At 44.5% G+C, this 136173-nt stretch overlaps 1 protein-coding gene across 7 annotated transcripts; it reads right to left on the minus strand.

Moving 5' to 3' along the window:
• Positions 1-30565: 30565 nt before the first annotated feature.
• nup153 (nucleoporin 153) lies at positions 30566-118551 on the minus strand. Of its 7 annotated transcripts, none has more exons than XM_070880650.1 (22): positions 118264-118551; positions 108351-108555; positions 100392-100646; positions 90887-91026; positions 90661-90786; positions 88937-89053; positions 81354-81398; positions 78977-79021; positions 77440-77583; positions 69463-69515; positions 69227-69347; positions 63972-64109; positions 63244-63336; positions 61720-61798; positions 61508-61630; positions 60112-60738; positions 50662-50850; positions 48107-48976; positions 38465-38833; positions 37209-37487; positions 34734-34896; positions 30566-31672 (listed from the first exon to the last, which is right to left on the minus strand). In XM_070880650.1, the coding sequence occupies exons 1-22, from the start codon at positions 118348-118350 to the stop codon at positions 31579-31581; spliced, it is 4362 nt and encodes a 1453-aa protein (XP_070736751.1). In that variant the 5' UTR covers positions 118351-118551; the 3' UTR covers positions 30566-31578. The 7 variants fall into 7 exon arrangements, with proteins under 7 accessions (XP_070736751.1, XP_070736750.1, XP_070736749.1 ...); XM_070880649.1 differs by having other exon boundaries at positions 77440-77586; XM_070880648.1 differs by having other exon boundaries at positions 78968-79021.
• Between the last annotated feature and the right edge of the window lie 17622 nt (positions 118552-136173).

The raw sequence follows: 136173 nt of genomic DNA on the forward strand, positions 1-136173 counted from the left end.
TTTCTTATCAGGGTCTTTGAGTGCCCCAGCATTGACTTTTCTGCGGCATTGTTTCTGTTGCCGTTGCTGTTTTGGGCATATATTGATAATGACGGATTGGATTAGGCAGTGGTCCATCCAGTAGTTATCGGTTCCTGTCATGGCGTGGGTGATGCGCAAGTCCTTGTGCTCCCTCGCTCCGAGGACGTAGTCAAGCAGATGCCAGTGCTTTGAACGAGGGTGTTGCCACGATGCTTTGTACTTGTCTCTCTGATGGAACAAGGTGTTGGTAATGACAAGGTCATGTTCTAGGCATTTTGGCAGCAGCAGGGAACCAATGGAGTTGGTTTTCCCTACCCCCTCTCTGCCGATCACACATCCCCAGAGGTTGTGTCCTTTTCGACTTTGGCGTTGAAATCGCCAAGAAAGATCAGCTTGTCGTCCATTGGGACTCTGGATAGGGATTGTTTGAGGCTGGAGTAGAATTCCTCTTCGGTCTCACCTGTTGCGTTGAGTGTTGGGGCGTATGTGCTGATGATCGTAGCGCACTGGTTCCGGGCTAGGGTGAGCCGAAGAGTCATGAGACGTTTGCTTATCCTGCAGGGGGAGTCCCTGAGACAGCCCACCAGCTCATTCTTGATGGCAAAGCCAACTCCATGGAGGTGGCGTTCTTCTGGTTTATCTTTCCAGAAGAAGGTGTAACCACCTTATTCTTTGAGCTGGCCTTCTCCTGCCCACCGGGTCACGCTTAGGGCGACGATGTCAACGTTGAAGCGTCTGAGTTCCCGGGCAACAATAGCAGTGCGACGTTCTGGTCTGTCGCTGTTGGGGTTGTCCATGAGGGCCCTGACGTTCCAGGTTCCTAACTTAATTTTGAAGGGTGGAAGATGCCTGTGCGCGAGTTCTTTTAACGTGGGGTGGCTGTTGCACACCAGCTACCACGTGGGCTTAGCAGAGTGAGGTCTTGGCGTAGTGGCAAAGGTATCCAAGACGACTGGAGAATAAGCTCTACTGTATGGGCCTAGTTGCTGTGGTGGAATGTGAACTGTAAGCTCTGCGCTGAGCAGCGCATTTAGGAGAGATGGTGAGAGATCCGAGGTGTGGAGAGTGAGACTTAGAGGCCTGAGGCAATGCTTCACTCTCCCAGGTATGGGTTCCCAGCTGAGGGCAGGCACTAGAGCCCTGCTCGTGCTTTTTAACTGCATCCCGCTCCATCTATTGTTTCTTGATGGGTTGCAAAAGAAGACAGAATGGCCATTACACGCACCATGTGCTCAACAGGAGTTCCGCCGCGATTCCTCCAGCTGCTTTCACCTCTGCAGTTGAGCGGGACCAGAGGCCGAAACGCCACCAGAACCGGGTGTGAGGGCGGAGAGATAGATAGAGTCTGAAACGCCACCAGAACCGGGTGTTAGGGGATAACTATAAAACAGGGTGTAACTATAAAAATCAAAATGGCTAACCTTCAGATAGATGTTGCTAAAACTTACATAAGATTTTGATGTAGTTTAAAGATTACTGCAGTTTTTCCATCACTTCCCCAGATACACTTTAATTTTCCAGCCCTCCACCTCCCCTACCCCTGGTGTCACAGCATACAGCAACGATAACATTGTGCTGTGGGTCACAAGGACTAAACTAGTTGAAATTTATCTGAATCTTTGCAGATTTTGACAACAGCAATTTTGAAAAAAATATATTAAAGTTTTGGTGAATTCTCATTTGAGCAATTCAGATGAGGACATTCTTGGACTGATTCTGGTCAGAGGCCTTGATGCTTTGTGCTGGCCCCATTGTATGTGACACTGGTTGGTTAATGTTGGACAGGAGGACTCTGCTCCATGGGGAAGAATTGCTAATTAACACTTTAATGTAATAACTTTACAAGATGTAATGTTAATGGAGTCATGCAGTTTAAAGTTTGTGTTTTTGTGTATATCAAGATTCTAATATTGTTTATACTAAACATGCATTGATTGTTGCCTGTGTGTAAGATGAATGTATATAATTTATCAACCAATTTCCTATACTCATCAGTTCCAGGATATTAAATTTAATTTCACTTTATTTGAACTTTGCCCAGTGAGTTTACTTTGATAGAATCACAGAAATTTACAGCACAGAAGAAGGCCATTTCAGCACATCGTATCTGCGCCGGCTGACCAAGAGCTATCCAGCCTAATCCCACTTTCCAGCTTTTGGTCCGTAGCCCTGTAGGTTACGACACTTTTAAGTGCACATCCAAGTATTTTTTTAATGTGGTGAGAGTTTCTGACTCTACCACCCTTTTAGGCAGTAATTTCCAGACCCCTAAACTCTCGGTGAAGAAATTTCCCCTCGTATCCCCCCCCCCCCGCCCCCCCATTACTTTAAATCTATGCCTCCTGGTTGTTGACCCCTCTGCCAAGGGGGAAACAGGTCCTTCCTACAAGATAAAAGTTCACGGGGTTGGGGGTAATATATTAGCATGGATAGAGGATTGGCTAACAGAGAACAGAGAGTCGGGATAAATGGTTCATTCTCTGGTTGGCAATCAGTAACTAGTGGGGTGCCGCAGGGATCAGTGCTGGGACCCCAACTATTTACAATCTATATTAACGACTTGGAAGAAAGGGACTGAGTGTAACGTAGCCAAGTTTGCTGACAAAACAAAGATGGGAGGGAAAGCAATGTGTGAGGAGGACACACAAAAGCTGCAAAAGGACATAGACAGGCTAAGTGAGTGGGCAAAAATTTGGCAGATGGAGTATAATGTTGGAAAGTGTGAGGTCGTGCACTTTGACAGAAAAAATCAAAGAGCAAGTTGTTATTTAAATGGAGAAAGATTGCAAAGTGCTGCAGTACAGCAGGACCTGGGGAATGAAACACAAAAGGATAGTATGCAGGTACAGCAAGTGATCAGGAAGGCCAATGGTTTCTTGGCCTTTATTGCAAAGGGGATGGAGTATAAAAGCAGGGAAGTCTTGCTGCAGCTATATAAGGTATTGGTGAGGCCACACCTGGAATACTGCGTGCAGTTTTGCCTTCCATATTTAAGAAAGGATATACTTGCTTTGGAAGCAATTCAGAGAAGGTTCACTAGGTTGATTCTGGGGATGAGGGGGTTGACTTGTGAGAAAAGGTTAAGTAGGTTGGGCCTCTACTCATTGGAATTCAGAAGAATGAGAGGTGATCTTATCAAAATGTATAAGATTATGAGGAGACTTGACAAGGTGAATGCAGAGAGGATGTTTCCACTGATGGGGGAGACTAGAACTAGAGGGCATGATCTTAGAATAAGGGGCCGCCCATTTAAAACAGATGAGGAGAAATTTCTTCTGAGGGTTGTAAATCTGTGGAATTCACTGCCTCAGAGAGCTTTGGAAGCTGGGACATTGAATAAATTTAAGACAGAAATAGACAGTTTCTTAAATGATAAGAGGTTATGAGGAACAGGTGGGGAAGTGGAGCGGAGTCCATGATCAGATCAGCCATGATCTTATTGAATGGCAGAGTAGGCTCGAGGGGCTGTGTGGCCTGCTCCTGTTCCTATTTCTTATGTTATGTTCTTATGTTCTAAATCTCCTCTGCACCCTTTCCAGTACAATAACATCTTTGCTTTAATGTGGTGACCAGAACTGCACACAGCACTCCAGCTGCGGCCTAACCAGTGTTTCATACAGTTGAAGCATAACCTCCTCGCTCTTGTATTCCTTGCCTTGAGGTAAGTATTCCATATGCCGCCTTAACCACCTTATCTACCTGGCCTGCTACCTTCAGTGATCTGTGGACCTGCGCTCCAAGATCCCTTTGTTCCTCTACACTTCTCAGTGTCGTACTATTTAGTGTGTATTCCCTTGTCTTGTTATACCTCCCCAAATGCATTACCTCACACTTATTCAGATTGAATTCCATTTGGCACTGTTCTGCCCACCTGACCAATACATTGATATCTTCCTGCAGTCCACAGCTTTCTTCTTCATTATCAACCACACAGCCTATTTTAGTGTCATCTGCAAACTTCTTAATCATATCCCCAACATTCAAGTGCAAGTCATTGATATATACCACAAAAAGCAATGGACCCACCACTGAGCCCTGCGGAACCCCACTGGATACAGCCTTCCAGTCACACAAATGCCCATTAATCATATTACCCTTTGCTTTCTGCCTCTGAGCCAATTTTGGATCCAACTTGCCACTTTGCCCTGGATCCCATGGGCTTTCACTAATGTGACCAGTCTGCTTTGCTAAAATCCACATACACTACATCATACGCACTGCCCTCATCGACCCTCCTGGTTACCTCCTTGAAAAATTCAATTAAGTTAGTCAGACACAACCTTCCCTTAAGAAATCCATGCTGATTGTCCTTGATTAATCCATGTCTTTCCAAATGAAGATTTATCCTGTCACTCAGGATTTTTTCCAATAGTTTTCCCACCACAGAGGTTAGGCTGACTGGCCTGTAATTACTCGGTCTATCCCTTTCTCCTTTTTTAGACAAAGGTACAATGTTAGCAATCCTCTGGCACCATACCTGCAGCCAGAGAGGACTGGAAACTGATAGTCAGAGCTTCTCCTTTTGTGATGATGCAGATCAAAGTGTAGGCAGCCAATGGTAATTGAGTAGGTGCAGAGGACAATACTTCTGAAGGGAGATTGGACCACAGCCAATTACACATGACTAATAAACATTATATATGGAGCTTCTTACCCAATCAAAAATCCAGGAGCTTGGTGGAAGGGAAAGCCTCCAGTGGGGCTCGGCTGCTATGTTGCTCCTGTTGAAGCAGATCCAAATTTCAATGCCTTAAATTAGTGATGTTGAAGTTAAAATCGGACTGGAAACTTATCTACAGATTATATTAGAAACGGTCTCCTTAAACACATAGCACATATCTATCCAACGAAAATGTCACCTCAATGTGTATTTCCTGTCCATCATAAGTGCCAGCTCAGTGGTGTACTCTTGTATTTTTTGTGTCCAAACTAATACCTCATTCATTTATGTCTTTTGCCTGCTTATAACTGATCGATTTTAATTTTTCTCCTCTTTTTCTAGTATGCTTTCTGCATATTATCTTTCTTGCTAAGTTTGTATAATTTCTGACTATGATGCATGTACTGGGCTTCAGGAAAGCCACATGGGTGTCAATGCATATGCTTCTGCTACTTTCAACATCTCAACTCTGCATGCTGAGAGGAACAGACATGCATGGGAGGTGCAATTAACTGTGACCTGCAATGAGGGATCTTGCGGAGACATCGTTGGTGGTATTTCTCCAGCGATTTGAGGTGTCTACTGTACATGATCCATGTTTCTGAGCTACACAGGAGGGCGGATATTACTACAGCCCTGTAGACCATGAGCTTGGTGGCAGTTTTGAGGGCCTGATCTTCAAACACACTTTTCCTCAGGAAGTCTAAGGCTGCACTGGCGCACTGGAGGCGGTGTTGGATCTCGTCGTCAATGCCTGCTCTTGTTGATAGGAGGCTCCCAAGATCCCTGGGAGGGCAAACGCACCAACATTAGCGTCCTCGACCAGGCCAACATCCCCAGCATCGAAGCACTGACCACACCTGAACAGCTCCGGTGGGCAGGCCACATAGTTCGCATGCTAGACACGAGACTCCCAAAGCAAGCGCTCTACTCAGAACTCCTTCACGACAAACGAGCCAAAGGTGGGCAGCGGAAAAGTTACAAGGACACCCTCAAAGCCTCCCTGATAAAGTGCAACATCCCCACTGACACCTGGGAGACCCTGGCCAAAGACCACCCTAAGTGGAGGAAGCACATCCGGGAGGGCGCTGAGAACCTCGAGTCTCGTCGCCGAGTGCGTGCTGAAATCAAGTGCAGGCAGTGGAAAAAGCATGCGGCAAATCAGTCCCACCCACCCCTTCCCTCAACGACTATCTGCCCTACCTGTGACAGAGACTGTGGTTCTCGTATTGGACTGTACAGCCACCTAAGAACTCATGTTAAGAGTGGAAGCAAGTCTTCCTCGATTCCGAGGGACTGCCTATGATGAGATGATGATGATGCAATGAGGGAATACTTAAGTACCTGAAATAGCACTGGAAGGGAAAGCCATCTGCTTAGCCTGTAGAATTGGGAATTATTGAGTAAGGAAAGACAGTTGCAAAGGAGCTGCAAAGGTTTCCACAAGAAGCCAAGGAGAGAATAAACACAATTTAAGTGACTGTTCGCCGTCTCCTCCTTCTCTCAGAAGTGCGTGATGTGCCAGGCATGGAAGGAGGTAGCTTAGCAGGTAACACTAATTGTCTTGCATGCAGGGGTCTCGCAATGCACAGACCAGGGAGGTCTGTCAACACAACCTTGATGTAATTATTCTAAGGCCACATTGTTAAATAAACAAGCTAAAGTCATTCAGAGATTAATTGTTGTTTGGTCAGGAACTTCGCAGATTGTAAAGTGCTAATTATTTTCCGACTGCAGAATTTTAAAATTGTTTTGTATCTGTGATAAAGTCCAAAGTCTGGTGTGCAGTTAATGTACTGTTTTTATGACATTACTAGTGGGTCTTCCGATGCATTGCTCACGGTGGAGAATGCAATGCTTTATAACACGGTGTTGTGCACTACATGGCATAATGTATTATTACGACCAGTGATTGAATGAGTCAAATTAAATTTCTATTACTTGGGGTATTGTGGAATTTTTTTAAACCAGTGTTTTGGAATTTAATTTGGTATATGAGTACTTTTACCCATGTATTCAATCTTTATCCTGCATTTTTAAAGCCTGAGATATACAGAAAGATAGTAGGCATCATCATCATCATAGAACAGATTGGACATGGGTATGTGGGGTTTAACAGAACTTTTGGTTTGGGGAAGGTGCTGGACTTTTGTATCTGTGGGCTGTTTCGAGGTACAGAAGGGGTTTGATAGCACTTCCACTGAACTATGGGGTCTGGTTCGCTGGCTAATTTCTGGAAGCTGGCCATAGCTGGGATGTTTGTAGAGTTTGATGTGAATGGAGGAGGAAGCACTGGGAGACAGGTAGCACTTGAGACAGGGTGCCAGGATGTGACCGCACTAAACAGGTGTGTCTGAATGGAGGAAGAGTCAGGGGGGTAGATCTTGATTTTGTGCGATAGTGTAAAACGGCTATAATCTGGGCTGGTTAATGCAAGACTGTTCGGACATCTAGTACTTCTCTAACCATCGACGAGGGGGTTAAGGATTCATCTGGCGTCCTTTGATTAAATATAATAGTTTACCAAACCCAGTATTCTCTCAACTGCCCACTCAAAAATCAAACTGTCCAGTTCAAAGCTGACCAGGTGAAGTCCTGTCAAACTTCAGGAAAGTAAAAATCCATTCCCAGGAAATCAGTTACATGTAATTGCCCTCCTCATTACAGTTACTACAGCGCTAAATGTCATCACTTGTGCCTAAATGCATTGTTAATAATAAGATGCAAAAAAACATTAAATCACCCTCTTCCTACCCCCCCTCGGTATTTTACATGAACCTTTCCAACATTATTTTCTAAAGACAGGAAAAACATTGGTCTGATAATGAAGGGTGGTAGATCTTCATAGCAAGAAGTTACTGGTATGATCCAAGCGTGTCAGCTTGAACCAGAGGAATTAGCAACTGATAATTGAAGTGGGGCAAAGAATAAGAAACAACAGTTGGTACATAGTGAACTAAGTAAAAATATTTGTTAAAATATGCTAGTTGCATAAGAGGTGTGATGCAATCATGTAATTACAGGACCAATACTAATTTTATTAGTATCTTGCTGGAAATACTCAGTGGGTCAGGCAGTATCTTTAGAGAGAGAAAAACAGAGTTTATGGGCTAGATTTTACACATTTGTGCATATCGCCCAAAAATGGGCATTATTTCCGGCATGGGCGGTAAAAATGGGTTTTCAGATCGTTGGCTTCTCGCCCATTCTCAAAGCACCTAGTCTCCATTTTTGAAATTGGGCGTTACCGCGAGCGATATGAAATGGGCGGTAGCGTTAAATCTCTCTGACCTTTTGCCGTAAAGTGTTGCCGTCCTTAGCAACGGCATGGCAATGCTAAATTCCCGCGATTCAGGAGGTCGAGGGTCATCATGACATGCGCATAAGAGGAGACCGAGAGAGAGAGGGAGCTGAGAGGGACTGAAAGCGTGTTTGGCTGTGGTGTGTGCTTGTTTGGCTGTTGTGGGAGGCACGAGAGAGATTCGCCAGCAGCAAAAAGCCTACTAAGCACCAAGAACACAGTTGGCACTGAGTTTTTGTCCAACAAACAAGATATAACATGGAAGGGATGGTGGAGGCCCTGGAGCTGGTAGCCAGGAACACTGGTGGCAGAGGGCTCCCAGTAGTCCCGGAGCATGGCACTGCATCCCAAGATGCCGCACCCCCATTGCCAATGACACATCAGAGCCAGGAGCAACATCTTGCTTCTGGCTTGGAGCACCTTCCCACCTCGGGACCATCCTCTCCCATATCTGTCCAAGCAACATTTTGGCCATCATCCCGCGCCCCCCCCCCCCCCAATGAAGATGCGCCTGAGGAGCTCCTCGACCAGGCGGCTTGGAGTCAGGAGGTGAAGGAAAGGGGTAGAGGTGGGGAGGAGAAGCATGGGGCGGGAGGATGGTTGGTTTTTACAGAAATACTGATGATTTCAGACAAATATTTGGTTTAAATGTTTTTTACTTAACAAAACCTTGTGCATTGGCTCAGATAGCTGCACCATTACATGCTGGTGATTCCTTATCAAAGGGTATAATTACACTTAACTTCAATCAACTTAAACTTTAACTGTCACCAAAGTGATGCCCACCATTGATGGATGACCTGTACACCCAGCAGTGTGTCAGCCTTGTAAATAACACCAACGTTCTTTCGGGCAAAGTGCTCATTGATGAGCTCCTGACATAAGCCTCTTGCAGCTATCATGCCACCACGGGCCCTTTCATGTGGACTACTAAGGGGGCGGGGGGCTTGGCTTCAGCGTCAGCCTGATTGTCTGGGCCGATGTCAGCAACCGCCAGCTTGTCCTCCTCTTCCTCTCTGTGGTGAGGTGGACTGTCAGACTCTTCAGGCAATTCTTGTCCCCTCCTGATAGCCAAGTTGTGTAGCATGGAGCACACCACCACGAATTGAGCTACCTGCTCTGGGTGGTATTGGAGGTCGCCTGCTGAGTGGTCCAGGCATCTAAAGCGCTGCTTCAGCATTCCAATGGTTTTCTCCACGATAGTGCGAGTGGCTCTAGTGGCTCTTGTTGTATCGCCTCTTGGCTTCAGTGTGGGTGTCACACAGGGGGGGTCATCAGCCAGGTGGCGAGGCCATATCCTTTGTCACCAAGCATCCAGCATTGACCTTGTGGCTGATTGTTAAACAAGTCAGATACAGTGCTCTCACGCAGGATGTGAGCATCAAGGATACTGCCCGGAAATTTAGCATTCGCTGCCATTATAATTTGCTGTTGGTTGACAATGAGTTGGACATTCAGGGAGTTGAATACTTTGCGGTTCCTGAAAACCTCTGCACCCTGAAAAGGTGCCCACATCGCGATGTGCGTACAGTCTATTGCTCCCTGCACCTTGGGGAAGTTTGCAATTCTGTTGTGCCTCCCTGGTCATAGGGAAGCTGATCAAGTCCCTCCTGCGTGCGTACAGGGCTTCAGTGACCAGTCTAATGCAGCAATGTGTGGCATGCTGAGACAGACAGCAAATGTCGCCAGCTGAGGCCTGAAAAGAACCCGACGCGTAGAACGACAGTGCCGCGGTAACTTTGACCTCGATGGACAGTGCAGTACTGATGGTGCTGGCAGGCTGAAGATCTCCCCTTATGAGCTGGAATACTTCAGTGATAACCTCTTTGTGGAAGCGCAGTCTCCAAAGGCAGGTGGTGTCAGTAAGTTGAGGTAAGACTGCTTGTCCTTGTACTTGCGGGGGGTGTAACGTCTGGTCCTCCTCATCAGTCTGGCATGTCTTACATTGGGCACATAATGCTGTGGAGTGTACCTTCGGACATCTCGAGTCTGCAGCATGTAATTGGTCATCAACAGAGGGTGAGAAAGGATAGGCCCCATTGCAATAGCTCTCTGTTTTCCGTCAATTGCTCACAAAGAATGAATGTCCTGATGAAGACACCTATTAAATTCCAATCAGTCATAGTATGGTAAAGATGTTTGTACAGATGTTCACATCACCTCCAAAGACCTCCAGAGTACATCCAAACTCCCCCGAGGTTGAAGCAGAGCAGCCTTTTAAAGGATGCGACATGTGATGTAGAACAGGGCGTCCATAACGCTGTGATTAGTTCCATTTTTTCGGGGCGTTTTTTTGGGTGAGCGATATTGTGGGCGATATTGTGTGCGAGGTGGTGAAAGTGACGCTGGGTGATCTCATGGCTGCTAGTTTTGGCAAATGTGATCTTTACGACAAAAAAAATGGGTGGGCGGTATTATTGAATCTCGCCGTTAATTCCGTGCGGAATCTAACGCTGGCCGATATTATGGGCGCTGATTTTGCCCATTCTACATGATTCCGCCCAGAAAAAGTGGGCGGGCAGTATTATTTTTTCCCGGTGTTACGCACATGGGGAAAGTAACGCTCTGAAATAAGTTTCTGAAAAATGCCCGTCAGTTTCCATTTTGTGGCTAAATGAGCAATATATGGGCATTATATGTCATTTCAGTGGTAAAATGGACATTAAGTGGACGTTATGCATGCAAAAAAGGAAAATCTAGCCCAATGATCTTTCGACCATTTCCTGTTTTATTTCAGATTTCCAGCCTTCGCAGTATTTCGCTTTTGTCTTAATACATTGTTGTGTATTGATGGCCATTAATGTGGAGTTGACTTGCAGTGTTTGCTCTTCAGATATTATAGAAATGACATTTAAATTTATCTGTCTTCCCTAAAGAGAATGATATTAGAAGTCTTTCATCTACAACTTTTAGCCAAAAGATTTCCGAAATTATAAATATACCACTTTTATGTGTAATATCCCCAGTGATATTAAATGCCGGGATCATCAGTGATTCCATCCACTGCAACATTGGGAAATTGACTTTTGTGATTATTTTAAATTACTTATTTAAATGTCTATGCACTGAAAACACAAGCCACAATCTAAATATCAGAAAAAAACATTTTCCTATAATAAAGATGGCAGGATGGTTAAATCGGACACGTTTTAATTTTTACAGTACAAGAAGAGTTTTTTTTAGGGTTTCTATCTGATAAATAATGAAAGTGATTTTGGTTCAAAATTAAACATTTATATCTATGATAAAGACAATATTAAATAACTATTATATAGTGGAATTAATTATGTATGGAATAAATATTCTGCATAATCATTTCTATACAAATTTTAAAAACGTCCATACTTTTTTTGTACAGATCAATAATATTGTCAACTTTTGCAATGGTGCTTTAAGGTTCGTATCCTAAAACTATTTGGGATTTTAGTCACTTTGTTTTGTGCACATGTAAAATGGCAGATTAAGGATCCTGTATAATTTTAAATAACTCTTGTATAAAGTTTTCACATGAAGTATGTCTAAACCATAAACATCTGCAATCTTACTGAACTGGATACATTACAAAAATCAATACAAAATTAGAATGTCAAACTTACTTGTTTTTGTTCTTTCAGTATTTTGTTCTGGGTGGCAGTAATCACCAAATTGAGAAGAGTTCAAATTTGCTGCGCATCTCTGCACACAAGACAAATTATACTTCCGAACAGACTTCGTGAAATCAAATGAACTCGACACGGAGTTGGATTAGGGTAGCCGACTCTGGTTGGACATATTTCTGGAGGTTTCATCACATGACCTCTAACCGCCTCACCCAGTCGAACAGCCTTTTTTCTCCATATCCGTTTAAATAATAAATTAAAAAATTCAATGAAAATGAAAAAACACACACTGCCCCTGTGACTTTTCTCCTGGGTTGCCTCGCATCAGAGTCCAGGATATTAATATTTAATTCCTGGAGAATCCAGAAGACTTGGCAACCTTAAGTTTGACACAACATCGGTTAGTAACTTTGAACATTGGGAAAGTTTGTAAAGATAACGTGGCCCGTTGTAAATAAAGCATGTACCAAATAAACCTATCTTTCAATAAAATGCCTTACGACGTAAGCTGGATCTTGACGTTTGATTAAAGGTGGAGGTAGATTCGTGAAAATGAAAACTGTAGGTTGGGAAGTAAACTGGATATTTGATCAATGCCTTTAATATTATTAATTGTAAAACTTGTAACAGTTTGGCAAACACGGAAATGTAGAAGTTTCCAATAGGGATCTTTTGATTGGCTCATTACAAGCGAACTAAATAAACCACGTGCTAGTTTCTTGGTGAGCAAGTGAAAAGATGGTTCAATATCCACGATGTTATGTAAATGCAACTAGCATGCATTGAGCGATTTTAAGGTAAGCCCCAAATCCGTTGATAAGGCATAATAAGGACAGCCTTGTTTTAAGAGGCAAAGACCAGTTGGCGAGGTCAGCCTCGTCTTTACTACAGATTCATTCGAGACTTCGATGTAGACAATAGGGGCCAGAAGGGGACACTTGCCTCCAGAATACGCTTCAACAGTTAGAAGGGTTTAAGAAGAATTCAGACTGTATTTAGAATGCAAATCAAATCAGTGCTGACTGCAAATATAATTGAGAGGAAAAAGAATGGTTATTTCAAAGACATAAGCAGATCTGTTTGAAAGCCAAAAGCAGAAGTGTACGCATCGGAGTGAAATCAGCACTCTGTTCAGAAAATAAAGAATAAAATAATGTAACTAACTAAGTACCACGACATCCGCTGAACCAGGAAAGAAGATTGCAGATGACGTACAAAGACATGGCATAGATGCCAGAATCAACTCATCACATTGCAGAGAAAGACTGAACCAGAACGCCGTTTAATTAGTGAGGTTTAAAAGTTATCTGATGAGAGCTGATTTTAAAAAAACCCTGCAAATCACGGACTTCGATTGGAAGTACAGGACTGCCCTTCACTTCGTAATGTCACCTGAATATCCTGCAAAGCGACTTATGATGTGGAGATGTTTTTGCCCCAGCTGATGTTGCAAGACAAGTAACTCTCCGCGTGGTTGCATGTTACCATGAGTATAGCTTATGCTGTTTAAAGAAGAATCCAAGCTCATTTTTCTAATTGTTATGATGACCATATTATCTTAGCACGTGTAAAACTGAGATAAAATAGCTGTTAGCATAAAAAATCTGCCCCTTTCCGTCCTGGTAAACTGAGAGTTAAACAGTTTTTCCACAAATGATATCTGTTAATAGCATGATTAAAGTGTAAGTATCTTAAATACAACTCGTTCTCGTGTTTGATCAAGTATCTGCCTTGAAGAAGTATCTTAATTAGTTAAGATACTTTCAAAAATAATTTTCACACATTTTAAATTTTTTTTCAAATTATTTAATTGCTTGGATCAGTAACTTAGTGATATTAATAAAGGTTTCTTCTTGACAATTATGACACTGACTTACAAGTCTCCAAATTTTCCACTATACAGAATCAAGTAGGGCATTGTTCCCTTATTCTCCATTTAATATTCTGTACCAGGAATCTGTTCTGCATTAGATCTACAAGTTTGTGTCTCCTTTTAAAGGATCCTCAATTTTGCCGCATTTTAACTTAGGGTGGTTAAGAATCATTCACAATCAGCACAATCATTCTTCCAGTAAAACTCAATTTTTGTTCAATTTCCTATCCATTCCCTCATTTTATTCAGGCTGCCATTAATCCCATAATCAACTTCCTTCACAATGCAAGAATATCTTCATTAAAGTTCATATCCAATCCTGTGTTCTACCAGCGATTCCTGTGGCACTTAGTTTGATTAGAATCATGGAATGATACAACACAGAAGGCGGCCATTCAGCCCATTGTGCCTGCTCTTTGTAAGAGCAATTAATTAGTCCTATTTCCCTGAACCTTTCCCCATAGCTCTGCAAAGTTTTCCCCTTCCGGTATTAATCCAATTCTCTTCTGAAAGTTATTATTGAATCTGCTTCCACCACCCTTTCAGGCAGTGCATTCCTGATCATAACAACTTACTGCATTAAAAAATAATTCTCATCTCATCTACTTTTGCCAATTACCTTAAATCTGTGTTCTTTGGTTATAGACCCTTCTGCCACTGAAAACAGTTTCTCCTTATTTGCTCTATCAAAACCATTCATGATTTTGAACAACTCTAACAAATCCCCCTTCATTGCGAGAGGGATGGAGTACAAAAGCAGGGAGGTCCTGCTGCAACTGTACAGGGTATTGGTGAGGCCGCACCTGGAATACTGCGTGCAGTTTTAGTCACCTTACTTAAGGAAGGATATACTAGCCTTGGAGGGGGTACAGAGACGATTCACTAGGCTGATTCCGGAGATGAGGGGGTTACCTTATGATGATAGATTGAGTAGACTGGGTCTTTAATCGTTGGAGTTCAGAAGGATGAGGGGTGATCTTATAGAAACATTTAAAATAATGAAAGGGATAGACAAGATAGAGGCAGAGAGGTTCTTTCCACTGGTCGGGGAGACTAGAACTAGGGGGCACAGCCTCAAAATATGGGGGAGCCAATTTAAAACCGAGTTGAAAAGGAATTTCTTCTCCCAGAGGGTTGTGAATCTGTGGAATTCTCTGCCCAAGGAAGCAGTTGAGGCTAGCTCATTGAATGTATTCAAATCACAGATAGATAGATTTTTAACCAATAAGGGAATTAAGGGTTATGGGGAGCGGGCGGGTAAGTGGAGCTGAGTCCATGGCCAGATCAGCCATGATCTTTTTGAATGGCGGAGCAGGCTCGAGAGGCTAGATGGCCTACTCCTGTTCCTAATTCTTATGTTCTTATGTTCTTAACCTTCTCTGCCATAAGGAGAATGATCCCAGATCCTCTAGTCTCTCCATGTAACTAATATCCCACATCCCAAGTACCATTTTAGTAAAACTCTTCTGCATCCTCTCTAAGGCCTTGACATCCTTCCTAAACTGTGGTACCCAGAATTGGACACAATACTCCAGCTAGGGCATAACCTGTGATTTGTTAAGTTTTAGCATAACTTCCTTGCTTTTGTTCTCTCTGCCTTATAAAGCCAAGGATCCCATGTGCCCTTTTAACAACCTTCTCATCTTGTTCTGCCACCTTCAAAGATTGGTGTACCGACACCCTCGGGTCTCTCTGTATTTGCACACCCTTTAAAATTGTACCATTTCATTTATATTGCCTCTTCTAATTCTTCCTACCAAAATGCATCACTTCACATTTCTCTGCATTAAATTGCACATTTCACCAGTCTATGTCCTTCTGAAGTCTTACTATACACTCCTCACTATTTACTACATTTCCAAATTTTGTGTCATCTGCAAACTTTAAAATTATGCCTTGTATATCCAAGTCCACATTATTAATGTGTATCAAAAGAAGCAATGGCTCTAATAATGACTCCTAGGGAACACCACTGTATACTTCCCTCCAGTCTGAAAAAGAACCATTAACCACTACTCTCTGCTTTCTGTCTCAGTCAATTTTGTATCCATGCTGCCACTGCCCTTTAATCCGAAGGGCTTCAATTTTGCTATCAAGTCTATTAATGTGGTAGTTTATCAAACGCTGTATACACGTCAACTGCACTACCCTCATCAACTCTCTCCATTATTTCACAGAACTCAATCAAGTTAGTCAAACACAATTTGCCTTTAACAAATCCATGCGGGCTGTCATTTATTAACCCATATTTTTCATAGTAACAGTTACTTTTATCTCTGATTATTGTCTTTAAAAGTTTCCCCACATTAGGCTGACTGGTCTGTAGATACCAGGTTTGTCCATCTCCCCTTTTTTGAACAGGGGTGTAATATTTGCAAACATCCGAGGAGGATTGGAAGATTGTGGCCAGAGCCTCCACTATTTACACCCTTACTTCCCTCAAAAACCTAGGATGCATCCCATCCAGACTGGGTGATTTTGCTATTTTGTACTCTGCCAACCTTTTCTCTTTACCTCCTCTTTATCTATTTGTATCCTATCCAATTTCTCTACCACCTCCTCTACTGTGACATCAGCAGCTTCCTCTTCTTCAGTGAAGACAGATGCAAAATACTCATTTAGTTCCTCAGCCACACACTCTGCCTTTTTAGTCCATAATCAGCCCCACCCTTCCTTTGACTAACCTTTTACTACTTAAATGTTTATAAAAGACTTTTGGGTTCCCTTTTATGTTACCCACTAATCGATTCTCATCTACTCTTTGCCTGTATTTCCTTTTTCAGTTTTCCACAGTATTAAGAGCCTTACATTTATCATAAGCCTCATTTTTCTGTTTCATGTTAATCTCGGTATCTTTAGTCATCCAGGAAGTTCTAGCTTTGGATACCCTTCCTTGCCACGATGTGGAAATGTGTTTCGTCCATACCTGAAATATGTCTTCTTTGAAGGTCTCCCATTAATCATTTACTGTTTTACCTGCCAATCTTTGATTCCAATCCACATGGGCCAGATCCCTATTTCCATAACTACCCTAAACCTAATGATATTAGAAGTCTTTCATCTACAACTTTTAGTCAAAAGATTTCCAAAATTATAAATAAACCACTTATGTATAATATTCTCAAAGGTGGAAAGGAGATTTATCAGGCACCTTCTCCCCTTATCATCATCATAGGCAATCCCTCAGGGTCGAGGATGACTTGTTTCCACACTAAAAATGAGCACTCAGGTGACTGATGAACTCATTTTAAACATTGGAAGATGCCTGTGCGTGAATTCTTTTAACGTGGGGTGGCCGTTGCACACCAGTCACCACACGGGCTTGACAGAGCAATGTCTTGGTCTAGTGGCAAGGGGATCCAAGACGACTGAAGACCAGGCTCCCCCGCATGTGCCAATACATACACACAGACTCAAACATACTCTTACTGTCCTCCTTTCTTCCTCCTTCCCACATGATCTCTCTCTACGTGGAATTCATAACACACAATGCGAGCCTCACGACTTCACAGCCTTGCTATTGGCCCGTGCTGCGCCTTCCCTTGGTCTTGTCCACGCTGCTCCACCTCTGGGCTCTGATCTCTCCTTTCCTCTATCCTCTCCTCTCCCCTATCCTCTCCTCTCCTCTATCCTCTCCTCTCCCCTATCCTCTCCTCTCCCCTATCCTCTCCTCTCCCCTATCCTTTCCTCTCCTCTATCCTCTCCTCTCCTCTATCCTCTCCTCGCCGCTTCCGACCTCCGCTCCTCGCCTTTCAATATCCATGCTGACCTACCCCTTAAAATTGATTCCAGTATTTACCAGTTATTAATGTTAGGTTATGGGCCTGTTGTAACCTGGGTCATGCATCATCCTTTTTAAATACAGTTTCTATGTTTTCATGCTTCCAATCCTACAGAACATTACCAGAGCCAGCAAGGTTTCCCATAACTTGTTTTGTCAGGTCTCTTCAGCCTTCGTCAAATAGCCCAGGGAACTTGTTGGCCTCAATTCTGTCCACTTCGTTAAGTCACTCAACCTTATGGACTTAAAATTTCTCTACAATATTGTGAGTACCAAAGAGATTGGATAGGTTAGCAATATCTTCTCTAGTTTCATTCACTTGAATATCTAAATATTTGAAGATCTAACTTTTCAAACTAAACTTTTATGTACAAGAAACTAGAAGAAATCTCGTCATGCTCAACAGTTTTTCTATACTCATCTTGGGTCCTATTTACAAATTTAATATCCCTTTCTGATGAGTTCAAAAAAGGCTTCTTTGTTTAGCTATGTAACAAAAATGAATGAAATTCACATCGGTTCATTATGTGAACTACTTTGAGATATGACAATGTAATATATAAATCCTAGGTCAATTTAAAACACTTTAAACAAATCTCTATTATGCTCTTCCCTGAATAACATCATTTTCTCCTGAAGGTTGAATCATTTTTTTCCTTTCATTCTCATATTAATGACCCTTTTCATCAATACTGATTTAGTTGACATGTAGTTTGCAAATATTACAAATGGCAGTAAACTTAGAACATAAGAACATAAGAAATAGGAACAGGAGTAGGCTACACGGCCCCTCGAGCCTGCTCCACCATTCAATAAGTTCATGGACTCAGCTCCATTTCCCCGCCCGCTCCCCATAACCACTTATCATTCAAGAAACTGTCTATTTCTGTCTTAAATTTATTCAATGTCCCAGCTTCCACAGCTCTCTGAGGCAGCGAATTCCACAGAATTACAATCCTCTGAGAAGAAATTTCTCATCGGGCGGCCCCTTATTCTAAGATCATGCCCTCTAGTTCTAGTCTCCCCCATTAATGGAAACATCCTCTCTGCATCCACCCTGTCAAGCCCCCTCATAATCTTATTTGTTTCAATAAGATCGCCTCTCATTCTTCTAAATTCCAATGAGTAGAGGCTCAACCTACTCAATCTTCCCTCATAAGTCAACCCCCTCATCCCCGGAATCAACCTAGTGAACCTTCTCTGAACTGCCTCCAAAGCAAGTATATTCTTTCATAAATATGGAAATCAAAACTGCACACAGTATTCCAGGTGTGGCCTCACCAATACCTTATATAGCTGTAGCAAGACTTCTCTGCTTTTATTCTCCATCCCCTTTGCAATAAAGGCCAAGATACCATTGGTCTTCCTGATCACCTGCTGTACCTGCATACTATCCTTTTGTGTTTCATGCACAAGTACCCCCAGGTCCCGCTGTACTGTGGCACTTTACAATCTTTCTCCATTTAAATAATAACTTGCTCTTTGATTTTATTCTGCCAAACTGCATGACCTCACACTATCCAACATTATACTCCATCTGCAAAATTTTTGCCCACTTACTTAGCCTGTCTATGTCCTTTTGCAGATTTTTTGTGTCCTCCTCACACATTGCTTTTCCTCCCATCTTTGTATCGTCAGCAAACTTGGCTACGTTACACTCAGTCCCTTCTTCCAAGTCGTTAATATAGATTGTAAATAGTTGGGGTCCCAGCACTGATCCCTGCGGCACCCCACTGGTTGCCAACCAGAGAATGAACCATTTATCCCAACTCTCTGTTCTTTGTTAGTTAGCCAGTCCTTTATCCATGCTAATATATTATCCCCAACCCCGTTAACTTTTATCTTGTGCAGTAACCTTTTATGTGGCAGTCCAAATACACCACATCCACTGGTTCCCTTTTATCCACCTTGTTCGTTACATCCTCAAAGAACTCCAGCAAATTTGTCAAACATGACTTCCCCTTCATAAATCCATGCTGACTCTGCCTGACCGAATTTTGCTTTTCCAAATGTCTTGCTACTGCTTCTTTAATAATGGACTCCAACATTTTCCCAACCACAGATGTTAGGCTAAATGATCTATAGTTTCATGCATTTTGTCTGCCTCCTTTTTTAAATAGGGGCGTTACATTTGCAGTTTTCCAATCTGATGGGACATCCCCAGAATCCAGGGAATTTTGGTAAATTACAACCAATGCATCCACAATCCCTGCCGCTAATTCTCTTAAGACCCTAGGATGCAAGCCATCAGGTCCAAAGAATTTATCTGCCTTTAATCCCAATATCTTACTGAGTACCACCTCCTGTGTTAAGTTCCTCCCCCCCTATAGCCCCGTGACTATCCACTGTTGGAATATTGTTAGTGTCCTCTACAGTAAATGTCATGTATTTAACTCTCATTGTAACCCATGTATAAACCAACCTAAGTTGTACACTGTGAGAACATTGACCACTAGGTGGTGAACTTGTGGGAGACACTCCTAACCTGGACTTTCAGGTATAAAAGGGGAAGCTCCACCCACCTTCATCACGTCAGTGCTGGCTAATAAAGGTTTCTGGTCACAGAGTGACCTTCTCTCAAGTATGGGCCTTGTGTATATTTATACTGTATTGTAAGGACCAATTATTGGTGATGAGGATGGGATTAAAACCACACAAGCATGGCCATTAGCAGCACAGATGAGAGGTATCGTGTTGGTGATGATTGGGACGATTTTATTGAGATACTACAGCGAAGTTTCATCACTAAGGAATGGCTGGGACAGGATTCGGCCGACAAACGCAGGGCTCATCTCCTGACGGTTTGTGGATCCAGGACGTACTCCCTGATGAAGGACCTTCTAGCGCCAGAGAAGCCGGCGGACAAGACTTTTGAAGAGCTCAGTAAGTTGATCGGGGAACACTTTAAGGGACAATGCGGCCAGTAATGGGGCCATCAACACCTATCAATGGTGCGCTTAAGGACAGTTACAGAGACAGTCAGAGACGATCGACTGATAATGGACCTTTTGTTTCTAACAATGGCTCATGTTGGAGGTGTGGAGGCAAACACACAGCCAGAGTTTGCAGGTATCAGCAATATACCTGCAGAAACTGCAACGTCAGCGGTCACTTGGAACGTATGTGCAGGAAGCCTGCAGTCAGGTTGATGTACGAGGAGGACGGGGACGATGTAAGCCCTACGAGGCCAAATGGACACTGGGGGAAATCGCTGGAAGCTAAAGTTCAGCGAGTTCATGTGGAGCACATCTACAGTTCATATACCAGGACGCCACCGATAATGATGAAAGTGCTCCTCAATGGCATCCCAGTATCAATGGAGCTAGACACAGGGGCCAGCCAGTCCCTGATGAGTATCAAACAGTTCGACAAGTTGTGGGCGTCCAAGGCCAGGAGGCCAAAATTGACACACAGCTACGGACATATACAAAGGAGATCATTCCGGTGCTAGGCAGCGCCACGGTAGTCGTGACCCACAAAGATTCGGAGAACAGGTTGCCACTCTGGATTGCCTGGGGGACGGTCCTGCACTGCTGGGGAGGAGTTGCCTTGCTGTCATGAACTGGAAATGGGGTGATGTCAATGCAATTTCTTCTGTGCGGCGAATATCATGCTCACAGGTCCTGGACAAATTTGACTCACTATTTCAACCCGGCATTGGCACTTTCATGGGGACCAAGGTAGTGATTCATATAAACCCGGACGCCAGGCCAGTACACCACAAGGCCAGGGCGGTGCCGTACGTGATGCGGGAAAAGATAGAAGATGAATTGGACTGAGGGAAGGCATCATCTTGCCAGTCGAATTCAGTGACTGGGTGAGCCCGATTGTGCCGGTGCTCAAGGTGGATATGTGGCGATTACAAGGCCACCATCAATCGGGTGTCACTCCAAGACCAGTACCCGCTACCGAGAGCGGAGGATCGCTTTGCGACGCTATCCGGTGGCACACTTTTTTCAAAATTGGACCTGACCTCAGCTTACATGACCCAGGAGCTGGCGAGTGAGTCGAAAAAGCTGACCACCATCACGACACACAAGGGTTGTTTGAGTACAACAGTTGTCCGTTTGGGATTCGCTCGGCTGCCACGATCTTTCAACGAAATATGGAAAGCCTCCTCAATCGATTCCAAGGACAGTGATTTTTCAAGACCACATCCTCATCACGGGTTGTGATACTGAAGAACACCTCCGCAACCTGGAGGAGGTGCTACGCAGAATGGACCGGGTAGGTCTGCGACTGAAAAAGGCGAAGTGCGTCTTCCTAGCTCCAGAGATAGAATTCCTGGGGATGAGGGTAGCAGCAGACGGGATCAGACCTACTGCGTCCAAAACAGAAGCGATCCAGAGAGCACCCAGACCCCGTAACACGACGGAGCTGCATTCGTTCCTGGGGCTCCTGAACTATTTTGGTAACTTTCTTCCCAAATTGAGCACGCTGTTAGAGCCGCTATACGTGCTCCTACGCAAAGGTCACGAATGGGTCTAGGGGGACAGCCAGGAAAGGGCTTTTGATAGAGCTCAAAATTTGTTTTGCTCCAACAATGTTAACGCTATATGACCCATGTAAGAAACTTGTTTTAACGTGCGACGCGTCGTCCTATAGGGTCGGGTGTGTGTTGCAGCATGTTAATGGCAAGGGTCAGTTACAGCCGGTAACTTATGCCTCCAGAAGTCTGTCCCAGGCAAAACGGGGCTACGGGATGGTAGAAAAGGAAGCGCTTGCATGTGTATATGCTGTAAAAAAATGCACCAGTACCTGTTTGGCAGGAAATTTGAACTGGTGACAGATCACAAACCCCTAACGTCCCTTTTGGCTGACAACAAGGCCATAAATGCAAATGCATCGGCCCGCATACAGAGGTGGGCACTTACGTTAGCCGCCTATGACTATACAATTCGGCACAGACCAGGCACTGAAAACTGCGCCGATTCCCTCAGCAGGCTCCCACTAGCCACCACCGAGGGGGCAACCGAGCATGCTGCAGAGATGGACATGGCTGTTGAAGCTTTCGAAAGCGAAGGCTCACCCATGACAGCCTGTCAGATTAAAGTCTGGACAAATAGAGACACGCTACTGTCTTTAGTCAAGAAATGTGTCCTGAATGGGGACTGGGTAGCCACGTACGGGGCATGCCCTGAGGAATTCAAACCATTTCACAGGCGCAAGGATGAACCCTCGATTCAGGCCGATTGCCTACTATGGGGAAACCGAGTAGTCATGCCCCAGATGGGCAGAGAGGTGTTCATCAAAGAACTCCACAATGAGCACCCGGGCATTGTTATGATGAAGGCAATTGCCAGGTTACACGTTTGGTGGCCAGGGATAGATGCAGACCTGGAACTTCGTGTTCGCAGGTGCAACACGTGTGCCCAGCTGGGCAATGCGCCCAGGGAAGCTCCCCTGAGCCCCTGGTCCTGGCCCGCCAAGCCATGGTCATGCATCCATGTGGACTACGCCAGTCCTTTCATGGGAAAAATGCTTTGGTTGTAGTAGACGCCTACTTCAAATGGATCGAGTGTGACATTCTCAATTCAAGCACATCCTCTGCCACGGTAGAAAGTCTACAGGCAATGATCGCTGCCCACGGTCTACCAGACGTCTTGGTCAGCGACAATGGCCCGTGCTTTACAAGAATTGAATTCCAGGACTTCATGGCAGGAAATGGTATCAACCATGTCAGAACGGCACCGTTCAAGCCGGCCTCAAACGGCCAGGCGGAACGAGCAGTGCAGATAATCAAACAGGGGATGCTCAGAATCCAAGGGGGTTCCATGCAAAGCTGCTTATCACGCCTCCTGTTGGCCAATAGATCCCGACCACACTCGCTCACAGGGGTCCCACTCGCAGAGCTGCTGATGAAAAAGACGCTCAAAACCAGGTTATCCCTTATACACACCACCATGAAAGAAATTGTTGAGAGCAGGCGCCAGTCACAATGTGACTACCATGACGGGAATGCGAGGGCGCGATGTATTGATGTCAATGACCCTGTCTTTGTCCTCAAATACGCTGCAGGGCCTAAATGGCTCACATGCACTGTGATTGCCAAAGAGGGGAATAGGATTCTGGTAGTTAAACTTACCAATGGACAAATCTGCCACAAGCACGTGGATCAAGCAAAAAGGAGGTTCAGCAACCCCATAGAAGAAGCAGAGGAAGAATACGATGTAGAGTTCACTCCACCACAGGTGACCGAACACCGGAACCAAGCGGAGGAGAGCCCAGTCACTGTGGGCAGTCCAGACAGGCCTGAGGCACTGCAAACAGCAGACACTCAGGCCAGCGCCCAACAACCGGAGCCCCAACTCAGGCGCTCTACAAGGGAGCGTAAACCACCAGAGAGACTTAACCTGTGATCCCAATAAGACTTTGGGGGGGAGGTGATGTCATGTATTTAACTGTCATTGTAATCCATGTATAAACTGACCTAAGTTGTACACTGTGAGAACATTGACCACGAGGTGGTGAACTTGTGGGAGACACTCCTAACCAGGACTTTCAGGTATAAAAGGGGAAGCTCCACCCACCTTCATCACTTCAGTGCTGGCTAATGAAGGTTACTGGTCACAGAGTGACCTTCTCTCAAGTATGGGCCTCGTGTGCATTTATACTGTATAGTAAGGACGTATTCGTAAAGATTGATACAAAATATTTGTTCAGAGTTTCTGCCATCTCCATGTTCCCCATTACTAATTCCTTGGTCTCGTCCTCTAAGGGACCAGCATTCACTTTAGCCACTCTTTTCCTTTTTATATACCTATAGAAACTCTTGCTTTCTGTTTTTATATTTTGTGCTAGTTTACTTTCATAGTCCATCTTCCCTTTCTTAATCATTTTTTTAGTCGTTCTTTGCTGGCTTTTAAAGGCTTCTCAGTCTTATTCTTAGAAAGGATAAGGGCTAGCCACAAATATATACTGATTTATTAGTGATATCCCATCATTATCAACCATTCACAACTGCATTCCAGACTTGAGTTACTAAATAAATCCCCAAAGACAATGGGGGGAATTTTAACCACCAAGAATGGGTGGGTTGGTAGCAGCTAAAAAATTTTAAAACTCAAACTCGTCCCCAACCCACCCATGTCCGGTTTTAATGCAGACATGTTGACCACTGAAATCCTTCAAGGAGACTGTGTGCCTCCATTTCAACAGCATTTTTATTTTTAACTCATTGAGGACAGGATTCCCAGACCCCAGGAATCCTTGCCGGTAAAGTGAGGTGAGAAGGGCCAGATCCAGGAGGCATATGAACCAGAGGCGACATGAGGAAAAACTTTTTCACGTTACAAGTGGTTAGGATTTGGAATGCATGCCTGATAGGGTGGTGGAAATAGATTCAATAGCAGCTTTCAAAAGGGAATTGGATAAGTACTTGGTCTGGGGAAAGAGCTGGTGAGTGGGACTCTTTGGATTGCTTCTCTTTCTGTGTTGTACTATTCTATGATATTACAAGTGCATTTGGGGAGGGCTAACAAGGCAAGGGAATACACAATAAATGTTAGGGTACTGAGACGTGTAGAGGAACAGAGGGACCTTGGAGTGCATGTCCACAGATCCCTGAAGTTGGCAAGGCAGGTAGTTAAGGTGGCATAGGGGATACTTTCCTTTATTGGCCGAAGGATAGAATACAGGAGCAGGGAAGTTATGCTAGAACTGTATAAAATACTAGTTAGGCTACTGCTAGAGTACTGCATACAGTTCTGGTCACATTACAGGAAAGATGTGATTGCATTAGAGAGGGTACAGAGGAGATTTACGAGAATGTTGCCTGGATTGGAGAATTTTAGCTATGAGGAAAGGTTGGATAGGCTGGGGTTTTCTTTGGAACAGAGGAGGCTGAGGGGAAACTTGATTGAGGTGTATAAAATTATGAGGGGCCTAGATAGAGTGGATAGGGATCTATTTCCCTTAGCAGAGGGGTCAATAACCAGGGGGCATAGACTTAAAGTGGTAGAAGGATTAGAGGGGAGTTGAGGAGAAATTTTTCACCCAGAGTGTGTTGGGGTTTGGGAACTCACTGGGTGATAGAAGATGAAACTCTCAACGCATTTAAAAGGTACTTACTTTACCTGCAAACGATCGGCTGACCCCCCAAGATGTTAGATTCATTCCCATGTCAAACTTACCTGACATCTGTTCACTGGCTGCTTTCCCCTCCGACAGGCAGCTAGACTGTCAATCTGGCGGGCAGGAAACCTGTTGTGAAAAGATGTCCTGCAATTAATTTCTGCAGGACATTCGGGAAACCCATATTTCTGGGTTTCATGGCAGAAAAACAAACTCATATGTATGCTGAAATATGATCAAGATCCACTCTGAAGTGAAGAAATTGTTATTTACATATATAAATCCCACCACCCCACCCCAAAACAATGTTCTCAGCCTAGTACAAGTCAATTGCAATCCGTTAATATGTGGGGCATGTTAAGGGTGACAGTCCTGGGATTTAAACTTTTGTTTGGCTACTGGATAGAAATTTGTAACAAAAACAGTCTTGACAAAATTTCTATTACTTTTTGATTTCAAATTTTAGATGCAAAAGAAATCTAAAGAGATCCACAGAATAAAGATAGTTCTCAATTTCTCCAGTGCCAAATTAAGATATTTTCAGTTTCGCCAATCTGGGCAAATAAAAATACTTAGATGTCAGAATCAGAATCCTTAACCTACATAAAAATTGGAATTTCCCCAAAATGGAAAATAAATCACCTGGGACGATGTTTCTAAGCACCTTGGGTGAAATGAGGCAGTTTCCTTCACTCCATTTCAAGGTAAAGCCTCAGCTCTTTGTGCTAAGGAATCAGCAGTAAGACCCAATGAACCATTGAAACATGACAGTAAAACAATGAAATTGTTAAGTATAAAAAAGCTAAAGCAATTAAACAGGTCATTTTCATTCCCATCCAAGCCTGGACTCATAGTTGGAAGAAAATCTGAGCATTGTACTCGACAGAGCTGTGCTGAGTGAAGAATTCTGTTGAGGCCTAATGACCATTTTCAAATGAAGGTTCTTCTACATTCATTGCTCCTTCTCAGAACAGAGGTAAATCAGTACATCCATCAATAAAATAGACAAAGCAGATGGGGTGTACTTCATCGAATGAGATATCTCAGCATCATGATTAATCCTGTTCGAATTTTATGGCCTGGTGATTTAGATTGGGCTGTTCTTAGTGGTGTTGCTTGGTTAGTGGTTAAATTCTAATTCAGAACACGGACATGCTAACATATGAAAATTAATGGGGACATCGATGTAAACCTCTTATGTGCCTTCTCCCCCAATGCATCTATAGGGCTCCGAAGGGGAAAAAAAGGTTGGATACGCTGGCTATAAAGTATCCAATGTGGCAAGAACTGGAATGGCATTTCAGCTCACTTTAATGTCTGCTCAGCACCCTGTTTTGGGAACAGCATGGAGATACTTTATAGAATAAGGAAACTGATTCTCCCCTGCACACGCATATGTTAGTTAAGGACAAGGCTACTGAATCCTGCATTATTTTTTCCAAAGTCAACGAATGCAGCAACTGCTTCGTTTGCATTACATATCTGCATCACCAAAGTGAAATTTTGAACTACCTATCTGTCTTTCAGATGAGACATTTAAACTGGGACCATCTGCACTCTTGGGTGAATGTAAAAGAACCAATGGCACTATTTGAGGAAGAGCAGGATGTCCTCCCAATATCCTGGCCAATTTTATTCCTTAACCAACATCATTAAAACAGATTATCCGGTTACTTGTTTGCAGAACCTTGTGTACAAATTGGCTGCAGTGTTTCCTACATTACAATAGTGACTGTTTAATAATCGGTTTATCTATATTAGGTGATAATCCGTTTGTGTTTTTCTCGAGGGATAAATATTGGCTAGGATACTGGGGATAACTCCCCTGCTCTTCTTTGAAATAATGCCATAGGATCTTTTACATCCACCTGAGGTGGTCAGATGGGGCCTTGGCTAAATGTCTCGTCCGAAAGATGGCACCTGACAGTGCAGCACTCCTTCAGTACTGCACTGGAATGTTAGCCTAGTGTAAGTCTCTGGAGTGGGACTTGAACCCACAACCTTCTAACTCAGAGGCAAGGGTGCTACCAACTGAGCCACAGCTGCCATAGCAAATGGGGTATATGATGTTTCCACTTCTAAAACTAGAGATCATAAATATAAGTCAAGCCACTAACAAATGTAATACTTCTTTATACAGAGTTACAATGTAGAACTTGTTACAACATGGAGTGGTTGAGCCAAATAGCATAGGTGCCTTCAAGAGGAAGTTAGGTAAGTACTTGAGGGAGAAAATGAATAGAAGGATATGTTTAGCAGGTTAGGCAGGATCTGTGGAGAGGAAGCAGAGTTAACGTTTTGGGTCGACAACCCTTTGTCGGAACTCCGACCCAAAATGTTAACTCTGCTTCCTCTCCACAGATGTTGCCTGACCTGCTGAGATTTACAGCATTTCTGTTTTATTCCAGATTCCAGCATCTGCAGTATTTTGCTTTTGTAGGAGGGTATAGAAACATAGAAAATAGATGCAGAAGGCGGCCATTCGAGCCTGCACTACCATTCAATATGATCATGGCTGATCATGCAACTTCAGTATCCCATTCCTGCTTTCTCTTCATACCCCTCGATCCCTTTAGCCGTAAGGGCCACATCTAACTCCCTTTTGAATATATTTAATGAACTGGCCTCAACAACTTTCTGTGGTAGAGAATTCCACAGGTTCACAATTCTCTGAGTGAAGAAGTTTCTCCTCATCTCGGTCCTAAATGGCTTACCTCTTATCCTTAGACTGTGACTCCTGGTTCTGGACTTCCCCAACAGCGGGAACATTCTTCCAGCATCTAACCTGTCCAATCCTGTCAGAATTTTATATGTTTCTATGAGATCCCCCCTCATTCTTCTAAATTCCAGTGAATATAAGAACATAAGAATTAGGAATAGGAGTAGGCCATCTAGCCCCTCGAGCCTGCTCCGCCATTCAATAAGATCATGGCTGATCTGGCCGTGGACTCAGCTCTACTTACCCGCCCGCTCCCCGTAACCCTTAATTCCCTTATTGGTTAAAAATCTATCTGTGACTTGAATACATTCAATGAGCTAGCCTCAACTGCTTCATTGGGCAGAGAATTCCACAGATTCACAACCCTCTGGGAGAAGAAATTCCTTCTCAACTCGATTTTAAATTGGCTCCCCCATATTTTGAGGCTGTGCCCCCTAGTTCTAGTCTCCCCTACCAATGGAAACAACCTCTCTGCCTCTATCTTGTCGATCCCTTTCATTATTTTAAATGTTTCTATAAGATCACCCCTCATCCTTCTGAACTCTAACGAGTAAAGACCCAGTCTACTCAATCTATCATATAAGCCTAGTCGATCCAGTCTTTCTTCATGTCAGTCCTGCCATCCTGGGAATCAGTCTGGTGAACCTTCGCTGCACTCCCTCAATAGCAAGAATGTCCTTCCTCAGATTAGGAGACCAAAACTGTACACAATACTCCAGGTGTGGCCTCACCAAGGCCCTGTACAACTGCAGTAAGACCTCCCTGCTCCTATATTCAAATCCTCTCGCTAAGGCCAACGTGCCATTTGCCGCCTTCACCACCTGCATGCCAACTTTCAATGACTGATGTACCGTGACACCCAGGTCTCATTGCACCTCCCCTTTTCCTAATCTGTCACCATTCAGATATTCTGCCTTCCTGCTTTTGCTACCAAAGTGGATAACCTCATACTTATCTACATTATACTGCATCTGCCATGCATTTGCCCACTCACCTAGCCTGCAGTCTCTTAGCATCCTCCTCACAGCACACACTGCCACCCAGCTTAGTGTCATCTGCAAACTTGGAGATATTACATTCAATTCCTTCGTCCAAATCATTAATGTATATTGTAAATAGCTGGGATCCCAGCACTGAATCTTGCGGTACCCCACTAGTTACTGCCTGCCATTCTGAAAAGGACCCATTTATTCCTACTCTTTGCTTCCTGTCTGCCAACCAGTTCTCTATCCACGTCAATATATTACCCCCAACAGTACGTGCTTTAATTTTGCACACTAATCTCTTGTGTAGGACCTTGTCAAAAGCCTTTTGAAAGTCCAAATACACCACATCCACTGGTTCTCCCTTGTCCACTCTATTAGTTACATCCTCAAAAAATTCTAGATTTGTCAAGCATGATTTCCCTTTCATAAATCCATGCTGACTTGGACTGATCCTGTCACTGCTTTCCAAATGTGCTGCTATTACATCTTTAATAATTGATTCCAACATTTTTCCTACTACCGATGTCAGGCTAACTGGTCTGTAATTCCCTGTTTTCTTTCGCCCTCCTTTTTAAAAAAGTGGGGTTATATTAGCTACCCTCCAATCCATAGGAACTGATCCAGAGTCTATAGAATGTTGGAAAATGACCACCAATTCATCCACTATTTCTAGGGCTACTTCTTAAGTACTCTGGGATGCAGACTATCAGGCCCTGGGGATTTATCGGCCTTTAATCCCATCAATTTCCCTGACACAATTTCCTAACTGATAAGGATTTCCTTCAGTTCCTCCTTCTCGCTAGACCCTCGGTCACCTAGTATTTCCGGAAGGTTATTTGTATCTTTCTTAGTGAAGACAGAACCAAAGTATTTGTTCAATTGGTCTGCCATTTCTTTGTTCCCCATTATAAATTCACCTGATTCTGACTGCAAGGAATGTACATTTGTCTTCACTAATCTTTTTCTCTTCACATATCTATAGAAGCTTTTGCATGTTCCCTGCAAGCTTCCTCTCATACTCTATTTTCCCCCTCCTAATTAAACCCTTTGTCCTCCTCTGCTGACTTCTAAATTTTCCCAGTCCTCAGGTTTGCTGCTTTTTCTGGCCAATTTATATGCCTCGTCCTTAGTTTTAACACTATCCCTAATTTTCCTTGTTAGCCACGGTTGAGCCACCTTCCCCGTTTTATTTTTCCGCCAGACAGGGATGTACAATTGTTGAAGTTCATCCATGTGATCTTTAAATGTCTGCCATTGCCTATCCACCGTCAACCCTTTAAGTATCATTCATCAGTCTATCCTAGCAATTCACGTCTCACACCATTGAGTTAGAGTTAGATGAAGTAGGGTGAGATGAGGCTCATGAGGAGCATAAACACCAGTATAGACCAGTTGGGCCGAATGGCCTGTTTCTGTGCTGTAAATTCTATGTAATTCAATAGTGTTCTTCTGAGAGTCCAATAAGTTTAATCTGTTCAGCATAGTAAAGGACTAGCAAGAATTAAATGACTATGATACAGAACAAAGTACTCACACTCCAAACAAAATCAAATGATTTTACTATTTCTTCATTTTTATTGATGGCATTTATCCCATGGTTTTGTTAATCATACAGTAATAAACATGGCTTTAATATTAAATTGTTCTCCTTATTATCCAAAGTCACCACAGTCCATTTTAACAAATATAAAAATATATAGTTAATACTTTGTACAACACTGTTTTGGTCCAAACAAAAGTGGATCACAAAAGCCAATACGCAAACTTTAAAGAGTTCCCAATTTTTTTTTAATCAGAAAGGATGTTAAATGGATTTAGGCAACTTTGAATAATGAGATTTACATAATAAAATCTTCTAATAGACAATACTGAACAAAAAACATACTGCTATAACAAAAAATAATTCAAGTTCACAGATTTGTGTGTTTTTGTCCAAGAATGGTAGATTGACTGAAAAATCATAGGATATGTACATAATAGTTTGTATTTGTAATAAGATGAATAAGTCAAAAAAGCATAAACAGAATTTAAAAAAAGCACATGTTCTATGAAATGAAGACAATTCATTTGAAGTCCTCCAAGTATGATTCTTTAATCATTCCGCAGTCAGAAAACATCAGTGCACAACAGGCCATCCATTTAACATCGACACATTCACATACTTCACACATACTGCGATGAAACCTTTGCAGAATTATCAGCCCCTATTCTCACTGATGCTCTTCAGTCTGTACAAACCTTTCAGTACAATTAGGTGGGTTATGAACAATATCTAGTGGTGCGGATGAAGAGGTATCAATGTACAAAGCCATTCACTTTGCAGGTTGTTTGTAGCCAGACCATGCCAAGTCCTTAACTAATGACACTGCTGGGTTCTCACAAAAAAAAATCACCCATCACCAGGCAACTAAAAGCAGCGACCAATTATATGCAGGTTCAAATGGTCCTAGGTAGATCTGATAAAGCCCAGAAGGAGGTACAATTCAATTATTAATGCAGGGCACCAGCTCTTTATAGAAAATACACTTTCAATAATTAGCTCTGCTTTTTAAACAGCGGTAACAACTATTTCTTGCGTCTAACAGCAGTCTTTATCTTCCGACCAGTAACATTTGAACGGCCACCAGATGTCGCAGAAAAAGGATTGGGGTTACCAACTCTGTCCAAGAGAAAGGAAAAATAAGACCAGGTTACTGATTGAATTACATATAGACAAACTACTCTTAAACACAAGCACAACTTGTAGAATGAAAATCTTGCTGCTTCAATTTGGGAGTTTTTCTAAGTCACACAGGCACTACTTACAACTCTTGGCTTTAAACAGCGGACTTGACAAAATAAACCACCAAAAATAGTCAGGGCTTATGACATTCACACGACCGCACATTTAGTTGCAAAAATTTGATTCAAGTTGAAAGCTTGCCAAGATGAAAAAAGAACCAAATTTAGATTTTGTGTTTTGGCATTGAACTTGATTAAATCAGTTAGATTGATCCCCAAAAATTTCAAGATTGCCTCTCAATAATTTGTTCATCATAGGCAGTCCCTCGAAATCAAAGAAGACTTGCTTCCACTTTAAAAAAGTGAGTTCTTAGGTGACTGAACAGTCCAATACAGGAATTACAGTCCCCGTCACAGGTGGGACAGACAAGTCGTTGAAGGAAAGGGTGGGTGGGAAGATTGGTTTGCCGCACACTCCTTCCGCTACCTACGCTTGCTTTCTGCGTGGTTTTGGCGACGAAACTCGAGATGCTCAGCGCCCTCCGTTCTTCCTCCACTTAGGGCGGTCTTTGGACAGGGACTCCCAGGTGTCGGTGGGGATATTGCATTTCATCAAGGAGGCTTTGAGGGTGTCCTTGAAACGTTTCCTCTGTCCACTTGGGGCTCGCTTGCCGTGTAGGAGTTCCGTGTAGAGTGCTTGTTTTGGGAGTCTTGTGTCAGGCACGCGAACAATGTGGCCCGCCCAATGGAGCTGGTCGAGTGTAGTCAGTGCTTCAATGCTGGGGATGTTGGCCTGATCGAGGATGCTAACATTGGTGCATCTGCCCTCCCAGGGGATTTGCAGGATCTTGTGGAGACATTGTTGGTGGTATTTCTCCAGCAACTTGAGGTGTCTACTGTATATGGTCCATGTCTCTGAGCCATACAGGAGGGCGGGTATCACTACAGCCCTGTAGACCATGAGCTTGGTGCCAGATTTAAGGGCCTGATCTTTGAACACGCTCTTCCTCAGGCGGCTGAAGGCTGCGCTGGCGCACTGGAGGCGGTGTTGAACCTAGTCATCGATGTCTGCCCTTGCTGAAAATAGGCTCCCGAGGTATGGAAAGTGGTCCACATTGTCCAGGGCCGTGCCGTGGATCTTGATGACTGGGGGACAGTGCTGTGTGGCGGGGTCAAGTTGGTGGAGGATCTTTGCCTTATGGATGTTTAGTGTAAGGCCCAACCCTCTTCTCAATCTTCCTCGCTGCCATGCTCCACCTCACAGTCAACAAGCTCCCCGCTGGAGTGGAACTAAACTACAGTACCAGTGGGAACCTGTTCAACCGTTGACGTCTCCAGACCAGGTCCAAGACCACCCCAACCTCTGTCGTCGAGCTACAGTACGTGGACGCCGCCTGCGTCGGTGCACATACATGAACTCCAGGGCATAGTCGACATATTTACTGAGGCGTACGAAAGCATAGGCCTTATGCGAAATATCCGCAAGACAAAGATCCTCCACCGCACAGCACTGCCCCCCAGTCATCAAAATCTATGCTGCGGCCCTGGACAACGTGGACCATTTCCATACCTCGGGAGTCTCTTATCAACAAGAGCAGACATTGACGATGAGATTCAACACCCCTCCAGTGCAGCTTTCGGTCACCTGGGGAAAAGAGTTTTTGAAGACCAGACCCTCAAAACTGCCACCAAGCTCATGGTCTACAGGGCTGTAGTAATACTCGCCTTCCTGTATGGCTCAGAGACATGGACCATATACAGTAGACACCTCAAGTTGCTGGAGAAATACTACCAACAATGCCTCCCAAGATCCTACAAATCCCCTGGGAGGACAAACGCACCAACATTAGCATCCTTGACCAGGCCAACATCCCCAGCATTGAAGCACTGTCCGCACTTGATCAGCTCCGCTGGGCAGGCCACATCGTTTGCATGGCAGACACGAGACTCCCAAAGCAAGCGCTCTACTCGGAACTCAGAAGGTGGGCAGAGGAAATGTTACCGGGACACCCTCAAAGCCTCCCTGAAAAAGTGCAACATCCCCACGGACACCTGGGAGGCCCTGGCCAAAGACCGCCCTAAGTGGAGGAAGTGTATCCAGGAGGGCGCTGAGCACCTCGAGTCTCATCGCCGAGAGCATGCAGAAATCAAGCATAGGCAGCGGAAAGAGCATGCGGCAAACCCGTCCCATCCACCCTCTCCCTCAATGACTATCTGCCCCCACCTGTGACAGGGACTGCAGTTCTCGTATTGGACTATTTTAAAGAGTGGAAGCAAGTCTTCCTCAATTCCGAGGGACTGCCGATGATGGTTTAGTGTAAGGCCCATGCTTTTGTACGCCTCAGTGAAGATGTTGACTGTAACTCAAGTCTCTGAATGTGCGCAGGCGCAAGCGTCGTCCATGGACTGTAGCTCGATGACATTTTGTTATACGTTGACCGACACTCCAGGCTAACTACAATTCACCAACTGTAGGACGGGCAGTCAAATTATTCCCAGTCATCTGCCAATGTAGCCCGCAAATTCACTACTTAAAGATGTGTGAATACAGTCAATGTGACTTGCTTCCTGATTGCTGACGCCTGCTCAACACCTTCCCTTACAGCAGCTCCATGATGACACTCTTGATTATCTAGGTAAGTGCACCACACTAATTTCTACTTTAAAATTGCCTACATGTTACTCAAGGCTTACTCAACAACTGCCACGGAATATTTTATGTCAAAGGGAGAGTAAATGCAGAGCCAAATTTTGCTTTATTTATAGATTCCCTACAACTGGTTTGAAGTGTAAAATGGAGCTTTCAATTAAGCTTGGATGAAATGCAACTCTCTTTCCTGATAAGCACCTTCTAAGCCAGTTGTATTCGATAATGCCCCTTTGACAAAATGTTGTTTCTCATCATTGAGCACCTGTTCTCTACCAAAACCATTGTCCCAACAAGAAACATTTAAGTCACTTTAGGAAAACATCTTCATGCCACATATGAAGGTTCTTACCCAACAGAGAATGCAGGGACTGGGTTGAACGGGAAGCCTCCAGTGGGGCCAGGTTGCTGTGTTGCTCCTGTTGAAGCAGATCCAAATTTAAATACCTCATTTGATGAATTGGTGGCGTTGAAGTTAAAACCAGAACCACTGTTTCCAAACTGGAAACTGTTACCTGCAAATTACAAAGTTAATTTAGGAGTAATATCTGTAAACAGGTGCCACATTATAGGGCCACATTATAGAAATGACAAGTAGTTTCTGGATTACCAGCCATGTCCTTGGGAGCAATGTGTGGTTTCTCTGCTTGTGAGAAAGGCAATGTACTTTGCTATAAGAGTAATAGCAATGAACTGTTCTATTCTGGTCACAGTTCAAACTTCAAAACAGCAATCATTTTAGAAAGAAATTTTTGTCCTCAATTAAAACTGACCATTTTTATGCATTATCCTGGACTTGGTAACAGAAGCCACTTCAATGCATCGTGTTTATCAACTTACAGGCATTACAGGGGTAATGAACAGATTACAGATAGAATGAGTATAGTATAGTGAGCAGATGCCAAATACTGAGCCAAAGCAACTGAAGCATAGTGTCTCACTATTAGAACATTGGTCGTGTGGCCCTGATCAAATCACACCTTGGTTTCTGCCCCTACACCTCGGGTATCTTCTCCTGGCAGCACCCCACCTTGTACCCCTTTTGCTTGCATCTCCTTTAACCCCCCCACCCCCGTTGTCTATCACCCTCCCACAAGGCCCAGTCCGGATACGTATCCTCAGCTGCTGCACTGAACGATGACTCATCTTCGGTTATGTCAATCTCCATCCCAATTCACCTTTCCCCTGCTCCAATTTCACTGCCCTCCCGAAACCTCTCCCTCCTTATAAACTCCTACTCATATTCACGGCCATCCCCACGACCGTGCTATCTCACGTGGCATCTACTGGCACTGTCGCAATCAGACAAGGCCATCACCAATCACTCCCTTGTATTCCTCACCACTCAGATGGGATGGCTGGTCTCCCACCCTTCATCTTCTGTAAACATCACAATATCCAAAATAACACTATCCATATCCTTTCCTGTGTCAAGCCCTGCCCACCAATGCTCCGTGAAAAAATTTGGCCCTTTAACAGGCGACGAGGCCCATTCAAAATTCCACGCATGCGCATTTAAAAAAATTTAAAAGCCGGCTCACTGGCTGCGCGGGAACTCAAGAGCTTAAAGAGAACGTTGTTGCTCACCCATCACTCCTCTCCTTGCTGACCTACACTGGCTCCTGGTTCCCCAGTGCATCAATTTAAAATTCCTGTCCTCGTGTTTAAATCTGCTCATAGTCTTGCCCCTCCCATATTTCCAACTTCCGACAGCCCTATAGGTTCGCCCCAGAACACAGTATCCCAATGGCCTTGGACGCTTGTGCAGCGTGCACCCCGCGCTCCCCGACACTTCGCCCACCATTAGCGGCTGTGCCTTCATCCATCTGTTGTAGCTTCATAGTAAAGCCCAGGTAACCAGGTTAAAAAAATGAATTGCAATCTGCTTACAAATTTTTTTACACAAGGTTCGTCCCCTCTGTCAGAGGAGCTTATTGCTGTAACTACCCTATTATGACTAACTGCTGCACTATACAGAGGAGACCTCCTAAAACCTATTTCTTTGGATAAAGACAAATAAAGATTTACAATCAAAGATACTTTGGGGGCGATAACATTTGAGAGCCGGGAAAGATAGTGCCAGGCACTAAAGTTTCCCCCTCTTAAAAAAATTCGGTTTAACATTATTAGTAGGAAGTGGAGCGCTAAATCGAGTGCTCCACTTCCTTCTTGGAGTGCTAACGGGGCAGATGCCTCATCAGTGCTGCACACGTCCAAGAGGCCCTCTCTCCAACTTCCCATCCCATCCCTAACGGGAAGGACCCACGCTGCAGGCTCTACCTGGAACACATAGGGAGCGGGGGCGCCACACGACGAGCCCGGCACGCAAGGAGAGTGCTGGGCTGTGTGATCGCAGCCAGGACCCCGCAAAGAAAACTGAGCAGCTCCGCAAAAAAAAACATTAAAAAAAAAAACTTACCTCGGCCACCTCACCTTTAATTACCGCTACGGTAACGGCCAGCTGCCCAATCTGCACCTCCTGCAGGGGGCGAAACTCAATTTCGGAGCCGGAGCAATCCACACGGCGATGACATCACAATCCCCAGAGAAGGGGGTGCAAAGCCGTAGCGTCGCCACTAAACCCCCGCCCAATATGGTGGGAGTTCTGGTCAGTGCCGCGCCTGGTCGATAATGCATTGCGTCCAGGGCGCTAACAGGTGGCACACATGCATTGAATTTTGCCCTCCAAGTCAGATTGTAAACGTACAAGTTACTTGCATACTGCTGCATTGCTTAAATAATATAGTTCTCCTCGAGTTTGGGACAATATTTAGATATGATTAAATTTAGAGCACAGTTCACATCAGTGGATTACAAATTTACTTACTAGAGGTAGATGAAGTTGAACCAAATGTGGGTTGCTGGTTGGGTAACTGTCCTCCAAAGAGAGATGGTTGACTATTGGTAGACTGTGAACCAAAGGCAGGCTGCTGACAACCGGTCGAGAATGCAAAGGTAGGTGCACCAGACGAACCAAAGGGAGCAGGTGGTTGACTGCCGCTTTGTCCAAACACAGGGACAGTGGTCTGTGAGCTACCAAAAGCTGGGGGATTTGCTGCAGCTGTAGAACTTGATCCAAACCCAAACATAGGATTTGAGGAGCCACCTGTAGAGCAGATCAAATGGTAAGGAACACCGTTAAAAGATCTTGTAGTTACTGACTTGATTACTACGTAACTTTTTCCAGTCATTCTCCTGCACTAGTCCAAAATATATTTGCAGACAAATTTACTTTATGATCATAATAAGTTATCAGAATATGAGCAAAAGGATTTTAACTTTCCAAACACAAGATGTTTTTCCCCTCTAGCTGTTGGGAAACTCTGCTAAATAGAAACTTCTGCCAGCTCTGATACTTCTGGACAACCATGCAGACTGGCTTGAAATATCTACTTCTACCATCAGATTAGTTCCAGGTGCAAAATAAGTTCTATAATGGCAGGTGGTCAAAATAACACAATGCTATTTTATCTATTGTAGTTATAATCTTACTCACTCTTAGAAAGAAAATGAATCTCCAATTGTAATTCAAATTTGCCTTGATCTAACCCTATGTTCCTTCCCAAGTAGTAGCCCTTCGAACCTATTCCACCATTCTATCTTTACGAAAGTGGGTGGGGGAAAGGAGAGAGATGCATCATCCAGAGAAAATACCCCTCTATTTAAAAACAAAATACAGAAAATAAAGGGTAATCCAAATGGGAGCCTTGTATGAATTTGAAATATGTGTGTGTAAAGCCGCTTTAAAAAAAATGCGCACCCAGTATAATGCCTTTGAGAAATGCTCGTTTTGGCTTAGGATTGACAATCACAATGCTAGCAACTTCCAATAGACAACAATTTATCTCTAATCACAGATACCCTGTTTTGGGGATGGGAAGAGCGTCAGAATTAAGGGCTGAGTTGGTTATTTAGATTTTCTCAGTAATATATTCAAAAGATCCTTACTTCAATATTAAATATTTAACTGCAAGGACCTTTATACAAGACAAAAAAAAATCTCCCCATTGCCCATTATATTTCTGCACTTTTACAGGTCTTGAGACGGATAGGTTATGGGGAAAACTGCTTGAAAATATTTACCTGTTGAACTAGATGTTGTAGTTGAAGCTCCAAATGTAAACACAGATGATGTAGCAGTGTTATTGCTAGGTGCTGAGCCAAATGGGAATGGTACAGCTGAGGTCCCTGTACTTGATGTACTGGCAGCTGATTTAACTTCCTGTGAGCCAAATAAAAACGGCTTGTTTGCAGGAACAGTTGATTCAGAACTGCTTGCAGGATTTGCACTACCCACAGTGGCACTAGCCTGTCCAAATAAAAATGATGGGTTTGTTGCGGGTGCAGAACTGCCAAATATGGTGGAGGGTGTGGAAACCCCTGCATTTGTTGCAGCCGATGCGGAAGAACTGTTGCCAAATAAGCTGAAAGCTGGTTTTGCAACTCCTTGTTCTACAGCATGGGAAAAGAGAGAAGTAAAATTAAGATCAATTCATAAACCATTGCACAATCGTTACGGAGCTGCTCATATTAGAAATGCATCGATGACACATATGATGGTGTGATACTAGAGTTATGCAGCCCTTTAATAAAAATCCATGTACAAAGAATGTTTTGTTATTATACATGCACCTAAGTGTACTGAATGTTTAAACAGAAAAACACAGTCCCCTTTGGCTGTAGACGGCTGAAGTGCTTTTTGCAACATCTCAAGGTGCAAACACAAGTATGTTATAATTACAAGCCTTTAATGTTATTACCAGTTGAATATATTCAAGGCTAAGATAGATAGATTTTTTGGGACTCTAGGTGAATCAAGGGATATGGAGATCGGGCATGAAAGTGGAGTTGAAGTCGAAGATCAGCCATGATCTTATTGAATGGCGGAGCAGGCACGAAGGACTGTATGACCTACTGCTGTTCCTAATTCTTATGTTGTTATGAAAACAAAGCTACATTTCATGTGGTGCAAGGGAGCTAAGCATTTTATTTGGGCATTCATCAAATCATCTCATTAAAGTAAACAAGTGGACATTGGACAGATTTTCAGTTTAGAAAATAAAAGGTTGATGTGGTATCAATTTCCTGCAACTAGGATCAGGTTAGTAAATATTTATTACAGTTGGAAAGCATATTACAAACACTCAGGCACATTTTTGTATCAAACATTTTCTGTAATAGATAGCTGTCATTGGCAGGATCCCTGGCTAACTATCCCCCCTTACTGACCAGAGGCTCTGAACCTAGATAACTCAGTAGAGAATAGGGATCAAACTAGACATTTTCTGGGTCCGTATAGGTGCAGGTAAAAAATACAATGCACAAAGAGCCAGAGAGGCAGTTGATTGATTATTAATTAAATCATACGTTTCAGGTGGAATCTGGTTCAAAGATGAACGTTTTCCTACGTTAAAAGGTGCTTATAATAAAAGTTATTGAATGGAACTTCCACCCTAAAATACTGGATTGGTTTCTACAATACGGACTCAGAAAATCTCTAATTTGATCCCTATTCTATACAGAGTTATCTGGATTGAAATCGGGGATGCTCAAGAGGCTAGAATCAGAGAAGCGCAGATATCTGGGAGAGTTAAGGGGCTGGAGATTATAAAGATAGGGACGGGCGAGGCCATGGAAGGATTTGAAAACAAGGATGAGAATTTAAAAAGTTGAGGCGTTGCTTAACCGGGAGCCAACGTAAGTGAGGGAGCACAGGGGTTATGGGTGAATGGGACTTAGTGCGAGTTAGGACACGGGCAGCAGTTTTGTATGACCTCAAGTTTACAGAGGGTAGAACATGGGAGGCCGGACAGGAGTGCATTGGAATAGCCAAGTCTAGAGGTGATGAGGGTTTCAGCAACAGATGAGCTGAGGCAAGAACGGTGTTGGGTAATGTTCTTGAGGTGGAAATAGGCAGTCTTGGTGATAGCGCAGATATGGGGTCTGAAGCTTATCTCTGGGTCAAATACAGCACCAAGATTGCGAACACAGTCTAGTTCAGCCTCAGTTTCCAAGCAGAGGGATGGAGTCAGCGGCTGGGGAAGAGAGTTTGTGGCGGGGACTGAAGACAATGGCTTCAGTCATCCCAATATTTCGTTGGAACAAATTTCTGCTCATCCAGTACTGGATGTCGGACAAGCAGTCTGACAATTTAGATATAGTGGAGGGGGTCGCGAGAGGTGGTGGTGAGGCAGAGTTGGGTATCATCAGCATACATGTGGAAACTAACAATGTGCTTTCGGATTGTGTCGCTGAGGGGCAGCATGTAGATCAGCAATAGGAGGGAGCCAAGGATAGATCCTTGGGGGATACCAGAATTAACGGTGTGGGAGAAGGAAGAGAAGCCATTACAGATGATTTTCTGGCTACGATTAGATAGATAAGAATGGAAGCAGGTGAGTGCAGTCCCACCCAACTGGACAACAGAGACGACATTGGAGGATGATGATGTGGTCAAGCATGTCAAAGGCTGCAGACATGTCGAGGAGGGATCGTTTACCTTTGTCAGTCACATTGGATGTCATTTGTGACAGAGCCGTTTCAGTACTGTGGCAGGGTGGAAACCTGACTGGAGGGGTTCGAACTTGGGAGTTCCAGGAAAGTTTGGCACAGATTTGGGAGGCAACAACACTTTCAAGGACTTGAGAGGAAAGGGAGATTGGAGATGGGACAGTAGTTTGCAAGGATGGAGGGGTCAAGAGTTGTTTTATTGAGGGGGGTGATGATGGCAGATTTGAAGGGGGGGTGCAGTACCTGAGGAGAGAGAACAGTTAACAATATCAGCTAACATGGGTGCCAGGAAGCGTCGTTCAGTGGTCAACAGTTTAGCGGAATAGGATCAAGGGAGCAGGAAGTAGGTCTTATGGACAAGATGAGCTCAGATAGGCATGCGGGGAGATAGAGAAACAAGAGAAAGATGCAAATTCAGGGATAGAGCAGGAGGGGATATTACAGGACATTTGGCCTGGTGGGCTAGGGCAACAGAAGTGGCAGCTGATCGGATGGTCTCAATTTTATTGACCAAAAGTGAGCTCCTCGCACTTGTTGTTGGAGGCGATGGTGGAGGAAGCAGAGGAGAGAGGTTTAAGACGACGGTGAGCAGTAGAGAATCCAGTGATTAACTTTCCTTTCCAGGATGATCCTGGAATAGTGAGCAGTTTTTGGCAGATGAGAGAAGGACCCGAAAGTGCTTTATGTAGTCCAACCAGATCTAGTGGTAAATGGTTCAACCAGTGTCTGCCATTTCTGTTCAAGTCTGCATCCCTTGGACTGAAGGGAGCAGATACGAGAGAACAGCCAGGAAGAGACAGGAATAGTTTTAATGGGGACTAAGGCATCAAAGGTGGAGGTGAGGGTGTGGTTAGGCAGAAATGTCGTAGCGAATGTAGGGTAAAAGGCTTGACAGTTGGGATTTTGAAAGTGTAGTTCTAAGTGAATTGGGAGAGTTTTTTCCCCAGGGGCAGCCAAAGAGAAGGGCTGAGAGGGGAAAGGGGGAATGTGGGTGGAGAGCGATACAAGGAAGTGGTCAGAAATGGCCTTATCTGTGATTGACACGATGGGAGTAGCAAGGTCGAGTGAGATGGCAAGGTTGAGGGGGTGGCCTTGAATATGAATTGGGAGGTTACATGGAGAGAGTGATTAAAGGTGGATAGGAGGGCAGTGAACTCAGAGGAGAGAGAATATGATGAATTGAGATGGAGGTTGAAATCGCTGAGGATGAGAAGTCATTCAGTGCAGAGGCTGAGGGAGGAAAGCAGTGAAGCTATCTCAGTGAGAAAATATTTATGGTACTTGTGTGAGCAGTAGAGAACGAGGATTTTAAATGAGAGGTGATAGGGGTGGAACAAGGTGAGGTGCTCAAAGGAGGAGAATATACCAGAAGAGTAGGGGGACTGACCAAGGTGTGATTTGGTGATAAGAATCACACCACCACTGCGACAGTCTGAGTGGGGCAAGTGGTGGAAAGTATAGCCAGGCAGGGAGACTTCATTTAGGGGGAAGCTATCATTGCTCCATGCCTCTGTCAAGGCCATGATGTCAATGCAATCATCCACAATAAGCTCATAGATGGCAAGGGCCTTGTTCAAAAGTGAACGGATATTCTGGAAGGAGATGAGGAGAGAGTTGGAGATAGCTAATCTGTTGGCAGAGTCCACAAGTCAGCATCGGGAGGGGTGAGTTAGATAAGGGAGGAGATTGGCAAGATTAGTCCCCAGAGGACACGCTAGAGTCGAATGGGGCAGTTGGGTTGCTGCTCGTAAGAAGGAAGCAACAAGTGCCTCAATGAATCCTTCGGATGATGCCAAGAGAGGCAAAGAGGCTTATCCAAGAGGGAGTCAAGCCTGGGATGATGGCAGGCGAGTAGGAAGGTCATGAAGTACTGAAGGGTTGGGGTGGGGATTTGCGAAGGCAGAGCATTGGAGAGGGAAGAAATGAAAGGAGGTACGATGACAGGAGAGAGGGGTCCAGGAAGGGCAAAGAGAACAGAACAAAGGAATGTATTTTCCTATTAAGTTCTCTTTATAAATTACAGTGACACAGAATTCTGAGGACATTTACATGTTTTCATTGGTTCATAAGTAGGTTTAAGATAACTAATTAAGTTAAATTCTGTTTTCCTAAAGGTTATTAATATTGTTTGAGGATAATATTTTGCAATCTTGTTTTTCCATGAAAACCAAAAATCACTGGCCTTGACCATAACTAATTTACTGGAAGCCAGTTGTTTTGTCATGTACATTCTTGAAATATTCTTGATTTGGCCCTCTCTTGCCAGTATGTGTGTCAATTATTGGGTTGACAAGGGGCTTAGCAGTCTAATGTCCCCATTAGCCAGACTAATTATAGTAAAAACAGTTCTAGATTTTCACATCCTTATGAACTATGATCAATTATTACAGTTAAAGACTAGCAGCTGTGTTCTATCACCTATAATCTTGCAGCTTCTCCAGGGGAATTAGGATGGACGACACCCACATCCCAGGAAGTAATATATTTTTTTTAATCTATAAATTGAGACTGCATGAACTGCAAACACAATCCATGCATCAACACTGTTGGTCATAGGTTCCCATAAAGTGTAATGGTGGGCGTATAAAATGTTCACATCACGTCCACCCAAATTGTGAAAAACACGTGCCAATACAACTATAAGATTCTGTCCTTCTAAACTTGGAATGTATCTTGAGCTACATAAATAGGGAATGTGTCGAACTATGAAGAGGACTCCAAGTGGCTGCGGGGGGGCGGGCCATAGACAGATTAGTAGATTGATCAGATAAATGTTAGATGAACTTTATTGTGAAATGTGAGGTGATACATTTTGGAGGGGAGAATAAGGAGAGAAAATATACAATGAAAGTAAAACTTTAAAAGGAATACAGGAACAGCAAAATTTACGGGTTCAAATATACACAGCTGTAAGAAACATATGGGATCTCAGGTTTTATGAAAAGGGACAATGGGCTCAATTTTCCGCAGAAGTTGCTATTTTTTTTTGGAGTAGGCTGCTTTTTCTGGCCGAACTTAAAAATCCCCAGTTTCCCCAATCAATTTGCACCAGCGTAACTCACTTAGTTACGTTTTTTTCTCTCAAAAGGTGATGTTACCAGCCACCTACGCCTGTTCTAGCCATTTAGGCAACTTTGGCCAGCTAATAGTTACTCCATTTCTACTTAGGCCACTTGAGAAAACCCTTGCGGAGAGTTAAAGAAATCGGCGCAGGTAAGTGCAGCAGATGCCCAGAAGAGAGGTGGGGGGAGGGAAAGAGAGAGAGAGAGAGAGAGAGAGAGAGAGGTGGGGGGAGGGAAAGAGAGAGAGAGAGAGAGAGAGAGAGAGAGGTGGGGGGAGGGAAAGAGAGAGAGAGAGAGAGAGAGAGAGGTGGGGGGAGGGAAAGAGAGAGAGAGAGAGAGAGAGAGAGAGAGGTGGGGGGAGGGAAAGAGAGAGAGAGAGAGAGAGAGAGAGAGAGGTGGGGGGAGGGAAAGAGAGAGAGAGAGAGAGAGAGAGAGAGAGAGGTGGGGGGAGGGAAAGAGAGAGAGAGAGAGAGAGAGAGAGGTGGGAAAGAGAGAGAGAAAGAGAGAGAGAGAGAGAGAGGTGGGGGGAGGGAGAGAGGTGGGGGGGGGTAGGGAGAGAGGTGGGGGGGGGAAGAGAGAGGTGGGGGGGGGGAAGAGAGAGGTGGGGGGGGGGAAGAGAGGTGGGGGTGGGGGGGGGGGGGGGAAGAGAGGTGGGGGTGGGGGGGGGGGAAGAGAGGTGGGGGTGGGGGGGGGGGAAGAGAGGTGGGGGTGGGGGGGGGGAAGAGAGGTGGGGGTGGGGGGGGGGAAAGAGAGGTGGGGGGGGGGAAAGAGAGGTGGGGGGGGGGGGAAAGAGAGGTGGGGGGGGGGGGAAAGAGAGGTGGGGGGGGGGGGAAAGAGAGGTGGGGGGGGGGGGGAAAGAGAGGTGGGGGGGGGGGGAAAGAGAGGTGGGGGGGGGGGAAAGAGAGGTGGGGGGGGGGGAAAGAGAGGTGGGGGGGGGGAAAGAGAGGTGGGGGGGGGGAAAGAGAGGTGGGGGGGGGAAAGAGAGGTGGGGGGGGGAAAGAGAGGTGGGGGGGGGAAAGAGAGGTGGGGGGGGTAGGGAGAGAGGTGGGGGGGGTAGGGAGAGAGGTGGGGGGGGGGGTAGGGAGAGAGGTGGGGGGGGGTAGGGAGAGAGGTGGGGGGGGGTAGGGAGAGAGGTGGGGGGGGGTAGGGAGAGAGGTGGGGGGGGGTAGGGAGAGAGGTGGGGGGGGTAGGGAGAGAGGTGGGGGGGTAGGGAGAGAGGTGGGGGGTGTAGGGAGAGAGGTGGGGGGTGTAGGGAGAGAGGTGGGGGGGGTAGGGAGAGAGGTGGGGGGGGTAGGGAGAGAGGTGGGGGGGGTAGGGAGAGAGGTGGGGGGGGTAGGGAGAGAGGTGGGGGGGGTAGGGAGAGAGGTGGGGGGGGTAGGGAGAGAGGTGGGGGGGGTAGGGAGAGAGGTGGGGGGGGTAGGGAGAGAGGTGGGGGGGGTAGGGAGAGAGGTGGGGGGGGTAGGGAGAGAGGTGGGGGGGGTAGGGAGAGAGGTGGGGGGGGTAGGGAGAGAGGTGGGGGGGGTAGGGAGAGAGGTGGGGGGGGTAGGGAGAGAGGTGGGGGGGGTAGGGAGAGAGGTGGGGGGGGTAGGGAGAGAGGTGGGGGGGGTAGGGAGAGAGGTGGGGGGGGTAGGGAGAGAGGTGGGGGGGGTAGGGAGAGAGGTGGGGGGGGTAGGGAGAGAGGTGGGGGGGGTAGGGAGAGAGGTGGGGGGGGTAGGGAGAGAGGTGGGGGGGTAGGGAGAGAGGTGGGGGGGTAGGGAGAGAGGTGGGGGGGGTAGGGAGAGAGGTGGGGGGGGTAGGGAGAGAGGTGGGGGGGGTAGGGAGAGAGGTGGGGGGGGTAGGGAGAGAGGTGGGGGGGGTAGGGAGAGAGGTGGGGGGGGTAGGGAGAGAGGTGGGGGGGGTAGGGAGAGAGGTGGGGGGGGTAGGGAGAGAGGTGGGGGGGGTAGGGAGAGAGGTGGGGGGGGTAGGGAGAGAGGTGGGGGGGGTAGGGAGAGAGGTGGGGGGGGTAGGGAGAGAGGTGGGGGGGGTAGGGAGAGAGGTGGGGGGGGGTAGGGAGAGAGGTGGGGGGGGGTAGGGAGAGAGGTGGGGGGGGTAGGGAGAGAGGTGGGGGGGGTAGGGAGAGAGGTGGGGGGGGTAGGGAGAGAGGTGGGGGGGGTAGGGAGAGAGGTGGGGGGGGTAGGGAGAGAGGTGGGGGGGGTAGGGAGAGAGGTGGGGGGGGTAGGGAGAGAGGTGGGGGGGGTAGGGAGAGAGGTGGGGGGGGTAGGGAGAGGTGGGGGGGGGTAGGGAGAGAGGTGGGGGGGGTAGGGAGAGAGGTGGGGGGGGTAGGGAGAGAGGTGGGGGGGGTAGGGAGAGAGGTGGGGGGGGTAGGGAGAGAGGTGGGGGGGGTAGGGAGAGAGGTGGGGGGGGGTAGGGAGAGAGGTGGGGGGGGTAGGGAGAGAGGTGGGGGGGGTAGGGAGAGAGGTGGGGGGGGTAGGGAGAGAGGTGGGGGGGGTAGGGAGAGAGGTGGGGGGGGTAGGGAGAGAGGTGGGGGGGTAGGGAGAGAGGTGGGGGGGGTAGGGAGAGAGGTGGGGGGGGTAGGGAGAGAGGTGGGGGGGGTAGGGAGAGAGGTGGGGGGGGTAGGGAGAGAGGTGGGGGGGGTAGGGAGAGAGGTGGGGGGGGTAGGGAGAGAGGTGGGGGGGGTAGGGAGAGAGGTGGGGGGGGTAGGGAGAGAGGTCGGAAGAGAGGGAAGGGAGAGCACAGTGCGGGGGGGGGGGGCGGGAGAGAGCGGTGTGGTGGGGGCGGGAGGGCAGAGGGAAGGGAGAGCGCGGTGGGAGGGGGAGGGAAGGGAGAGCGCGGTGGGCGGGGGAGGGAAGGGAGAAGGAGAGGGGGTGGGGGGGTTGAAGGAGAAACGTACTAAACTTTTTTTTTGACGTACTTGGACCACAGAAAAAAATAAATCGGGCGTAACTCCAAGTATGCCAAAAAAATGCTTTGGGGAAAATTGAGCCTTTTAAGTACAAAAGCAAAGAGGTAATGCTAAACTCATAAATCATTTGCTAGGCCTCAGTTAAAATAGTGTCTGGTTTTGGATGGCCTACTTTAGGAGGAGTGATGTCAAGGCCGAGGAGAGGGTACAAAAGAGATTTACCAAGATGCCATCAGGGTTGTATTATGAGAAAACAACAAAAAAAAGGATTCTTTTCATTAAAGCAAAAGGACAATATCTAATAGAGGTATTCAAAATTATGAAACGTTTCCACTAATTGGTGAGTCAGTAACTAGAGGACATAAATTTAAGATTAGCACCAATACAGTTACCTGGGGGGCTGGGTTTGGAGAGAAATGCTTCACTCAGAGGGATGTTTCCCTTTCATAAACAGAAGCCATCATTTTTTAAAGTGATACATTTTTGAAAAATAATTTTTAATTAAAGGATGTAGGAAAAGGCCAAACAAATGGGACTTTGAGTTGGTGTAGGTGCAATGGGCCGTGTGATCTTTTGTAAACACTAGAGTAAAGGGGGTGCAGACAGGTGGTAGTAGTAGCAGTGGATGCATTTTAAGGTAATCAATTAAGAATATCACACAAGCGTATTCACGTAACATTAAAGCTAGTGATTTTTCATTCTATGTATTAGTAGCAAGTGTGATAAGCCTAGTAAGACTGATCAGAACACCCTAGAAAAAGGTGACCAAGACTATTAATATCTCTATCTAAGGTTTAATACAGAATGCATGTCGGCTCAATGGTGGCATTCTTGCCTGAGTCAGAAAGTAATGGGTTGAAGAGCATATAATCTAGGCTGAAACTCCACTGCAGTATTGAAGGAGTGCTTCACTGTCAGAAGTGTCGTCTTTCAGATGAGACGTTTAACCGAGACTCCGGATGCCTTCTCAGGTGGCCATAACAGAACCCATGGCACTATTTCCATGAGCAGGGGAGCTCTCCCTGAAATCCTGGCCAATATTTATCCCTCAACTAATCCCTAAAAACAGATTATGTAGTCTTTATCACAGTTGGTGGGACCTTGTTGTACGGAAGTTGGCTGCTGCATTTACCACTTTACAACAGTGACAACATTTCAAATGTACTTGATTGACCGTAAAGTGCTTTGGCACATCGTGAAAAGCGCTATATAAATGCAAGTCTTTTCATTCTTTAATTTGTCATTTCTTACCTGAAGTGTTTATTGCAGTCCCAAACACAAATCCTTGCTGCACAGGCTCTGTTGCCTCTGGTTTCTCAGCAGATTTAACTAAGTTGAAAGTAAATCCAGATTTAGCTTCTGGCTTTGAAGTGTCAGACAAAGATGTTGATTCTTTGGTTTGCTCTGGCTTTTTAAAAGAAAGTTCAGACTGTGGTTGTGGCTCAACATCATTGCTTTTACCAAATGCAAATGGTGCAGAGCTTAACGAGTCCTGTTTTTCATCTGATTTTCCAAACATAAACGGTGAAGCTGCTACAGGGTCCTTATCTATTGTTTTCCCAAATGTAACCCCACTCACAGTTGCTCCATCTTTTTTCTCTTCTGTTTTGTCAAGCTCAAACTGCACTACTGAGGTTTCTTTCTTCTCCTCTGTGCCAAATTTAAAGTCAATCGGAGCGCCCTTGTCCTCAGGTTTAACAACCATTCCTCCAACATCAAACTTAAAACCCCCGAACACCACATCAGTTTTCTTATTTTGCTGACTTGTATCTGAGGCAGCAAATTTAGTAGTAGTTGAAGCTGAAGCTGGGTTGCTACCAAAGGCAGCTACTTCAAATTTAAACCCACCACTAGGAGTTTTAGAGTTATCCTTTTGGTTTCCCTCTGGGTTTTTCTCTGACGAATTAACTCCAAATTTGAAGCCGCCTGTAGCCTCAAACTTAAGTCCTCCAAAGGCACTGGATGATGAACTAGAATCGGATGTACCAAATTTAAAACCACCTTGATTTCCAAATTTAAATCCTGCAGTGCCATCTTTACTTTGCAAAGTGTCCGTTGCTGAGGGCTGGATGCCAAACATGAATGGTGAAGCAACAGCCGATAATACAGAAGAGCCCAGCCCTGCAAGAGAAAAAACGGTTAACTGAACCAAACTTCCACCACTTGATATTATAAGTCAAACAAGGACCTAATTTTCTTCCAGTATGATATACTTAAGTTTATATAATATCACAGCGATGGAAATGTCACCAACTTCTCCAGTATGATATACTTAAGTTTATATAATATCACAGCGATGGAAATGTCACCAACTTCTAAACATTTATCCCTGGAACATACATTGAAGGGTTTTTTAAAAAAACTTGGAATGGATTTGTGCTCCTCTATTTTGAACACTACACTAATACAATAGTAGTCATTTGGGTTTCCAGCAGGATTTCTCTGTTAAAAAACTAGCAAATGTTATTCAAATAACAAAACAGAAAATGCTGGAAATAGAGGTAAATCAGCAACAGTAAAGAGAAAAGACTTGTCGAAACTTAGAAAAATAGGTGCAGGAGTAGGCCATTCGGCTCTTCGAGCCTGCACCGCCATTCAATAAGATCATGGCTGATCATTCCTTCAGTACCCCATTCCTGCTTTCTCTCCATACCCCTTGATCCCCTTAACCATAAGAGCCATATCTAACTCCCTCTTGAATATATCCAATGAACTGGCATCAACAACACTCTGCGGCAGGGAATTCCACAGGTTAACAACTCTCAGTGAAGAAGTTTCTCCTCATCTCAGTCCTAAATGGCCTACCCCTTATCCTAAGACTATGTCCCCTGGTTCGGGACTTCCCCAACATCGGGAACATCCTTCAGAATCTTATATGTTTCTATGAGATCCCCTCTCATCCTTCTAAACTCCAGTGAATATATTTGAGATGGAACCCGCCTTCATATTTCAGATCGCAAGTATAATCATTTTTTTCTTTTAATTTTACCACATTTTCTCACTGTGCACATTGCACTGTAGAGAAACATTAGCTTACTTACCATGGTTTCCCTTCCTACTCATACTCCTATTCTTAGTTCACAAGAACAATTGCAGGGTTGGTTACAGTTTGCAGGGCACTCATTCAATTATGCAAAGAAAACAATCCACCAATTTTTAGTTCTTTGATTCTAACCTCAAAATACTTGATTGTAACAATACCCATTGGGCACATCTATTTCATTGCAAGGCATTATACTGGAATCCATAGTTCAACAAGAACTCCCATTAGTGTACTGGGGTTTAGGGCAATTAGGGACGGGCAATAAATACTGGCCTTGCCAGTGACCCTCACATCCATGAATGAACACTTTTTTTTAAAGAGTCAAATCCCAATATGCCATAATTGGATTGGAGTTACGTTTAGATCAACAAAATGCTAATTGAATTCACTGCTTTCAATCTTAAGGAATTAGCATTCACTTTCATTTTGCATCCTGAATATATCATTGTATTTAACAAAATAGACTGCACCTGCTCAGTTCTACAACTGACAATCGCTATTGTGCAACAAATCAGAGTATGATTTTCATTAGCTTCAGTGCATAAACAAGATTCTACTCAAAAATCACAGAATAAGGCCCCTGTTAGCCACCAACTTACAGATAACTCTACTTCAGGGAATGTATTGTGCATTTCATAATACAACAGCAGCCCTAAATGACCCGATTTGCAGAAATGCTAGCTATTAGAAAGCATCTTCCGTACAACATGCATGTTAGACAGCGTCCTTGGTTCAATACAGCGATCAATAATCTTGTTAATACCTTTAGGTTCAATCTTGCTGCCTGGTTTTTCAGATTGACAAGCCACACATTTAGTTACATTTGATGAGTTCTGAACTAAGCAGACTTCACAATCCCAGAACCCGGTTGGCTTCTTGAATTTGTCACCAAATCCTAGAATTCCTCCTGTTGGTGTTGAAGAAGGAATGTTGGATGCAACAGACAAAATACCTAAGAACGGAATTCACAAAATGAGAAGACAAAAAATTCAGACATCAAGAGCAAAAATTAACTAACTTGCTGAGGGACCATTAAATTATCATTTAACACACTGGCCTGGATTTTCTAGGGCCCATGACTGTGCAGGCCGTAAGTGCCCTGCAGGTTTTGGTTTCCACTTGCACTGTGCACGTGCGAGAAGTCAGAACTTACAATCTGTCAAGTTTCAGCTCGACAGATCCACCGCATCCCCAGGAAATGGACATTCGGCCCTTTGAGCCTGCACATCATTCAATATGATCATGCAACGTCAGAACCCCATTCCTGCGTTCTCTCCATACCCCTTGATCCCCAATATGTCGAGGAACCAACTAGGGGGGAGGCCATCTTAGACTGGGCGTTGTGTAATGAGAGAGGATTAATTAACAATCTCATTGTGCGAGGCCCCTTGGGGAAGAGTGACCATAATATGGTGGAATTCTGCATTAGGATGGAGAATGAAACAGTTAATTCAGAGACCATGGTCCAGAACTTAAAGAAGGGTAACTTTGAAGGTATGAGGCGTGAATTGGCTAAGATAGATTGGCGAATGATACTTAAGGGGTTGACTGTGGATGGGCAATGACAGACATTCAGAGACCGCATGGATGAATTACAACAATTGTACATTCCTGTCTGGCGTAAAAATAAAAAAGGGAAGGTGGCTCAACCGTGGCTATCTAGGGAAATCAGGGATAGTATTAAAGCCAAGGAAGTGGCATACAAATTGGCCAGAAATAGCAGCGAACCTGGGGACTGGGAGAAATTTAGAACTCAGCAGAGGAGGACAAAGGGTTTGATTAGGGCAGGGAAAATGGAGTACGAGAAGAATCTTGCAGGGAACATTAAGGCGGATTGCAAAAGTTTCTATAGGTATGTAAAGAGAAAAAGGTTAGTAAAGACAAACGTAGGTCCCCTGCAGTCAGAATCAGGGGAAGTCATAACTGGGAACAAAGAAATGGTAGACCAATTGAACAAGTACTTTGGTTCGGTATTCACTGAGGAGGACACAAACAACCTTCCGGATATAAAAGGGGTCAGAGGGTCTAGTAAGGAGGAGGAACTGAGGGAAATCTTTATTAGTCGGGAAATTGTGTTGGGGAATTTGATGGGATTGAAGGCCGATAAATCCCCAGGGCCTGATGGACTGCATCCCAGAGTACTTAAGGAGGTGGCCTTGGAAATAGCGGATGCATTGACAGTCATTTTCCAACATTCCATTGACTCTGGATCAGTTCCTATCGAGTGGAGGGTAGCCAATGTAACCTCACTTTTTAAAAAAAAGGAGGGAGAGAGAAAGCAGGTAATTATAGACCGGTCAGCCTGACCTCAGTAGTGGGTAAAATGATGGAATCAATTATTAAGGATGTCATAGCAGCGCATTTGGAAAATGGTGACATGATAGGTCCAAGTCAGCATGGATTTGTGAAAGGGAGATCATGTTTGACAAATCTTCTGGAATTTTTTGAGGATGTTTCCAGTAAAGTGGACAAAGGAGAACCAGTTGATGTGGTATATTTGGACTTTCAGAAGGCTTTCGACAAGGTCCCACACGGGAGATTAATGTGCAAAGTTAAAGCACATGGGATTGAGGGTAGTGTGCTGACGTGGATTGAGAACTGGTCGTCAGACAGGAAGCAAAGAGTAGGAGTAAATGGGTACTTTTCAGAATGGCAGGCAGTGACTAGTGGGGTACCGCAAGGTTCTGTGCTGGGGCCCCAGCTGTTTACATTGTACATTAATGATTTAGACGAGGGGATTAAATGTAGTATCTCCAAATTTGCGGATGACATTAAGTTGGGTGGCAGTGTGAGCTGCGAGGAGGATGCTATGAGGCTGCAGAGTGACTTGGATAGGTTAGGTGAGTGGGCAAATGAAGTATAATGTGGATAAATGTGAGGTTATCCACTTTGGTGGTAAAAACAGAGAGACAGACTATTATCTGAATGGTGACAGATTAGGAAGGGGGAAGGTGCAGCGAGACCTGGGTGTCATGGTACATCAGTCATTGAAGGTTGGCATGCAGGTACAGCAGGCGGTTAAGAAAGCAAATGGCATGTTGGCCTTCATAGCGAGGGGATTTGAGTACAGGGGCAGGGAGGTGTTACTACAGTTGTATAGGGCCTTGGTGAGGCCACACCTGGAGTATTGTGTACAGTTTTGGTCTCCTAACTTGAGGAAGGATGTTCTTGCTATTGAGGGAGTGCAGCGAAGATTCACCAGACTGATTCCTGGGATGGTGGGACTGACCTATCAAGAAAGACTGGATCAACTGGGCTTGTATTCACTGGAGTTCAGAAGAGTGAGAGGGGACCTCATAGAAACGTTTAAAATTCTGATGGGTTTGGACAGGTTGGATGCAGGAAGAATGTTCCCAATGTTGGGGAAGTCCAGAACCAGGGGTCACAGTCTAAGGATAAGGGGTAAGCCATTTAGGACCGAGATGAGGAGAAACTTCTTCACCCAGAGAGTGGTGAACCTGTGGAATTCTCTACCACAGAAAGTAGTTGAGGCCAATTCACTAAATATATTCAAAAGGGAGTTAGATGAAGTCCTTACTACTCGGGGGATCAAGGGGTATGGCGAGAAAGCAGGAAGGGGGTACTGAAGTTTCATGTTCAGCCATGAACTCATTGAATGGCGGTGCAGGCTAGAAGGGCTGAATGGCCTGCTCCTGCATCTATTTTCTATCCCTATAGCCGTAAGGGCCACATCTAACTCTCTTTTGAATATATCTAACGAACTGGCCTCAACAACTTTCTGTAGTAGAGAATTCCAGAGAGTGAAGAAGTTTCTCCTCATCTCGGTCCTAAATGGCTTACCCCTTATCTTTAGAATGTGACCCCCTGGTTCTGGACTTCCGCAATATTGGGAACATTCTTCCTACATCTAACCTGTCCAATCCCATCAGAATTTTATGTTTCTATAAAATCCCCTCTCATTCTTCTAAATTCCAGTGAATATAAGCCAAGTCGATCCAGTCTTTCTTCATATGTCAGTCCTGCCATCCCGGGAATCAGTTTGGTGAACCTTCGCTGCACTCCCTCAATAGCAAGAATGTCCTTCCTCAGATTAGGAGACCAAAACTGCACACAATACTCAAGGTGTGGTCTCACCAATGCCCTGTACAACTGCAGTAAGATTTCTCTGCTCCTATACTGAAATCCCCTCGCTATGAAGGCCAGCATGCCATTTGCTCTCTTTACTGCCTGCAAAACCTGCATGCCTACCTTAAATGACTGATATACCATGACACCCAGGTCTCGTTGCACCTCCCCTTTTACTAATCTGTCACCATTCAGATAATCTTCCTTTCTGTTTTTGCCACCAAAGTGGATAACCTCACACTTATCCACATTATACTGCATCTACTATACATTTGCCCATTCCCTAACCTGTCCAAGTCACCCTGCAGCCTGTGACGATTATGATGTTCGCATAATGCATGGTCAGAAATGCTGCTCCTTTTAATTTTACAGGGAAAGCAATCACTGAAGCATCTCTCTCGATCATTACTCCTTTATTTGATCCTATTCGACTAATCTACTGTTACCAACATTTACAATGTTATTGACAAACATAACTAATGATAGTAGAGACAGAGTTTGCCTTTGAAGGTGAACTATGGAACAATTGAATGAAACTGTTGAACATTTCTCCTCAAAAAGGTCGCAAGCTTGATTGAACGCCAGCAAGTGGACCCAAAGTACCCAAATACAAAACGGTTAGCAAGAAATGGATAGAAACATACATTCAACCCATCGGCACAAAACCCTGCCAATATAATTATTTTCAGATGTCAAGTAGATTCCTGCCCTAATTATTCCTTATGAAACAGGCTGAAACAGAAAATATTCAAACATTAAATTTAGACTAAGGGGCTTCTAAAAGAAACTACAGAAAGATAGAGTCAATCTTGCTTTTGTTTTCCTGAATACAAAAGCTGAGAAAATAGAAAATAGTTAAATGTAGTCAAAAATTCACTTTCACTCTGGATATATATTTACAACAAATCAGACATATGAATAGTTATTAAGAGAACAGCATTAACATAGCAAGCCTAAAGGCTCGGTGCCTCAATGCGAGAAGTATTCATAATAAGGTGGACGAATTAACTGCGCAGATAGCTGTTAACGGATATGATTTAATTGTCATCACGGAGACATGGCTCCAAGGTGACCAAGGCTGGGAACTCAACATCCAGGGGTATGCAACATTCAGGAAGGATAAACAGAAAGGTAAAGGAGGTGGGGTGGCGTTGCTAGTTAAAAAGCAAATTAACGCAATAGTAAGGAAGGACATTAGCTTGGCTGAAGTGGAATCAGTATGGGTGGAGCTACGGAATACCAAAGGGCAGAAAACGCTAGTGGGAGTTGTGTACAGACCACCAAACAGTAGTACTGAAGTTGGGGACAGCATCAAACAAGAAATTAGGGATGTGTGCGATAAAGGTACAGCAGTTATCATGGGTGACTTTAATATGTTCGAAATGTTTGTGTCTTGGTGAATTTCACATTCTAAATGGATGAAACTGTCTGTGTTTGAGTTGCTGCTCCATTGCCAGCAGCTATGTCGAACGAGCCATTGGCAAATTACCACCTACGGTTACCATAGTGACCATTGTATCACCTTGTTTCATGTAGCTTGGTTCCATTTTGGTTCCACTCTGTTTAACTGGACCATCTTGTTGGGCTAACCAAACTGGTAGTAATGCGGTGGAGGAGGATTTCCTGGAGTGTATTAGGGATGGGTTTCTAGACCAATATGCCAAGGAACCAACTAGAGGGCTGGCCATCCTAGACTGGGTGATGTGTAATGAGAAAGGACTAAATTAGCAATCTTGTTGAGCGAGGCCCCTTGGGAAAGAGTGACCATAATATGGTAGAATTCTTTATTAAGATGGAGAGTGACACAGTTAATTCAGAGACTAGGGTCCTGAACTTAAGGAAAGGTAACTTCGATGGTATGAGATGTGAATTGGCTAGAATAGACTGGCAAATGATACTTAAAGGGTTGACGGTGGATAGGCAATGGCAAACATTTAAAGATCACATGGATTAACTTCAACAATTGTACATCCCTGTCTGGAGTAAAAGTAAAACGGGGAAGGTGGTTCAACCTTGGCTAACAAGGGAAATTAAGGATAGTGTTAAATCCAAGGAAGAGGCATATAAATTGGCCAAAAAAGCAGCAAACCTGAGGACTGGGAGAATTTTATAATTCAGCAGAGGAGGACAAAGGGTTTAATTAGGAGGGGGAAAATAAGAGTATGAGAGGAAGCTTGCTGGGAACATAAAAACTGACTGAAAAAGCTTCTGTAGATACGTGAAGTGAAAACGATTAGTGAAGACAAACGTAGGTCCCTTGTAGTCAGATTCAGGTGAATTTATAACAGGGAACAAAGAAATAGCGGACCAGTTGAACAAAGACTTTGGTTCTGTCTTCACGAAGGAAGACACAAATAACCTTCCGGAAATACTAGGGGCCGAGGGTCTAGTGAGGAGGAGAAACTGAAGGAAATCCTTATTAGGCAGAAAATTGTGTTAGGGAAATTGATAGGATTGAAGGCCGATAAATCCCTGGGGCCTGATTGTCTGCATCCCAGAGTACTTAAGGATGTAGCCCTAGAAATAGTGGATGCATTGGTGATCATTTTCCAACGGTCTTTCGACCCTGGATCAGTTCCTATGGACTGGAGGGTAGCTAATGTAACACCACTTTTTAAGAAAGGAGGGAGAGAGAAAACAGGTCATTATAGACCGGTTAGCCTAACATCAGTTGTGGGGAAAATGTTGGAAACAATTATTAAAGATGAAATAGCAGTCAGCATGGATTTATGAAAGGGAAATCATGCTTGACAAATCTCCTAGAATTTTTTGAGGATGTGGACAAGGGAGAACCAGTGGATGTGGTGTATTTGGACTTTCAAAAGGCTTTTGACAAGGTCCCACACAAGTGACTGGTGTGTAAAATTAAAGCACATGGTATTGGGGGTAATGTACTGACGTGGATAGAGAACTGGTTGGCAGACAGGAAGCAGAGAGTCGGGATAAAAGGGTCCTTTTCAGAATGGCAGGCAGTGACTAGTGGGGGTCCTGCAGGGCTCAGTGCTGGGAATCCAGCTATTTACAATATACATTAATGATTTAGATGAAGGAATTGAGTGTAATATCTCCAAGTTTGCAGATGACACTAAACTGGATGGCGGTGTGAGCTGTGAGGAGGACGCTAAGAGGCTGCAGGGTGACTTGGGACAGGTTAGGTGAGTGGGCAAATGCATGGCAGTTGCAGTATAATGTGGATAAATGTGAGGTTATCCACTTTGGTGGCAAAAACACAAAGGCAGAATATTATCTGAATGGCGGCAGATTAGGAAAAGGGGAGGTGCAACGAGACCTGGGTGTCATGGTACATCAGTCATTGAAAGTTGGCATGCAGGTACAGCAGGCGGTGAAGGCACAAATGGTATGTTGGCCTTCAAAGCTAGGGGATTTAAGTAGAGGAGCGGGGAGGTCTTCCTGCAGTTGTACAGGGCCTTGGTGAGGCCTCACCTAGAATATTGTGTACAGTTTTGGTTTCCTGATCTGAGGAAGGACGTTCTTGCCGTTGAGGGAGTGCAGCAAAGGTTCACCAGATTGATTCCCGGGATAGCAGGACTGACATATAAGGAGAGACTGGATCGACAGGCTCTGTATTCACTGGAGTTTGGAAGTATGAGAGGGGATCTCATAGAAACATAAAATTTTGACGGGACTGGACAGGTTAGATGCAGGAAGAATGTTCCCGATGTTGGGGAAGTCCAGAACCAGGGGACATAGTATAAGGGATAAGGGGTAAGCCATTTAGGGCTGAGATGAGGAGAAACTTCTTCACTCAGAGAGTTGTTAGCCTGTGGAATTCCCTGCCGCAGAGAGTTGTTGATGCCAGTTCACTGGATATAATCAAGAGGGAGTTAGATGTGGCGCTTACGGCTAAGGGGATCGAGGGGTATGGAGAGAAGGCAGGAAGGTGGTAATGAGGTGAATGATCAGCCATGATCTTATTGAATGGTGGTGCAGGCTCGAAGGGCCAAATGGCCTACTTCTGCACCTATTTTCTATGTTTCTATGTTACCAGCCGGCAATCTGGAGCCACGGTTGTATAGTAATGATTTGGAGAGATACCAAATTGCAAGGAGTAGTAAACAATAGGAACAAGCAAACACAATTACACAGCGATCTTGTTAGGTTGGGAGATTGAACAAAATAATGACAGATAGTGTTTAATGCAGATAAATAAAGTTATGAAGCTGGAGAAGTGAAACAAATAGCGGGAGTATAAAATAAATCAGAGAAGTACAAGCCAATGACAGAAGGATTGGGGGCAGGGTTGAGCAGAAAATAGTTAACCTGTCAGCACAATTTGCAGTGGCGAAAAGGCAAAATAGGATCTCGGGATGCACAGCTTGAAGGATTGCATACAAGTTCCAGGCAGTGATAATTAGCTTGTAGAAAGCACTGGTCTACCCTCATCTATAGTATTGTGTGCAGTTCTGAGCAATGTACTACAGGGGGAACATCCTGATCTTGGAGTGAGTATAAAGGACAAGTAACTTGATAAAGGAGATTGAACATCCATGCTCTTACGAAACACTATGCATACTAGGGACATTTACTCGAGGGAAAGTGCAGCTGAGATGTGATCTTATCAGGATATTTACGATCCTAAAAAAGGGACAGAACACGGTTCTTGGATCCAGTTTAAGCAAAGCATCAAGTCAAAGGAACATGGATTCAAGCTTAGAGCAGATAATATAAAAACGCAGTTAAAATACAACTTCACACAGAGCAGTGAATATGTGAATAGCCTATCCCGAGAAGCAGTGCAAGGGGATGATATATATTTCAAGAGGGTGAGCGCTAACTTTTTGGTAGGCAGGGCTAATAAATTGTCTGAGACCAAGTGGTCTCATTTGGAAGGGTAGGAAGTCAATGACGTTGGAACAAAACAGAAAATGCTGGAAATGCTCAGTAAGTCAATCAGTATCTGGAGCGAGCAGATGTGTTTACATTTCAGGTGTAGACCCTTTGTCCGTAGTGAATTATATCTGCAAAGCCTAGTCCAATTATCCTATAGCTTTGTACTTCCACTTTACCTAATGACTACGCTTTGTCCTGACTTCCCATGTGCAATGCCATAGAGAGTGATTCGTAATGATTACAATTAAACTATAAATATAGCACGAATTACTCATCCCATCACCTATTCTGTCACTAGGAACTCATGCCCAATCATCAGTAAAGTGATGGAAGGAATCATCAAGTGACACCTACTCACCAATAGTCTGTTCGACAACATTCACTGCAGTTTCTGCTGGAACTGCTCATCTCCAGACATTGTCACAGCTTTAATCCATGCATGAACACAAAAGTTGGATGCTAGAAAGTTGAGAGTAACCACTCCCCTATAAAAGCAGCATTCAATAGAGTATGGCACAATGGAGATCAATGGGAGTCAATGGGGAAACCCTCGGGACTCCAGTCATACCTGACACAAAGGAAAGATGGTTGTGGTTGTTGGAGGCCAATAGTTGCAGCTCCAGGACCCCACTGCACAAGTCCCTCAGATCCCAACCTTCCCACCACCACAAGGTCAGACATGAGGTTTTTCACTGACTATTTTAGTGGTCATAACTCTTCCAATACAGAAACAGCCCATGCTAACCTACAGCAGGACATGGACAACATCATCCAGGCTTAGGCTGAAATGTGGTAGGTCAAATTCACGGCAGACATCGATCAATTCTCAACAAGAAATGGATCAACTACTTCCCCTGTTCACCATAGCCGAGTCTCCCATTAATATCCGGGGAAGGAGGTGCATCATAACCAGACCAGCCATATCAACAATAGTGCTGCAAGAGCAGGACAGAGCTTGGGTACTCCAAAATGAGTGGCACATCTCCTGACCCATCAAAGCCTCTTCACCATCTACAAGCTCAAGTCAGGAGTGTGATGGAATATTCACTACTCACCTGGACGGATGCAAGTCACACACCACCCTGACCTGGATGCATACTACCATTCCTTGATCAATGGGCAAAACCTGGAAATTTCATACCCAACACCATGGATAGCAGCGATCCAAGGATAAGGTCCACCACTACCATCTCAATGTAACTAGGGATGGACAACAAATAAATGAGGCCTTGCTAACACGGGCCACATCGTGAAAAAAAAAACCTGCATCACCTACCTGGCTTAGCAGACTGACAAGCCACACACTTGCTGTCTTCAGCCTTGTTTTGTACAAGACACACGGAACAGTCCCAAACTCCTTCCGGTTTCTTAAACTGATCTGCCAATCCGAAGCAGACAGAGGTATTGTTGGACATGTTTAACTCTCTGTTGCTTGTACTTTCAGTTACCACAGGCAAAGTCATTGCAGGCTTTACTCCAGTTCCAAGTTTAGGCTTTTCACAAGCCACACATTTTACAGCTTCCAATTTGTTTTGAACCAAACAGGTGTCACAGCCCCAAATACCCACTGCAGGTTTGAATTTGTCTCCAAAATTCAATGGAGTCTCTTTAGATGTAGCCATGCCTTTACTGGCTGACTCATTATTAGTCTGTAAGGGAGGTGCAGATTTAGCAGTTTGACAAGCAACACATTTACTATCTGTGCTTTTGTTTTGTAAAAAACAGGAACCACATTGCCAGGAACCTTCAGCTGGTTTGAACTTATCTCCAAATCCAAAGGTGCTTGAGCTCTCAATGGAGGAACTGTTTTCTTCAGTAGTTGATGGTAAAGGTTTCACAGTAGCTGGTGTACTGGCCAAGGACTTGATGACACATTGTGTGGACGATGGTGGCGAAGTGAACCCTTGGAACAGATAAAAAAAACAGATGACATAAGTTTTAAGATGTTTGTTTGTTCGTACACAATATTCTCACTAATGCTGATGGGACAGCAACATAGCAACATAGACAATAATGAGTGAGCCCTTACTAGCGCAACAGAATTCTGTTACATGGGACTTCATTTATATCAAACACAGGGTAGACTGGACAAACAGCACTTTAACATATCTATCCGGATAGCCTATCTGCTCGTCTGAGCAAATCAACAATTTTCTACACATGGTTAATACTTGAAACCCACCCATGTTACTCCAGTCCTCGCTGAACCAAACTTCCAGGCCTGCTGCAGAACAAATCAGGTTCCCACATATAATCTAGCCAAAAGTCATCACAATGTATAATTAAACCCACTTATATCAACCCAAGAATAGAATCAATATTATAGCGTAGCCCAAAGATGATAATTTAATTTGCATAGCTACTAATATACTTGATGAGCAATCATCTTTATCCTTTTCAGCTTCCCATCACATATCATGGGGTTACCCCTATACCTGTCAATGCAAGACACCTGTATAGCTTGCTGCCTTGGTTACTGAAAAACATTACCTATCAAGCACCACAGTCCAGCTGTCAAGCCAAGTATTAATAGAGCTCATGTTTATCTTCTATTTGCAGCTTGCTGGTTATCCTCCATGTGAACCCTAAAAGATGGATACTACTTTTTATTTTGCTGGGGGTGGGGGGTGGAAACAGGCTTGTTTTTAAATGCTCTTAAAAATATTACTCACCAGGACCCTTTAAGATGTCTAAGACACTTCCTTGCTTCAGAGTTTTAGCAGTTTTCAATTGTCCATCACATTCATCTTTTCTCTTGTTTGTTGGTGTAGAAATAGGTGACGAGATGCATTTTGCTAAAAGATTGCATGAAAGATTTTCAGTCATCAGTGTCAAGCTATGTGCCGATGGCTGATTAATTTATATATAGTAAAAACATGTATACCTGCATTAATGGATGGTCTAGCAGATACAAAGACAAGTGGAATTGATTTGTCAATCGGCTCACTAAAGGTAAATCCAGTCTTTGTGGTAGTGGGGGAACAGTGGTGTGGAAAAAGAAGAAAAGTAGTTGCGTCAATTTCTACAAGTGCAGACAACATTGTAACAAATCGGCATTCCTGCCACTTTATATTCAACAACGATCCATCTTCTCAACTCCATGCTTAGCAACCAATGCTTCCATGTGTACTATGGCACCCAGAAGAGCAGATATAGAACAATGAACAACAGACTCCCACAGGGTTCTGTCCAGTGACCCGCCTGAAACAGAGTTTCGTAAGTTCATATACGCCAATGACATTTCCTTGGCCTCGCAAAAGATGAATCTGTCCATCACCTAGGAGACCCTGACCAGAGATTTACCAGTGGCCTACTTCCGCCGATGGCGACTTCAGCCAAACCCACTAAAGACCGTCACCTTGACATTCCACCTCAACACCCATCAAGCAAACCAGGTTTTGAAAATCTCCTTTTGCGACAGAGGTAAACCATGACAAAACCCTTCCTATTTAGGAGTCACGCTCGATCGCACTCTGTCGAAAGACAGCATTTCCAGAACCATGGGAAAAAAACTTAAGAGTAGGGTCAACTTGATCCAGAAACTCACTGGATTCATCTGGGGAGCAGATGCTCAAACCCTCCGTACGGCAGCAGTCACCCTGGTGTACTCTACAGTGGTGTACTGTTCTCTGGCATGGCTATCGAGTCCGCATGTCAAATCAGTTTATGTCCAGCTATGAGAATTATCACTGATACGCTTTTATCGATACCAACATCTTTGCTACCCCTCCATGCAAACATCGCACCGCCACAGCTATGCCGTGAATATGCAGTCTCCAGAGAATATAACCGCTACACCAGCAAAGACGTGCTGATCCAGGCCGACTTGAACAATCTACCCCCAACCCGTCTCAATTCTAGAAGGCCAGTTTGGACCATTGCCAAAGACCTTCAGCGATCTCCCCTCAGCCATGATGACCAATGGCAAAATGCATGGAACAACTGTGACATATAGAGAACCCCACAGTACAACGTGAAGGATCAGAACTTCCTCGTAAACAGTGCACAACCATCAGCCACCTCAGAATCAATCATGGTAGATGCTGCCACTTTTCCATAGATGGAAGATTAAAGCATTACCATCATGCGACTGAAGCTTAATCAGATCCTGGAGCACATCACTGAGCACTGCCCTTTGAGGAAATTTGCAGGCAGCCTACAAGATATCCACACTGTTACACAGGAAGCTTTGGCCTGGATATCTGACAGATATTTGCATTTGATTATCTACCAACACGGTCAATATTTCATACCACGGTCAATAACTTGGAAATTGTACAGAATGATCTCCATATCAACTGCTCAAATTGTAGAAATTAATTGGGCTGACAGAGATTACGTTTTTTTTTAAAGTTTACTCTCAAACAATGGAAATTTATAATGCTTTTTGCTCAACAAAATTACTTACAGATACTGAAGCAGGTTGCAGATTTGCCTCGGTTGCTTTTATATTCGGTGTAGAAAAGGTAAAGGCAACGCTGCTAGGACTGGATACGACTGCCTGTACGTGAATAAAACAGACACAAGTTTCAAAGCTGCCCTTTCCCACTTCAAAAACAAAATTGCTTTTTACCCTGGCCTAGGTTAGCAATTGATCTGATCCCAGGTGTTCGTCAATATTGCTGTCGTAGAGGGCACAAAACCACCATCAGATAGTATGATGCCAAGCATTTAGGTGATGAGCTTATTTTGCATGCAACACTATATTTCACAAGTGTCTTAGAAATTTGTGTAAACATATACTAAATCTCAAACTTTTAAGTTTACTTTCCTTTGTAAGGAGAGAAAATGGTAAAAGGCACAACTAATAAACAAAGCAAATTTACACGAGTAGAAATTGAACCCCTTCAGCTTCAAAAAGGTACAAACTTTGAGGGTTTTTTTTATATACAGGTGGCAAGAGAAAATCAAGGTATTTCAAAGTTTAGACATACAACCAACATTTCTAACTACTACAAAGGGAATACTTCAACAGGCAACTGGACCAAAATGCTGCATTAGGAATTCCCCAGGACAGAGCCATGAGATACACTGGCAGGAGCTTGTTATGATCCACACCCTCTGCAATGGGTATATACCATGAAAACATGTGAAAAACCAGGCAAGCAAAACACGCAACACACAACAGCACTATACCTTGTCAGAAAAAGATTTTGTTACAGTAGGTGTTACGGGTGATACTGCTGTACAAGGGGAGCCAAAGTTGAAGGTAGGCAATGCTGTAGTTTTAATTGGTAATGATACTTCTGGCAGTTCTAGGGCTGGGGCCTGTACCTGCAGAAGGCACAATATTTGCAGTTATAGTTTTAATATACAGCACAAATGCCATTTAGCAATGAACAAACATACTCCATCATTCCTATAAATGGCAAGTAAGCATGCATCTCAAAATTGTTTGCAATGTCAACTATAATACAGTACACGTCACATAAAACAAATGAGGGGAAACTAATTAAAAGGTTGCAATTTAATTCCAGGGCTCAAAGCCACTTAGATCATGCAAGTTGAGGGACTTTATTGCAAGACTTGATTTTGGCCTTTTTTGGGCTGTTCACAATTCAGGATTCTGCCATGTGGAGTCTGGGCAAGTCTACTGTTTTGTCCAGCTCTAGACCCAACTCTGCGCTGCTCCATAGCTCCAGGACACATCACTTTTCTGCTCAAATTATTTTCTTGGTAATATTTATTTTGTTTTATGCCTCGATCATTCTCGGCCAATGTTTGATTTTCATTCTGTCATTCTTTGTGAACATGTAACCAGAGCCATATACAAGTCCTTTGAAAACAGCAATACAAGTTGCTAAGAAAAAATTTAATTGTTTAGGGAATTTCCAAAAAGTCACTTAAGAATTCAAAATAGGCAAGGTGTCAGGAGTCTACAATCCCAATACTTTGATACTTCAGTGGTTAGGAATTTTGGGATCATTCGCCTAAACTCTAGTTAGGTTACTACCTTATAACCCATCTCTATGTATCCTTTAAGCTATATTATCAGAACTAACTAATGTTAGATTACCCAACTGTGATATAGTCCTCTTCACTATTAATGTAGTTCAAAATATGTAAAAATTATTACATCAAACTAGGGGTTAGAAGTGAGGCAAACTGCTGAGAACCTGTCCCTTTCAAACTGCAGCCACAATAGATATTCCCCCCGCCCCCTGCCCTATTTTAAAGTTATTTTTAAAAATAGGAGACCACAAATTTTTAAATACAGGAAGGGGCAGGAAAGGAAGGAGCGGTTTTGCATCTTTTCACAAAGCATTGCCAGCTTGATTTGACAAATGGTGCTGTGGCTATTGGAAAATGTTAAATAATCTAACCTTTTTGTATTGTCTCTCATTCTTTCAGTGTAATTGTAACCATCAGTACAAAACTCACTGAAGGATTTTTCTGCCCCTTTGAGGTTTGTGAATGAGGCTTCATTTCCACATTTCAGTTATCTCACCTGCAAATTTCACCAATAACTATAAATAGTCCCATAATAAATGCATCTTTTATTACTAACAAAGTTTTTCCGTTGTTTTTTCCCATTCATAGAAACATAGAAAATAGGTGCAGGAGTAGGCCATTCGGCCCTTCGAGCCTGCACCACCATTCAATAAGAGCATGGCTGATCATTCACCTCAGTACCCCTTTCCTGCTTTCTCTCCATACCCCTCGATCCCTTTAGCCGTAAGGACCATATCTAACTCCCTCTTGAATATATCCGATGAACTGGCATTAACAACTCTCTGCGGCAGGGAATTCCACAGGTTAACAACTCTGAGTGAAGAAGTTTCTCATCTAAATGGCCTACGCCTAAGACTGTGTCCTCTGGTTCTGGACTTCCCCAACATCGGGAACAGTCTCCATGCATCTAACCTGTCCCGTCCCGTCAGAATCTTATACGTTTCTGAGATCCCCGCTCATCCTTTTAAACTCCAGTGTATAAAGGCCCAGTTGATCCAGTCTCTCCTCATAAGTCAGTCCAGCCATCCCTGGAATCAGTCTGGTGAAGCTTCGCTGCACTCCCTCAATAGCAAGAACGTCCTTCCTCAGATTAGGAGACCAAAACTGAACACAATATTCCAGGTGAGGCCTCACCAAGGCCCTGTACAATTGCAGTAAGACCTCCCTGCTCCTATACTCAAATCGCCCAGCTATGAAGGCCAGCATGCCAATTGCCTTCTTCACCACCTGCTGTACCTGTATGCTAACTTTCAATGACTGATGAACCATGACACCCAGGTCTCGTTGCGCCTCCCCTTTTCCTAATCTGCCGCCATTCAAATAATATTCTGCCTTCGTGCTATTGCTTCCAAAGTGGATAACCTCATATTTATCCACATTATACTGCATCTGCCATGCATTTGCCCACTCACCTAACCTGTCCAATTCACCCTGCAGCCTCTTAGCATCCTCCTCACAGCTCACACCGCCACCCAGTTTAGTGTCATCTGAAAACTTGGAGATATTACATTCAATTCCTTCATCCAAATCATTAATGTATATTGTAAAGAGCTGGGGTCCCAGCACTGAGCCCTGCGGCACTCCACTGGTCACTGCCTCCCATTCCGAAAAGGACCCGTTTATCCCGACTCTCTTCTTCCTATCTGCCAACCAATTCTCTATCCACGCCAGTACATCACCCCCAATATAATGTGCTTTGATTTTGCACACTAATCTCTTATGTGGGTCCTTGTCAAATGCCTTTTGAAAGTCTAAATACATCACATCCACTGGTTCTCCTTTGTCCACTCTACTAGTTACATCCTCAAAAAATTCCAGAAGATTTGTCAAGCATGATTTCCCTTTCATAAATCCATCCTGTCACTGCTTTCCAAATGCGCTGCTATTTCATCCTTAATAAGTGATTCCAACATTTTCCCCACTGCTGATGTCAGGCTAACCGGTCTATAATTACCCGTTTTCTCTCTCCCTCCTTTTTTAAAAAGTGGTGTTACATTAGCTACACTTCAGTCTATAGGAACTGATCCAGAGTCGATAGACTGTTGGAAAATGATCACCAATGCATCCACTATTTCCAGGGCCACTTCCTTAAGTACTCTGTGATGAAGATAATCAGGCCCCAGGGATTTATCGGCCTTCAATCCCATCAATTTTCCCAACACAATTTCCCACCTGATAAGGATATCCTTCAGTTCCTCCTTCTCTCCAGACCCTCGGTCCCCTAGTACATCCGGAAGGTTATTTGTGTCTTCCTTTGTGAAGACAGAGTCAAAGTATTTGTTCAATTGGTCTGCCATTTCTTTGTTCCCCATTATAAATTCACCCGAGTCCAACTGCAAGGGACCTATGTTTGTCTTCACTAATCTTTTTCTCTTCACATATCTATAGAAGCTTTTGCAGTCAGTTTTTATGTTCCCGGCAAGCTTCCTCTCGTACTCTATTTTCCCCCTCCTAATCAAACTCTTTGTCCTCCTCTGCTGAATTCTAAATTTCTCCTAGTCCTCAGGTTTGCTGCTTTTTCTGGCCAATTTATTTGCCTCTTCCTTGGATCTAACACTATCCTTAATTTCCCTTGTTAGCCACGGTTGAGCCACCTTCCCCGTTTTATTTTTACTCCAGACAGGGATGTACAATTGTTGAAGTTCATCCATGTGATCTATAAATGTTTGCCATTGCCTATCCACCATGAACCCTTTAAGTATCATTTGCCAGTCTATTCTAGCCAATTCACACCTCATGCTGTCGAAGTTAGCTTTCCTTAAGTTCAGGACCTTAGTCTCTGAATTATCTGTGTCACTCTCCATCTTAATAAAGAATTCTACCATATTATGGGCACTCTTCCCCAAGGGGCCTCGCACAACAAGATTGCTAATTAGTCCCTTCTCATTACACATCACCCAGTCGAGGATGGCCAGCTCTCTAGTTGGTTCCTCGACATATTGGTCAAGAAAACCATCCCTAATACAGTCCAGGAAATCCTCCTCCACTGCATTGCTACCAGTTTGGTTAGCTCAATCTATTATGTAAATTGAAGTCGCCCATGATAACTGCTATACCTTTATTACACACATCCCTTATTTCTTGTTTGATGCTGTCCCCAACCTCACTACTACTGTTTGGTGGTCTGTACACAACTCCCACCAGCGTTTTCTGCCCTTTGGTATTCCGTAGCTCCACCCATAATGATTCCACATCATCCAAGCCAATGTCCTTCCTTACTATTGCATTAATTTCCTCTTTAACCAGTAATGCCACCCCACTTCCTTTTCCTTTCTGTCTATCCTTCCTAAATGTTGAATACCCCTGGATGTTGAGTTCCCAGCCTTGGTCATCCTGGAGCCATGTCTCTGTGATGCCAATTAACTTATATCTTGCAGTTAATTCATCCACCTTATTACGAATACTCCTCGCATTGAGGCACAGAGCCTTCAGGCTTGTCTTTTTAAACACACTTTGCCCCTTTAGAATTTTGCTGTAATATGGCCCTTTTTGTTTTTTGCCTTGGGTTTCTCTGCCCTCCACTTTTACTCTTCTCCTTTCTATCTTTTGCCTCTGTCTCCCTTTTATTTCCCTCCGCCTCCCTGCATAGGTTCCCATCCCTCTGCCATATTAGTTAAACTCCTCCCCAACAGCACTAGCAAACACTCTCCCTAGGACATTGGTTCCGGTCCTGCCCAGGTGCAGACTGTCCGGTTTGTACTGGTCCCACCTACCCCAGAACCGGTTCCAATGTCCCAGGAATTTGAATCCCTCCCTGCTGCGCCACTCCTCAAGCCACGCATTCATCTGGGCTATCCTGCATTTCTTACTCTGACTAGCACATGGCACTGGTAGCAATCCTGAGATTACTACTTTTGAGGTCCTACTTTTAAAATTTGGCTCCAAGCTCCCTAAATTCTTCTCGTAGGACCTCATCCCGTTTTTTTACCTATATCGTTGGTACCTATATGCACCACGACAACTGGCTGTTCAACCTCCCTTTTCATAATGTCCTGCACCCGCTCAGAGACATCCTTGACCCTTGCACCAGGGAGGCAACATACCACCCTGGAGTCTCAGTTGCGGCCGCAGAAACGCCCATCTATGATTCAGTCATTCATTCATCTGAATATTCTATGACAAATCCACAAGTTTGAGTAGAATACAATTCTCGTCAATGTTTCTGTTAGATGTCCAACAATAAACTGTGTAGCAGCAGAGGTTAAATATGGAAATAAAACATCTGCGCCATTCACAGACCTCAAAAAAGGCATCATTTAGATTAAAGAGTTAAGCCAACTTGCTTGCAACAACACTTTCAAGGAATACTGTATAAAGGAAATATATAAAGGGAAAGCTCAAATGTAACAATCACTTTACAGAAGTGCCCAGATAAAGATTCTTGAAACACTAGCAAGCAATACTCAGTGTTTGAGAATTAGAAGACAATTTACTCTAACCTCCTGTGCACCTCTGGATGAGTAATGCCCCTTTTCTCTCTTCATTTTTCCTCCAGCTCCCCCAGATGTGAGGCCATTGGTCGCACGAGAACCAATTATTGGATATGAACAGCTGCTATCACTACAATATAAATAAAAAAGGAGAGCGCCTATGAAAAACTGAAAAATTAATGATAAAGTATTTTAAAATTCATGTCTGAAAGTACTTGATGTCAGTAGTATTGTCGGTACCATACCTTTTTGTTGTTTGAAGGTTTATTTCAGGGATGGGCAATTTCTCCCTCGCTATCTGAAATCAAAGAGAATGAAATTGAATACCTAGACCAATTTTTAAAAAATATATACAATCTCTGATATACAGGTTGAGCGTCCGAAATCCAGAAACGTCGGGACTGAAGCCATTCCGGGTATTTCCGGATTTTGGAACGTCTTTTCCTGGGCCGAGGTAGGTGGGGTCAGGCAGCCAAGGTAAGGGCGATGAGGTTGGTCCGCTGAGGTAAGGGAGAGAGGGGGGAGAACCAGAGCCAGGGCGAGGTCGGGTCGCCGAGGGCCAGGGCGAGGGAGGGCCTAGGCGAGGCAGGGCCAGGCCGCCGAGGCAGGGGAGTCCGGATTTTGGAACATTTCCCGGTTTCCGGACAACCCAGTCATGGATTGACCCCGTGTCCGTATTCCGGAACATTCCGAATTTTGGATCTCCGGATTTCGGACGCTCACCTGCACTTGTTTAGATTATACAGTTTATTTTTTTTCTAATGTCAAATCAAACAACAAATAAAATTTAGCAGCTTACAAAATCTGATACTCATTTAAAGCTGAAGTACCCTAAAAAGTAAAAATAAAGTACATTATTTGGCTTGCTTACATTTGGTAAATTGCTGGACATTTCGTTACATAACTGCCATGTTGTTTTAACCCAGAAGCACCATTTCTGCCAATATACCAGCATACTTCATAGATTGAAGTATGGTTACAATCAAAATAACTGAAGTCACACCATTTAATTGTTTTTAGTGCCAAATCCATAGCACTGTTGAAACTGAAATTGCTTCTCAAGAGGTCAGTTACTCATTTTGTGGCTGGATACACCAAAACTCATGTATTAAATTGTGCTCCAGTCCCAATTCAACATGATGAGAACAGCTCTGTGCAATTGCTACGTGGAAGTGGTAGGATGCAGATACATATTCACAATTTCCTACATGAAATAACAGACACGGTTGATGAAGGTAGTGCAGTAGATTTTTTATATGTGGACTATAATGTCATTTAATAAAGTATCACAGGACAGATTTATTCGGAAAATATTAGCACATAGTATTAAAAGGACGGTGTTAACTTGGGTACTTAATTGGCTAAGGGATAGGAGGCAGGAAATAGTGAACAGTTGTTTTTTTCTGACTGGAGAGAAGTATGCAGTGGGGTCCCCCAAGGAAGCATTGCTTTTCTGGTTATATATAAATGACATGGACTTAGGTATAAGGAGTACAATTTAGAAATTTGTGACATGATCTCGGAAAATGAGATCAGAAATGATATAATCGCATTCAAAATAAGGAGAATAAGTATTATTTAAATGAATCAAACTCAGGATTAAAACCTCTAGTTCGGACGGATTACATCCGTGCATTTTAAAAGAATTTAGGGGAGAGATAGAAGAGGCACTATTACATATATTTAATGATTCATTAAAAAATGTGTAGTGCCAAAGGACTGGCAGATAGCTAACATTACACCTATATTTAAGGAGATAGAATATGTCCAGGGGACTATGGAGCAGTTAGGTTATCAGTAGTAGGAAAAATAATGGAATCCCTAAAAGGGGAAAATAGAAGAACATCTAGAGACCAAATCATTATCATAGGCAGTCCCTCGAAATCGAGGAAGACTTGCTTCCACTCTAAAAGTGAGTTCTTAGGTGGCTGTACAGTCCAATGCAGGAATTACAGGTCTGTCACAGGTGGGACAGACAGTGGTTGAAGAAAAGGGTGGGTGGGGAGCCTGGTTTGCCGCAGGCTCCTTCCACTGTCTGCGTTTGATTTCTGAATGCTCTCGGCGACGAGGCTCGAGGTGCTCAGCGCCCTCCTGGATGCTCTTCCTCCATTTTGGGCGGTCTTGGGTCAGGGATTCGCAGGTGCTGGTGGGGATGTTACACTTTATCAAGGAGGCTTGGAGGGTGTCCTTGAAGCGTTTCCTCTACCCACCTAGGGCTCGCTTGCCATGTAGAAGTTGCGATCAGAGCACTTGCTTAGGGAGTCTTGTGTCGGGCCTGCGGACAATGTGGCCTGCCCAATGGAGCTGGTTGAGTGTGGTCAACACTTTGATGCTGGGGATATTGGCCTGGGCGAGGACACTGGCGTTTGTGCGTCTATCCTCCCAGTGGATTTGCAGGATCTTGCGGAGGCAGCACTGGTGGTACTTCTCCAGCGCTTTGAGGTGTCTGCTGTATATAATACACGTCTCTGAGCCATATAATAATAGTCAACATGGATTTCAAAAAGGGAAAATCTTACTTGACCAACTTCATTGAATTCTTTGAAGAGGTAAGAGAGAGAGAGTAGACAAGTGTAAAGCTACAGATGATATATTTCTAGATTTCCTTATTTCAATAAGGTGCAACATTGAGAATCCGGAAGCCTCGGGACCGAGGCCGCTCTGGATTCTGTGTATTTCCGGACTTCAGAACGCCTTTCCGACGTCCAAGTTCAGAAACGCCTGGGCCAAGTAGACAGATAGGTAGGTAAGGGAGGGAGGTGGGTCGGCCCGAGGCGGCCTGAGGCAGTGGGGGTGAGGGCAAGTCAGCCCGAGACGGGCAAGAGGTAGGCGGCGTCCCGAGGAGGGGGCCCGCATTCCGGAACATTTTACGGATTTTCGACGCTGCACCTGTACCACAGAAAAGACCAAGGAATAAGATCAGGCCATGTGGCGTCATGGGCAATTAACAGAACGGAGAGTTAGCTGGCTGAAAGGCAGAAAGCAGAGAGTAGGGGAAAGGGTAGCTATTCAGAGTGGCAGAAAGTGGTGTTCCACAAGGATCAGTGCTGAGACCACAGTCGTTCACAATTTATCTGGGAGTACAAATACACAAATCACTAAAAGTTGCGACACAGGTCAATAAGGCCATAACAAAAGCAAAGCAAACACAAAAATTTATTTCTAGAGGGTTGGATTGAAAAGTAGAGAAGTTATGCTAAACTTGTATCGCACCTTGGTGATACCACACTTGAATTACTGTGTACAGTTCTGGTCGCCATATTATAACAAGGATATAGAGGCCCTTGAGAGGATAGAAAAAGGATTTACATGGATGATCATAGAATTATAGAAGTTTACAGCACAAAGAGGCCATTTCGGCCCATCGTGTCCACACCAGCCAACCAAGAGCTATCCAGCCTAATCCCACTTTCCAGCTCTTGGTCCGTAGCCCTGTAGGTTACGCCACTAAGTGCACATCCAAGTATTTTAAAAATGTGGTGAGGGTTTCTGCCTCTACCACCCTTTCAGGCAATGAGTTCCAGACCCCCACTACCCTCTGGATGAAGACATTTCCCCTCATATCTACTCTAAACCTCCCCCCAATTACTTTAAGTCTATTTCCCCTGGTTGTTGACCCCTCGGCCAAGGGAAACAGGTCCTTCCTATCCACCTCTATCCAGGCCATTCATAATTTTATACACCTCAATAAGATCTCCCCTCAGCCCCTTTGTTCCAAAGAAAACAGACCCAGCATCTCCAATCTTTCCGCACAGCCAAAATTTGCCAGTGCAGACATTCTTGTAAATCTCCTCTGCACCCTTTCCAGTGCAATCGCATCTTTCCTGTAATGCGGTGACCAGAACTGCACACACTACTCCAGCTCCAGTGTTTTATACAGTTCAAGCATAACCTCCTTGCTCTTGTATTCTATGCCTCGACTAATAAAGGCAAGTATTCCATATGCCTTCTTCACCACCTTATCTACCTGGCTTGCTACCTTACGGATCTGTGGACCTGCGCTTCAAGGTCCCTTTGTTCCGCTACACTTTTCAGTAGCGAACCATTTAATGTGTATTCCCTTGCCTTGTTAGACCTCCCCAAATGCATTACCTCACACTTCTCTGGATTAAATTCCATTTGGCACTGTTCTGCCCACCTGACCACTACATTGATATCTTCCTGCAATCCGCAGCTTTCTTCTTCATTATCAACCACGCAGCCTATTTTAGTGTCATCATACCCGCAACATTCAAGTCCAAGTCATTGGTATATACCACAAAAGGCAAGGGACCCAGCACTGAGCCCTGCAGAATCCCACTGGATACAGCCTTCCAGTCATAAAAACACCCATCAACCATTACCCTTTGCTTTCTGCCTCTGAGCCAATTTTGGATCCAACTTGCCATTTTGCCCTGGATCCCATGGGCGTTTACTAATGCGACCAGTCTGCCATGTGGGACCTTATCAACAGATTTGCTAAAATCTATATACACTACATCAAACGCACCGCTCTAATCGACCCACCTGGCTACCTCCTTGAAAAAGTCAATCAAGTTAGTCAGACATAACAAATCCATGGTGACTGCCCCTGATTAATCCATGTCTTTTTCTAAATGTAGATTTATCCTGTCCCGCAGGATTTTTTCCAATAATTTTCCCAACCACTGAGGTTAGGCTGACTGGCCTGCAATTACTCATTCCATCCCTTTCTCTCTTTTTAAACAAAGGTACATTAGCAGTCCTCCAGCCCTCTGGCATCACACCTGTAGCCAGAGAGGACTGGAAAATGATAGTCAGAGCCTCCGCTATTTCCTCTTTTGCTTCTCTTAACAGACTGGATTACATTTCATCTGGACCCGGGTACTTGTCCACTTTCAAAGCTGCTAAGTCCCTTAATACTACTTCTCACTATGTTTATCTCATCTAATAGTTCACACTCCTCCTCCCTCGTTGCAAAGTCTGCACCACCCCTCTCTTTTGTGAAAACAGATGCAAAGTATTCATTAAGAAACATATCCATATCTTCTGCCTCCACACAGATCTCTAATAGGCCCCACTCTTTCTCTAGTTAGCCTCTTGCTCTTAATGTATTGAAATAACATCTTTGGGTTTTCCCTGATTTTACTTGCCAGCACTGTTTCATGCTCTCTCTTTGCTTTCCGATATCTTTTTTAATTGCACCCCTGCACTTCTTATACTCCTCTAGAGTCTGTGCAGTATTGAGTTCTCGGAATCTGTCATAAGCTTCTTTTTTTTCTTTATCGTACCCTGTATGTCCCTTGACATCCAGGGGGCTCTAGATTTGTTAGACCCATCCTTTTTATTAAAAAAAAGGAAACATACTTGCTCTGTGCCCTCAGGATCTCCTCCTTGAATGCCCCCCACTGCTCTGACACTGATTTACCATCAAGTAGCCGTTTCCTGTCCTATCTTGGCCAAATCTCATCTCAGCTCAGCAAAATTCGCTTTATCCCAATTGAGAATTTTTTTCCTGGTCCACCTTTGTCCTTTTCCATAACTACCCTAAATTTGACTGAATTATGATCACTAGCACCAAAATGCACTCCCACTGATACCCCTTCCACCTGCCCCTCTTCATTCACCAAAACCTAGTTCAGAACCACCCCCTCCCTTGTTGGACTTGTTACATACTGGCTAAAGAAATTCTCCTGAATGCATTTTAGGAATTCCACACCCTCTGTACAATTCATACTGCTTTCCCCCCAGTTAATATTAGGGTAGTTGAAATCCCTCACTATTACAGATCTGTAGTTTTTGCACTTCGCAGTAATTTGCCCACATATTTGTTCTTCTATCTCCCTTGGTCTGATTGGGGGTCTATAGTACACTCCCAGTAGTGTGATCGCCCCTTTTTTGTTCTTCAATTCAACCCATGTGGCCTCGTTTGATGATCCTTCTAACACGTCATCCCTTCTCACAGCTGTAATTGTTTCTTCAATTAATACTGCAACCATCTCCCACACCCCCACTCCTTTTTTACGCCCCTCTCTATCCTGTCTGAAAACCCTGTAACCAGGAATGTTGAGCTGCCATACACATCTTTCTTTCAGCCATGTCTCAGTAACAGCTATATCATACTGCCAAGTGTCTATCTGTGCTCTCAGCTCATCTGCCTTATTTCCAATACTCCTTGCATTAAAGTATATACAATTTAGTGGTGCCAAACTCCATTGTTGTCTATTTTCCAGTCCTTGCTTCCTCTCTTCCAAATTCACTTACTACTTTTCTGTTGCCTCATTCCAGCTTTGCTTCTCTCCCCACTGAATCTATTCTCCGGTTCCCACCCCACTGCCAAGCTAGTTTAAACCCTCCACGAGTATATTGGTCCCAGCTCTGTTGAGGTGCAACCCGTCCGGCTTGTACAAGTCCAACCTCCCCTAGAAACTGTCCAAATGCCTCAGGAATCTGCAGCATCTCTCCAGCCACGCATTCATCTTCTCTATCCTCCTATTTCTGTACTCATTAGCACATGGCACCAGCAGTAACCCGGAGATTACTACCTTGGAGGTCCCGCTTTTTAATCTCTCTTTTAGCTCCCTAAACTCTGCTAGCAGGACCACATCCCTTTTTCTACCTATGTCATTGATACCGATATGGACCACAACCTCTGGCTGTTCACCCCCCCCCCCCCCCCCCGCCACCAGAATGTCTTGCAGCCGTTGTGACATCCTTGACCCGAGCACCAGGGAGGTAAAATACCATTCTGGAGACGCCCGTCTGCTCCTGACTATCGAATTCTCTACCACTATTGCTATTCCATTCTTCTTCCTTCCTCTACCCCACCACCCCACCCCCGCCGCGCGTACCGTGCAGCTGAGCCACCCGTGGTGCCAGAACCTGCGAGATTATAACACCAGAACTTGAGAGATTATAACTAGCAGGAAAGGATGAAGAGGCTGGATCGCTTAAAATGATGAAAGGTTTTGATAGAGTAGACAGAGAATGTTTCCACTTGTGGGGAAGAGCAAAACAAGAGGCCATCTATATAAGATCGTACAAAAAATTCTCAAAGGCATACAGACAGGCTAAGTGAATGGGCAGACATTGGCAGATGGAATATAATGTGGGAAAAGTGTGAGGTTATCCACTTCAGCAGGAAAATAAAAAAGCAAATTATTATTTAAATGGAGAGAAATTACAAAATGCTGCAGTACAGAGGGACCTGGGGGTCCTTGTGCATGAAAAACAAAAAGTTAGCATGCAGGTACAGCAAGTAATCAGGAAGGCAAATGGAATGTTGGCCTTTATTGCAAAGAGGATGGAGTATAAAAGCAGAGAAGTCCTGCTACAACCGTATAGGGTATTGGTGAGGCCACACCTAGAGTACTGCATACAGTTTTGGTCTCCGTATTTAAGGAGGAATATACTTGCATTGGAGGTAGTTCACTAGGTTGATTCCTGAGAATGAAGGGGTTGATTTATGAGGAAAGGTTGATTAGGTTGGGCCTATGCTCATTGGAGTTTAGAAGAGTGAGAGGTGATCTTATTGAAACACATAAGACATAGAGGGCTTGACAAGGTAGATGCAAAGAGGATGTTTCCCTTCATGGGGGAATCTAGAACTAGGGAGCATAATTTCAGAATAAGGGGCTGCCCATTTAAAACTGAGATGAGGAGGAATTTCTTCTGAGTGTTGTAAATCTGTGGAATTCTCTGCCCCAGAGAGCTGTGGAGGCTGGGTCATTGAATATATTGAAGGCGTAGATAGACAGATTCTTGATTGATAAGGGAGTGATGGGTTATGGGGAGCTGGAAGGGGAGCTGAGCCCAAGATCAGATCAGCCATGGTCTTATTGAATGGCGGAGGAGGCTCGAAGGGCCAAATGGCCTACTTCTGCTTCTATTTCTTATGTTCTTATGTCACCAAGAAATAAAATTGGGAATTCAGAAGAAACTTCTTTACCCAGAGTGGTGAGAATGTGGAACTCACTACCACAGGAAGAAGTTGAGGCGAATAGAATAGATGCAGTTAAGGGGAAGCTAGATAAGCATACAAAGAAGGGAATATAGGGTTATGCTAAGAGTTGGATGAAGAAGGGAGGCTCAAGTGGAGCATAAACGCAGACATTGACTGGTTGGTCTGAAAGGCCCGTTTCTAGGCTGTATATTCTATGCAACAATGAAAGTGGGAAACACAGAGGATGCAATTATAACTAAAAGCTATTAAGCAAACATAACATGCAGGTATTTACAAAAAAATAAAAACATTTATTTCTTACATTGTTTCGAATTTCCGTCCTGTCGATATGCCTGTTACCCTGCCCTCCAGGCGTCAAAGATGGCTTGAAAAAGATGGATCTATTTGCAGCTCCAGAAACCATCATAGGGGCTTGAAGTTTCTGGACTGGAGGAGACTGTGTTTCCTGCTGAAAATAAACAGCAGAATTGGATTTTAGAACTTCTAATTACAAATATTTTAATTGCCAATTTATTTGTAATTGTGGTCCAGTTAAATCAAAGCCATCTTAAAATTATTCTTTCAACAATTCAATAATCAAATGTTAATTTATTTGCCTGTGGAAACAGAGAAATCAATTGCAGATTGAACCTCCCTTATTTGGAACCCTCAGGATCTGGCCTGTTCTGATAAGGGATTTTTCCAGACGAGGGGTGGTCACGTTAAATTGGATGGTACAGGTACTGAGCAAGGGGATATCAGGTCTGGCTGGCTTGGGGCTGGGAGTATGGCAGAGACACATTGGGGGGGGGGGTGGGGGGTGTGCCGGTGGATCGCGGGATCAGACCAGCGATTGCGGGAGTCGGCAGCAGGAAGGACTTCAATTTCTTCATGTCGGAGTTCTGCGCATGCGCCACCCGATGGCCGGGAATGGTTCTGGATAAGGGAGGCTCAACTTGTGCTATACTTAGTACCCAAATGAAGACTAATGACATTGTACGTAAAAGGCTTCAAAAAGTAAGGCAACCCAAAAGACCAAATAATTTCCTCAATGTAAAATTACAAATAGACTGGATACATTGAAGTTCAGAGGCAGCACTTCTTTACAAAGGCCGCCTTCTTCTCTTTGCCAAATCTAGCAGGCACTCGCTCACTGTGCTGTATGCACAGCTTAGTCCTGTGAATAGACAAATGAAGTACTTTCACCCAGCAACAGCTGAATGTACCATCAACGGCTGCTCTAGCAGTATCGTGCTTCTGCTACTTAAGCCCATTTGACCTCTGTAGCCATTGCTCTATTCCTCGACACAGGTGCAGTACTTCAACTTTTTAAGAACAAACACTGCAAGGCTTTTCAACAAGGTATTTAAACATGATCCGCTGGCACAATACCAAGAAGTGTTTCTTCTTAGAATCACAGCTGTTTGAAATAATAAACAAATCAAACTACCAATGCAAACAGAAAGGGGGCGGAGGGGTGGTCAATACATCTTAATTTTTTTTGCTTATGTCTCAAACTAAGTTATTGGATAACTCTGTTTCCTTGCAACAAGATATGGGATTACACACTTTGTATACTGCTTGGGTTCCTTTAATGAATTTATACCATGTGTGTTCACCTGCCACTTACATGAAAAATAACATCTTCTAATCCCTCCCGGTCCATCAAGAACAAATAGGCAACCTGCTGCTCGATAATGCTTCAAACTTGGCATAATTAAGTATCAGAATAGAGCCTAGACCTTTTTTTTGAAAAAAGGATCTCTTTTCAAGTTATATTTTCCAAGTTACCCCTTCAAATGGAAATATATACATTTACCCAATATGGTAAGGGTTCCACAATATCCTACCTTTCGCACCTTGGACTGCCATCCAGTAACATCTATGGTACTTCTCTCCAAGGGCTGAAACAAAATTCATAATGCAAGCATGACCAAAGAGTGGTGGGAGGAGGATTAAAATATTAGTTAAGATGAGGAAAGAGAAGGGAGAAAGCAGTTTATAAATTCTGATTAAAGTATTCAGAGTTCTTCCTACTCCTAAAACTGAAATAGTCAATCTCAGTTTAAAACAAGATGCTTAGTGAGCTACAACAGCTTGAGTGTAATGAACACTCATCAGCAGGAATACGTGCTTTTTTTTTTTAGCAACATCCAGCATTGCATGTTCAGTGGGTCTGGTGCCCAAAATTATGTTTTACAGAAATCATAGAAGTTTACAGCACAGAAGGTCGTCATTTTGGCCCATCGTGTCCATGCCGGCCAACAAGAGGCTATCCAGCCTAATCCTTTTTTCCAGCTCTAGGTCTGTAACCTAAGTATTTTTTAAATGTGGTGAGAGTTTCTGCCTCGATCACCCTTTCAGGCAGTGAGTTTCATTCTCCCACAACCCTCTGCGTGAAGAAATTTCCTCATAAATCCTCTCTAAACCTTCTACCAATTACTTTAAATTTATGCCCCATGGTTGTTGACCCCTCTGTTAAGGGAAATAGGCCCTTTCTATCCACTATATCTAGACGCCTCATAATTTTATACATCAATGAGGTCTCCCCTCAGTCTCCTCTGTTCCAACGAAAACAAATCCAGCCTATCTAATCTGTCCTCATAGCTTAAGATTCTCCACTCCCGGCAACATTGTTGTAAATCTCCTCTGTCCCCCCTCCAGTGCAATCACATCCTTCCTGTAATGCGGTGACCAGAACTGCACGCAGTTCTTCAGCTGTGGCCTAACCAGTGCTTTATACAGTTCAAGCATAACCCCTCTGCTCTTGTATTCTATGCCTTGGCTAATAAAGGCAAGCATTCCGTATACCTTCTTAACCACCTTATCTACCTGGCCTGCTACCTTCAGGGATCTGTGGACATGCACTCCAAGGTCCCTTTGTTTCTCGACACTTCTCAATATTCTACCATTTAATGTGTATTCCCAATTGCCTTTAACAAATCCGTGCTGGCTTCCCTTAATTAGTCCACACTTGTCCAAGCGATAGTTAATTTTGTCCTGGATTATTGTTTCTAAAAGCTTCCCCGCCACCGAAGTTAATTGACAGGCTTGTAGTTGCTGGGTTTATCCTTACATCCTTTTTTGAACAAGGGTGTAAAATTTGCAATTCTCCAGTCTTCTGTCACCATCCCTGTCTCCAAGGAGGATTGGAAAATTATGTCCAGTACCTCCGCAATTTCCACCTTTACTTCCCTCAGCAGCCTAGGATGCATTCCATCCGGTCCGAGTGACTTATCTACTTTAAGTACAGCCAGCCTTTCCAGTACTCCTCTTTATTAATTTTTATCCCATCCAATAGCTCAACTACCTAATCTTGCACTATGACTTTGGCTGAATTGGTTTTCAATTGCTATGTACACACAAACAATCCAGACTTATGAATACTCTTTGTTCCCAAATTACTAGTAGCTGAATTATCTTTGCAATTCTCTTTGATTACAGTCAATGTGTAAAATTTACATCTGAAAAGCCATCTTTATTGGTGCCTAAAAATGTGATTTTTTTTTTTTGAGTGCTATTCACATCCTCAGGGCAAGTCAGCCAGTGACTCAGTTGGTAGCACCCTCACCTGAGTCAGAAGGTTGTGGGTTCAAATCCCACTCGAGACTGAAGCACAAAAATCTAGGCCGACACTCCAGTGCAGTACTGAGGGAGTGCTGCACTGTCAGAAGTGTCGTTTTCAGATGAGATGTTAAACTGAGGCCCCATGTACTCTACCGTGGACGCAAAAGATCCCATGGCACTATTTTGAAGAAGAGCAGGGGAGTTAATCTACTTCCCTAATATTTATCCCTCAATCAACATAACAAAAACTGATTATCTGCTCATTATCATGGTGTACAAATCGCCTGCTGTGTTTCCTACATTACAACAGTAACTACTACACTTCAAAAAAGTACGTCATTGGCTGTAAAGCACTTTGGGATGTCCGGTGGTCATGAAAAGGTGCATTACAACTAATTAATTATAATGTCCATTATCGATTTATTCCATCTTATAAAAACTGCAGAGAAGATAAATTTGAATAGAATAAAATACACTCCAATTATAACAAGATTTGGCATCTTTCATGGAATAAATTAAATGTTTACAACATTTACAAAGCATTATAGGACAGGTTAATTTAAAACAAAACTAGAAATTAAAGCTAGTCTCAAGATGGTTTTTGTGAATATCTAATAAGCCAATTCCAAAATACTAAATTGCCCATCAAAGACAGTTGTTTTCACTTACCATGGACAACGAAGATGTCATTGTAGATGGAATTCTTTTAGCATCCTGAAAGGACAGTACATAAGACGTTACAAAAAGGTTTTTACTTCAATATTTTAGCCAACAATTTATTTTTATTTTCCTTTACCCTCTCAAGTCTCTTCACATTTCTGACCGAAAGAACAGTGCAAGGACTCGACCCAGCCTCCAGTGCCATCCTTTGGCACATGGTGGCTGCTTTCTAATTTTCCTTTGCTGCAAAATGCCAAGCTTTCATTAGCATCTTCTCTCTTTAATATATAGTCAATTATGCTTATTGAAACAAAGCTTAAGATTAATATTTTGCATGCTGGAAAAGAATACAAATACAATCAAAATAAGTTTTATAGTTTCCATTACGACTGTAACGTCAACAAACCACTTAACCTAAAATTTGCATCAAGGAAAAATGGTTTAGGTTTTGTTACCAAATAGTTATACAGAAGACTTTATAAATTACATATTATCTAAAGATTCAGAAGTGATTTTAGATTCAAAATGAAAACAAAACAATTCAGACAGTTATGAAAGAAATTGAGCTGTTTATGCATTTTAATAAAGCAGAACAGCACACTTAAAGAAGGGTAACTTTGAAGGGATGAGGCGTGAATTGGCTAGGATAGATTGGCGAATGATACTTAAGGGGTTGACTGTGGATGGGCAATGGAAGATTATGGGCCCAAGTTTCCACACGTTAAAAAACGGGCGCCCCTCCGAGCTGGGTGCCCGTTTTTCGTGCCTAAAAAAAACCTCGCGATTCTGGAGCGTTATGCAGCTCCTTGTCTGCCTGGCGCAGCGCCGGGGGGGGGGGCGGAGCCTACATCGCGCCGATTTTGGACGTGGGAGGGGGTGGGTCCTATTTAAATTAGTTTTTTTCCTGCCTGCAACGCTGCACGTGCGCGTCGGAGCGTTCGCGCATGCTCAGTGTGAAAAAAACATTGGCACTCGGCCATTTTTGTAGTTCTTTGTAGCCGTTTAATTTTTGAACATTTTTTTAATAAAAGCACATTGCCATCAGCACATCTCACTGTGCAGCCTCCTCACTGTCTCTCCTCCCCCCCCCCCCCCCCCCCAAGCGGGAAGAACGGGCACCTCCCCCGCCCCGTGGGAAAGAACGGACACCTCCTCTCCCCCCCCCCCCCCCCCCCCCCCGGGCAGAACGGGCACCTTCTACCCCCCCCCCCCCCCCCCGCGGGAAGAACGGGCGCCTCCCCGCCCCCCACGGGAAAGAACGGACACCTCCTCTCCTCTCCCCTCCCCTCCCCCACCCCGGGCAGAACGGGCGTCTTCTACCCACCCCCCCGCGGGAAAGAACAGGCGCCTCCTCTCCCCTCCCCTCCCCCGCGGGCAGAACGGGCGCCTCATACCCACCCTCCCTCCCCGCGGGCAGAACGGGCGCCTCCTCTCCCCTCCCCTCCCCTCCCCTCCCCTCCCGCGCGCAGAATGGGCGACCCAGGCTGACTGCAGAATTCTCCGTGCCTGAAGCACTTTCACACAGGTAGGAAGATGGTTTATTTAATCTTTTCTTTGCTTATAAATGTTTATTCAGGTTGGATTTATTTGTATAATATTTGTAGAAGTATAAATAAGGATTTATTGTAGAATTTAATGAGTTCCCTTCCCTCCCCCCCCCCCCCCACCTCGTTTTGGACGCCTAATTTGTAACCTGCGCCTGATTTTTTAATGTGTAGAACAGGTTTTTTCAGTTCTACAAAAATCTTCACTTGCTCCATTCTACTTTAGTTTGGAGTAAGTTTTCACTGTGGAAACTTTGAAATCAGGCGTCAGTGGCCGGACACACACCCTTTTGAAAAAATTCTGTTCCAAAGTAGAACTGTTCGACCTGACTAGAACTGCAGAAAAAAAATGTGGAGAATTGTGATTTCTAAGATAGTCCGTTCTCCACCAGTTGCTCCTAAAAATCAGGCACAAATCATGTGGAAACTTGGGCCCTTAGAGACCGCATGGATGAACGACAACAATTGTACATTCCTGTCTGGCGTAAAAATAAAAAAAGGGAAGGTGGCTCAACCGTGGCTATCAAGGGAAATCAGGGATAGTATTAAAGCCAAGGAAGTGGCATACAAATTGGCCAGAAATAGCAGCGAACCCGGGGACTGGGAGAAATTTAGAACTCAGCAGAGAAGGACAAAGAGTTTGATTAGGGCAGGGAAAATGGAGTACGAGATGAAGCTTGCAGGGAACATTAAGACGGATTGCAAAAGTTTCTATAGATATGTAAAGAGAAAAAGGTTAGTAAAGATAAATGTAGGTCCCCTGCAGTCAGAATCAGGGGAAGTCATAACGGGGAACAAAGAAATGGCAGACCAATTGAACAAGTACTTTGGTTCGGTATTCACTAAGGAGGACACAAACAACCTTCCGAATATAAAAGGGGTCAGAGGGTCTAGTAAGGAGGAGGAACTAAGGGAAATCCTTATTAGTCGGGAAATTGTGTTGGGGAAATTGATGGGATTGAAGGCCGACAAATCCCCAGGGCCTGATGGACTGCATCCCAGAGTACTTAAGGAGGTGGCCTTGGAAATAGTGGATGCATTGACGGTCATTTTCCAACATTCCATTGACTCTGGATCAGTTCCTATCGAGTGGAGGGTAGCCAATGTAACCCCACTTTTTAAAAAAGGAGGGAGAGAGAAAACAGGGAATTATAGACCAGTCAGTCTGACCTCAGTAGTGGGTAAAATGATGGAATCAATTATTAAGGATGTCATAGCAGCGCATTTGGAAAGAGGTGACATGATAATTCCAAGTCAGCATGGATTTGTGAAAGGGAAATCATGCTCGACAAATCTTCTGGAATTTTTTGAGGATGTTTCCAGTAGAGTGGACAAGGGAGAACCAGTTGATGTGGTATATTTGGACTTTCAGAAGGCTTTCAACAAGGTCCAACACAAGAGATTAATGTGCAAAGTTAAAGCACATGGGATTGGGGGTAGTGTGCTGACATGGATTGAGAACTGGTTGTCAGACAGGAAGCAAAGAGTAGGAGTAAATGGGTACTTTTCAGAATGGCAGGCAGTGATTAGTGGGTACCGCAGGGTTCTATGCTGGGGCCTCAGCTGTTTACACTGTACATTAATGATTTAGACGAGGGGATTAAATGTAGTATCTCCAAATTTGCGGATGACACTAAGTTGGGTGGCAGTGTGAGCTGCGAGGAGGATGCTATGAGGCTGCAGAGTGACTTAGATAGGTTAGGTGAGTGGGCAAATGCATGGCAGATGAAGTATAATGTGGATAAATGTGAGGTTATCCACTTTGGTGGTAAAAACAGAGAGACAGACTATTATCTGAATGGTGACAGATTAGGAAAAGGAGAGGTGCAACGAGACCTGGGTGTCATGGTACATCAGTCATTGAAGGTTGGCATGCAGGTACAGCAGGCGGTTAAGAAAGCAAATGGCATGTTGGCCTTCATAGCGAGGGGATTTGAATACAGGGGCAGGGAGGTGTTGCTACAGTTGTACAGGGCCTTGGTGAGGCCACACCTGGAGTATTGTGTACAGTTTTGGTCTCCTAACTTGAGGAAGGACATTCTTGCTATTGAGGGAATGCAGAGAAGGTTCACCAGACTGATTCCCGGGATGGTGGGACTGACCTATCAAGAAAGACTGGATCAACTGGGCTTGTATTCACTGGAGTTCAGAAGAATGAGAGGGGACCTCATAGAAACGTTTAAAATTCTGACGGGTTTAGACAGGTTGGATGCAGGAAGAATGTTCCCAATGTTGGGGAAGTCCAGAACCAGAGGTCACACAGTCTAAGGATAAGGGGTAAGCCATTTAGGACCGAGATGAGGAGAAACTTCTTCACCCAGAGAGTGGTGAACCTGTGGAATTCTCTACCACAGAAAGTAGTTGAGGCCAATTCACTAAATATATTCAAAAAGGAGTTAGATGAAGTCCTTACTACTAGGGGGATCAAGGGGTATGGCGAGAAAGCAGGAATGGGGTACTGAAGTTGCATGTTCAGCCATGGACTCATTGAATGGCGGTGCAAGCTAGAACGGCCGAATGGCCTACTCCTGCACCTATTTTCTATGTTTCTATTACTTGTATGACATTTCTAGCACCATTGCCAGTACCATCTGTACAGTAATCCCAGACCAATGGCAACAAGACAGAGGCCAGATTTTCCTGTTTATTGCTCGGGAGCTTGGCCTGCCCCTAATTAGCCTCAAGATAGCAAAAAACGAAGCTGGACTATGAAAATTAGAGAAACTTTGTTTGAAGATCACAGTGTATTAAAAGGTGGGTGCAACAGTCATTGTAAGTTCCCTATAAGCATTCCTTGTAATCTGTCAGATCTAGCTGGGGAAGTAGCTACAAACTCTAAAACAGTGTTGTTGGAAATCATCATAGACTGAAAGAGCAAAACATGTCAATGAAGTCTCTGGTTTCAAGATAGGATTCTCATGATGGTCCACTTTTCAGGTCATGACAGAATAAGCTTAAACAAATCCCTATGGTCTAGTGGGGACTGGAGGTAGCCTTTGTCCTGCTTTCCTTCCTCAGATAACAATCAGTAATATTTGTTTATTTATAATAACGTCTATCTTCATCAACCTACAAGTAGATAAAGCAGTTTTTGATGCCATCTGCATTACTTTACAGCAACTCCATGCTTGTACTTCTCCAATTAGGTTTCCGCCCTGGCCTCAGCACTGAAACAGTCCTACTCAAAGTCACAAATGATATCCTATCTGACTGTGACTCACTATCCCTCCTCATCCTTTGACATGGTCGACAAACCAACCCCCTTTGTTGTCCAGCTGAGTGGGATTGCCCTCGTCTGATTCTATTCTTACTCATCCAGTCATAGCCAGAGGAACTTCTGCAAAGGTTTCTCTTCTCACTCCTGCACCACTACCTTTGGAGTCATCACCCCTGCCCTCCAACGATCCATTCCTTTAAGACACCGGGATGGCTTTCTTTGTATCAAAGAATCCATTATTCTTCTCGCACCTCAGGTACCTCGAGTAGAGTGGCGTTTGGCAGCTTCACCTTTCAAGGGCAGATCAGAGTGGGCACCACCCTTGCAGGCTCTGGCAGGACGCTGAGCTATGCAGATGACCCATTCCCCCCAATTTGGGAGGGAGCGAGTGTCTTGGGACTTAGGTATGTTCTGGTCTGCCTCACTCCCACCAGTGGGATGGAGCCCTGGGAATTACAGCCCCTGTATTTTTAATGCCAATGGAGTTTGCTGGTTTGCAATGGTGCATTAAACTAGTAATGGTAGTGATATCTATTTAATTGACTCTTACCATATTTTCCAATTTGATGCCACATCAATAAGGCAGAAATGTAACATAATCTAAGGCATACAGCAGTGTAAAGGGATGAGTTTAATACCATGATTCAGAATATGAAAATAGGTGAAGAAAATCACAACAGCACCCATGAACCTTCCAGCAGGAAGACACACTAATTATGAAAAAGGAGAGATCATATTGTTAAAAGTTGTTAGTAACCAGAACTGAGAGGGTAAACTGATCAGGAAAGACTAAAGCTCTTTTCTCTAGAAAGGTGAAGGCTGAAAAATGACTGATGGAAGTCTCTAGAATTATGAAGGGTTTGATAGGGCAGACGTAGAGAAAACATTTCCACTTGCGGGGAGACCAAAACTAATCACCATAAATAAAATATAATCACTAATAAAGTCAATAAAGTATTCAGGAAAAACTTCTTTACATAGAGAGTGGTTAGAATGTGGAACTCAATACTGCAAGGAATAGCTGAGGCGAATAGCATAGATGTATTTAAGTGGAGGCTAGATAAGTACATGAGAGAGAAAGGAGTAGAAGGATATGATAATAGGGTGAGATGATGAGGGGCGAGAGGAGCCTCGCAAGGAGCATAAACAAGGGCTTGGACCAGATGGGTTGAATGTTTCTGTGCTGTAAATTCTATGTAAATTCAGGATCCTTTTCAAATCTCCAAAGATTAAAGCATTTTGCTAGATTTGAGTTGATCATGCTCAGCGACTGAATGTACAATGCGACAGAAAGACAAGGGGCCAAGGCTTGTACCCACAAATGGAGGAGGAATGTATGTCACTATAGTCCCTTAAGGTCTGCAGCAGCAGCAATCCACCTGTAATGTATTTGCTTCATGGGTTCTTGCTTAAGAATTCATAGCAACACATTGCTATTAGGAACTAGCTGGTTTATCAACAAAGGTTTAACAATCACACTACACATTACCAGTTCATCTACTAGGCTCACAACTGCACACCTCATCGTGGATGACCTCGACCCAACTGACTGGGGTTTTATTGAGTCTTGTGAACATCACGTGACTGGCTAAGCCACTCACAATGCAACAGCTCTGCAAACCTGTGAGCATCCTCCTGGCTGCTGTTCAAAGACAGCCTGAGGACACTCAATCCTGCACCTGAAAAGTAAAAGACAGCTTTCTGGAGGCAAGAAGAGATTGTTACTCAGCCTGTCTCAGATCCGCCAATCTGAAGCGCCACTAGCCATGGCTGCTGCTGCATTGGAACCTCTACCAGGAATTGAGGAGTGTTTATGTTTCTCTCTCTTCATTCATACCAGGGATGAGGGACTTCAGTTATGAGGAGATGTTGGAAAAGTTAGGGCTGTTCTCCTTGGAACAGAGGTTAAGAGGTGACCTAATAGAGGTTTTCAAAATGATGAGGTTTTGACAGAAAAATTATTCCCTCTGGTGAGTGGGTCAACAACTAAGGGTTATAGATTTAAAATCTTTGGCAAAAGATCTAGAGGGGAGATAAGCAAAAACATTTTCACTCAAGAATTGTCGGGATCTGGATAGCTCCAGCTGAAAAGGTGGTGGAAGCTGATTCCATAAATCATTTTAAAAGGGAGTTGGACAAGAACTTGAGGATGAGGAACTTACAAGGTTACGGTCAAAAAGAGGGGATATGGAACTAAACACAGGCACCACGGGTCGAATAGCCTCCTTCTATGCTTTAAGTTTCTATGATTCTATCTGTGGTACCCCTCACATTTCTCATCTACACATTGCCCCTTGGCGACATCATCTGAAAACATAACATTTCGTTCCACATGAATGCTGATGACACCCAGCTCTACCTCACCATCACCTTTCTTGACCCATGCATTGCCTCTGTGCTGTCAAGACTGCTTTCCCAACATCCAGCGTTGGATGAACTGAAATTTCCTTCAATTTAACATCAGGAAGACAAAAGCCAGTCTTCGCCTCTCCCTGCCCCCTGGTCACAAATTCCGTGCCTCTCCCTGGCCACTGTCTCAGGCTGAACCAGACTGCTTGGAACTTCAGCATCATTTTTGACCTGGAGTTGAGCATCCAACCCCATATCCTCTCAATCACCAAGACTGCCCACTTCCATCTCCGTAATATCAACTTGTCTCTGCCCCGCCTCACCTTTCTCACAAAAAACAAATTAATCTATTTGTAGTGAGATGTTCTTTGATGACTGGTTTGCACCAATCGCACCCAATATAATTGGAAGATTTTACAGGACAAATAACATGAAATTCAAACTGCCTGGTGGAATCCATAGCTGGTAATACAAAGACTCACCGCCAAGGGACTTGACATCTTTTCTAAAGATTGAAGGATGCGTCTGGCAGTGGCACTTGTCACTCCATAAGATGGTGAACTTGCTGGTTTTGCTTTCATCTGTCTCCTTATTGGAACCTGGTGGTTATTAAGTTCACAACTGATTAGCTTAGTGCTTAAGGAAACTATTCTTTTCACAGATGAAGTAGAGTGTTGCAGAAATGTCAGTGCGACAACTCCCATTTTAATCTTTCCACATTTAAAATCAATGGGAATTACAAACACATGACACTTGCACACCTGGCATAATCACAGCTGAATTGCCTGCCTTGTTCTATTATGGGCAGGTAATTATATGTAGTATTTGTAAAAAAATGTTTTTCTAACGATGCGAGTTTGTTTACTTCTCCTTCCACCTGTCATTTTACTGCCATAACCGTCTCAGTATTACACAGCTCTGTACAAGCTGTGCTCAAAACAAGGCAAGCATCTAAACCACGATGGTGTCATGTTGACTGGCAGTCAACAGGTGCACTGTTCACTACAGAACACTTTACAAGAAATATAATCCAGTCAAATTGTTACAGTACAGATTGACTTGGCATACAAAGTGTGGAACATGGTAGTGAGCATTACTCACCACTCAGGGACATACAGAAGTTGGGAGAAAAGGGAAAAGCGGTGCAGCAATTTACTCAGCAGTATTTGAGAGTAAAGATTGCTACCTCTTCTCTGATTTGCTCAGTATGCAAAGCAGACTTAAAACAAGTTAGGACAAAATACAAAATTCTTGTGGATTCGTGCTTCTATTTTAACACCAATATCTACTTTTAGAACAGTGCAAGTAAACAGCACCAAGTTATACTATGTCGCTCACATTGCCCAATAGTAAATAAAAGCAGAACTCCATACATATATACTTAAATGTATAGAGACAGATATGAGCTTATATAGACACATTCACAACCTCAGCGCTTTACTGCCATGAAGCTGATGACATTTCTAAGTTAGAGAAAAGTTAAGATATTTTCTAATATTAGAAATTTACAGATTGTCTACAAGACTGCTCACTATTTAACTGAAGTTTGAAAAGTTGGCTTTGTACGAATTGAGATGATACTTCAAGGTGGTTTGATATCCAAAGCAAAATGTCAAGTGGATGCAGATTCAGCTGAATTTGTTTTGTTAACTCTTGTGCCACCACAAACTAGGCCTTTTCAGCGATCCAAACATAAAACATCACTCAGATAACAAATAAAGTTAGCAAACATGGCACATGATTTAACTTGAATCATCCAAGACATACATGGATCAATGCCTCCCTTACTAGGCGCCATGGCATAGGTATAGAAATGTTTTTATTTAACTGATCTCACCATCACAAAGTACAACAACAGTTTAAACTATGAAATGCAGTTTAAGCCAGCATAAAAGTCAAGGAACTACTAGAATCTGCAGTTCTTGTACTGAATTAGTCTGCTTGGACTTGAGATACAGAAATTTAGCGAGGCTTTAAAAAAATCATCATTATGCCCAAATTATATATTTCAGACTAGTAGGTTTATTCGGAGGGGGGAGGTTACAATTAAAATTAAACATATTTATTGCAGGGGTTCAAGTAATGCTTTCAATTATCGATTTGCCAACCAAAATACGGGTGATTAGAACAAAAATGTGAAGCAAGATATATAAAAAAAAAGTATAAAAAGGAAATAGATCAGAGTTACATTCACAGTTAACTTTACCTGGTATGGTGTACCTCGCATTTGAGAAGCTCTTGCTGCTGCAGCCCCACCATATGTAGTCTTGCCAGGGTAGAAAGGAGAATCCCCAAGCTGGCTTGAATTTAGTAAAGAAGTACTAATAAAAGACTGGAAAAAGCAAGACCATTTTGAATTTCACAATGTTACAGTTTCAATAATGAGTGTTCAATTATTAGGAACAGGTTAAATCGTATGGCATTGTACTTACTGGAGGTGAACTTCCAAAGGCAGAGAGATTAAAAGACGGCCTTTTCAAGCTCGTAGCAGGCTGCTGCGGGACTGAATGAAAGCGGTCCCCTTCCGGGGACCACAAAGGTGGTAAAGACGCATTCCTTGAAGTCATCACATCTGTAACATTAAAAACAAAAAACTTGATCCACAAGTACACCTTTGCTGTTAAAGACTTACCACTGTTTGAAAGAAAGTATAAAAGCAATTAGTTTTATTACTGAGCTGTATCCCTAGCTGGAACATTTTTCATTATTCTAAACTCCAGAAGACAAAGGGCTAGAAATTTGGTATCGCCTGCTTTGAGGCAGTGACGCTCCTCTTCAGGCGGTAACATAGAAACATAGAAAATAGGTGCAGGAGTAGGCCATTCGGCCCTTTGAGCCCGCACCACCATTCAATAAGATCATGGCTGATCATTCCCTCAGTACCCCTTTCCCGCTTTCTCTCCATATCTCTTGATCCCTTTAGCCATAAGGGCCATATTTCACTCCCTCTTGAATATATCCAATGAACTGGCATCAACAACTCTGCAGTAGGGAATTCCACAGGTTAACAACTCTGAGTGAAGAAGTTTCTCATCTCGGTCCTAAATGGCCTACCCCTTATCCTAAAACTGTGTCATCTGGTTCTGGACTTCCCCAACATTGGGAACATTCCTCCCGCAACTAACCTGTCCAGTACCGTCAGAATCTTATATGTTTCTATGAGATACCCTCTCGTCCTTCTAAACTCCAGTGTATAAAGGCCCAGTTGATCCAGTCTCTCCTCATATGTCAGTCCAACCATCCCGGGAATCAGTCTGGTGAATCTTCGCTGCACTCTCAATAGCAAGAATGTCCTTCGTCAGATTAGGAGACCAAAACAGAACACAATATTCCAGGTGAAGCCTCACCAAGGCCCTGTACAACTGCAGTAAGACCTCCCTGCTCCTATACTCAAATCCCCTAGCTAAGAAGGCCAACATACCATTTGCCTTCTTCACCGCCTGCTGTACCTGCATGCCAACTTTCAATGACTGATGAACCATGACAAGGTAGCGCAGGGGGCCCACTCAATTTTTGGTGCTAGAATGCTGACATCCAAGCGCCTAAAGATGAAAAAGTAAATCATGTTGAAAGATTCAATAAATCTCAACCACACTTCCACTGCTGCAACAAATAAATAAAAGTAGAAAGTGTGAAATTTCAGCACTTACCTTGCACTTCAGACGATATTGCCCCGGGAACGTCACTGGACCGACTGCTTTGCCCTGCCGGTCTCAGCGTCAGGCGCTGAGGTAGGCAAAAGACTGAATTTTGCAAATGTGCCACTATGGGGACATTGCGCACTCGGTGACGTCACAGAGTGGCCGGTGCTAGCGAGTACAAACCGTCAGCGCCGCTGCTAAACCGTCACTGAAGTTCACGGTAGGCACTGACAGCGCCAAGCTCGGGTGGGAGGTGCTTAACCAATCGAATTTCTAGCCCTCAATATATTAACTATATAAACAAAAGACATTATTTATCAAACACTAAACACAACTTCCCATTAGCTCAATGAGTCCAATTCTAGTCTGCTCTAGTTCAGAAAGGGTAGTCGGCCCAGTCAGAGTGACACAGTTAATTCAGAGACTAGGGTCCTGAACTTAAGGAAAGGCAACTTCGATGGTATGAGACGTGAATTGGCTAGGATGGACTGGCAAATGATACTTAAAGGGTTGACGATGGATCGGCAATGGCAAACATTTAAAGATCACATGGATGAACTTCAACAATTGTACATCCCTGTCTGGAGTAGAAATAAAACGGGGAAGGTGGCTCAACCGTGGCTAACAAGGGAAATTAAGGAGTGTTTTAAATCCAAGAGGCATATAAATTGGCCAGAAAAAGCAGCAAACCTGAGGACTGGGAGAAATTTAGAATTCAGCAGAGGAGGACAAAGGGTTTAATTAGGAGGGGGGAAAGAGAGTATGAGAGGAAGCTTGCCGAGAACATAAAAACTGATTGCAAAAGCTTCTATATATACGCGAAGAGAAAAAGATTAGTGAAGACAAACGTAGGTCCCTTGCAGTCAGATTCAGGTGAACTTGTAATGGGGAACAAAGAAATGGCAGACCAGTTGAACAAATACTTTTGTTCTGTCTTCACTAAGGAAGACACAAATAACCTTCTGGAAATACTAGGGGATCGAGGGTCTAGTGAGAAGGAGGATCTGAAGGAAATCATTAGACGGGAAATTGTGTTAAGGAAATTGATGGGATTGAAGGCCGATAAATCCCAAGGGCCTGATAGTCTGCATCTAGAAATAGTGGATGCATTGGTGATCATTTTCCAACAGTCTATCGACTCTGGATCAGTTCCTACGGACTCGAGGGTAGCTAATGTAACACCACTTTTTAAAACGGGAGGGAGAGAGAAAACAGGTAATTATAGACCAGTTAGCCTGACATCAGTAGTAGGGAAAATATTGGAATCAATTATTAAAGATGAAATAACAGAGCATTTGGAAAGCAGTGACAGGATCGGTCCAAGTCAGCATGGATTTATGAAAGGGAAATCATGCTTGACAAATCTTCTGGAATTTTTTGAGGATGTAACTAGTAGAGTGGACAAGGGAGAACCAGTCATGTGGTGTATTTGAACTTTCAAAAGTCTTTTGACAAGGTCCCACACAAGAGATTGGTGTGCAAAATTAAAGCACATGGTACTGGGGGTAATGTACTGACGTGGAGAGAGAACTGGTTGGCAGACAGGAAGCAGAGAGTCGGGATAAACGGGTCCTTTTCAGAATGGCAGGCAGTGACTAGTGGGGTGCCGCAGGGCTCAGTGCTGGGACCTCAGCTAGTTACAATACACATCAATGATTTAGATGAAGGAATTGAGTGTAATATCTCCAAGTTTGCAGATGACACTAAACTGGATGGCGGTGTGAGCTGTGAGGAGGATGCTAAGAGGCTGCAGGGTGACTTGGGACAGGTTAGGTGAGTGGGAAAATGCATGGCAGATGCAGTATAATGTGGATAAATGTGAGGTTATCCACTTTGGTGGCAAAAACACGAAAACAGATTATCTGAATGGCAGCAGATTAGGAAAAAGGGAGGTGCAACACGACCTTGGTGTCATGGTACATCAGTCATTAAAAGTTGGCAAACAGGTATAGCAAGCGGTGAATGCGGCAAATGGTATGTTGGCCTTCATAGCTAGGGGATTTGAGTATAAGAGTAGGGAGGTCTTGCTGTCGTTGTGCAGGGCCTTGTTGAGGCCTCACCTGGAATATTGTGTTCAGTTTTGGTCTCCTAATCTGAGGAAGGACATTCTTGCTATTGAGGGAGTGCAGCGAAGGTTCATTCGACTGATTCCCAGGATGGCAGGAATGACATGAGGAGAGACTGGATCGACTGGGCCTGTATTCACTGGAGTTTGGAAGGATGAGAGGGGATCTCATAGAAACAAATAACATTCTGACAGGACTGGACAGGTTAGATGCAGGAATAATGTTCCTGATGTTGGAGAAATCCAGAACCGGGGACACAGTCTAAGGATAAGGGGTAAGCCATTTAGAACTGAGATGAGGAGAAACTTCTTCACTCAGAGAGTTGTTAACCTGTGGAATTCCGTACCGCGAGAGTTATTGATGCCAGTTCATTGGATATATTCAAGAGGGAGTGAGATATGGCCTTTACGTCTAAAGGGATCAAGGGGTATGGAGAGAAAGCAGCAAAGGGGTACGGAGGGAATGATCAGCCACGATCTTATTGAATGGTGGTGCAGGCGCGAAGGGCTGAATGGCCTACTCCTGCACCTATTTTCTATGTTTCTATGTCAAGGAAGAAGAAAAAACAGTAGCCCGACAAAGATATAGCCCACACTGAAAGTGTAGGAATGTGGATAGGATTGGGCTCAGGTGTGATGCAGCCATGTTCAAACAGCAGAAAACAAATCCCCGCCATCCAAGCTCACATGAAGAAAGGCAATTTAGTTCAGTTACCAGAGGGTTTCCAATAGGCAGCACTGTGGAACAGTAAGTGAACGCAGACATTTGAGTATCGAGTACTTGGTCATTTCAGACATTGCAAAGGCTTAACCTACTCTACAAGCCAAGATGAACAGAGGGACATTACCAATAAAGGTTTAAGTTTTTGCAGACAGCCAGAATCCAACATTTACAATTCCTCCAGACATGGGAGCAATACCATTGGAGAAAGGGAAAACAGTCAACAGCCATGTTGCAGCAGAGTTAGCTGTTCAACTGTAATGTTATTCTAAACACATTTAACTTGTCTTGCGTAATGAGACAGAGTTAATTAGTAAGCGCACAGTAAGGGATTGTCTGGGGAAGTGCAATTATAAGTGTTATAATAGAGATTTAAAAACCAGGAAAGGACGACCAAAAAATTAATAGAGGGAGAAAATAGAATACGAAAGCAAACTAGCAGGAAACATAAAAACAGATTGCAAGAGCTTCTACAAGTATGCAAAACGAGAGTATGTAGCACAGGTAAATGTGGGTCCTTTCGAGACCAAGACAGGAGAAATTATAAATGGGGAATAAGAAAATGGCAGACGTTAAACAAATATTTTCTATGTCTTCACAGTAGAAGACACAAACATATATCAGAAATAGTGGGAGACCATGGCTCTAATGAGAGCGAGGAACTTAAAATAATCATTATTAGTAAAGAAAATTTACTGGTGAAATTAATGGGACTAAAAACTAACAAATACCCTGGACCTGATGGCCGACATCCATGGGTTCTAAAAGAGGAGACTGCATAGATAGTGGATGCATTTTTTGTGATCTTAAAATATTCCCTAGATTCTCAAATAGTCAAGTGGATTGGAAGGTAGCAAAATGTAACACTGCTATTCAAGAAAGGATGGAGAGAAAATAGGGAATTACAGGCCAGTTAGCCTGATATCAGTTGTTGGGAAAACGCTGGAATCCATTATTAAGGAAGTGGTAACAGGCCACTTAGAAATTCCTAATATGATTGGGCAGAGTCAATACAGTTTAATGAAAGCAAAGTTTGACAAATCTATTAAGTGTTTTTTTGAGGATTGAAAGGTCGATAAAGGAGAACCAGTAGATATAGTATATTTGGATTTTCAAACAGGCATTTGATTAAGGTGCCATCCAAAAGGTTATTACACAAGATAAAGGCTAATGGGGATGGGGGCAATATATTAGCATGGATAGAGGATTAGTTAAAGGAGTGGAGGATTAGAAAATTGAGACTAGGAATAAAAGGGTTATTTTTAGGTTGGCAGGCTGTAACTAATGGGGTGTGGCAAGGATCAGCTTGAGCCTCAGCTATTTACAAACTATATTAATGACTTAGATGAAGGGACAGAGTCTAACATATTCACGTTTGCTGACAATACAAAGCTAGGTGAAAAGTAAGCTATGAGGAGGACACAAAGAGTCCGCAAAGGCATATGTACAAGTTAAGTGAATGGGCAAGGTGGCAGAGCATGCAGAAAGCAAGCGCAGGCAGCGGAAGGAGCGTGCGACAAACCAGTCTTCCCATCCACACTTTCCTTCAACAGTCTGTCCCACCTATGACAGATACTGTAATTCTCGTATTAGACTGTTCAGTCACCTAAGAACTCACTTTGAGTGGAAGCAAGTCTTCCTCGATTTTGAGGGACTGCCTATGATGATGATGATGATGATGGCAGGTGGCATATAATGTGGGGAAATATGTGGTTGTTCACGTTGGTCAGAAGAATGGCGAGAAACTATTAAATACTGGTGCTCAGAGGGATTTGGGTGTCTTGTACACGAAACACAAACTTAAGAGGGAGCTATTCCATTGAGACGGGCTCAACTTAAACCGGGCTGAGACCAGCGTCCTGGCGAATCGAATAACTAGGGCTGTGGATAGGTATTTAAACTCAAAAAGGGAGGGGGGGGGGGGGTGGAGAGAAGGGGTCAGGTGAGGAAATTTATAAATCTAAAGAGAATAGCAATAGAACAGTACAGCAATTTGGGTGAAAATATGCAGTGTGACAGGAAGGGCCAGAGAGTATAATGTAGCAAAGAATAAGGTCAAAGCAGAGAATGGTTAAAAAAAAATTAAATTAAAGGCTCTTTATCTAAATGCACGAAGCATTTGTAACAAGATAGACGAACTAGTGGCACAAATAGAAATAAATGTGTTTGATCCAATAGCCATTACAGAGACTGGTTGCAAGGTGACCAAGGTTGGGAACTAAATGTTCCATGGTATTTAATGTTCCAAAATCACAGGCAGAATGTAAGAGAGGCAGGGGGGGGGGGGGGGGGGGGGGAAGAGGAGGGAGGAGGGGAAGGGATAAAGGATGAAATAAGGACAGTAGAGAAAGGGTCTCCCCTCAGATCAGGAATTTGAATCAGTATGGGTGGAGATAAGGAATAACAAAGGGCAGAAAACACTGGTGAAAGTAGTATATAGGCCTCCTAACAGTAACTGCAGCATTGGACAGAATATTAATCAAAAGTAATAGGAGCTAGTAACAAAGGTAATGCAATAATCGTGGGGGCAGGGGGGGAGGCGACGACACACACTTTAATCTTCATATAGACTGGACAAATCAAATTGGCAAAGGTAGTCCGGAGGCAGAGTTAATGGAATGCATTCGGGACAGTTTCCTAGAACAATATCTCATGAAACCAATCAGGGAACAGGCTATTTTAGATCTTGAATTGTGTAATAAGACGGGTTAATTAGCAATCTCATAGTAAAGGATAATCTGGGGCAGAGTGATCATATGATAGAATTTCACATTAAGTTTGAGAATGACTTGCCCAAGTCCAAAACTAGAGTCTTAAACTTAAATAAAGCCAATTACATAGGTATGAGGAGCGAGGTAACTAAGGTAGATTGGAAAAATAGATTAAAATGTATGGCGGTAGATAAGCAATGGCTAGCATTTAAAGAAATATTTCATAATTCTCAACAAAAATACATTCCATTGAGAAACAAAAACTTCACGGGAAAAGTGATCCATCCGTGGCTAACTAAAGAAGTTAAGGATAGCATCAGATTGAAAGAAGAAGCTTATAAAGTTGCGAAGAATAGTAGTAAGCCTGAGGATTGGGAGAGTTTCAGAAACCAGCAAAGGATGACCAAAAAATTGATAAAAAGGAAAAAAAAAGAGACTATGAAAGAAAACTAGCAAGAAATATAAAAACAGATTGCGAGAGCTTCTACAAGTATGTAAAAAGCAAGATAGTAGTGAAAGTAAACATTGGTCCCTTAGAGGCTGAGACAGGAGAAATTATTTTGGGGATTAAGGAAATGACAGAAACGTTAAACAAATACTTTGTATCTGTCTTCACAGTAGAAGACACAAAAAGCATACCAAAAATGGTGGGGAATCAAGGGTCTAATGAGGGTGAGGAACTTAACGTAATTAATATAAGTAGAGAAGAAGTACTAAAGAAACTAATGGGACTAAAAGCCATCAAATCCACTGGACCTGACGGCCTACATCCTAAGCTGCAGAGATAGTGGATGCATTGGTTTTGATCTTCCAAAATTTCCTAGATTCTAGAACTGTCCCAATGGATTGGAAGATAGCTAATGTAACACCGCTATTCAAGAAAGGATGGAGAAGGAAGACAGGGAACTACAGGCCAGTTAGCCTGACATCAGTTATCGGGAAAATGCTGGAATCCATTGTTAAGAAAGTGGTATCAAGCCACTTGGAAAATCATAACATGATTAGGCAGAGTCAACATGGTTTTATGAAAGGGAAATCCTGTTTCATAAATTGGAGGATGCAACTAGCAGGGTAGATAAAGGGGAATCAGTGGATGTATTGCATTTGGATTTCTAAAAGGCATTCGATAAGGTGCCACATAAAAGGTTATTACACACGATAAGGGCTCAAGGAGTTGGAGGTAATATAGTAGCATGGATAGAGAATTGGTTAATGGACAGAAAACAAAGAGTAGGGCTAAACGGGTCTTTTTCAGGTTGGCAGGATGTATCTAGTGGGGTACCGCAAGGATCAGTGCTGGACCACAGCTATTTACAATCAATATTAATGACCTAGATGAAGGGACCGAGTGTAATGTATCCAAGTTTGCTGACTATATAAAACTAGGTGGGACACTAGCTGTGAGAAGAACACAAAGCATCTGCAAAGGGATATAGACAGACTAGGTGAGTGGGCAGTAAGGTGGCAGATGGAGTGTAATGTAGGGAAGCGTGAGGTTATTTACTTTGGTAGGAAGAATAGAAAAACAGAATATTTTTAAATGGCAAGAAACTTCTAAATGTTGGGTGCCCTCGTGCAAGAAACACAGAAGCTAGCATGCAATTAGGAAGGCAAATGGCATATTGGCCTTTATTGCAAGCAGTTTGAGTACAAGAGTAAGGAAGTCTTGCTACAATTGTACTGGGCCTTGGTGAGATCATACCTGGAGTACGGTGCACAGTTTTGGTCTCCTTATCTAAGGAAGGATATACATGCCTTAGAGGGGGTGTAACAAAGGTTCACTGGATTGAATCCTGGGATGAGGGGGTTGTCCCATGAGAAGAGATTGAATAGAATAGCCGATACTCATGGAGTATAGAAGAATGAAAGGTGATCTCATTAAAACATATAATTCTGAGAGGGCTTGCCAAGGTAGATGCAGAGAGGCTGTTTCCCCTGGCTGGAGAGTCGAGAACTAGGGGGCATAGTCTTAGGATAAGGGGTCGGACATTTAGGACTGAGCTGAGGAGAAATTTCTTCACTCAGAGGATTGTGAATGTTTAGCATTCTCTACCCCAGAGGGCTGTGGATGCTCAGGCTAAGATTGACAGATTTCTGGACGCCAAGGGAATCAAGGGATGTGGAGAAAGTGGAGTTGAGGTTGAAGATCAACCACGATCTTACTGAGGGGCCGTATGGGCTACGCCTGTTCCCATTTCTTATGTTCTTATTTTCCTGCTGCACTTTACCATATTTCTTATGTTCTTATTTTCCTGCTGCACTTTACCATATTTCTTATGTTCTTATTTTCCTGCTGCACTTTACCATATTTCTTTTGCAGATACTTATCTAGGTTCTGTCTCAATAGTTTTTTTTTTGAGGTAAAGCCTCTCATGGTCAAAAATCCCGAGAAGATTCTTCTAAGTTCTATACTCATTCTTCCATGCTTCCAGATATCTCTTAAATCTAATCTTAAACCGTAGATACTTCACAAGCAATCAACTTCGAAAATCTCAATTAGCTCTTTTCTTAACCAAGTTTGTTCCAGTGAAACCCCTCATTTCTTGCTGTAATTTTTTGACTCAAATGCCCCTCATGTAATGGGATGCACAAAGTAGCATGCTATACTCCAACTGTGGCCTAAATCAGCTAAAAGTCACAGGTCTCCTCCAACCTAAAAAAACAAACTAGTCAACAGCTATGTGATGGAGAGCACAGAAAAGAATGAATTGTTTGGTTTAACCTAATCGCAAATTACAAATGCTTGCTACAACTGCACCGTAACATTTTTCAATTACAATATTTTAAAGAATCCTTTACCTTTATCAGAGGCTCTGGAAGAAAAACCACTTGTTGTGGAGATGTTATCATCTTCATGCAGCGAGCCAGAATCTTTAATTTCCTTTACCAGTGAGAATCCTGAACTGCCAATAGGAAATGAAGAGGATGTGGACGGTTGGCAATCGTGTGTTGGAGTATCTATTGTAGCACAATTAAAATGTGCTCGATTGAGAGCTGGTCGCAGAAGCAGCATTTCCGAGAAATTTAAAACAGATTTGCTAGACGGTGTGCTTACTGTAAAGAGTGAGGAGCAAAATACAAGATGTTTTTTATTCATGTCATCGCCAGCTTACAAAGAGACACAATATTCCAACACAATCCTGTTATCATTCTTTTTTCATCTTGCAGATTCTGAGTTATTATTATAGCACTACAGAACTTGGCTTCAAAGTGGGCAGGAGTGGAAAATAAACATCAGGTGATAATATTTTTAGGAGGGACAGAATAGGTAAGGAGGACCAGCAATATTGGTAAAAGAGGGAAGGTATGCTGTAGACAGGATAGATGCACACAAAAAATAAAGAAGGAACTAACTGAGATAATGTGCAGAGAAATTGGCACATGGGGCTGTAGATCAACAATGGGATATTTAAAAAAAGATTGTTAAGTTGCAGAATAAATATACATCATGGGAAGCTACCTCAAGTTTCAGAATGATATGGATAAATAATGAGGTTAGAAAGAAACAAATTGAAGAGGACAGATAGATCTATTTTTAAAATACAGGAATACAAGTGAATAAGAAAAGAGTTTATGAAAGGGATAGGGAAGTATGAAAAGAATCTAAAAAAAATTAGAGAACACATTAAAGTATTCTACAAATACATCAGTAAAAAAGAGATTTGTTAAATGTGAGGAGAGGATAATGAGTTATTAGAGAAGCAGAAATTGGTGTTATTAAAATTACTTAGCAAATACAGTACTTTGCTTCAATGTTTACATAAGAGAAGGATATTGGGGAGGAAGTAAATTCTGAATTGGTTAAAAGTTGGATGACGATATAATTTAAAAAAAAGGAAGAAATGAATAACAATCAGCCAACGTGGATTTCAGAAAGAAAGACCGCGATTGACAAACCTGATGGAATACTTTGAGGAGGTGACAGATATGATCGATGGGGGAATTTTCCAGTGGAAGTTGTCTAGATGGATTTTGAGAAAATATTTGACAAGATAACACAAGGGAAACTATTGGAGAAGATCAAGGAATATGGAATTAGGGGAGAGGGTCACAAATTGGACTAAATCTGGTTAGATAGAGAGTAGGAGTTAAGAGAGAGAAGGTACTAATCTCCAGATTACTCCCGGTGCCATGAGCTTGTGAGTACAGAAATACGAGGATAGAGCAGTTGAACGCGTGGCTGGAGACTTGGTACAGGTGGGAGAGCTTTAGATTCCTGAGACATTGGGACCACTTCTGGGGAAGGTGGGACATGTACAGACCGGATGAGTTGCACGTCAACAAAGCTGGGATCAATATCCTTGCTGGGGGGGGGGGGGGTTGCTAGTGCTGTTGGGGAGGGTTTAAACTAGCTTGGCAGGGGGATGGGAACCTGAGAGTAGATTCAGTAGGGAGGGAAGTAAAGCTAGAATTGGAAAGCAAGAATATAGAAAGTGAATTTGAAGGACAGAGGAAACAAGGGCTAGAAAGTAGTCAACAGGAGGTCTGGCTGTACTAAATAATATATACTTCAATGCAAGGAGTATAGCGAATAAGGCAAATGAGCTGAGAGCACAGATAGACACTTGGGAGTATGATATTATAGTTATTACAGAAACATGGCTAAAAGAGGGGCAGGTATGGCAGCTCAACATTCTTGGTTACAGGATTTTCAGACGGGATAGAGGGGGGTTAAAAAAAAAAAAGAGGAGGGGGCAGTCGCGGTATTGATTAAAGAAACTATTACAGCTGTGAGGAGGGATGACATGTTAGAGGGATCATCAAATGAGGCCATATGGGTCGAACTGAAAAACACAAAAGGGACGATCACACTGTTGGGGTAGGTACTATAGACCCCCAGTGAGAGGGAGATGGAAGAGGAAATATGAGAAGTCCAAAAACTATAGGGCAGTAATAGTAGGGAATTTCAACTATATTAATATTAACAGGGACAAAATTAGTATGATGGGTATAAAGGATGCGGAGTTCCTAAAATGCATTCAAGAGAACTTTTTTTTAGCCAGCATGTAGCAACATGGTGGTTCTGGATTTAGTTTTCAGGAATGAAGCTGGGCAGGGATATCAGTGGGAGAGCATTTAGGTGCTAGTGACCATAATTCAGTTAAATTTAAAGTAGTTATGGAAAAGGGCAAGGATATAACAGGAATAAAAGTTCTAAATTGGGGAAAAGCCAACTTTTGCTAAGCTGAGAGGTGATTTAGCTACAGTGGACTGGAAACAGCTACTTGAAGGTAAATCAGTGTTAGAGCAGTGGAAGGCATTCAAGGAGGAAATCCACAGGGTTCAGGCTAAATATGTGCCAAAGAAAAAGGTTGGGAATTAACAATTTTAAAGCCCCCTGGATGTCTAAGGACATATAGGGTAGGATAAAGAAAAAAAGGGAAGCTTATGACAGATACCGAGGGCTAAATACTGCAGAATCTCTCGAGGAATATAGAAAGTCCAGGGGTGAAATTAAAAGGGATATTAGAAAAGCAAAGAGAGCATGAAAAATTCCTGGCATGTAAAATCAAGGAAAACCCAAAGATGTTTTATAAATGTATTAAGAGCAAGAGGATAACTAAAGAAAGGGTAGGGCCTATTGGGAGACCATGGGCTCAATTTTCCCCAGTGATTTGCACCGTTTTTTGGAGCAGGCTGCTTTTTTTGGCCTAAGTTTAAAAAAAAAGTTTCCCCAGTTCTTTAGGCCAGCATATGCAGCCTCTGCAGAGAAATCTTCTGGAGAGTCAAAGAAATCGGCGCAGGCAAGTGCAGAAGATGCCCAGACAGCAGCAGCAGGAAAGGTAAGAGTGAGGGGGAAAGCAGAGAAGAGGCGGGGGAAAGAGGGGGGACCGGGAGGGAGGCTTGGGATAGGGGCAGGGGAGCGGACCGGGAGGCCATTCGGCCTGGGATAGGGGCGGGGGAGCAGACCGGGAGGCCATTCGGCCTGGGATAGGGGCGGGGATCGGTACCGGTATCGGGAGGGGGGAGACTTTAATAATTGGAGGCAAGTTGCTGCAATATATTTTAATGTGTTTTTAAGTTGATGCAATGTGTTTTAATGTGTTGTAAGCTGGCTGTAAGTTTCACTTTCCAGCCTCAGCTCGTGTTGTGTCCATGGTTACAGTGGCAACCCAACTAGGGGACAGGTTAGGCTGCGCCAAAATTAAGAAATCCAACGGGGAAACTTAGAATATTTTTTTGCCATACTCGGGGGCCCCCAAAAAAACGGGTGTAACTCTTCAAGTACGCCACAAAAAAGCTGAGGAAAATTGAGCCCCATGAGGGTAATCTGTTTGTGGAGGTGGAAGACATAGGTATGGTTCTTAATGAATACTTTGCGCCTGTTTTCACAAAAGAGAGGGGCGATGCAGACACTGCTATCGAGGAGGAGTGTGAAATATTAGATGAAATAAACATAGTGAGAGAGGAGGTATTAAGGGGTTTAGCAGTTTTGAAAGTGGGCAAGTCCCCAGGCCCAGATGAAATGTGTCCCAGGCTGTTAAGCAAAGCAAAAGAGGAAATAGCAGAGGCTTTGACCATCATTTTTCAATCCTCTCTGGCTTCAGGTGTGGTACCAGAGGACTGCTAATGAGTTACCTTTGTTTAAGAAGGGAGAAAGAGATAGTCCGAGTAATTACAGGCCAGTTAACCTAACCTCAGTTGTGGGAAAATTATTGGAAAAAATCCTGAAGGACAGGATAAATCTACATTTAGAAAGGCACGGATTAATCAGGGACAGTCAGCACGGATTTTAAGGGAAAGCCATGTCTGACTAACTTGATTGAATTTTTCGAGGAGGTAACCAGGAGGGTCAATGATGGCAGTGCGTATGATGTAATGTATGGATTTTGGCAAAGCTTTTGATAAGGTCCCACATGGCAGACTGGTCACGAAAGTAAAAGCCCATGGGATCCAGGGCAAAGTGGCAAGTTGGATCCAAAATTGGCTCAGAGGCAGGAAGCAAAGGGCAATAGTTGATGAGTGTTTGTGACTGAAGGGATGTTTCCAGTGGAGTTCCGCAGGGCTCAGTACTGGGTCCCTTGCTTTTTGTAGTATACATCAATGATCTAGACTTGAATATAGGGGGTATGATTAAGACGTTTGCAGATGATACAACAAATAGGCTGTGTGGTTGATAATGAAGAAGAAAGCTGCGGACTGCAGGAAGGTATCAATCAACTGGTCAGGTGGGCAGAACAGTGGCAAATGGAATTTAATCCAGAGAAGTGTGAGGTAATGCATTTGGGGAGGACTAACAAGGCAAGGGTATGGTAGGACACTGAGAAGTGTAGAGGAACACTAGTGCATGTCCACAGATCCCTGAAGGTAGCAGGCCAGGTAGAGAAGGTGGTTAAGAAGGCATACGGAATGCTTGCCTTTATTAGCCGAGGCATAGAACACAAATGCATGGGGGGTATGCTTGAACTGTATAAAACACTAGTTAGGCCACAGCTGGACTACTGCGTGCAGTTCTGGTCACCGCATTACAGGAAGGATGTGATTGCACTGGAGAGGGTAGAGGAGATTTACGAGGATGTTGCCAGGAGTGGAGAATCTTAGCTATGAGGACAGATTGGATAGGCTGGATTTATTTTCCTTAGAACCGAGGAGGCTGAGGGGAGACCTCAATGAGGTGTATAAAATTATGAGGGGCCTAGGTATAGTAGCTAGAAAGGGCCTAATTCCCTTAGCAGAGGGGTCAACAACCAGGGGGCATACATTTAAAGTAATTGGGAGATGGTTTAAGAGGGGATTTGAGGAGAAATTTCTTCACGCAGAGGGTTGTCGGGGTCTGGAACTCACTGCCTGAAAGGGTGGTAGAGGCAGAAGCACTCACCACATTTAAAAAGTACTTGGATGTGCACTTCAAGTACCATAACTTGCAAGGTTACGGACATAGAGCTGGAAAGTGGGATTAGGCTGGATAGCCTCTTGTTGGCCGGCGCGGACACAATGGGTCGAAATGGCCTCCTTCCGTGCTGTAAACTTCTATGATTCTATAGGAGTTAAGAGCAGTTTCTCAGTGGTTGGAAGTAGAAGGCAGTGTCCGTAAGATTTCTGTTCTGAAACCGTTTCGGTTCACGGTGTACTTCAATCAAAGAGCAAGTTATTAATTAAATGGAGAAAAATTGCAAGTGCTGCAGTACAGCGGGACCTGGGGGTACTTGTGCATGAAACACAAAAGGTTAGTATGCTGGTACAGTAAGTGATCAGGAAGGCCAATGGAATCTTGGCCTTTATTGCAAAGGGGATGGAGTATAAAAGCAGGGAAGTCTTGCTACAGTTATACAGGGCATTGGTGAGGCCACACCTGGAATACTGCATACAGTTTTGGTTTCCATATTTATGAAAGGATATACTTGCTTTGGAGGCAGTTCAGAGAGGGTTCCGGAGATGAGGGGGGTTGACTTATGAGGAAAGGTTGAGGAGGTTGGGCCTCGACTCATTGGAATTCAGAAGAATGAGAGGTGATCTTATCGAAACGTATAAGATTATGAGGGGGCTTGACAAGGTGGATGCAGAGAATGTTTCCACTGATAGGAGAGACTAGAACTAGAGGGCATAATCTTAAAATAAGAGGCCGCCCATTTAAAACTGAGATGAGGAGGAATTTCTTCTCTGGGGGTTGTAAATCTGTGGAATTTGCTACCTCAGAGAGCAGTGGAAGCCGGGACATTGAATAAATTTAAGACAGAGATAGACAGTTTCTTAACTGATAAGGAAATAAGGAGTTATGGGGAGCGGGCAGGGAAGCGGACCCGAGTCCATGATCGAATCAGCCATGATCGTATTAAATGCCAGAACAGGCTTGAGTGGCCGTATGGCCTACTGCTGCTCCTATTTCTTATGTTCTTTCTGATTTGGATATAGGGCTGCAGAGAGTGGTGTCCAAATTTACAGATTATTGGAGCCATTTTAAATAATTCTGAGAACCAAAGGAAGCTGCAAATGGCTATAGATAAGATAGTGGAATGCACAAAAAAAATGGCAGATGGAAGTCAATGGCAGAAGAATTTGGTAAAAAAATAATAATAATTTGAATGGGAGAAAGCTGGATAAAGAATCAGCAGATGGATTTGAGAGCTCAGATTCACAATATATTAAAAGCAGCACCTCCAGTAGATAAAAGCCATACATAACACTAAAGGAATACAGGATATTATAGCAAGAGGTAGACAATATAAAAGTTGAGATGTAACGGTGAGCCTATATAAAACTTTAGGAAGACCATAGTTGGAGTACTGAGTGCAGTTTTGGGCTTCAGCTATGGGAATATGTTTGGGCAATGAAGAGGGTACAGTGTAGATTCACTCGGATATTGTCTGGTATAAGGAAATACAATATAGGTTGAGCGTCCGAAATCTGGAAACCTCGGGACCGAGGCCGCTCCGGATTCTGGATATTGCCGGATTTTGGAACGTCTTTCCCTGAGCTGAGGTAGGTGGGGTCAGGCGGCCGAGGTAAGGGGGTGAGGTCGGCCCGCCGAGGTAAGGGGGAAGGTGGGGGAGAGCCGGGGCCGGGGCGAGGTCGGGTCGCCGAGGGCGGCAAAGTTGTGACGAAGTCAGGGCGGGCGAAGTCGCGGCAAAGTCGGGCTTGAAGGTCGGGCCGCCGAGGTGGGGGGAGTCGGGATTTCGAAACATTTTCCAGTTTCCGGACAACCTTGCCACGGATCTGCCTAGTGTCCAGATTCCGGAACATTCCGAATTTTGGAACTCCGAATTTCGGACGCTCAACCTGTACAATGAAAGCCTTGAAAAAGTTGGTTTGTTCTCATTAGAACAGAGGAGATGGGGGTGATTTGTTATGTGTTTAAATTGACGAAGGGATAGAACAGAATAGATAAGAGAAAAAGACCATTTTCACACATTAAGTGGTCTAAAACAAGAAGACATAGACAACAAGATTACATTTAAGAGATTTCGGATGGAGAACAGGAGAATTTTTTTGCATTGTGTTATCGGAATGCAGTACCAGACACAGTGATTGAAGCAGAGACCATGCCCAACCTATAAGAATAAGTTCGATCAAGCATTAAACTTTTAACTTGGAAATACTGTTTTACTGACAAGCAGCAGAGTAAATGTGCAATCGTAATTAAACAAAACTATAAGTTCAAATGGATCTGACACAAATGCAACAAGCAAAATTTAAACCCTTAGTAGCTTTCACTGCTGAAAAACGGGTCCGGTTTCTTTAAATGGGGACGACCTAACTTTGTGCGCAGCAAAAAGGGCCACCACTGCAGGGGAAGATTCTGCTCACATTTTTTAAAACCTTGCTAGTGACTCCTTCCTTGTTCTCCAAAGGAATGTTTTTCTCGGAGAGAGAGATCTCTAAAACACCCTTTCACTGTGCAATGTTGTCCATTCTACTGGCAGAAGGACTTAACCCGAATGCACGACTTGCTGTTGGTTTGATGGACCACCGCTGTGGCCCTGGCCTACAGCGTGAAGGTTAGAGTTATTAAACATCAGATTCTTGATCAACGAGGGAAAAAACACAATTTGCTTAATACTCAACCAAGAAAATATCTAAACCTTGTGTCATCTAAGCTCTTTTTCTTAAAGATGGACTGAAGGGTCTTCTCTATGGAATTATGCAGCTATCCCATCTGACCAAGTTGGCTCATTTCCATTACAGTAATGGAAATCGAATAACCACATTTATAACATTTTATTAATTCTGATTCATTAAGTACATCTAGAACTAACATTTCTTTACGGGTCACTTTGTACATTCCAAAGTTGATTGTCATGCATTTAATTGTATATCTACCTGCTGCATTACTGGCTGGTGGTGCTGGGTTATGCCTTCCATTATCAAATGGTGGTGTCTTATTTATAAGGACTGGATCATTTTCATGATTGTCTATCGATCTTTTTGCTTCAGCTGGTTCTGACTTAGAAGCGTGCCCGAAGTATTTCTGCAGCCATCCAGGTACTATATTCTTCACAGTGTCCGTAACTCTGCCAATGATTCCCTGTAGGTAAATTTTTTTATAACACTAGATTAACAATCACCATTTTCAATTTATCTTTCTCTGTTTAAAAATAAGTCACACCGAACTGCTCAGGTTCTCAGCCCCAAGTTCAACCGGTTATCAATAATTCCACACAAGGGGATAGTTGAAAGACCAAACAATTGCTAAATTGACAAATATAGAGGCAGCATGAACTGATTAATCATCTGAGTGAGGGTGACAAACTCATGAGTTGTGAATTTATGTATACGCATAGCCTCCCAAGTTAAGTTATTTAATATATCAAGGTTTGCCAGAATTTTACATTTGCAGAAGGTTTGAACTGAAAATACTAACATCTGAAGCCTCAAATGTAGCTGTCTTGTTATTTCCACTGAAATTCTATCACATGCTATAAGGGAAGAATAACATGTTCCAGTCATGAACAGATCATAGAATCATACAACACAGAAGCCGGCTATTTGGCCCACCGTGCCTCTTATAAAGAGCTATTCAATTAATCTCATTCTCCTGCCCTTTCTCCATAGCCCTGAATTTGTTTCCCCTTCAAGTATTTATCCAACTCCCTTTTGAAAGTTATTATTGAAGCTGCTTCCACCTCCCTTTCAGAGTGAATTCCAGATCATAACAACTCGCTGCATAAAAATATTATCTTCATCTCGTCTTTGGTTCTTTTGCTGATTACCTTAAATTTGTGTTCTCAGGTTACTGACCCTCCTGCCATTGGAAACAGTTTCTTCTTATTTACTCTATCAAAAGCCTTCATGATTTTGAACATCTCTAGAAAATCTTCCCTTAACCTTCTGTTCTGAAGAGAACAACCCAGCTTCTCTCATTTCCAAATAACCAAAGTCCTGTAGCCCTGGTACGATTCTCACAAATCTCCTCTGCACCCTCTCCAAGGCCATAACATCCCTCCTAAACTATGGTGCCCAGAATTTGACAATACTCCACCTGGGGAATAACCAGTGATTTATAAAGGTTTAGCATAACTTCCTTGCTTTTGCACTTTATTTATAAAGCCAACAATCCCATATGATTTTAAAAGAAAACAGCTGTCTTAACTTATCCTGCCATCTTTTAAAGATTTGTGCATGTATACCCCTAGGTGTCTCTACTCTTGCACCTGCTTTAAAATAGTCCCATTTAGTTTACATTACTTCTCCTCATTCTTCCTACCAAAATGCATCACTTCACACTTCTCTGCATAAATATGCACCTGTCATGTGCCTGCCCATTTCATCAGTCTGTCTATGTCCTCCTGAAGTCTAATACTTTCCTCCTCACTGATTACTGCATTTCAGTTTCGTGTCATCTGCAAACTTTGACATCAGTGGTTCCAATACCGACCCTGGGGAACACCAGTGTATACATCCCTGGAGTCTGAAAAACAACCATAAATCACTATTCTGCCTTCTGGCTCTTAAATATTGTATCCACGCTGCCACTACACTTTGAATTTTGATAACAAGTGTATTAGGTGGTACTTTGTCACAGGGGTTCTTAACCAGGGGGCGCGCAAGAAGGTTTCAGGGGGCCTGCCAAAAATACCATACCTATGCACTGCCACTTTCACCATCTAAACAGCAATATGTCCTCCACTTCCCGCACTGCTGCTAGTAAAATTCAACTGTTCAGCTGATTTTTTTTGGCCTTCTTTCAGCCACCGTCTCCTCGGCCTAGACTGCGCATGCGTAGTGGTAAATGTAACAGTAGCAGTGCTGCTGATGTTTGGCCGCTTTTGCGGCTTGTGCGCACTGTGCAGTAGCATGTTAGCGGCGCCAGAGATGGACAGCAGCCCTTCAATGAGCAGGTAATGCAAGCGAAGCGGGCCTCAACAGGGCTCGATTAAAACGGTTCAGTGCTGCGCGTACGTTCAGGATGGGAGGATGCCGTGTTCCTCGCGATCCGGCTTTGATCCACAGGCGATTGGGCCACACTCACGGCAGGAAAGGATTTGGAGCAATGTCGGGCGTCAGATTTATCATCAAGGAGTGAGGCAGATTGCAGCCCCTCTCAATACATGAGGCGTTGTTTAATCATCAGTGGTGCCCACAGTAAGTCACCCACATGTTTGAACCAATATGAGTGACTCACTCCTAATACACAAGATTCACAAATCTCTTTGTTGCATCATTTTATAACTTTATCTCCCTTCCACAATGTAGATGTTGCTTTTTTTGATTTTCATTGGTAAAGCTCCCATGTATAAACTTTCCCACATACAAGCAGGTACTGTACAAGCAAGTAAAATACTGTGAATGCTGGAAATGTGAAACTAAAATCAGAAAATGTTGGAAAACACTCAGCAGGTGTAGAGAGAAACAGCGTTAACGTTTCAGGTCGATGACCAGTTCTAATGAAAGGTCATCAACCTGAAATGTTAAATCTGTTTCTCCCCCACCCCCGATGCTGCCTGGCCTGCTGTGCATTTCCAGCATTGGAATTGAGAATTGTTGCTCAGCACCAGCAACAAATATCACATTAAGTAAAACAAAAATTATGAATATATATGTTTAATTGTATAACTACATTTTAGACAGAAAAAATACTTGTGTAATGTTACAAGGGGTCCGTGCAATTTTTGAAACACAGGAGGGGGCCTCAGAAGCAAAAAGGTTGAGACCCCCTGCTTTATCAAACACCTTTTGAAACTCCATATGCACAAAATTGGAAGTCCATACACACAATAGGTAGATGACGAACAGAAAGATTAACACAATAACGCAAGTCCAAGTGCAACCCTTTTTATAACAGAATTCATCCAACCCACCTAATCTCCCGAGAGATTCTACACACTTGCTTTCTGTCTCCCCTCCCCCGTGAACTGACGAATCAAGCAAATTGAAGATTAATCTACTCTAAAAATCATGTATGCTCGACTAACTGCTCCTTTGCCATGACATTGCATGGTTCCAGAGGCTCAGGAACTATCATATTTCAAACCACATTCAGCATCAGTAGTTATATTTGCAGACCTTAATTAAATTCCTAATAAGATATTCATCTAGTTCTCTTTTAATCAACATATTTATCTGCAGGTCAATTTCACACAACTTGTATGTGTGTTGGGGGTAGAATTTATTCTAGGTTATACTGGAGGCTCTTTAGTTTTATATTCATATCCAGAAAATTGTGCATTGCTTGCATCTATATTATCCACTCCTGTCTTAAAAATATAGATTGTATCCCAGCTTAAGCTTTTATCTAAAGAAAACTGTTGTTTTAAGTCTCTTTCTTCATAACATAAACCCCCAACCCCACCATCATTCTGCTTGTTCTTCTGTAAATCCTCTCCAATGCATCAATATGCTTCTGAAGGTAAGGTGCCCCAAAACAAACTTGGCTTCACCAAAACTATATAAATGTAAAACCTTTGGTGGAGGTGACATCACCATGAGCAGTATAAAAGAGTATGCCAAAGTGCCCAAGTGAAATGGTTGCAACAAACTACTATAAGCAACTCCATGATTTGAGTTTTACATTTTAATCTTTGACATGAACAATGCAGTCAGTGAATGGCAAGCAGAGTACTGTTGAAGAGAAACAATCAATACAGGTTGAATGCCCGAAATCCGGAAACCTCAGGACCGAGGCTGTTTCGGATATTTCCGGATTTTGGAACGTCTTTGCCTGGGCCGAGGCAGGTGGGGTCAGGTAGCCAAGGTAAGGGGGTGAGGTCGGCCCGCCGAGGTAAGGGGGAAGAAGGGGCGGGGGGGGGGGGGGGGGAAAAGAGAGCCGGGGCGAGGTCGGGTCGCCGAGGGCCGGCAAAGTTGTGGTGAAGTCAGGGTGTGCGAAGTCGGGGCTGGAGGTCAGGCCGCCGCAAGGTCGGGCTGTCGAGTTCGGATTTTGGAAAATTTTCCAGTTTCCGGACAACCCCGCCACGGATCGGGCTGGTGTCCGGATCCCGGAACATTCCGAATTTTGGAACTCCGGATTTTGGACGCTCATCCTGTTCTTCTAGATAAGTTTATTCCCATTGGAAGAACAGCACGGCAACCTCTAATAATTATGAATGTTGCTGTACTGTTCTTTATAGGTGTCATCAAAAACTCCCAGGCATCATTCAACAGGCTTTGGGAGCTCAGCATTTTGTGTTCACGAGTGATAGCCCAATAAAACACAAAACAAAGCGGAACATACAAAGTTTAGGAAGCAAAGTAAAGTACCCTTGAATCCAAACAGAACAAGAGTCTTATAATAATGTGATAGAATTAGTCAAATTGCGCAATCGAGGAAACTATTTTGCTCAGAGAAAATGTCATCACAGCTGTCAGGGCAATGGCAAGGCGGGCTCTATACCTAATCACATCTCATTCCTTTCTTGCTTTAGTGTTTACCTTCAAAGTGCCAACCACGACTTCAAGGTGAATTAATTAATACAATCCATACAAATTACCACACTAAATGTCTGACTAGTTTCAAATTATTAAGATATACAAGTGCACAATGGTATTTGTATTTAGTACAGAGGCATTTCAAGTGAATACAATTTCTTTTTCAAAAAGGGACCATTTCTTTCTTACAATATCTAGGATGGCTCTTTTGTGTTTATCCATACTATGTATGCACGCATGTACGGTGAATTATCAGATTTTGTAAAATGATGGCTATTCGTACAAAACTAGTAGTGCAGCACATTTGATGTACGAAAGCACTGGGCCAGAGTGGCAAGGTACAGGTTTGCATTCGCAACTTCGCAAAGTACTCAAATGCAAAGGCTAATTTAGCTCACCCTTTTGACTGAGGAACACGTAGTTGTCAAAGATAAAGAGGTGGAAAAAGTGGTAAAAAAGTTATAAAAAAAACGGCATGAAAAATGCTCGAGAAGCTGTTCCCAGTTAACATGATGTCTGTTCACAAAAGATCTTTTAACAAGCCTCAAAATACAACCCATGGTATTCTAACATTTTAAAACATCAGGGTAAGAAACAAATTTCAGTGCTACCACCATTCTAGCTTTAATTGCAGCAAGTAAGATTCAGAATCATTGATCATTTTACTTTTCATTCTGATACACTAGATACGAGAGATTCTGCAATGCTTTCATAACTGAAATGAAACCCCAAAAATGTCTGTGAAACACAAAGATTGTCTACCATCCCTTCCAAAAAGACATTAGGATTCCTTTAAATGCTTGAACAAACAAGAAAAATTAGTTCTGTATCTGCTCCGTACAATGTCTGATCTAAAGAGTTCAATGCTGTTGCTGGGTGCCAAAGATTGATAAGTGTGCCATTTCCCAGCTCTACAATTATTTACCTGTATGAGAAAAACTCTGCAAAATAAATTTCAATCACATCAGGTGCAAGACCAAATGTACCCATAAGATATGCAGAGATATGACAGGCCATGCATCAGATTGCGCAGCTACTTTAAAAATTAGTTGGGTTGCCCAACTAGACAAATATCCCCAGTGCTCCAATTATTATTAAATGCACCCTGGTGAAAGTGCTACAATGGCCCAAAGAACAGATCTAACTAAGAAAGAAAACTCAACAGCACTTAGAATCGCAAAAAAGCCAGTGGAAATTTCTTGAGTGTCAAGCATTCACATTAATAATTTTCTATTCATAAAGTCCCACAATAGGGTGGGTTTCAACACCTCTCTCGCACTCCCTGAACAAATATGACTCATAAAATGGTGGGGGAAGTAGTAAAGTTCCATTTCTATTTATTTGATTTTTTAAAAAATTAACCATTAATCAGCTAAAAAAAAAAAGTTCAACATGTATACTACTTTGGGTTTTGTTCTTGTGTGATAGGTCCATGGACAAGTCAACAGATTTCTTCTTCATCTATACCTGTCTTTAAGTCAGTAAGTACACATTGCTCTTGTTCGTGATAGGATAAGTCTCAAGAAGGGCATCAATTTCAGTGTGCTTATCATTAATTGATGTGCTTATTTTTAAAAGGGACCATTTTACCAATAAAAACAGCATTCTCAAATCGTGCTTTTAATAAAAGTCACTTGAGAAAGATTGCTAAACTGGTTAGAATAAACTGCTCCACGCCTTCTTTATAATGAACAGCTCTGTTTCTCATCACATCTCTAAAGCACTGTCATAGCTTTAATTTTTTTTTTTAAGTACCAATGTCACCAGATTTGTTTAACGATGCATGGAAACTTGACACTGTTGGTGTTATACTGTTCAAAGTCCCAGTGACAACACTGCATTAATATGGTCGCTGGACAGCGAGTGCACCTCTCATTTCTTCTGAATGCCAAGTAAGTTGTCCTAAATGCTTTTCTTCCTCCCTGCATCCTCTGTTAGATTTATTACACCATCTCTTACTTTAACTCATTGTTTACTCAAACTTGACTTTGTGGATTTCTTTACCTTCTTCAGTCTATCCTGTCCTAAAATACCTGGGCTTTTAAAACCATTCTTGGTATCACCTAATCCCCATTCAACTTAGGGAGCATCTAAGAATGAGGCTTTTCAGCCTGGATAGGAAGCAACCAAGAGGCAAACTTATAAAAGTATATAGCAACTAGAAAAGCAAATGCAGAACATCAGTTCAAACCAAATTGTGACAATAGAACAACAGGACACAGGTTCAAATGAGTAAAACCATTTATGAATGATACAGGATGGTGTTCACAAAATGATTAACACATGGAATAAACTTCCAGGTAAGGCATTAAACAATTGCATGTTGTAATAGTGAGACTGGAAAGACCTTATGAAGGAATGATCCAAGATGAACCTCATCTGTAATAGTCTTATAAAGTATAGCCTTTAGCCCTCCGCCTATGTTACTCAATGAAAATATCACCTGTAATGCAGAAAACTCAACAACCTGCACTTATACAGAATTTTTAACATAGAAAAAACATTCCAAGGTGCATCAGAGGTATAAGGCAAAAATGAACCTAAGCCAAAGAAGCAGATATTAGGAGGAAGTGACTAAAAGCTTGGATGAAGAGCAAGGTTTTTAAGCAGAGTCTTAAAAAAAAAGAAGGGGGGGGGGGGATGTTGTGGAAATATTATGTGGAGCTTCGGGCCTAGGCATCTGAATACACAGCCACCAACGGTGGCACAAAGTGAGGGGGGTATGCACAAAAAGCCGGTTCAGCGGACTGGAGAGCTTAATGGACGAGGGAAAATGTCAGACTGAAGGAGGTTACAGAGACAAGGAGCGAGGCTATAAAGGAATTTATAGATGAGAATTTTAAATTTGAGGTACTTTAAGATAAGATGCCAACGTAGGTCAGCACGGCTAGGCATGATGGGCGAGAGGAACTTAGCACAGGATAGGATACAGAAGGCAGTTTTGGATGGGCTAACATTTACAGAGGACAGAGGATGAGAGGCAGGCTTGAAGATAATTGGAAAAAAAGGTGACAAAGCCATGGATAAGGTTCAGCGGCAGAGCTGCTGACACAGGGGCGGGCAATGTTACAACAGTGGAAGTACGCAGTCTTTGTGATAGAGAAAATATAGTCAGAATCTCAGCTCAGGGTCGAAAAGGATGCCGAGGCTGCTGTCAGTCTGTCTCAGCCAGTGGATGGGAAATGGAATCGATACCTGGGGACTGAATTGGAACTGGAGCCCCAAGATGATGGCTTCAGTGTTACCGAAATTTAGCTGAAGGAAGTTGCCTCTCATCCAGGTCAAGCAACACAGAGGCAATAAAATGGTCGAGAAAGGCGTTGGAGAGTTAGAGCTGGGTGTTTAAACAAGTAGAAGCTGACCCCATAATCTGTGGATGATGTCGCCAAGGGGCAGCTTGCAGATAAGAAAAAGGAGGCAGCCACAGATAGATCCTCAGTGGACTGTGGAGTAATGGTGCGTGAAGAGAAGCCATCGCTGGAGATACTCTGGCTATGATCGTATAGGTAAGAGTGGAAACAAACAAGGGTAGTCCCTTTCACATAGGACTTGAATTTTATGGGCCTTGTGTATTCCTGATTTCCTTCCCTCTACCATTGGCGGCCAAACCTTCAGCTGTCCCAGCCCAAGCTCTGGAATTCCCTCCAAAAACTTCTCTGCCACTCCTCCTTTAAAGCACTCCTGAAAACCTACCTCTGACTAAGCTTTTAGTCACCTGTACAAATATTTCCTAGTGCTGGTGTCAAATTTGATTTGATAATACTCCTATGAAGCATGCAGGATGTTTTACTAGGTTAAAGTTGTATGGTTACTAACCAGCATTATTTTAAGAGCTGTAAGCCTGTACCTGCGCAAAGAATTTGCAGCATACCAGTGCACAGTCAATGGTTGGTCGGCCCAGAATCAAAACGATAAGCAAGAAATCCGAAGGGAAAAATTGAGTGGATGGCAACAACAAAGACAAGAGGTGGTGAGTCTATAATGAAAAGTACGGTGAGGTTCAACTGTGCAGACAGTGTATGCAGTGAGAGTATCCATAATCCTCAAAGTTGGACATAGCTACACACCGTACAGGTGTAGCACATGCAGACCCATTATATATACACAACAGATAAATGTACATACAAAAGCAAAATACCATGGATGCTGGAATCTGAAATAAAACAGAAAATGCTGGAAATTTCAGCAGGTCAGGTAGCATCTGTGGAGAGAAACAGAGTTAACGTTTTGGGTCTGTGACCCTTCGTCAGATAATGTACATATTGCTTTTAAGTCATAAAAATTAAATTCTTTCTGGGTATCAAAAATGTCAATGTGGCTGCAACATCCGAGTCCACAAGGATTCAGGGATAATTTTCTTTGGTTAACATAAGCATATATTAGAGCCTATTGTTATGTAGCGCTTCCACTTTTATAAGCAATCCAAGGCAACCATTCACAATAATATAGAACAGAAGGGCAACTGTTCTGTTTAATTGTTCCATTCAGAAATAGGTCAAGTAAAAAGGTTTGATGGAAATCGATATCTGAGCACCTCTAATACTAGATATGTAACAAATTTTCAATACCACGGTTTTTTGGGGCGGAAGGGAGATCTACAATGCAATCAAAATATTTTTACAAATTGAAATCATGCATACTTTACAATGGATAAAAATTTAAAAAGAGATCCATTGGCGACAATTTGGTACTCCAGGTCTAGTCAGTGCGCCAAGTCCGCATGTCAAGACGCAGCTGGGTCCCCCAAACATAGAGAAGGAAACATCGGATAAAATTTAAAGAGAGCAGAGACAAAAATCGTGGGGTCGCAAGAAATAAGCTTTAACACAAAAAAAACAAAAGGAAACGTTATGAAAGGTCGTATTTAAAGGAACAAATCGATCAGCTCCGCGCCAAAATTCCCCATGGCGGCACACTATAAGGACTGAAAAACGGGGACGAACCCGAGGGCCTGCGTCGAGAGGGTCAGAACAGGACCGGGAGATTGCGGGGGGTCAGGCGGAAGGCCGTGCAAATAGAGAGAGACAGAAAGCCGTTCTTAACGCCAGCGATCATAATGCAGCCCGGGCCACCGGAAGCGAGGAGCAGCCGACGGGAAGCACACGAACAGCATTTATAATAAGTAAACACAATTAAATAAACCCTGGCGAGGATCCGGCAGGTATTACCCCTTCTTCGGCTGCATCTTGTCTCCCACGCCCCGGCCTGCGTTCACCGGCCGGGCCCGAGTTGATCCCGACTCCTCGCCGGCAAGGCCGCCGAACCCAGCACTAGGCCGCGGCTCGCGCACACCGCCTCAGCCGAAGGCGAACCTCGCGCCACCTCGCACTGCCGCTTTATTAATCGAACCGCAGCTTGTACTTGACTTTACCTGGTTTTTCGCGTACGGTTTGCTGATGATGTGGTGTCTTTTGCTTCGGATTTTACCGCCGCCTCCTCCACCGTGCGCCGCCGCCATGTCGGAATCGGTCCGGCTGCCAGTCGCTCGCTAACTCTGCGCTCGCGCCGCTCTCTATCTCCTAGCAGCCGTGTCCGGGAGGGGGGCATGGGGGAAGGGGGTTTCCACGCTCCAACGTCACGCTCACTCCGCGTTCTGACCTCTTCAACACGCACTTCACATCCCCGTCACCCGCGCACGCAGGCGCTCTCCCTCCGGGGTTTTTCCTTAACGCACGAAGTGCGCCCAAGAGCAAACGTGCGCTACCCCGCGTCATCCTGCAACCTGACGCTCCCATTGGCTAGGCCGAACAAACGCTCCGCAAAGCATCAAGGGAGCAGAAGAAAGTACGGCGCATGCGTTGGTTGTCCCCCCCCACGCCACAGAAAGGAAGAAAAGTTTTTCATTGACTGCTGGTGGAGTAGCACTGTGGCTCTTTCCAGGACGCCTCTGCCTGAGCTATCGGCTTGTACTCCTCTGTAAGCCGTATGGAACTAGACGGCTAACGAGCCTATGCTGAAGATTAGTGCTTTGTTCAGCACTTAAAATCATAGAATGGTTACAGCACGGAAGGAGGCCGTTCGGCCCGTCGAGCAACTGCCGGCTCTCTGTAAGAGCGCTTCAGCTAATCCCACTCTCCTGCCCTTTCCTCGTAGCCCTGCATTTTTTTTCCGGTACTTATGCAACTCCCTTTTGAAAGCAGTGATCAAGTCTGCATCCACCAACCTTGCAAGCAGTGCAGTCCAGATCCTAACCATTTGCTGTGTAAGAAAGGTTTTTTCTTGTGTTGCCTTTGGTTCTTTTGCCAATTACCTTAAATCTGTGCCCTTTGTGTTCTCGACCCTTCTGCCCATGGGAACAGTCTATCTCTACTCTGTCCAGACCCCTCATTATTTTGAACACCTATGAAATCGTCTCTGCTGCACAGAGAACAACTCCAGCTTCTCCAGTCTATCCACGTAACTGAAGTCCCTCATCCCTGCAATCATTCTTGTAAATCTTTTCTGCATCTCTCTTCAGTGTTGTTGGTGGGTGGGAGGTAACAACTATACGGAAATAAATTGAGACTGTTCATCTTGTTGAAAAGTCAAGTATGTTTTGTCAACTACTGATGATTTGGGTATTCTAGACTAAAATCAGTCAAAGTTTTTTTTTAAAAAGCAAAGCAATACCTAGAAAGAATTACAAGTCTAAAACAAAGTATTGGAAACACAACAAGAGCAGCAATAGAGGGACTATAATTTAGGCTCTGCTGTCCAAAATGTTACCTTGTCATCTTACATTACAACTGACGGCACTTCCAAAAAATACTTCATTTGTTACAAAGTGCTTTGGGATGTCCTGAGGTTGTGAAAAGTGGTATATAGAATGCAAGATCTCTTATCTTTACAGATGCTAACTGACCTGTGTGATTCCAGCATTTTTTTTGTCTGTCTTTGGTTGCAGTGATCATTGAGTTCTAATTGTCAATCTCAAATTCCTATTAAAAGCAAAATACTGCAGATGCTGGAAATCTGAAACTGAGACAGAAAATGCTGGAAACACACAGGTCAGGCAGCAGCTGTGAACAGAAGAGTTCACTCGGTTCTGATAAAGGGTCCATACCTGAAGCATTAACTTGTCTGTTCTCTCTAACAGTAGCAGTTAGCTTAACAACTGTTGTCTGGAAATTACTTAAAGTCTATAATTTAAGGTGAGAATGCCTGAACATTGTGAACATTTTCAGCTGATCAGAGAGATTTCGGTCATGCCTGATGAATCCGATTGAATTTTTTGAAGAGGTGATTAAAGTAGTGGACAGGGCAATATCTATGGATGTTATTTATGTGAACTTCCAGTTGATAAACTCCAGCATAAAAGACTGTTAACTAAAGTTGAAGCTCATGGGATTAAGGGCAAATAATTGGCTGAGTGGCAGGAGACAGAAAGTAGGGATAATGGGCAGGTCCTCTAATTGGCAGGATGTGATTGGTGGTGTTCCACATGGATCTCAGAGAATCATAGAAATTTATGGCACGGGAGGAGGGCATTTCGGCCCAACGTGTCCGTGCCGGCCGACAAAGCTATTCAGCCTAATCCACTTTCTAGCTCTTACATAAGAATTAGGAACAGGAGTAGGCCATCTAGCCCCTCGAGCCTGCTCCGCCATTCAATAAGATCATGGCTGATCTGGCCGTGGACTCAGCTCCACTTACCTGCCCTCTCTCTGCAACCCTTAATTCCCTTATTGGTTAAAAATCTATCTATCTGTGACTTGAATACATTCAATGAGCTCGCCTCAACTGCTTCCTTGGGCAGAGAATTCCACAGATTCACAACCCTCTGGGAGAAGAAATTCCTTCTCAACTCGGTTTTAAATTGGCTCCCCCGTATTTTGAGGCTGTGCCCCCTAGTTCTAGTCTCCCCTACCAGTGGAAACAACCTCTCTGCCTCTATCTTGTCTATCCCTTTCATGATTTTAAATATTTCTATAAGATCACCCCTCATCCTTCTGAACTCCAACGAGTAAAGACCCAGTCTACTCAATCTATCATCATAAGGTAACCCCCTCATCTCCGGAATCAGCCGAGTGAATCGTCTCTACCCCCTCCAAAGCCAGTATATCCTTCCTTAAGTAAGGTGACAAAAACTGCACGCGGTACTCCAGGTGCGGCCTTACCAATACCCTATACAGTTGCAGCAGGACCTCCCTGCTTTTGTACTCCATCCCTCTCGCAATGAAGGCCAACATTCCATTCGCCTTCCTGATTACCTGCTGCACGTGCAAACTAACTTTTTGGGATTCATGCACAAGGAACCAATGGTAGAGCAGTGGAGGCGTGTCCTGCTCAGTTGGAGCTGTGAGCAGTGAGAGGAGCAGCTATCAACCTTAGCTCCTGCCTGGAGAGCCCTGAGACCAGCCCAGGAAGAGAAGGAAGGAAGGGGCTTCACCACCAACTTTCACCCAGAGGGAGAGGAGGAAGCAGAAAACATTTAACAACAATTTACCACTTCTGCAAAGAGTTGGAGAGAGGGGGAAAAACCAACAACAAACATCCAGTGTGGAAGGAGGGAGACTCTACCATTCTACAGGTGGGTGTATTGGTGCAGTCCCAAAAAGACTTTGTTGAATCGGTGGGGGGAGGAAAGAAGACCACTGAGGGCCAGAACATCGCGGGGGGTGTGTGTGTGTGGGGGCCTTGCTACAACTAGGCCCCACACACAACTGAACCCCCCGCTCCCCAATTGCCTAGCCTGGGATAGCTGGAGCTACCAGGCTGAAGATTTTTCTTAATCACCCTATTAAACATCATGAGGAGTGTGTGCCTGGTGGCTCGAGCTGCCCCAGGTGAAGACATCTTCTCCCCTCACCTGAAGACCAACCCAAAGACTGTGTTTTTGTTTTGCCATCTGGGGATTGCACCCACCCACAGCTGCGAGGGGAGACCTGCCCTCGCAGTTTCCCCCCCCTTCCCACCCCCCTCTCTCTTTCTCTGTTATTCTCTGTTTCTCCCCTCTCTCTCTGAGACCCCTTTCTCCCAAATTAATTAAAAAAAAACAATTGAGACAACTGAGCAGAGGGAGCAAGGCCCCTCCCCAATTGCCAACTAGGGGAGAGGTGCCTCGTTAAGAGCTCCTCTGCTCAGTCTTTCGACAAGAGGCCAATTAAGACCATTAAGGCCTGTGACTTTGGGGTGGGTGTAGCCTTTAAAGGGACCCCGTGATGGCGACCCCATCCACAACGGTGGCGGGGCCAGCGAGGACATATGCGCAGGCGGTGTCCACATCCACGGCACCTCCTGCGCCACCCGCTGCCCTGCCACCTTTTACACTCATCACAAAGAAACACGGGGTCAAGAGCTACACTCACCCCACAATGAGCATTGAGGAGTGCGTGCGGGCGATGGCTGGGGTAGTCGGCCCCTCGGCCATTGTCGCGGCCTCCAAGATGTCTGGGAAGGCCGTGTTCTTCCTGGGGTCGGAGCGGGCGGTGTCCCTGGCCCTTGAAAAGGGGCTCACGGTGGGCGGGACGTTCCTGCCGGTGGACCCTCTCGAGGCCACCGCGCAGAGGGTCATCGTGTCAAACGTCCCGCCCTTTGTTCCCGCTGAGCTCCTCCTCCCTCACCTACACCAACTGGGGGAGGTAAGGTCGGGGATCAACCCCATACCGCTCGGCCTCAGGGAGAACAGCCTGCGCCACGTGTTCTCCTTCCGCCGCCAGCTCTTTGTCCGGCTGGCGCGGGAGGAGACGACGGAGGGCTATTTTAATGTGGTGCACGAGGGGACTGCCTACCGCGTCTTCTGGACGTCGGACGGCGTGCGGTGCCATGCCTGTAGGGAGGTGGGGCACATTCGCAAGAACTGCCCCGCCTTCAAGGCCGCCAAACCACCAAAGGCGGCCAAGGCTGGCGCCGCCGCCACCCCTCCCCCTAGTTGCGTCCGCGTGCCGGGAGCCGTAGGTGCGCAGGCATCGTCGGGGGCCTTTGTTTTCACGGCCTCCGGCGGGGGGGAGGGAGAGCGTCCGATCGAAAAGAAGGCGCGGAAGAAGACGAGACATCTAGAGGCGGGTCCCCTCAGTGCGCCGGAAAGTTTGACCACCGCGCTCAGCCCAACCCAGTCACCGGCAAGCGCGGGGTGCCCTGAGCCCGTGCCCGAGCCCTTGACCAATACCGCAGAGGGGCTCGGGCGAGGGCAAGATAAGGAAAAGGGGGGGGCGGAGCGGGAGGCCTCGGCAGACATGGAGGTCTCCCTGCCTCCGCGCACCCCCAGGAACAAAAGGAGGCACCGCCCCAATGAGGCAGAGGGAGAACAACATCCCTCCGCGGAGGAGGCGGTGCCCGCCGCGTGTCCCGCGTCCCCCACCAGCGCCCCCAAATTGCGCTGTAGGCGCGAGGAATCTGTCCCCGGGGAGGGTGAGGCAGTCGAGGCTGCCCAGCCGCTGCCTCCTGGGGATGGCGTGGAAGATCTGCCTGTCGTGGGGGGCGTGGGGCCAGCGGAAGAATGCATAGCCGCCAGGTCGAGCGTCCCGGGGACTGAGGCGGGCGGGGCCGAAAAGGCCGAACCTGAGCCCGCCCACCAAATACCCAACTTCCCCCGGAATTTGCTCGACTCGGCAGAAACTGAAAATTTTAATAAACATCCACACGCTGGGCGGGGGGTGGCGGCGGGGAGGGGGAAGAACAACAACCCTCGCCCCCTACTTTGGAGCTGGGGGACTTGGTGGACCTGGAGAACTTCCTAAACCAGGTCTCTCCGTGTTCCCCGGCTCCTGGGGCGGAGGAGGAAACCCTTCCGCTGTCGCTTCCCGACCCAGCACCAATTTTAAAAGAGCCCAGTGGGGACTCCTCTGCCGACGATCCTGGGGGTGGGATCGGGGCAGAGCCAGGACCAGATGGAGCGGCCGGGCCGTTTGCCGTACCTCGTGCGGTCGACGGGCCGGCTGCTAGCGGCGACCTCCGGGAGGGGGACGGGGACTCGGTGGAGGACGCGGGTGAAGATCTCGAGTCCATCGCCAGTAAGGCGGTGGATCTGCTCGCGGCCGCCACTGAGACCCTCCTCATTCCCGCAGAGGAACTCCGGGACTTTTTGGTCCAGTGCCGGGGTCGCCGCGACCAAGCCCGTCTGGCCCTGGAAAGATGGTCCGAGCTGGGGCTGCTCGTCGCGTCCGTCCGCGCCGCCGCTAAAACCATGGCCGCGGGCGGGCCCTTATCAAAGGCTCAAGGCCTTGAGCTGCGCCGGCTCAAAAAGTTCCTCGCTGGGCTGCTTAAGGAGTGGAGTTCAACAAACGACTCCACTCCCCCCCCCCCCCCACAATAGGTTAGGTAGAGGTTGCACTATGCTCCAGTCATGAAGATAACCATAGCCAGCCTCAACATCAACGGCGGCAGAGGGGCACGCCGTAGATTTGACAATTTTTCGCTCCTGCGGGAGGGGAAATATGCGGTGTGCTTCCTGCAAGAAACCCACACCGTTCCGGGAGACGAAGCCACGTGGCTCCTGGAATGGCAAGGAGAGGTCCGCATGAGCCACCTCACCGCCATTTCTAGTGGGGTGGCCATCTTGCTGGGCCCGCATTTTCAGCCGGAGATCTTGGGGGTCGAGGAGCCCGTGCCAGGCCGCTTGCTGCACGTAACGGTTCGCCTGGGGGAACGTGCCGCTCCATCTCGTGAACGTGTACGCCCCTCAGCCCGGCCCGCAGCAAACGCGCTTCTTTGAAGAGGTGTCCGCTCTTCTTGGCTCCGTCGACGTCGGCGACTGCATTGTCCTCGGGGGGGATTTTAACTGCACCCTCGAGGCGAGGGACCGCTCCGGTGCCCCGCAGTGCATGACGGCGATGGAGAAGTTGAGGGACCTGGTCGGGTCCTTCGACTTGGTGGACGTCTGGCGAAATCTCCACCCCGACTCCAGCGCCTTTACTTGGGTGAGGCCTGGAGTTGGATGGTCTAGAGTCGACCGCCTTTACGTGTCTCGGGCGTACGTTTCCTGCGTCCCGGCGGCCTCCATGCGGCCGGTGCCGTGTTCGGACCACCACCTGGTGTGGGCGGAGCTCGCTTCGCTCCGCGCGAGGACGGGGTCTGCATACTGGCACTTTAACAACCGGCTGCTGGAGGACGTGCGGTTCCAGGACTCGTTCCGTCGATTCTGGTCCGACTGGAGAAGGAAGCAGGGGAGCTTCCCCTCCTTGAGGCTATGGTGGGACGTGGGCAAGGCTCACGTCCGCGTCTTCTGTCAAGAGTACGCGAGGGGGTCGACCAAGAGGCGGGCGGCCAGAGTCGGGCGCCTAGAAAAAGAGGTGCTCGACCTGGAAGCCCGTCTCGGTCAAGTCGTCCAGGACCCGGCCCTGCGGACGGTGTACGAAGCGAAGAAGGCCGCGCTGAAGGACCTGCAGCTCGTCGGGTCCCGAGGCGCGTTCGTGAGGTCGCGGATCCGGTTCCTGCGGGATCTGGACCGCGGCTTCCCCTTCTTCTACTCGCTGGAAAAAAGGCAGAGTGTCCGTAAGCAGCTCTTGACGCTGCTGGCCGACGACGGCTCTCTCGTCTCGGATCCGGAGGGCGTCAACAACAGGGCCCGTGAATATTACGGGGCTCTGTTCTCTCCGGATCCGTCCAGCGAGGAAGCGCGTAGAGTTTTGTGGGAGGACCTGTCGAAGGTCAGCCCGGAGGGCGCCGAAAATCTGGAAGCTCCGCTAAGCCTGGCGGAGCTGACCGGTGCCCTCGACCGGCTCTCGAGGGGAAAATCCCCGGGGCTGGACGGGCTGACCGTGGAGTTCCACAGGGCGTTCTGGGACGTCCTGGGGGGCGACTACGCGCGGGTCCTGGGGGAAAGTCTGGCGACCGGGGAGATGTCCCTCTCTTGGCGCAGGGCAGCCATCGTCCTGCTGCCTAAGAAGGGCGATTTCCGCCTCCTTAAGAACTGGCGCCCGGTCTCCCTCCTCAGCACGGACTACAAAATCTTCGCCAGGGCGATGTCTGCTCGTCTTGGTGCCGTGCTGGACCACATGATCCACCCCGACCAGTCCTACACGGTCCCGGGCCGGACAATCCACGATAACATCCATCTGGTCCGGGACCTCATCCATTGTTCCCAGGAGGCTGGTCTGTCGGTCGCCTTCCTATCCCTCGACCAAGAGAAGGCGTTCGACAGGGTGGATCACGACTATCTGCTCGGAACTCTGCGCGCTTTCGGGTTCGGGACGCATTTCGTCGCCCGGATCCGACTTTTGTACGCCGCCGCGGAGTGTCTGATTAAGGTTAACGGGTCCTTGACGGCGCCCCTTCGCTTTAGGAGAGGGGTGCGCCAGGGATGCCCCATGTCCGGCCAGTTATACGCCGTTTGCGTGGAGCCTTTCCTGCGCCTCTTGCGGACGAGGTTGACGGGACTGGCTCTGCAAGGTCCGGGCGTGGAGGTCGTCCTCTCGGCTTACGCCGATGACGTGCTCCTCGCGGTAGAGGATCCCGCTGACCTGCGGAGGATGCGTGAGTGCCAGGAGATTTACTCGGCCGCGTCCTCCGCCAGGATCAACTGGGAGAAATGTTCCGGACTCCTGGTGGGTCAGTGGCGGGTGGACTCCCTGCCGGAGGAGCTCAGGCCTTTTGCCTGGAGCACGACCCATCTCCTCTATCTGGGAGTCTACCTTAGCCCCGACGAGGGAGCCTGGCCGGCGAACTGGTAGGAGCTGGAGGCCAAGGTCGCCGCTCGCCTCGGGCGCTGGACAGGACTGCTCCGAGTGCTGTCCTACAGGGGTCGAGCGCTAGTCATAAACCAGCTGGTGGCCGCAATGTTGTGGTACCGGCTGGTCACTTTGACCCCTCCCCCTGCGTTTGTCGCCAAGATACAGAAGAAGCTGGTGGACTTCTTCTGGAACAACAGGAAGCACTGGGTCTCTGCTGCAGTCTTGAGTCTCCCGCTTGAGGAGGGCGGTCAGTCGTTGGTGTGCGTCAGCGCCCAGCTCGCGACTTTCCGTCTTCAGACCCTGCAGAGATACCTTTACGTCGAGCCCCCTCCTAGGTGGTGTGCTCTGGCGACGTATTTCTTCCGCCAGCAGCGCGACCTCAATTATGACACGCAGCTCCTGTTTGTGAACTTGGGGGGGTGCCAGGACCGCCCTCCGGGAGCTGCCTGTCTTTTACAGGGAACTCATCAGGGTCTGGAACAAAGTCTCCACCAAGCGCAGCTCTCCGCCGGCTGGAGTGGCGGCCGTCCTGCAGGAGCCGCTGCTCGGGAATCCGTACCTCCACGACCGAGGTTTTATGTGGCGGTCGGAAGAGAGGGCTGTGGCTGGTGAGGTGACCAGGGTCAGGGACCTGCTCGATGGCGGAGGAGCGGGCTGGATGGCGCCAGACACGCTGGCGTGGCGCCTAAACTCTGCCAACGTCCGCCACGCGGCCGATGCCATCGAGTCGCTAAAAACAGCTCTGGGCCCTGACTCTGTTAGGTGCATCGAGGAGGCTCAAGCACGTGGGGAGATCCCGTCCGAACTGACCCCCGTCCGGACGGAATTCCTCATCGGCGCCAAACCCCGGAACCACCCTCGGGGGCCGGCGCCTCACAACTTGAGCCGCCTCGGGGAAATCCCCTCCGTGCCTTTCAGTTCCGCGCGGAGGGGTTTCCTGTACGGGCTGCTCCTGCACACCCTCAACTTTGCCATCCTCGCCGGCCGTCCGGACACGCCATGGCGTACCATCTTGCCGTCCGGAGGAGGCGGGGGTCCCCGATGGAGGGCACTCTACGCAGGGGTCCTCCCACTATTCATCGGGGACTTGGCCTGGAGGGTGGTGCACGGAGCAGTGCCGTGCAACAAATTTTTAAGCCGGTTCACGGACTCCCAGGCCGCCTGCAATTTCTGCGGTCTGGAAGAGTCCGTGTTCCATGTTTTTATGGAATGCACAAGGTTGCAGCCCCTGTTTTATTATTTGAAGGGGCTGCTCCTGAAATTCTGGCTGCACTTCAGTCCCACTCTCCTGATCTTTGGGCACCCTGTGCGGAGGGGAGCGGGTAGGTCCGAAGGCCTCCTCGTAGGACTGCTCCTGGGCACGGCCAAGGGTGCCATCAGCCGGTCCAGGCAGCGGGCGGTCGAGGGGGTCGTTCAACCTGACTGCCTGCCTCTCTTCCGCTCTTGCATCCGGTCCAGGGTGTCCTTGGAGATGGAGCACGTGGTGTCCACCGGTACGCTCGCGGCCTTCCGCGAGAGGTGGGCACCGGAGGGACTGGAGTGCATCATCACGCCAACCAAATTTTAATTTGATTTTACGTTTTAAAGTTTAATTTGTTTTAATTGCCGGTGCTTTTAGTGTCCCCCTCCCCTTTTATAGGGGGCACTGGAAAAAATTTGATTTTAGCGCCCCCAAAAAAAAAGGAAAAAAAAAAGGGGCCTTGAAAATGTCTGCTGTGTCACCCAGGCGGGTGGCACGGTTTAATGTTTATGTTTATTTTCAGGTAAACTCAAAAGAGTTTCATGCACAAGGACCCCCAGATCCCTCTGCATCTCAGCATGTTGTAATTTCTCCCCATTCAAATAATATTCCCTTTTACTGTTTTTTTCAAGATGGATGACCTCAAACTTTCCGACATTGTATTCCATCTGCCAAACCTTCGCCCATTCGCTTAACCTATCCAAATCTCTTTGCAGCCTCTGTGTCCTCTACACAACCCGCTTTCCCACTAATCTTTGTGTCATCTGCAAATTTTGTTACACTACACTCTGTCCCCTCTTCCAAGTCATCTATGTATATTGTAAACAGTTGTGGTCCCAGCACTGATCCCTGTGGCACACCACTAACCACCGATTTCCAACCCGAAAAGGACCCATTTATCCCGACTCTCTGCTTTCTGTAAGCCAGCCAATTCTCTATCCATGCTAATACATTTCCTCTGATTCCGCGTACCTCTATCTTCTGCAGTAACCTTTTGTGTGGCACCTTATCGAATGCCTTTTGGAAATCTAAATACACCACATCCATCGGTACACCTCTATCCACTATGCTCGTTATATCCTCAAAGAATTCCAGTAAATTAGTTAAACATGATTTCCCCTTCATGAATCCATGCTGCGTCTGCTTGATTGCACTATTCCTATCTAGATGTCCTGCTATTTCTTCCTTAATGATAGTTTCAAGCATTTTCCCCACTATAGATGTTAAACTAACTAACCTATAGTTATCTGCCTTTTGTCTGCCCCCTTTTTTAAACAGAGGCGTTACATTAGCTGCTTTCCAATCCGCTGGTATCTCCCCAGAGTCCAGAGAATTTGAGTAGATTATAACGAATGCATCTGCTATAACCTCCGCCATCTCTTTTAATACCCTGGGATGCATTTCATCAGGACCAGGGAACTTGTCTACCTTGAGTCCCATTAGCCTGTCCAGCACTACCCCCCTAGTGATAGTGATTGTCTCAAGGTCTTCCCTTCCCACATTCCCGTGACCAGCAATCTTTGGCCTGGTTTTTGTGTCTTTCACTGTGAAGACCGAAGCAAAATCATTGTTTAAGTTCTCAGCCATTTCCACATTTCCCATTATTAAATACCCCTTCTCATCTTCTGAGGGACCAACATTTACTTTAGTCACTCTTTTCCGTTTTATATATCTGTAAAAGCTTTTACTATCTGTTTTTATGTTTTGCGCAAGTTTACCTTCGAAATTTATCTTTCCTTTCTTTATTGCTTTTTTAGTCATTCTTTGCTGTTGTTTAAAATTTTCCTAATCCTCTAGTTTCCCACTAACCTTGGCCACCTTATACACATTGGTCTTTGATTTGATACTCTCCTTTATTTCCTTGGTTATCCACGGCTGGTTATCCCTTCTCTTGGTCTGTAGCCCTGTAGGTTATGGTACTTCAAGTGCACATCTAAGCACTTTTTAAATGTGGTGAGGGTTTCTGCCTCTACCATCCTTTCAGGCAGTGAGTTCCAGACCCCCACCACCCTCTGGGTGAAGACATTTCCCCTCTAATCCCCTCCAAACCTCTGACCAATTACTATAAATCTTTGCCCGCTGGTTGTTGAACCCTGAACCCCCGCCGCCCCATCCCCCCGCAAAGGGAAATAGGTCCTTCCTATCCCCTCTATCTAGGCCCCTCATAATTTTATACAATTCAATCAGGTCTCCCAGAAGATTGGGAAATTTTTACAAGCCAGCCGAGAACGACTAAAAAAATGATTTGAGAGGGAAGATAGATTATGAAAGTACGCTAGCATGAAATATAAAAACAGATAGTAAGAGTTTCTATAGGTACATAAAAAGGAAAAAAGTGGCTAAAGTAAATGGAGGATGAGATTGGGGAATTAATAATGGAGAACAGGGAAATGGCAGAGACGTTGAACAAATATTTTGTATCGGTCTTCACGGTAGATGACACTAAAAACATCCCAATAGTGCATAATCAAGGGGCTATAGGAATTTAATACCATCACCAATGAAGTAGTACTCCATAAAATAATGGGATTAAAGGCGGACAAGTCCCCTGGACCTAATGGCTTACATCCTAGGGTCTTAAGAGAAGTGAATGCATCTACCAAAATTCCCTGGATTCTGGGGCGGTCCCAGCGGATTGGAAAACTGCAAATGTAACACCCCTTTTCAAAAAAAGGAGGCAGACAAAAAGCAGGAAACTATAGACCAGTTAGCCTAATATCTGTCGCTGGAGTCCATGATTAAGGAAGCAGTAGTGGGACATTGAATTATGCTTTTCCAAATCAAGCAGAGTCAGCAGGGTTTTATGAAAGGGAAATCATGTTTGACAAATTTGTTGGAGTTCTTTGAGGATGTAACGAGCAGGGTGGATAAGGGGGAACCAGTGGATGTGGTGTATTTGGATTTCCAGAAGGCATTCGATAAAGTGCCACATAAAAGGTTACTGCACAAGATAAAAGCTCATGGGGTTGGGGTTAATATATTAGCATGGATAGAGGATTGGCTAACTAAGAGTTTTGGGATGAAGAGGTCATTTTCCGGTTGGCAAACAGTGACTAGTGGGGTGCCGCAGGGATCGGTGCTAGGTCCTCGGTCCTCAACTATTTACAATCTATATTAATGACTTGGATGAAGGGACCGAGAGTAATGTAGCCAAGTTTGCCGATACGAAGATGAATGGGAAAGCAAATTGTGAGGAGGACACACAAAATCTGCAAAGGGATATAAACAGGCTAAATGAGTGGGCACAAATTTGGCAGATGGAGTATAATGTGGGAAAATGTGAGGTTATCCACTTTGGCAGAAATAATAGAAAAGTAAATTATAATTTAAATTGGAGAAAAATTGAAAATGCTGCAGTACAGAGACCTGGATGTTCTTGTGCATGAAACACAAATTTAGTATGCAGGTACAGCAAGTAATCAGAAAGGCAAATGGAATGTTGGCCTTTATTGCAAGAGGATAGAGTATAAAAGCAGATAAGTCCTGCTACAACTGTATAGGGTATTGGTGAGGCCACACCTGGAGTACTGCGTACAGTTTTGGTCTCTGTATTTAAGGAAGGATATACTTGCATTGGACACTGTTCAGAGAAGGTTCACTAGGTTGATTCAGGAGATGAGGGGTTGACTTATGAGAATAGGTTGAGTAGATTGGACCTATACACATTGGAGTTCAGAAGAATGAGAGGTGATCTTATTGAAACTTATAATGAGGGGGCTCAACAGAGTGGATACAGAGAGGATATTTCCACTCATAGGGGAGACTAAAACAAGGGAACATAGTCTCAGAATGAGGGGCCGGCCATTTAAAACTGAGACGAGGAGAAATTTATTCTCTTAGACTTGTAAATCTATGAATTCTCTGCCCCAGAGAGCTGTGGAGGCTGGGTTATTGAATATATTTAAGGCGGAGATACAGATTTTTGAGCGGTAAGGGAGTGAAGGGTTATGGGGAGCGGGCAGGAGCTGAGTCCATGATCAGATCGGCCGTGATCTTATTGAATGGCGGCGCAGGCTCGAGGGGCCAAATGGCCTACACCGGCTCCTATTTGTTATCTTCTCCCCTCTGCCTCCTCTTTTCCAAAGAAAACAAATCCAGCCTATCCAATCTTTCCTGTAGCTAAAATTTTCCAGTCCAGGCAGCATCCTCGTAAAACTCCTCTGTACCCTCTCTAATGCAATCACATCTTTCCTGCAATGTGGTGACCAGAACTGCACACAGTACTCTAGCTGTGGCCTAACTGGTGTTTTATACAGTTCAAGCATAATCTCCCTGCCCTTATATTCTGTGCCTCGGCTAATAAAGGCAATTATCTCGTATGCCTTCTTAACCACCTTATTTACCTGTCCTGCTACCTTCAGGGATCTGTGGACCTGCACTCCAAGGTCCCTTTGTTCCTCTAACTTCTCAGTGTCCTACTATTTAATGTGCATTCTCTTGCCTTGTTAGCCCTCCAAAAATGCATCATCTCTCACTTCTCTGGATTGAATTCCATTTGCCACTGTTCTGCCCACCTGACCAGTTCATTGATATCTTCCTGCAATCCACAACTTTCTTCTTTATCAACCACACATCCGATTTTAGTATCATCTGCAAACTTTTTAATCATACCCCCTACATTCAAGTCTAAACCATTGATGTATGCCACAAAAAGCAAGGGACCTAATACTGAGCCCTGTGGAACACCACTGGAAACATCCTTCCAGTCACATAAACATTCATCAATCATTACTCTTTGCTTCCTGCCTCTGAGCCAATTTTGGATCCAACTTGCCACTTTGCCCTTGATCCCATGGGCTTTTACTTTTGCGCCGAGTCTGTCATGTGGGACCTTATAAAAAGCTAAAATCCATATACACTACATCAAATGCACTACCCTCATCGACCTCCCCCTTGTTACATCCTCAACATTTAATCAAGTTAGTCATATACAACTTTCCCTTAACAAATCCATGCTGACTGTCCTTGATTAATCTGTGTCTTTCTAAATGAAGATTTATCCTGTCCCTCAGCATTTTTCCCAATAATTTTCCCATCGCCGAGGTTAGGCTGACTGGCCTGCAATTACTCGATCTGTGTTGGGGCCTCAACTATTCACTCTAATTATTAATGACTTGGATGACAGAATAGAGAGCCATATATTCAAGTTTACCGATGACATAAAATTACAAAGATATTAATAGATGAAGTGAATAGGCAAAACTGGCAAATGGATTTCAATGTAGGCAAGTGAGAGGTCATCCACTTTGGATTAGAGTACGTTCTAAATGGTGAAAAGCTAGAAACAGTGGAGATTGAGAGAGATTCGGGGGTCCTTTTTTAAAAATTCGTTCATGAGATATGGCAAGCCCAGCATTTATTGCCCATCCCTAATTGCCCTTGAGAAGATGGTGGTGAGCCACCTTCTTTAACCGCTGCAGTCCATGTGGTGAAGGTAATCCCACAGCGCGGTTAGGGAGGGAGTTCCAGGATTTTGACCCAGCGACGATGAACGACGATATATTTCCAAGTCTGGACGGTGTGTGACTTGGAAGGGAACGTGGAGGTGGTCGTGTTCCCATGTGCCTGCTGCCCTTGTCCTTCTAGAGATCGCGGGTTTGGGAGGTGCTGCCAATGAAGCCTTGGCGAGTTGTTGCAGTGCATCTTGTAGATGATACACACTGCAGCCATAGTACATCGGTGATGGAGTGAATGTTTAATGTGGAAGATGGGGTGCCAATCAAGCGGGCTGCTTTGTCTTTCTTGAGTGTTAGAGCTGTACTCATACAGGCAAGTGGAGAGTATTCCATCACACTCCTGACTTGTGCCTTGTGGTTGGTGGCAAGGCTTTGGGAAGTCAGGAGGTGAGACAATCGCCTCAGAATACCCAGCCTCTGACCTGCGCTTGTTGCCACAGTATTTATGTGTCTGGTCCAGTTAAGTTTCTGGTCAATGGTGTTTATGTGCCTGGTCCAGTTAAGTTTCTGGTCAATGGTGAGCCCCCATGATGTTGATAATGGGGGATTCAATGATGGTGATGCCATTGAATGTCAAGGGGTGGCGGTTAGACTTTTGCTTGTTGGAGATAGTCATTGCCTGGCACATGCGTGGCGCGAATGTTACTTGCCACTTATCAGCCCAAGCCTGAATTTTGTCCAGGTCTTGCTGCATGCAAGCACAGACTGCTCCATTATCTGTAGAGTTGCAAATGGCACTGAACACTGTGCAGTCAGCAGTGAACATCCCCACTTTCGACCTTAGGATGGAGGGAAGGTCCACGTACATAAATTATTAAAATGTGATGGACAGGTACAGAAATAAGGGGGTAGAAGTCATGCTACATCTATAGAAAGCCCTGGTTAGACCACACCTGGAGTACCGTGTTCAGTTCTGGCACCACAACAACAACTTGTATTTATATAGCGCCTTGAATGTAGTTAAACATACCAAGACACTTCACACGAGTGTTTTAAGACAAAGCAAATAAATTTGACACCAAGCCACATAAGAAGAAATTACAGCAGATGACCAAAAGCTTGGTCAAGAAGGTAGGTTTTAAGGAGCGTCTTAAAGGAGGAAAGAGAGGTGGAGAGGTTTAGGAAGGGAGTTCCAGAGCTTGGGACTTAGGTCGTTGAAGTCACGGTCACCAATGGTTGAGCAGTTATAATCAGGGATATGCAAGAGGGCAGAATTTGAGGTGCGCAGACATGTGGACGGGTGTGTGTGAGATTGAAGGATATTACAGAGATAGGGAGGGGCGAGGCCATGGAGGGATTTGTAAACAAGGATGAGAATTTTGAAATCAAGGTGTTGCTGAACCAGGAGCCAATGTCGGTTGGCGAGCACAGGGGTTGATGGGTGATCGGGACTTGGTGCGTGTTAGGACACGGGCAGCCGAGTTTTGGATGACCTCAAGTTTAAGTAGGATAGAATGTGGGAGGCCAGCCAGGAGTTACACTAGAGGTAACAAAGGCATGGATGAGGGTTTCAGCAGCAGATGAGCTGAGGCGGAGACGGGAGGTGGAAAAAGGCGGTTTTAGTTATGCTGCAGATATGTGGCCAGAAGCTCATTTCAGGATCAAATATGACACCTGAGGAAGGATATATTGGCCTTGGAGTGAGTAAAGCATAGCTTTACCAGAATGATACCTGAACACCAAGGGTTAAATTACAAGGAGAGTGATCAAACCTCCCCTTAATCGTCTAAATTCCAGAGAATACAATCGTGGGTTGTGTCATCTCCAAGTTTTCAAGCTATTAAGGGGAACTGATAGGGTAGATAGAAACTATTTCTTCTGGTTGGGGTGGCTAGGACTAGGGGATGTAGCCTAAAATTAGAGCCAGGCCTTTCAGGAGTGAAGTTAGGAAACACTTCTACACGTAAGCAGAAGTTTGGAACTCTCTTCTGCAAATGATAGTTGATGCTAGGTCAATTAATTTTAAATGTGAGATTGATAGATTTCTGTGAACCAAAGGTAATAAGGGATATGGGCCAAAGGCAGTTACATGGAGTTTGGTCACAGATCAGCCATGATCTCAATGAATGGCAGAACAGGCTCAAGGGGCTAAATTGCCTACTCCTGTTCCTATGTTCCTAGATGCTGCCTGACTTGCTGAGCGATATCAACATTTCCAGTTTTTGTTTCAAATAGATAGCTGTTTGGGTGTATTTGCTTTTGATAATCAGTAGATTTGGAATTGTATTTGTATTATCAAATTAACAGTACTGTAACTCTACTCAGTATTGTTTTAGGAGAGGAAAGAATATCACAGGTTATTTGTACTAAAACAATAGACTATTAGAAATACTGTACTACCACTTAATATTGTATTTGCAAAGCTAACATCGGCATCTAATTGACTCTCAGCATTACAGAATGTGCTCTACTTCTCTTGACTGCCTGATCTTGTATGAAGTTTGGAAAAGGTGCTTTGCTATTTAGTGAGCCCAACATTTTAAATATACTCCGAAATATGAAAAATAACAATGAAGACGACAAAAATTCAGTCAAACTAAAATTGCATTAAAAAAAAACAAAAGCCAAAATTATTTTGAGGAAATAATTGAACTCCTGAGCTATAAATAATCGAAGCAGTAAAAAGTATTAATTGTTGTGGTTCTTTTTTGACGATCTTCTGTTGAAGTACATTATTTGTCCTACTTTATACCTAGAAATTATGTTAAGTCAAACTTGTATCCTCCAAGTGCAGTGCTGATGTATGTAAAATTATCATATCACAATGCTACTCCTCATCATCCATTGGGTGTGTGTGTGCAAATCCAAGTTGTTTGTGAACCTGTCTTGCTGACTGTGCTGTGGTTTGGGTCAGTGGATAAGTTACATACAATTGCTACTATCAAAATCTCACAAAGGAGGATTTGAGCCTCTGTCAGCTGCAACTAGATTCTCCTCACTGAGATTTTGTCAATGCATTCGCAGTTGTAATTTCTCACTGCTAACTGCTTGCTGCT

The sequence above is a fragment of the Pristiophorus japonicus genome, chromosome 5 (assembly GCF_044704955.1).
Source record: "Pristiophorus japonicus isolate sPriJap1 chromosome 5, sPriJap1.hap1, whole genome shotgun sequence".
Taxonomy (NCBI): Eukaryota; Metazoa; Chordata; class Chondrichthyes; family Pristiophoridae; genus Pristiophorus; species Pristiophorus japonicus.

What these genes read in the sequence shown, in the direction of transcription:
- nup153 (XM_070880647.1), bottom strand. Translation starts at nt 118,350, where the DNA reads ATGGCGGCGGCGCACGGTGGAGGAGGCGGCGGTAAAATCCGAAGCAAA. An exon ending in AGATGTCAAGTCCCTTGGCG is followed by an intron (nt 81,399 to 88,936) that starts GTGAGTCTTTGT and finishes CTGTCCTTTCAG; the next exon opens with GATGCTAAAAGAATTCCATC. An exon ending in CAAAATCTTTTTCTGACAAG is followed by an intron (nt 63,337 to 63,971) that starts GTATAGTGCTGT and finishes ATTCACGTACAG; the next exon opens with GCAGTCGTATCCAGTCCTAG.